General features: G+C 46.9%; 2 protein-coding genes and 4 long non-coding RNA genes across 40 annotated transcripts; 4 read left to right on the forward strand and 2 right to left on the reverse strand.

The window, feature by feature from the left end:
- Positions 1 to 21,433: 21,433 nt before the first annotated feature.
- On the forward strand, positions 21,434 to 26,389 carry LOC308177690. Its single transcript, XR_013939339.1, has 2 exons — positions 21,434 to 25,833; positions 26,178 to 26,389. It is a non-coding gene; the product is annotated as an uncharacterized lncRNA (long non-coding RNA).
- A 1,113-nt stretch (positions 26,390 to 27,502) lies between these two features.
- Positions 27,503 to 91,255, reverse strand: LOC308177688. Of its 33 annotated transcripts, XR_013939336.1 has the most exons (16): positions 89,665 to 90,340; positions 85,589 to 85,739; positions 82,496 to 82,603; positions 79,036 to 79,231; positions 75,278 to 78,375; positions 71,024 to 71,147; positions 62,909 to 63,069; positions 61,950 to 62,009; positions 60,556 to 60,728; positions 59,900 to 60,081; positions 58,623 to 58,847; positions 55,617 to 55,849; positions 54,162 to 54,259; positions 52,206 to 52,358; positions 47,508 to 47,697; positions 43,689 to 44,751 (listed from the first exon to the last, which is right to left on the reverse strand). It is a non-coding gene; the product is annotated as an uncharacterized lncRNA (long non-coding RNA). The 33 variants fall into 33 exon arrangements; XR_013939334.1 differs by lacking the exon at positions 62,909 to 63,069; XR_013939335.1 differs by lacking the exon at positions 62,909 to 63,069 and having other exon boundaries at positions 59,900 to 60,084.
- LOC308177692 lies at positions 28,262 to 36,343 on the forward strand. 3 transcript variants are annotated; one of them, XR_013939340.1, is made up of 3 exons: positions 28,262 to 31,743; positions 31,993 to 32,302; positions 33,144 to 36,343. It is a non-coding gene; the product is annotated as an uncharacterized lncRNA (long non-coding RNA). The 3 variants fall into 3 exon arrangements; XR_013939341.1 differs by lacking the exon at positions 33,144 to 36,343 and having other exon boundaries at positions 28,262 to 31,354; positions 31,575 to 31,743; positions 31,993 to 32,788; XR_013939342.1 differs by lacking the exon at positions 33,144 to 36,343 and having other exon boundaries at positions 28,262 to 31,354; positions 31,635 to 31,743; positions 31,993 to 32,788.
- On the forward strand, positions 55,731 to 57,752 carry LOC308177689. Its single transcript, XR_013939338.1, has 3 exons — positions 55,731 to 55,868; positions 55,973 to 56,264; positions 57,059 to 57,752. It is a non-coding gene; the product is annotated as an uncharacterized lncRNA (long non-coding RNA).
- Positions 90,457 to 113,352, forward strand: DELE1 (DAP3 binding cell death enhancer 1). Its single transcript, XM_080555319.1, has 12 exons — positions 90,457 to 90,692; positions 91,307 to 91,427; positions 91,611 to 91,731; positions 92,107 to 92,250; positions 98,706 to 98,761; positions 100,269 to 100,362; positions 101,087 to 101,229; positions 101,987 to 102,145; positions 103,886 to 103,978; positions 106,776 to 106,932; positions 107,181 to 107,445; positions 110,933 to 113,352. The coding sequence occupies exons 1-11, from the start codon at positions 90,550 to 90,552 to the stop codon at positions 107,405 to 107,407; spliced, it is 1,458 nt and encodes a 485-aa protein (XP_080411445.1). The 5' UTR covers positions 90,457 to 90,549; the 3' UTR covers positions 107,408 to 107,445; positions 110,933 to 113,352.
- PCDH12 (protocadherin 12) lies at positions 110,945 to 120,669 on the reverse strand (the record flags this gene model as incomplete). Its single annotated transcript, XM_080555286.1, has 4 exons — positions 117,372 to 120,669; positions 116,906 to 117,000; positions 115,789 to 115,940; positions 110,945 to 111,309 (listed from the first exon to the last, which is right to left on the reverse strand). Exons 1-4 carry the CDS (start codon positions 120,237 to 120,239, stop codon positions 110,945 to 110,947), a joined length of 3,480 nt encoding a protein of 1,159 aa, XP_080411412.1. The 5' UTR covers positions 120,240 to 120,669.
- Positions 120,670 to 121,896: the final 1,227 nt, after the last annotated feature.

The raw sequence follows: 121,896 nt of genomic DNA on the forward strand, positions 1-121,896 counted from the left end.
TTCTGTGGTCAAATTTCGTTAAAGGAGGCTGGGTGCTTTTAAGACATTGAACATTTGTCTCTGGTTATTGTCCCGGCGATTTGCATAATGGATTAGGACCGATTAGCCCAGCATTCAGAGTCACTGGGTTGCTTTGCATGCACCATAGGCAAAGGATTCAGGCTGTAAATGGGATGATCTAATAACAAGCATAATTGCTGTTTTATAGACTATAAGTACTGCCATGGTAGTGGTTCGTCTAACTCTACAGTGAGGTCATTGTACGAATATAAATCCCCCAGCACCATGTAGCTCTGCAGAGGCTCTTTGGTGCAACAGCTGCCCCGAGTGTCCTCACAAAGGCTTAGCTGCACGCCTCTACTGTGAGCTGCCAGCAGCAAATTCACCGATGCCATACTTTAAAGATACTAGGCTGAGCATCAGATGATACACGGTCCCTTGGTGCAACAGTTCCTGCTTTCCTGGGCCCCAGGGTGATGATGCTGGGGGAAACTGAGGCAGGACCATAACAGGGCAGTTTGGGGTATAACCCCTTACCAGCTCTACTTAAACCCTATTCCCAGTGCTTTCCTCTCCAGTTCACTGGGTGTTAATATTCAGGGTCCAACAACTAATTTATCTCAGGTGTTTTGCACTTCTTTGGAGCACACCAGCCCCACGCAGTTCATCTTACAAAGCTTCTTAGCAAAGGAGAGGCTGGCGATTGCTGCAGCAATTTAGCATCATCCATCATCTTGCATAGGGGCAGCTTCCATAGGTGCTTGTTTCCTATACATTCATAATGCTTTAAGACTAAAAATACTAGGAAATTGCTGTTCAAAATTTAAACAAGGAATTGGAGTTGCAAGGACCGTGTTTCTAAGTATGTTCTGTATACCCACATTTCTCCAGCGCTTCCCGAGTGCATCACCATGCCCATATCCTCTGAGCCCTCTTGCATTGTAGGGGTCTGCTTAAACTCAGTGCCTAATGATTTCCGTGCCGAGCCCTCCTCAGAGCCAAGGGGATACGAGGAATTCACATCCTGGAAGTTTCAGCATCTTATTTCGGAATTAATTTTGCAAGCTCCTCCTCGGACCGAGCTCTCTGCGGGCTCCGGCATAACAGGGCCAGTGAGAGGGGAAAGTCATGTTGCTGGTTAAATCTCCAAAGCAAAAATAATCCATTTTAATGAAGGTTCACAATCTGCAATGAATGTGAAACAATGTTGTCAGCTAAGCTGTTGCATTATTCACTTTTATTTGTACAAGGTCCTTCCATTAATATTTGACTACAAGAGAATGCAATTAAAAATTTTCTACTTGAATAAACCCCTCACCACTGTGTTAGTTAAGGGATAAAAACCTTTTAGGTTGCTGTAGAAGAGAATTTAGCACAGCGGCTCTGTGCACGTGGGTCACACACCAACTCTTTCAGCTTCCCGCACCCCAGATTTTGTTCTCCCTTCCCGTCACTTCACAGCATCTTCCGTTCAGCTCTCAGCCCCTGCCTTCTCTTCCACCCTGGCATTCTGAGCATCCCAAAGCAATTTTTTCCTTCTGAGCGGAGCCAACAAAAGCAGGGATGCCAGGGTGTCATGCAGGCAGGCAGGAAGCACTCAGAACCTCGCAGCTCCCAGTGATTTCACCAAAGTGACGATAAGGATGTCCCAGGCTGGGCCAGATCCCCACCTTGTTCGGCCTTTGCATTCACGTGCATGGGTGTTGGCTGGCAGGGAGAGCTGATTTATTATTTAAATTTGTGCACGCATGGATGGGCACTGAATTAGTTGTCACCAACTAGGGAAGGAGAAAAAATCCAGCTAGCGTCCTGTAAGACAGCTCAGAGAAGACACGAGGTCAGCTCACAAGCTGGTCACAAAAGGGAAGACGTTAGGAGCAAGGGGACAAGGGATGATACACAGAGCCTGGGATGACAGACAGAAACACCATGTGCTCTTTTTCCAGAGCACCTGAGAACAAAGGGCATTTAGTGAAAATAAGGAGTGTTTTAGTGAAAATAAAGAGTGTTTTAACACAGTTTATAGAGTTACAGCTGGGAGAACAGAAAGCCAAGTGCAGCGGAGATTTGGAGTCGGGGTTTTGTAGAAGCTGGAGCAAAGAGGGCCAAGCCTGGGGACGGGGGGATGGCCAGCTGCAGGCCACCAGAGCACCGGGTCAGATGGAGAAGAGGAGCCAGGACCAGATGAATAACAGTACCTCGCCCAGTGGCATTTGGGGGGAGAGGAGCCCTGGGAAAGCTTTCACCACCCCAGGGGTCTGCAGACAAGCAGAGGAGCAAACAGAGCTGCTTGCAGGGGGAGATGCTCTGGTCCAGCTGCTCCAGGTCCAGCACCCTGTACACCACCACTGCTCTCTGGAAGAGGATCTGCTGTCAAAAGAGGGCCTGCAGTGGACAGCCAGCGGCCCCCCGAGGTGATGTGTGATCCCAGCACATGCTACAACCTCAGTGAGCTCCCCCTCTGGGGAGCTCATGCACAGACCATCAGCTACCACCCAGGAACACAGTTCTGTCTGTAGCTCTACATCCATCTTCCTTCGAAAGGAAGGCAAAATCTGTGTCGTGGTGTAAGAGGCTACCAGCAAAATCCTCTTCCCATGATGAACATTTTCACATTTCTGTGACATTGTTTGAACATGGCTTTATGGCAAGATGTGAGCAACTGAAGTCCAGTGCTGAGTTGGGATGAGCCCTCATAAGAGCATCCTGGGGCAAGAGGAGACAACAATTAACCGCTAGCAATGGCGATCAAGAACTGGGGGTATTTTGCTCTTCCACCCTCTCCGGACCTCACAGGCGGGCTCCTTCCTGGCTGCTGGTGGGGAAGGTGGCAGTGATGTTCGGAGCTCACAGAGGAACCTCTGGCACCATCTGCGGGCTCTGCTGAGATGCTGACATCTCACAGCTGCTGCTGCAGGTGGGAGAATTAGCTTGTTGAAGGCCAAGTAGTCCCTCCATCGAATATTAAGCACCACCTCCAGCAGGCCCTCAGTCTCAGACTGCACAAGCACACACAGAGGAATCTTTGGACCTTAAATGCTCTGTGCTTCAGCCCTTCACTGATAAAATGAGGATTAAGAAGCACATTCATCTCAGGGAGTGTTGTGAAAAATCAGTCCATTAGTTTGCGTCCCATTAATGTTATCTAGGCCAAGGAGATGAATAATTCTGTCCCCAGAAGAAGATTTGTATAGCGAGCAGCATACAAGACAAGGGACCAAACCAAACAATAAAGCCAGGGAGAGATATTGAGGAATGGTTCGTTAAGTGGATGCCATTCATCCCAGCACAGCATCAGGATGCATCTTCCAGAGGCAGCGTGTGTTTGTAAGCAGACGCTGCGGTACGCTGCACGACCTAGAGCTTTGCAAAACACCCTAATTGGGATGTGTCCCACCTTGCCGGTGATCGATTTGCAGCCTACACTTCATCTTTTTTTGTTGTTTTAATGCCGTGTTTTCCTGTGTAACAACTTCAGGAGCCCTAATCCCTGTTAAGCAGCAGGCACTCACGAGGGAGCGCAGCTACAAGCTCACCCGGCCCGGCCGCCCCAGCTGGAGAGCAGCCGCTGCTGCAGGGCTGAGACCACACGGAGCCACGATCTCAAAGCTATTTGCTTCATGTGCTCAGCACCCTCGCTGTTACCACCCGCCTTGACCCTCCAGTGCATGGTTGGTGTGATTTTGTCCTACCAAGGCTGTGTCCGAGGCCACGTAGCTCATGAGGAGCGCATCAGCTCGGAGCTGCCTCCTCCAGCAAAGATCTCTGCTCGAGATGTGTAAGGGCTGCCCACGGGCTCTAAGGGGCTCTGCCTTTGAACACCACAGCCCCAAACACTTTGAATATGTTGATCTGAGGCATCTGTGCAGCTCATCACTGTAGCAGTCCTCCACCTCTAACACGGCATTGCTATCGCAGTCCTCGAGAAGAAGACCCTTAGAGCATCCAAGAAGGTAATAGGAGCATCTGCTGCATGGCCTGAGCTTGCTCTCATGTGCAGACATGGAGCTGGAGGGAGATTTGAAATAGGACGACTTAATTCAGTGAAGGGGATGAGTTTTCTGATGCTTTCTGTGGCTCCTGAGGGAGCTTTGTTGCTTTGCACGGCTCCCTGTACGCCTCCATCGGTAAAACCAATCGCCCACAAAACCCATGCCATCGAGACTTTTGCTCTTAGAGGCTAAATGCTTAGCTTTCTTCCTCTGTGTCCTGCAGCAATCTGTAGGCAGGAAGGATTTGGCTTAAATTTTTTTTTGTTATTATTATTTTTCCCCTCAGCTCTGGAAAGAGCTGGGGTAAATGTGGGCTTCAGTAGCTGGGCTTATCGCTGAGCCATGGCCAGATTTGAAATCCTCTGCAAAGCCTGAAGCCTCTTTGGGCTTCCAGCCACAACCACCAGAGCTTGTCTTCAGCCAGGTGGACCTGCAAGGGCGCCGAGGCACAGTCTCCAGGTGTCAGGAACATCTGAACCTGTCTGTTTCAAACTTGCACCATCTTCAAATCACTGCCTCAATCAGACTTTAAATTTGGCATGTCATATAAAGTAAAGGTACCCTGAAATAGCTGTTTCTGATCATCTCCACGGTGTTCCTGGATATGACTTCTGATGATATGCAAAAGATACTTTCATTTAATTCCAAACGCCTCTGCTAGGTCTAAGCTTGCCCTTTGCAGAGGCCAATATGGAAAAATCTCGGTGTCAGAGAGGCAGCCTGAAAAAAATAAAAGGGAACGGAAAAGGCAGAGGCTTAACAGGAGCTGGCAAGTAATCTTATCTTCGGGGAGCCCCATTCGTAACAGGTACAGAGCTGCCTGAGAGGGACTAAAGGTGCTAAAATATGATGTTTATTGAATGATCAAGGAACACCGCACTGGCTGTTCAGAAAGATTTATTCTCCATCTGTGCATGTTTTTATTCTGCTGGCATTCCTAATAAATATCAACTCTTTTAAACAAAAGCATCTCCATTTGCAAACGTGGTGGCAAATGCGTGCTTCCAGACCCACGCGCAGGTGACTACTGATAATCCAGGGAATTTTAGCAAGCAATTAGTGAGTGAAAGGTCCAAATTACACAAGCACACCAAGGCTCAGAAACCTTTGCTGAGCAACTAGAGAAGGAAAAAAAATAAAAAATCACCAAACCTCAGGGCCTTGGGAGGCAGTAAGTAAAGTTTGGCAACTTCCAAATGCATAACCCGTTGTTACAAGCTGTTCCCTGTGGCTCCCCAGAGGGCTGGTCCATAAAGGATAACAACCTTTGCCTGCTGGGAGCTATTAGCTTAAATGGTAGCGGGCTGCTGCAGCATTTAAGCCTGATTATAATAGTGTCATTGGATTTGTATGCGCTGGGATCCATGCAGATGGATTGCACAAAAAAATCTAAGAAATTACATCCAGGAACGGGAGTTAAAGGCATGTCTCTATGCACGGCGAGCACTGGGTGAGTGAAATTGCAAATAGATGTTCTCCAGGGGGAAAAAAAAAAAAAAAGAAAAAAAAAAAAAAAAGGGCCTGATTAAGTTAAATGAGATTCAAAGTTGTGCTGGGGAAGCTGGGAGCAGAAATGGTTTCCCAGCTCCAGGACCTCTGCCAGCACCCAGCACCAACTATAGGCTGCCTTTAAGACTCTTTGCAAAGCATCACCCTGAGCAATGTTCACTTCAGGCTCCACTTCCCCCTGCTCCGCCATCCCTGGTGCCATTCCTATCCACGAGCCTACACCTCCCTTCTTCCCCTGTGCATTAAATTCACATTATTTTGTTAAGGCAGCCTGCGGGTGCGTGCAGGTTCACGAGCAATGCACACGCTGGCTGTGCGAGGAGTTCGGCAGGCGCCGTGGCACGTCCCCTCCCCGGCCTGTCGGGGGGTGCGGAGGGCAGCCTTCAAGCCAGGAGAGCTCATCAGATCTGATAGCAAAGCTTGATTTTCTGCATCCTGGAACCATGCTGGTAATTTATACCTGGCTAAAGCACATCACCCAGAAAAACATCAATCGTGTGCGATTCATTTGTCTTTGACTTGCAGACATCAGGGCATCTGCGCGCCGCAACCAGCTCACCTCTCCGTCTCCCCTTCACAAAGGTCTAAGCTCCCTCAGCCTCTCCTGATGGAGGTTTTTTTGAACTCTTTTGGGGCCAAACTATTCAGTGGAGCTTTAGGGGAGTCTTGTCCCCGCTCAGGGCTGCTGTAACATCCATGCTACAGCTGCTGAGACGTGGCTGGTGACGCTGGGCCCCCTCCAGCAGCAGGTGAGGCCTGGGGCATTCCCTTCAGCCTGCCCCAAAGTGCAGCAAGCCTTCCAGCAGCTTCCTTGTTTATGGAGGCATTTATAAACTTCCACTTAATTAAAATAATCACTAACAAGCCTGGCAGCTCAGCAGAGCAGCCTGCATTCCTCCCAGGCTCCGAAGCCCCTGCCTTGGCTCAGTGGTGGCTTTACCACGGATGCTGAAAGGAAGGAAAAAATGAGCAAAGGGCAGGATAACGAGGATAACGTTCATGTTCTGAGAAGGCGTCCGCATCTCCACCGCATGTCCATGCTCACGGAGGGACAGATGGAGCAAGCAGGAAGGGTCACAGGACCCACAAACAAGCAGCAAGCCCACTGCCTTCAGCCCCACTGCCAGAGCATCAGTCCTTGACTTCCCAGCCTCAGCCCAGCTCCAACTCCAATAGCTTAACCCTTCACTACCTCCCCAAACCTCCACCGCTTGGACAAATTGCCAAGGAAGTCTTTTTTAGCATTTTGCAAATTCTTTCCCTCCCTCTTAATGCTTAAGGAGAACAAAAAAAAAAAAAAAAAAAAAAAAGGCACATTCCCTATTTAGAAACATTCTTATGATGTTTATTGGAACAGGCTGAAAGAGCTGAGGTTTGAAAATTAGTATCTGGCAAGGAAACAGTGTCCTCAGGGGCCGGAGAACAAGCCGCACTGGGAGGAAAGTGATGGGCCCAGCCTTTAAAGGCTGGAAAATTGCAAACCAAGTGTGCTCAGCAGTATTTTCCTTTATGCAGTTCTTTTATTCTTAAGATGAAAATTGCTCGGGACAAAAGCATAAGCCTGATACCTGGGACAGTCTGCTCCTTACTCTCCTTCTCCCTGAGAAAATACACCTTTCTTTGAAGGGAAGAAATGTTCAGCAAGAAGCAAATGCCAACGTGACCATTTTTAATGCAAATTCCCCAAGATCTCTCCCTGCTCGTCTGGTACCGCAGCGGAGACGTGTGACAGTGCCGTGGCAGAGCTGTCAATCCGCGCCGCCTCTGCGCCGCCGGCACGGGAACCGAGGCCGGGGCTGGTTTTACATGACGGGGACCTGCCTGGTTCATTTTCCGGCTTTTGATCCCACATAGACGTGATAGCAAGGGCTTTTTGCACCATTCTCTGGGACTTGCCAGGAAGTTACTTGGAGGTGAAGTTCCTCCACGTGCAGGGGGTCTCCCTAAACCTTTCGCCCCTGTGGATTTCATTGCCCAAGGGGGGCAAAGCAGACACTGGTGGCATCGCTGTGTGCGATGCAGGGACGATGCTCCTATGGCCAGGGATGCCCACAGTGCTGTGCAGCCACATCCTGCACTGCAAACCCCAGCCTCGGGCAGCGGCGTGCACAGAGTTAAGCCCTGCATCAGTGTTCCCGGGGGCCCTGTGCATTCAATCCCAGCTCCGGGGGGACGCGCCGGTTGCTTTCCCAGCACTTCTTCCCACACTCACCCTCCGTGGGGATTCGGCAGAGCCCGGAGCTGAGCTCCACCACCCCCGCAGCCGGGGATGCTGACGGTTCCCACCGCCCACCCCGCGCAGCCCCCGGAGCTGCGAACCGCGACAGCCCCCTGCCGCTGCGGCCGTACCCCCGGCACGGATCCTGTGCAGGCAGCCGTAGCCCTGCACCAACCCCACCACCCTGCTGGGCTGTCTGCGGGGCTAGGGGCATGCACTGGAAGTGCACTTTCCACATTCGGTGTGCCGTCTAGCATCCATCCTCCCCAAAGCAATCCCCTGCTGCTGAAGCTCTCTGGGGGCTTTATTGTCATCTCGGCACCATTGTGCACCAGTATGCAGCACCCACAGCATCCTCAGCACCAAGCATCCTCCTGCTGAACACCCCTCTAGCAAACAAATCATGCCCAGATTAACATCCCTCTGTCCATAAATGCACCGCCTCAGCCACCATCCTGTCCTGTGTATCACCCTCTCCGCAGGGCAGCCCATCCACGCAGATGCTGGAGTAGCAGGGGAGCTCGGGCACTGTTATCTGAGGGTCCAGACCCAGTTCTCCAACCCCTTGAACCCTCTTGCTGCCTGTGGATCGGTCCTCTGCCCCAGAAATGTCCATCCTGAGGATGGCTACAGAGGGAATATTGGGTGTAATGGTTCAACAAGTGATGGTGTCGAGTTACCAAGCTCTGCTCTTAAGCAACTCATACTAATCAGTCAGCCCCATCTGCGTGCCATTGGGTGGTACAGTATGCATGCAGGAAGAGCAATTTCCATCAGATGCCCATGCACCTTGTCTTTCCAATGCAGGCAACACTCCCAGAGCAGCAAAGTGTAGCAGGGGTGGAGAGCAGAAAGCCTGTGAACACCCTCTGTTGCCAGCCCAACTGGTCACACCAATTTTCCCACCCAAGATGCCCAAGAGGTGTGGGAGAAGATGGGAGGAGAGCCCCAGTGCCTGCTCCGTGTCACCAGCTTGTCCCAAGCAATGGGAAGCAAGCAGAAACCTGCCGGAGGAGGGCAGCAGGAGAGGAGCAGCCGAGCTGTAATCCAGCACTCCTGGCTATTTAATGCTGCTTATTGCAGCCCCCAGTCCTTCCTCTCACTGCAAGACAAATGTGCTCACCGCTCCGTGTGCTTCGCTAGACGTCCCCAGCAACATTCAATTCACTGCTGAGTTTTTGCTGGGGGGCAGGATAAGACTGTGCAGATGTAATAACTCCATTCATCACCGCCGAGCAGGGGTGGGCAAACTGCTTTGTGAAGGGCTTGGGCACTTTGGCAGCTCAGGTCCCGCCAATTTCCATGGCAGGACACTCCAGTATGTTCCCTTCTGTTTTTGTTTTTTTTTTGAGTTGTGTTTTTGTTGTTGTTGTTTCTTTTTTTTGGTGCTTTTTTTTTTTTAAATTTTTAATTACCAAATTTGTACACAAGGCACTGGCAAACCACTAGTTCAGTGCCTGCTTGTTACTATCTGGGCTTTTCATTAGAAGGCTAGCATCTGCTACGGAAAATCCAAGGGGCTGACTTTTTCTATCTCACCACAAAATGGCCCTTCCAGAGCTTAACAGAAATTTTAGTATGGCATTTGCTGCCAAGGATGCAAACAAAATTGATTTAGTGTGTTCAAGTTCATTCATTATATTTCTCAAAATATTTTCAAGGGTGGAAATTCTTGTGTTTGTTTTCAGCAGAGTCTGCAGGAATGTGATGCTTCTCAGTAGAACAGTGATTACAAATGTTCATTTTCAGGATTAAAAAAAAGACCAGCTTTATACGACTATTTTCATTTCATGAACAATTAGAAAACGGTCACCGCTTCCAACACAAACAGCATATTGTAAGTATCTCTCCACAAAACACGCAGCACACCTAGTTCTGTTTAAGGTGAGAACGAAATAAATAAATAAATAAATGGCACTAATAATTATCAACATGCCTTTGAGCAGTATATATGTCGCCAGAGTAATGAAGTCAGGTACACACTGTACTATGTCAAACCAAACAGCTCACTTAGTATTCCTCTAGTGCTTTCTTCCAAGTAAGTGCTATATTTACTTCCTCCGCCTTTCATATTTCAAGGAAACAGAGCTACACGCGCATTACATCAGGGGATGGAGAAATGTCAGCCAGTGGTGGGCGCGGGTCCTGCCACCCTGGGAGGGCACGGCGAGGTTCTCCTGCCCCAGCACGGAGCCCTGGTCAGAGCAACCCAGCCGCGCTGGGGACAGGCAAGGGTCTGGGTCAGCCGCCCTTCCCCGGCACATCAGAAGGGTCACAGGAGTGGTGAGTAGAAAGGAGAGGTTTTCAGGCACAGGAGGAGGAATTGGTACGTTCTTCTTATAAATCACTGAGAAGGCAATTGATTATGGTTGCTATTCTTCTTCTTTTACGGGAACAGGAGGGGATTTCTTACAGAGAGAGTAGGTTGGGGGGAGAGGTGCCATGTTGCTTCCCGATGGAAAATAGCAATACACAACCAGACACCATGCTCATTAGATTAAAATTCAAGGACTTGTAGGAAGGGCAGCTTCATGTTTTGGAAAACTTTTCTTTTTTATTGTTCCGTGGAGTGTACCATGTGCATTTGCGGTTTGAAATGGATGAACGCTTCCCCAGGGGCTGCGGTGCCTCCAGAGCAGACGGACAGATGCTGGGAACGCCGTCCTCCTCAGCAAAGCTTTGAGTCCTGTGGCACTCTGCATGCAGAGCCCAGGACCAGCTAATGGGAAGTGAGCTGGGCCCAGAGCAAAGGTGGCATTAAGTGCCCAAAGGTGCCAGAGTGCCCAGCACCAACCTGGGGTTGACTCCACTTTTTTTTTCCCCAAATATCTCTCCTTTCTTCTCTTCCAGATGCAGCCTCACCAGAGGTGTGGATGGTCCATGGACTACTGAGAAGGAGACAGAGCAACTTGGCAAATCCTTGGATATCAAGATCTGGGCTACCAGTGCACCTCTGACCAGCAAGGAATGGGACAGGGCTTCTGGAAGCAATGGAAATGAAAACAGACATAAGCTAGAAAACAATCCTGTCTCTCTGATGGAAAAGATGCAAATCTCTGAGGCTGCAATGATGTTTTATGCCAATGTCCTAATGAAGCACAAGAAAAGACACATTTCTGACTGTGGCCGTAAAAAGAGACATTTGCATAATGTTTGTCTGCAGATTGGGGTGTTACGCTGTGATGGCTTTAGAGAAGGACAGGCTGTCCTCTTGAAAGTGCCACTGAAAAATGTGCTTCCTTCAGAGACGAAGGGACAGCATTCATATTCTCGGTTCAGTGGGAAATAAACCCCAGAGGACACTTGGTGAGACGTTTGCCAGGTCACCACGTGCCTTGGGCCAGCAGCAAGGGTGCAGAAGAGGCTGCTGGCCACCGTCCTGGGCATCTCCAAGCCTGGAAGACGCTGGGGCTGCTCTGCCAGACAGGTCCCAGGAGAAGAGGGTGCAATCGGGGCACGTTGTGGCAAGCAGAGCTGAAACCATGAGCTGTCAGCCCCAGGAAGGTAACACCAGGGCTATTTCTGAGCGTGCTGGGGTGCAGGTGCTCACCGGCCAGAGGGGAGTAGGCAGGCAGGCAGGCATCAGCTGCCAAGAAAAGACTCGGTGAGTTGGAAACATGTCACAGGTCACCAAGGTGCACAGCCATCCTTGTGACGATGATGTTTTTGTGGGAAATGATCTTTTGATGGGATTTTACCTAATAAAATTGGATAGCATCGGCCAGCATTTATGTTCTTGATGGAGGAGCGTAACAGAAAGTGAACTACTTATTGTGACCTGAGGCTTAAAAAAGAGCCATAAAGTCGATGTTTGAAAAACCACTTCTTTGGCCTGGCCACTCTGACAGCACATGGAGAAAGCTGCGGTGGCACCACAAAACCCATCCTAGGGAAAGGGGACATGTCCGTCCCAGCCCAGCCACGCTGGGGCCGGACCCAGCTCCCACACCAGAGGCTTTATCTGCTAAACCTGCAGCAGGGCCCCGATCGACAAAACCTGAGCTTCCTCAGAGATCCTAGCAACAGAAATATAGGAGCTAGTAGTGGACACCAAAACAGACCTTTTTTTTTTTTTTTCCTTCAATTTTTAAAGACTTCTGTACTTGAAAGTCTCCTGTTGGACCTCAAAGTGTACCTGTTACTCTCTGCTCTTCAGATGATTTATTAATTACAGGCAGAATTATGGCAGAACTGCAGCTCCCTCAGTCCTGGTGATTTGTGTGAGACTGGAAAGAACTTCACCCTTTGCAGGAATAAACCCCATGTGCATAGCCAAAAAAGGGAATACAGTCCTTAAAAGACTACCCACAAAAATATCTATTCATATATATATATATAGCTTTCAGTGATGTGTCTCATGCTTCAGGACTGAATCTATTTTTATGCTTTCATAAATGACCATGGAAGAGCATTTCAAATGAATCTCAAAGAATAACATCCTTTTGTTCACAGGCACTGATACACACAGAATGGACTTGGCTGAAAAATAAAATAAGGCTTTGAAAGAAGAAAGGAGAAAGTTACCTGAATGACTACAGGCTTAGAGCTTCTCGTCATGTTGTTACGGCAAGAGATATTTCTCCAGTTTGGAGAAAGAGCTGCGAATTCTCATCTTAGGAAGGATGTATAGGACAATATATAAAATCTCCATCAAATCCTGGATGAAAAGAGGCATTTGATACTGTTTAGGAAGCAGTTAAATGCTGTGAAGGCTTACAGAGGTGTGTTAACCACAGAGTACCCATTTCTGGCCGCATGGAAGCTTGGCCACGACAGTATTTTTGGTGCATTCAGGGAAACAGCGAGAACAGACACACCAGAAACCGAATCAACGAGGGGTCTCCTATGCTCTTTCTTAAACCAAAAGCAAGTACCAGACTTGGAGGAAAATGCTGATATTGTTCCTTAATGGGCAAAGCAGACAGTAGCTCTCAGCATCACTCCTCCAGAAGGAGAGCTGGCACGCTGTGCGATGCCAATAGCGGCTGGCATTGCGTTCAGGACAAACACCGAGGATGCTCATGGTGGGACAGGAGGCTCCGGCAGGCTGATGGAAGCAAAGCGTGGGATGGATGAAATCATTTTTTTGGTGGTTGCATTGAACACCTCATTGCCAGTGCTGTCTGCACCCCACGCTGGGCCTCCCCCCTGCTGCGTGTTGGGTGCAGGATGGGTGCGGGGCGGGCAGGGAGATGCTGGAGCTGGCAGCCTCAAGGCACCGCTGCTTCCCGCCGCAATCTGTGCCTGCTGCTCTGGCTTCGCCCAAAGAAATCACTCCACATAATGCATCTTTATTTGTTTGGAAGGAATTAAATTTAAATTCCCAAAGAAAATCAATGAGATTACAACACAGCTCGTGCAGAGCCCACGAGCCTGAGCTGCACGTGCCTTTGGACCAGACCAAATCCATCTTTTCAAAACTCAGGTAGCAGAAACTGGGAGGAAGGTTTTGTGAGAAAGACGCCTGAGCCAGAGCCAGGTCTTGAAACAACAAGGAGGCAGCCTGACCTGCTGTTCCTAAATAAGGATTTAGAAACTACAGTTTCTCACCAAGAAATCTGTCAGACCCAGAACATTCATATGTGAGATCCAAAGTTAGGATCTTAAATTCTTTTTCAAGAATGTCAGCAGGAGGAGGAGGACCAAATAAAAACTGCCGCTGTTATTTTTCTTGTTGTCATTATATGGTTACAAGTGAAAGCAGAATGGGCCTTTTTGCATCAGAGGATATAATACGATCTGTAGGTGTTGTAGGAAGAAAGAGAAAAGAATAAGCAGAAGGGGAGGCGGGGAAGATGAGCAGAAATTTATATAAAACTGCAAAGTTGAATCCATTTTGGGCAATAGTTATTAGAAAAGTGAAAAACCATGAAGGCTGGGAAGGTTGGGCTTGAGCTGCTGTGCACAGTGGCATCTGCAGTGCTCTTGGTGAGAAGAGGAGAGGCTGTCCTGCAGTGAGCATCCTATGCCTGGCTAAGCATCGTGAACCAGGGGGTCAAACTAGATGATCTTTAAAGTCCTTTCCAACCTGAGCCATTCTATAAATTTCTGACCTCCCGCAGGGAATGATGAGGAGCACAGGAACCCATCTGGTGCCTTCAGCCTGGCCAGGAGGTGCAGAAGCTTCAGAGCAGCTGGATCTAGCACGCTGTTGCCAGCACAGTAGTAAAGCCAAGAGGAAAGGTGAGGGCTCCCATCCCTCCAGGGGAAGAATTTTGTGAACCCAGAGGTGCTGCAGCAAAAGGTGGGGGACAGGGTTATCCCTGCTCACCCCCACAGCCTGCATTCATCATTAGGGCAGCAGCAGAGAGAAAAAAACAAAACAAAACTACAAAAGCGCAGAGCGCGGCTGAGCCGCGGGGCAGAAGGGAAAAGCACCGCGCAAGAAATTGATTCCATTAAAAAGTAATCTCAAATTTAATAAAAGTTATGATTTGATTATAGCCACGGATCCAGAGGGCAGGGAAGGGAGGGTGGGGGGAGGCACCGGCGAGGAGGGAGCTGGCTCTGTGCCAGAATCCAGCACCGCTCTCACAGCTCCTCCCCCAGCCAGGCATCACTATCACCATCACCACCACCATCACCACCACCACCATCGCCATCACCATCACCATTGCTATTGCCATTGCCATCGCCATCACCATTGCCACCACCACCACCATTGCCACTGCCATCACCATCACCAACCACCACCACCACCATTGCCATCACCCAGCAGCAGCACAGCTGCAGTGGGGACAGGCTCGGTGGCTCCAGAGGGGCAGCGCTCTGGGTCTGCCCAGTCCTGGTGCCAGGCTGAGCCAGGCAGCTGCGGGTAGAGCCCAAAGGGCAAGGAGGAGCTAACGGGGCTGGTTCCTGCAGTGCCCCCAGCTGCTGCACAGCGGCAGCCTAGGAAAGGCTAGTACGACAGTAATACGGGGTGATCTGAAAGCCCAGCCCTGTTCTGATAAAAAGGAATGGTAGCTTGGTCTGTGAGTCAGAGTTCAGCCTGCACCAAAATCATCCAAATCTGCCCCCTCTCCAGTTTGTGCTTCTATGGATGAGATGGGTGCTGGTGCCTTGTCTGTAAACATGCGTGTGATGCATCTACGTCCATAAAGTTGTCACATCGTACAGGTAAAGATGTTCTTTTAAACACAGAGGACAGGCAGCAGCTGTTAGTGCACACATATACATGTGCATGTATATAAAGAAGGGAAGAGAATAATGAATATAGCACCTATTATCTGTTTTTTACCTTTTAGGCTGAGCTATTATATTATTTGAAAGTATGTGGTTAGGAATGTAAGGAACAAAAGAAAAAACTAAAACTGTATCAGAAGTAAAAGAAATCTGATTTTAAGAATTAAAAGGGATCTAATGCTGGTATAAGGCCCAATACTGAGTGGGCATGACAAAATTGATGGCAGTGATACTGAAAAGTAAATGTTCCAAAAATATTTCTACTCGGTAATTTAAAAAAATAAAAAATAAAATAAAAGCAGGACCGCATATTGTGAGTTTAGAGATAATGAAATATTTTTCATTCTAAACTAACTATGGTGGTTATTAAATTATATTATTGAATCAAATGCACTTAAATTTGAGATGCTGCGCAATGGGCTTCCAAGCGTTTTGGAGAAACTCCTGGGGAACGTGTGGCCTGGTAATATGCACTGCAATAATGTGAAATATTAAGAAGGCTTCAGCGGATGGGGAGAAGAGAATGCTGGGCCAAAACAAAGAACAGAACCAGATTGCTGAAGTTATTTTTCTGAACACTGATCCTACATAGAATAGCAGGAGAGCTGTTAAAAATTTAAATAATAATTGAGAAATAATGTAACATAATAAATACTATATTGTGGCTCGCTCGGCAGGCTTTTCCATGTGTCCCTGGCAAGTGGCTGTTAACCCATAAGGGTAAATACCGGAGGGATTTTCTTGGGTCCCTCTCAAAATCATGTGTGATGTATCACAGCCGGTGAGCTCAAGCAACTCTGAAATAGAAATTAAATCCAGGGGTTCAGAAGAACATCCTGGAGCTTCAAAAGCCACAGCTAATCCTCCAACATACTTTAATGTACTTAGCTCCAAGTCTAAAATACCAAATACTACAAAAAGCCATGTGTCAAAGGAAGGTGAAAAATGTGAAGGCATCCCTGTGATCCCTGACTTAGGAAAACCTCCCTCTTGATCCCAGACCTGGTGATCAGGTTAATCCTGGGCACGGCCGCAAGATGCAGCTTCCCACCCCAAAGCCCATCTGAACATCTGGCTGCTCAACGATTCTTTAGAGGAAGGAAAAGCAAACCCAAGCCAAGACAGCACACTCCAAACCAAATTACAGAACAAGTGGAAGAAATGGCAGTTCTCCCTGTTACCCAAAACCACGGGTTTACACACAGCTGAAGTGCAGCACCAGGAATAAACCTCCTTGCATCCCCAAATTAAAGATACCAAGAAAACGTACACCCAGCCCCCCGAAGCCCACGTGGCAACTTCTCCCCCTCCCCTGTCCGTAGGATGTGGAGATGTGGGGTGGGCGCTGCCTGTCCTGCAGAAGTCCCAGGCAGAGGAGTCCTGGGGCAGCTCCTGCTGGTGGGAGCGGTGCTGGCATCCAGCAGCCAGCAGCTGCAGCGTCCTTCGAGGCAGAAGAGCTCGGAGGTGTCATGACTTCACCCAGCAGACAGAAAAAGGGACTCGAAATGCTCATTCTGGGAGCAGAGCAGCTGCTTGCCGCATGCTGACCCACTCACCATCACGTTCACTTTTTCCTCTCCATCTTTGGTGCAGAGCTGCCCTGCAACACGCTGTGAATGGGAAAGCAAACCTCGGCACCAGCTCGGGCAGCTTGTTTCAGACGTCAGTCGGCTCTCAGCTTAGCTGGAAGGCTATGAGCTGGCCTGTGGGTGCAACCTGGGGGAAAGCTGAGGGCATGTGCCCTTCTCCCCAGTCCTCCGCACGCTGAGCCTGCTCTGCTGCAGGCTGCAGGAGTCACCAAGAACTGTGCTAAAGCATCACAGCTTCTTCTCCCACCGTGGGATTGCAGGGTTTTGGCATTATGTCAACTATTCTTGGTACTCTTCCCAATTATTATACTCCTTTTCTTTATTTTCTTAAATTTGTTGGCTTTCCTCAGATGCTTGGTGCGCAAGTGTTCTTGGTTACATGAGATGGGTTCTTAAAGGCTTTTAAGTAAATACTTGACTGGGTGGATTTGCACTTCATTGTTCTGCTTCTGGCTGAGTCACGGAATACGTAAACTCTGGTCACAAGAAGCCTTTGCTTCAGTGATTTTTATCCATGAAGACGATGCCTGGCCTTGAGCTGGGCACGGGATGCGTGGCACTGACCCACAGCCCACAGGGCGTCACGCAGCCCCGGGCTGCTCGCACGAGTGGCTGGCCCAGCAGCCGAGCTCCGCATGCCTGCTGGTCGAGGAGGTTTGGGTAGTCCTAAGCAAGACCTGAGGCAATCCCAAGGAAAGCAAAAGCCCCTGGGCTTGCAATATTTTGCCCATGCAGTGCAGCAACAAAGAGCCTAGGAGTGGCTTCACATCCCTGACCCGGTCTGGTTTGGGGCAGTGCTGCAGGGCCCTTGCTGGGGGTGCTGGATTTCTCTTTCAATCTCTTTCTATTCTCTATCTCTACCCCTCAAGTCCAAGGGAAAAGTGATGTTTTACCAGGCACTGATTTTGCTACCAAAGCAAAAGCCTTGCTGTCACTCATGTACACGTCACGGTAGCACAACACGTCTTTGGACCTGACTTTTTTTTATTCATTATTGATCATAGGAAATCATTTCTGGAAGTGGGCTGTAATTTATTTATTATCAAATTTTCCGGTGGCACGTGGTTTGTGCTGAAGTCCTTTCCCCCAAATCGTGCTTTGGCGATATGCTAAGGCTCTGGAAGTAGGACAGCTTTGATGCTGGAGTCACTCTCACTCCCCCAGCACGATGCTGCTCATGTGGCTGAACCGTCCCCTCCGCCCGCCCCTGCTGCTGCCGGGCCCCCCCCACCTCCTTTTCAAGTCTGAGAGCTCTCCCACTGCTCTCGGTGGCAATAGGTATGGCCCGAAGCATATTAGACTCACTCATATCAGATCGCATCAATATGAATACCCTTGATAAGCTCCTAAGAAGGGTTTTAGGCTGATTTTTTTTAATGGAAGGATAACAACGAATGTTGTTATGTATAGTGAAGGCTGTTTGCTAGCCAATACATAGATTTTTAAGTACAGAGTCTGGTATTTCATTCTGTTTGTCAGAATTATCCCTGATCTTAGGATTCAATATATTTCTGCAAGTCAGTGCGCTCTCCTTCCCCAGTAAACTGGGGAACAGCAGGCTGAGGGGAAAATCGGATTTGAGCAGTGCCGGTCAATATTCCCTGCCATCCACTGCTGAGAGCATCCACAAGAGGCTGTTCCTGCCGCAGACATATCACGAGCTCCAAAGATAATCTTTGTGGAATGGGGGAAGCTCCTAAAACTCGTGCTATAATCTCTAACAGCAGAACAGCTTTCTTAGTCTAGCCCTGATCATGTCTTTTTTTACATAGGAGAATGCCATCTCTTTCGCTTCCTCTGCCCTCCCTCTCTTATGATTTATTTTATTTTTTTTTACTCATAAAAGTCTGAAATGTCCTCTTGCACTACTGCTACTATTGTACCCAAGATTTTAGTAGGAACATTTGAAAAATAAATACTAGCCAAGGAGCACATTCATTTTTATTATAGCTATTCTCCCTGCATATGTGATGGTGAATTAACTCTCTTTCTGCAAGTCTCTCTTGATTTTTATGTATCAGTGGAGAGAAGCTAAGACCATAAAGCTTGTTGGGTCCTGTAGACATTTGTGTTCTTAAATATGTAGAGATACCCCAGTGGAGCCCACATTGTTTCTCTTTTCTTGTGTGATTCTATTTTAGTGCATGTATTGCTAGTGATTTTCATTTTGTTTAATTCTCTTTAAAAGCTGAAAATCTCTCCAAAGCTGTTTCTCTTCCTATTTCTGTGGCTGCCTGTTATTGTTGCAGAGTTATAGCATGGCACTGCCTGAATATAGGCAATTTTCTACTGCAAACACATTATCATTATTCTGTCAATACATTTATTGCTTCAGAACCTCTGGGGCAGTGGTTGCTTTGCTCTAGCAAGCACCAGAGGTAGCAGAAACTTGCTGGTCCTAAACCAATTTCAGGTACCCAGATCTGGGGCACCTGGGAAGAACGTTCATCTACCTAAAACTCTTTCCCATCCTTGGGTTTTTTGACCCAATCCTAATGTAACTGTAGGTTCACGGTGGTGGGATGCTTGTGGGTGTACAGGCTTGAGCTCTGTGCCTTCTTTATTGAGTTACTTTTATGGCAGCTCATATCCTTCTGGCTTAATCTCATTTTATGTCTTTCTCCTCTCCCAGTCTTCACAGTGGTAACTGCCTCTGATATTTAAATGCCCACATACATGATCAGTTGGTCTTAAGAATAATACCTTATCTCATTATTTAGTGCAAGCTGGGTATGGCCTGCTTTGCAAATTATCTGGGTGGTGTGATGCACACATTGCATGGTCTTTTCTTCAGTGGTCACAATAGTAATAAATAGGTTTATTGCTGTTGTCAGAGACATATGTTTTAAGGCCGACAGGGCCTTTATGATTATTTGGTTGGAGATTATGGATTGCTCAGAGCAGAATTTAAAGCACTGAGTCAAACCTAATAACGTGGAGGGGAGTATGCGTGAACAGAATACATCACTCGAGGACAGCCCCCACGCAGGTGTCACTCGAGCACAGTGTGAGCACGCACTTGGCTTTAATTGTGGGAGCAATCGTCTCCTTGCAAGCCCATGGTGCTCCTCTGAATCAGATCTCCCAGACTCAAGGAGATGAGGCTCTTACTTGTGCTCTAAGCCTTTTTCTTTGCTCTTGTGGAAGAAAAAAATGCACATTATTTACAGTTCGGATTCTCGTTGCATCCACTTCCAGCAGCTAGACCTTGGAGTGACAGTGTCTGTCAGCAAGCCGGCTGAAGTCTCGAGTATTACATGAATCACTGCATCCTTGTGGTCCTGGGGACTGTTTTTCAGAGGGAATCGCTGCTCATAGAGATGACTCCTCAAAATGACACATCTGCCCCCCAGAAACGCACGTTCCTTACGGGGTCTTTAGAGCCACTTTGCTGCACTCGGGCCCCGCTGAGTTGTGTGGCTGATTATGATGCTCTGCAAAGACTTGTTTCACAACCATGATTTTCCAATTACTGAAATCACCTGGAACTGAGGACTAAACCAGTGTTCCCTGTTATTTCTCTTTCTATTTGTTTTTGAGTGGAGCTGCTGGTCCCATTTTGCTCCCTCCAGAGAGCACTTGTCTAATGTCTAGTCTCATGCCTGGCTGGAGATGCACAGTCCCAGCCACCCTGCACTCAGGTGGGCTTTGCTTTAAGCTCCAGACACCCACGTGGCAGCATCCAGCTGCAGGTGCCAGTGAGACCTAGGTGTCTAAACTGCCGCTGAAGCGACCACGGTAGGGTTCACAGGGCGCACACACGGACACGTCGGAATGCCAAATGCAGGTGCTCAAGCACCTCCTACGCGGGCTGCATTTCTCGTGTTGGAGCCACCAGGAGGGATGCTCTCCGTGGCTCCTGTCAAACCAGCTCTTTGGGGAGCTAAGGCTTAGGAAAGCAGCCTGAGGGCACTGCTGTGCAGGCAGCACAGCAAACAGGAGCACTTCTGCCTCCTCCGGCCACCTGGTGCAAGCTTGATGTTACCCTGGATCTCCCAGGGCTTTGAGGTGGATCTGGGGAGCCCAAAGGAGACCCAGCTTAAACATTAGACACAAAGCACACTGAAAATGATTGAAGCTGAGCAGATCAGATGGAAGAGAATGTTTAAAAGGTTGATGAAGAGCTCTTCCCCTGCTCAGGGTGCCTTTGAAAAGAGACTCGTGCTTCCAGACATGGTTTAGGCAGGCGAATCATTGATTTCAAGGCTGCAGCAAACTCTGCAAATCTCCTCCTTGGCCCAGGAGGTTTTCCCCCCTTCCCCTTTTCCTCCCAGGCCTGGCTCTCCGGCCCCTGCCCCTCACCTCAGGCTCTCTGGCACCGCTTGGTTTGCCAGCTCCCAGCTCCCCCAGGCCACCCCTGGGGGGTGATGTCCCACCGTTTCTCCTCCAGCACCTCCTGCAGCACCTCCCCACCCCACCTGGTCCTACCCCTGTCAGGAAGGTGACGCCTGTGGCCACCTCTGCTTCCCCCAGGCTGCTTCGTGCAGGTCCCCGTGATTGCAAAAGGTCAGTGGGTGTGCAGCAGGTAAACCCCCCTGACCTACGGCTATCAATTCTTTAGCAGAATTCCCCTTCTGACAGGGGGACAAGCCTGAATAAGGGTTTAATACAAGGCACTTAGGATCTTTTAGAGAAAGTAAGCTTAACTGTTTGAGGAATTTCACAATTACCAGCCCTTTTATAGCGTTTACCCATAAAAGAAAGCTGGAACTTGGAATTACCTATCCGGAGCTGTTCACCATATTGTGGCTTCTGTGAGAACAATATGTTATAAACCACATACCAGTTAAGTTGTTTAATTAACCAATTATCTATTCAAAGTTTCTTGTAGCTCCTTTTATCTCTGTTCCTTAGCTACAGTACAATATGGAAATTAGAGGAAATTAAAACACTTTATTAGACAAAATAAAATTAACAAAGAAAGTAAGAAATCATGGCAAAAGACAGGCCACATGATCATGTTTACGACATGTGAAATGGCAATTTAAACTCTAGCTGTTTAAATAGATGAAGGCTAATGAGTTAAGTCTGTTCACCCAAGTCATCCTGCAGCTGTTAGGCAGGTGAGCTGTACCTGATCTGCTGCTGGGGCAGGCGGCTCCTGGGAGAGCAGAGACATCGCCAGCTCCTTGTGGGTTTGCTGTGGTCAGCAGGAGAGCTCCTGTGCCTGCACAACCTGTCCTGTGCCCAAAGTAGTACTGGGACCAGTGAGACACTGGGCTGCACAGCCAGCTTGTGCCCAAGGGCCCTGAAAGCCAGGGTTTCTCCCCAGAGGGACCTAATCTGCAAGTCTTGCACAACACGTGTAAGATGGGACTCCATACCAGACCCAGCAGCTGCTGTGCTCTGAAACCACAGCCGGAGGATCTCCCCCATCATTTCCCTTCATCCTTCTCCCTCCACACTCAGTTATTCTGAAATAACTCTATTATCAGAGCACTCATTTGGGGCATAGGAGACCTGTGCTTGAATCCCACCCCCACCTGAGGGCACAAACGCATCCTCCACCTCCCTGCAGCCTGATGTCCCCTGGGTTAGCCATTTGTCAGCAGGACTACAACCAGTGCTTAAAGCACCCAAAATAGGACTTGGGAAGGTCCTCTTTCTCCAGCGCTCTCCTCCTGGCTCAGGGTCCTGCAGGGGCCCCAGCAGGGACCAGGACATGTGCCCTGCACCACGGTGCGCTGCTGTTCCCGCAGCACCACCGCTACGTCGGGACAGGCGGCAGCTTTCCATGAAAACAGATTTTTACCACCGAGAACAACATGTGCGCTGAGCAGGCAACAACTATTAACAGATAAAACCGGGCAAACCGAGGCTGTGATTGCTTCCAGGCTTAATGTTCACAGGTTGCTCTTCGCATCGGTACTGCTCCCGCACAGCAGCCATTCCCCTCCTCATGAATTAAGGAGAGCATTAAAAACCAAAGTCCCTTGCAAGGCTTTACCCAAGGTATGCACTTCCAGAGGAGCATTTGGACACAAAGAATCATCTTGTCACTTGGGTAAACAAGACACAACTATCAAGCTCGGTTTGGGGCTTATCAATTGGAGCCAGCATGAAAGTGAGTTCTCCAGCTCCGGCTTGCAGTTGCAGTCACTGGTTTCTCAAGATAAACTAAGAGCGCATTCAAGTAGTTTTCTCACAAAGTGATATGAAAGTCACATTGTTGTTTCTCCGCGTCTTACAAGCTGGTTCCCTAAATAGGATTTCAGAGGAACAAAGTTAATGGGATCCTCATCTCGGAGGCAACTTGAGGCACCACCAGATGGATTGATGGCAGCTCCCCTTGGCTGCTCCCTCCCTCAGCTGTCACCAGGACTCTGTGCCCTAGGGAGAGGAGAGCTGAGCGAAGCACAGGTGCTCTGTTCCCTCTCTTGTGGGTGATGCCCGCTGTGGTCCTCTCCTTGGCAAAACTGCCAGCTGCTAATCAGGGCATGACCCCATCTGTGGGCAAAATTTAGGAAATGCCCACCTGGGGCAGGTCTTTCTGCACCACCCCAGAAGGGAAGAAAGTGCATTCTGTGTTTTAACAGCTCTTTGTTTCTGGGAATATAAAAGCAGCAATGTCCTACCGGTTTGGGTGAGACAGCTCCAGCCATCTCTGACCTCTGATTAATTGTACAGCTACAAGTTATCCTGCCTTGTCTTTTAATTGAAGCACCGACCAATAATGATTTGTGCGAGGTGCAGACTCGCTGACCTGCTAACTACGAGGCCATCCTCAAACATCCCTCTCTCATGTGTTCAGATGTCAGCACCGGCCAGCGAGCTCCTTTTCAAAGCCGTAACAAGGTCCCCCGGCGATTCTCGGCTGCTCGGGGGTGTCACGGATGGTGGCAGCCGGGAGCCACGTCTGCCCCACTGCCCCTTGCCCTGCCTCGTCAGGCTGGAAATGTCATTATGGGAAAATCGGGAACACCTCTTCCGTGGAGCTACGGATTTATTGTTAGCCTAATTACAGCCTTAACAGCCTAATCAAAATATAACAAACAGTTATTATTCCAGTTACAATCATACTGATGTTCATGGTCCAAATTAATATGGAAGAGCATCATTAATAATAGTTATAAAAGCCCTGCTGGTCTCTTTCTGAGGTTATGCTCACCCTTCTGTTGTTCCTAAGCCTGATGACATCAGTCCTCCTCGGGTAGAAAATGGGTCGAGATGTCGAGGTGGGTTGAAGGCATCTCAAACCCTTTGTTGGGAGGACTTCAGGGCTGCTGCAAGGGTCCCCTCCCTGGGCTGCACTGCTCAGTGTTACCTTTAATCTGCTCTGAATGCAGTCTGCTTTTTCTTTCTTTTCTTGTTTTTTTTTTTTTTTTTCCCCACTGCTATTTTTTCCTAAATAAGGCTTGAAAGTCACAGAAAAGCCCCCAAGCCTGGATGAATGTAAAGAGCATTTGCACAAGTTTTTTTGAAGCATTTGCTTCAAACTACACAGGCTAAACTGGAACAAGTTGGGCAATAGCCACTGAATTATGGTGATCACAGCCAAAACGAGCTATAATCAGCTCCTGGGCCACGGCAAGCCCAGCAAGTCCATCACCTCCATCGTGGGTCACCGCGAAGCCAGCAGCCGTTCCCGGGCCCCACGTAGTGGAAGCCTGCGTGGCTTATTTGGCCATTCAAATACCAGCAGTGCTAGAGATCAGCAACGGGGAACTCAGTGCAGCAAACAAGCCTTGCTGCTTCATGAATATCCAGTGTTGTTTTGGATATTATGTACCCTATATTAATATTATAATCATTTTAGTTCAGTTTAGCACTATATTGCTTATATATAATAGGTTATACATTTCAGATATATTAATACAAATATATCTTCCTTCACTTTTATGAGTTATCAAATATTGGAACTAGGTATTTTTAAAAAGATTTTTTTTCCATCAAAATGCTGTTTTGTCACAAATGAAGCTTTAAATCAGAATAAATAGAAAACCTCTTTGGATTCTATAAGGTTATATGTTAAGGAATAAAATGCAATGGCTTTGGGGTTTAAATTTTTTTTTTACAAGAACTCTTTATTTATGGATAACTGTAACACAAAGATTTTTAATACTGCAATTACTTGGGAATGATTTGTTGCTGGTGGCTTAATCTAGTCCTTGTTCCAGCTTTTAAATGTGGTGGGTGCAGAGATGTTAAAGACATAAGGACAGCACAGGAGTAGGGTTCTTCTGCCCTGGGCCCCGAGTTTCCAGCATCACTAAATGTTCCCAGGGGACCCAGCGCAAGCGACAGGATGTAATTTTGAAATTGGAAAGGGCTCCCTTATGTCTCTGCTCTTCCACTCCTGCTTTAAATGGCTGCAGGAGTGTTTAGCTGAGGCTATGCACTGCATAGAAATCTTCATTGACTCCCTGATTTTAGTGCCAGAAAGGGCCGTTAAATTACACGGTCTGACATTCCTCAGACTGAAGATTGTTATCTGCCTGGGATTACAAAAACTTTCCAAAAAGCCTAAGTGTTACAGAAAGCAGTGTCAACTGTCTCAAAGCAGAGGGGTGAGAGCTTGTTTTAATAATGTATTGCAGGCGTTCACACTACCCAAGCATCTGCTAACTGCCCTCAATTTTAGGTTTTAAAAAAAAAATATGGACTTCTTCCAGGGAGAAGTGTATGTTTTTCTGCAGGCAATAATTAGAGGCTGATGATTCAGGGACTGCAAAAGGGATCGGAAAAAAACAAAAACCTTGGGGAGGAATTGCAAGGGAAGACAGCTGAAAACTGTTCCAGGATAAATTTAACCCTCCTGAAACTTATCCAGGCTGTGCTTTTGCCACCTTCAGAGAGATGTTGGAGGGATGTCTTCATCTGTTCTCCGTGACTCACTTTGCCTTGGTTCCACCGTGGGCTCCAGGAAGCTCCTGTGGGTACGAGCAAGCCCCACGGGCAGCAGTCAGGGGCTGGGTGCACGCAGGGTCCCCACCCAGCCCCTCTCTGCTTTAGGAAGAGCTGGGTCGTGGACAGAGCCCCACGGCCCCAGAGCCTTTGGCTTATCTCCTCCGAGGGTAAGGGGAGCCCAGGAGACTCCCCTGATGGGAGCCCTGCTGTCTAGCTGGGTGAATCCTGATCTCCTGATGTTCTCCTGTGCAGCACTGGTGTAAGGTGGATGCAGACCCCTCTCGGGCTGTCCCTGCCATACAGATGCTTCAGTCCTTCCTCGTGGACTGCAAGATGTTCACAAGTTTCATACAAACTTGTAATAGCTGATCCAAACACGCTGCCGGCAAGTTTCCTGAACAAGCAGCAGGGCTTGACCAGCGCTATTAAATAGTGATTTTATCCATGTTCACACAGGCATCGGATGAGGGGATGGAGAGGACATAGCACAAAACAGGTTTGTTTTTTTTTTTCCTTTTTACAGGAGCTTTAGATTAAATAAGTTTTGGTAGCTGGCAGGATAAATTAGATAGGAGCTGGTGAGAGATAGCAGGACGGCTCTGAGGGCAGTTTCAGGAGTAAGGCAGAGCAGGTCTGAGGAGGGAACTGCTGCGGGGCACTGAGCTGGGGACCCGGGCTCAGTGGGAGCAGAGCTGAGCTCAGGATGGGGAAGGACGCTCTCCCTGCTCTCCCTTTCCTACATCACCAGTGGTGGTCCCCGTCCATTTTACCCATCACGGCATGATGCTAACATCCTCTGCTTCATTCTGTGGCTGGAAATTCCCTTTTCCTTGTTTCCAGGGATGTGAAGAAGTCTGTGGAAATCTTGCTTGGTAAATTTGTGAAGAAATCCAGGAGAGAACATTAACTCTGCATTTCTCATCTTCATCAGATCACTGCCCTTTAAGTACGCTCAAACTCATTTTGCTTTTGCATTTCTTTGCAATATCTACCGAGAGAGAGATACTTATGCATGCGCTGTTATCATTTGCACATTAAAAAAATAACTTGTCCCCTATTTCTCTTTGTATTTCACCTTCACACTTTGAAAAAATTCCTCCATTCCTCTTGTTGATCGAGAATATTCTCATACAGGGAACACAGTTTTCATTAATCCTGCGGATGTGCAGACCCTTTACAGAATCCATCACTTTTCTTTTGGTGCCCTTCCCTGACCTGGCTAGTTAGACCACAGACAAGTCACTAATTAGGTTGTCTATTAACTCCTCAGTTAAACTCATTTTGGGCTGATTAAATGCATCTGTAACAGTGCTCAGCTGTCTCCCTGCTGCACGAGGAAGGCATTGCCTTTCCCAAACAGGATTTTTGCTTTGACTGTAACATCTGGGACAACGCTGAGCCATTTCCTAAGCAATGTGAAGATGTGCTACAGACCCTCTGATGCCTCTAGGCATGCTCGTGGCCTTGCGCGAAGGGACCTACTCATCTGGTCTCGTACATGTATCTCTTTTTTAAAGCACTGAAGCACCAGGCAAATCCAGAACGAGCTTGCTCAGACAGCTAATGTGAGGTTTATATTGCCCAACTTTGCTCACGGAGCGCTGGCAGGGTGACACAGCGTGCTGATGGTGGCTAACCCAGAAAGCTGCTGCGCCTGCCGGGGGCTGACCCTGCTCACCCCTGTGATCGGGACAGCTGCACACAAGGGTTAGAGCGTGTCTCTTGTCTTGCCTAGGAACACCTAAAGGCCTTTGTGAAAGTCTCCTTCCAATAGCAAACCTTGGCTGCCCTGTCCCATGCCCCCAGGGGATGTCCAGTCAAAAACTCCTATTTCTCTGGGGTGCAAACAACTTGCAGAGCTTTGGGCTGGGACCAGATCACCTTCCTGTGGGTGCCAGCAGAAATCCTCAGGCAGGAAGAGCTTAAGGATGCAGAATGGCTCAGCAGGTCAGTGAGCAGAGCAGAAGAAGGCAGAATTTGGGGTATTGGTCTCACTTTCTAAATGTAACTATTCCCCATTTTCCTTCAGCAGAGACTCTGCCCGTTCTGGAGGGAATGCAAAGTGTCCAGGTGATGCCATAGAGTGATAAATTGAGAGCGATGATGTTCATAGATGGTATCACAGTTTGACCTCAAGCCGCCAGTTTTCCTTCTCTTTTCAGGTGTTACTCCACCTGGGGCAGCAGGATGACCCCTCAAACTTTTCTGCATCAGTGTATTGATGTGGGGCTCCCCAGAGCTCAAGAGAAAGTGTCCTCTCCTGGGCCACGCCACCATGCTCATCTCAGCAGGCTGCCCCGACGAGCTGAAGGACAGGAGCTCTTTCGGGTGGTGGAAGGCTGGTGTGACACATCCCTGCAGAGAGAAGCCCACTAATTAGCAAAGATCCTCGTCCTGCAGCCAGGAGCAGGACGGGCGTCTCCGTGCAGTTCTGCACATGGGCGTGCAGCAGCGGCAGCTTCAGCTCTGCAATTGCCCTGGCCCTGTTTTTATTGAAACTTTGCGTAAATGTGGAAAAGGCACAATTAGAGGCTGTTGCGTGATTGATTTCTGGGCGCAGGGGCCTTTCCTCCTTGCCTGGAAGGTCTGGCAGGTATTATTTAAAGAGCTAATGAATGTTAATGGGCACATTATTTGCAAATCTTGAAGTGGAATATTAGATCAGGGCTCCTGTGTGTCATGGTAATCAGCTTTCCCTCGCTCGCTCTGGCTCGAGGAGGGGGGAAACACCCTGCAGTCGCTTTGTTGTACGCTTTTCAGATTAATATCCTTTTTCCAATCCAGCAGCTTTTCGTTGGGTGTTTCAGTCAGAGAAGCAGATGGCTCACATGCTGATGTTTGATGCCTGACCAAAGGGATTGTCCTGCTCAAAACCACCCCGCCGGGAGCGCGGAGTGAGCTTCCTGCTTTGTCTTCTCCTGAGGGGAAAAAGAAAAAAAAAAAAAAAAAAGAGGTTGGAAGGAGCCAGGAATGGGCTGGCAGGGCCTCCCCATGGGGATGGGCGCTGGCAGTGGAGGTCCAGCTGTGGAGCAGGAGCTGGTGGCGCGGTGAGCGCCTCGCTGGGCGCCCAGCTGCTGCTCCAGGCTTTCCCAACGCTGTCTCACATCTTTTATGAGACAACCCCGTGCTTCCCTCCCCCTCCCCCTTCAGTGTGCCCACATCCATCCCGAGCCACCCACCAGCCAGCAGGGGCCCAGTCCAGAGCTCCCTGCAGGCTGGTGGCCCGCCAGCCACGTCCTCGGTGTGCGCCTGCAGGTAGCAAGCTAAGGGAGGGCTTGGGTCGTCCTCACCGTGCTTCCAGTGAGAGCACCGGGAAAGGGCTGGCTCCTCTCCCACCTTCTGGATTTCACACAGCTCCCGGAAACGTGTCAGTCTGGGACCTGGCTTTCCAAACCGAGCCTTTCCCCAGCACCTGATGGAGGAACAAAGCTGCTGCGGTGCAAGAAGCACAGCCCGGTTGTGTGCCTGGCCGTGCCTGAGGACATCTCACTCCACAGCTTCCAGCGTGAGCACAGAAGCATCGAGCTGTGAGGACACACAGCCCCTGGGTGCCACAAGAACCGTGTTTGGGTGCTGTGAGAGCTGGCACACACAGGGAGCCCTCAGAAGGTGGGATATGCGCTGCTACCGTGGGTGCTCACAGGCGCGATGCAAGCGGATGATGGGGAAGGCAGGCGGCACATTGCCACAATAACTCAGCAGATCGACGATGCAACAAGATTCATAACCCTAGCTATATATTCCCAGTCTCCTTGCTGGTGAACTGGGTGGATTTCTACCCAGCCTGCGATGGGGAAGAGTTTTCTGCTCTGATGTATTTGCTCTGTTGCCTCCAGACGTCTTAGTGTCTACCACTCGTTCTCCTTAGCATATTGGTGCCAACCTACTTTGTATTAACAGCAATTCAAATGTTAACAGCTGCTGTCCATGTTAATCAAAAAGAAGATTAATACAAATATATGATTACTGTATGAGCATTGTATAAGTGATATTCGGCTGTCTTAAGCTAAAATAACAATATACACTTTTATCCAATCCTGATACATTTATAAATATATTTAAATGGGTATAAATATTTATAAATAGTTTCTGTAATCTCCTGTAATTAGGCTTTAAGCTCTGTGACAGGCAGCATCTGTTTGATCTGCGTGCGCTCTCGGCGTGTGAGTGTGTCAGGTTTCTCTATTAAAGGCGGCGGAGCCGGGCGGGTGCCTCCGAAGGAGGAGGCGAGGAGGAGGCGAGCTGGGGTCCGCGGCGCAGGGACGGGGCGAGGGAAGGACAAGAGGCCCAGCACCGGGCTGCAGCCCAGCGGGGTTTTGTCTGGAAGGAAGGACTGGAAGCGAGGAGGCAGTGGTGGGGAAGCTGTTCCTAAACCCTTTTTATTTCTGCTCAGAAACTCTTTTTATTTCAGAATGAATATTTGCAGCTCAGGGAATGGAGATGTTGCTCTGATGCCTCCTGGTTATTCAGGCAACACCACGCAGGGACACAAAGCGAGCAGCAGAGGAGGACGCTCTGTCTGTCCCACAGCAGGGTCCCGTAGGGGCTCTGGTAGGACAGGGGTCGTGGAGCCAGGGTGGCTTGTTGGACAAGTTCTGCGAAAGGTGAGAGAAAGAGGCGACTGGAAGCATTTTCCTGGGCACGTGCTGTGTTTTGCTGGAGAACCTGCAACAGCACTTTTGGGGACAATGGCGCAGCTTCTGGGGAGACGCTACCGAATGGTCCCATGCCCTGTGGGCACAAGGAGGGGAGGGAGAGGCAGAGTTTGATGTCCCCAACCTCCACCGGCATCACCCCGACCTCCACCCACATGCCTGGCTTTGGAGAAGGTGGATGTGTGTTGTCCTGCTTGTTCAACCAGCCTGGCCACGTAGCTAAATGAGAAGAGCATGTTTTGCCCAAGGTCCTGAGGAAAAATCCCTTTCCAAGGAGGTGGAGAACCCTTTGCTTTTGTCCAGGCTGAGGACGTGGAGGAGGATGGGGAGGTTCGTACCTGTGGGACAGGGACAAGTGCTGGGAAGTGGGAGAGCAGAGAAAGTGGGGACAAACTGGAACAAAGCCAGACCCAGGCAGGACCAGGGGCTGCAGGTTATTGCCTTTTCCAGTTTGCATGTTTAAAAACACAGGAGAAGTGACAATAAATAAATAAATAAATAAACCACTGCAAACTGAAAAGTTGCTGAATGATCTTTGCTTTGCAGCTTTGACTTGGGCCTCGGCTGTGTGTCTTTAATCTTACCAAAGTCTTTAATCAGAAGAAAATCTGCCTTATCCTTAAAGCCCAGGGTCTGAGCCTGTGCCGTGCAAACAGAAGCCTCTGGAGCCTGCGGCAGGAGATTGCAGAGAGAGAAGCAAACAGGCGGCCGTAGCCACACAGCCTCCATCTGCACGCAGCCTCCATCCTCAGCCTCCAACCAGGGCTGCAGTCAGCGGCATTTAAGGCTCCAGGTGCAGAGGAAGAGAAGTGATGCCCAAGGCACAAAGGGGGGAGAAATGCAACCATGACAGCTGCGGAGGAATAAGCAGGCTTTGCAGTTAAAAGGGAAATTTGGAAAGGCCCAGAAGTGTCATCCCCGTTCACCCAGAGGGAAGTTGGAGGGTTCATGTGAGCCTGGGTCTCTTTAGGGATTGTGTTGAAGCTTTGTGCTTTTCCTTTCGTATTTTTTGCAGCTTGCTACAGTTTGCTCTTCCATGGGCTCATGGCCTGAGAGATCACAAAAAGAATGGGGGGAAAAAAGTGCAGCCATTCCGCTCCCCTTAGCACACCTGCAATACAACCATCACCATTTCCATTTCCTCCTCTCCCCCACACCTGAATGCTCTTGACAGTTTTACCGGTGATAAAAAAGCTCAGAGGAAATGGTGAGACCTGGAAATAATCCTGCATTCAACCTAAAACATAGGAGAGGGGATGGCATTGAGGGATTTCCGCAGCCCACCCTCCTGTGGCACAGGCTCCAGAAGCCAGGGCCCGTGGTGGGCGTTGCAGACGATGTTCCTGGTCACGGAGCACGATGGCAAGTCACAGTTGTAAAGAGAAACCTGAAAAAAAATGCCCTTAAAAAAAAAAAAAGCATAGTTTAAAATATTTCCTTAAAATGGTAGCCCTTATTAAATTTTATGAACTGTGAGAAGTGGGAAGGGTCTGATTATTAATTTAGAAAATGTCAAAAACATGTTTAAACAGTTTTAAATTACTTTTTTTTTTTTTTTTTTTTTTTTAATGCACAACCTGAGGATTTTAATTGCTTTTTAACACTGCCTCGCTTATCTGGAGTAACACTCAATGAATAATAGAGACTCCGGGTTGCCACGAAAGAGGTCGCAGCCCAGCTGAAGAGGTGGCTGGTGGAGCGGACAGACCTGGGCCACCACCAGGATGTCTTTCTGAGCATCATAAAGAGAGGTGAGACCTACTCAGAGCATTGACATGGCCCACGGCTGCTGCTTTGGGGGGCTGAGGTGGTGCCTGGAACCTCTGAAGCCCCTCAGCTCCCGTCTGTGATGGGGACAGCGGGGACAGCAGCACGGCTTGCTGCGGATGGGACCAGCGTGGCTGAGTGCTTAAATATGTACTTAATTTCTGAAATCAATAATATAAGCTTTCCGTCACTAGAGTGAAACTCATATTATTTTGTATCCTCTTCTCATACAGATTTATTTGGCGTCACACCTGAAGCTGGGGCGTGCCCATCATCAGGAGTTCAAGCCGAAGTGGGCGACAGCCAGAGCTTCATTTGGGGCGAGTGAGATCCTGGGTGTCCCTTGGGTCTAGCTAAAAAGCCAGTGCAGGACACTACCCAGGTTTCATCCCAAACCAGGGGTTTTCTGTGAAATGCAGGTGGATGGGGCGAGCATCACAGCACCCAGAGTCAGGTGCAACGGACCAGAGCAGAAAGCATGTGCACCGGTGGGGCAAGGGGAAGAGCAGGTCCAATATTACAGAAACATTAGTGCAGAACAAGGTAACAATCAGTAAATGTTAAAAAATATATTTAAAAATAAATTAATTTAAAAAATAAAAAATAAAAACAGGCTCTCTATGGGTTTAAGCTCAGTGCCTGTGTGAAAGGTTGAGGCTACATCATCACCCACTCGACAAGGTAACTCTTCACCATGGAAGCCCTCAGAAAGACTATGGGGCAAAGCAGACCGATACTGAGGGACTTCAAATACTCCCAGAGAAAAATAGGTAAACGTCTGGAGACCACATAGAAAATATATTTTCTATGGCCTCCCTCCCAGACCAGCTAGGAGAAGCAATGCTAGATTCAGTCCTGTGTAGGCTACAGGGCTAATGTAAAATATTATTGGAGAGTTGCTCTAAAAGTGCCCATAACGTACTTAAACTCAATAGCATTGTAGGAATTAAAAAAAAAAAAATAGTTCATTGCTATTTCATTTCAAAAAGGCTATCCACAAAAAAAGTGGTGAGGCTTGTTAAAAAGAAATTAAAAGCAGATGCCAAAAGGGTAAAATTCTTCCAGGGGACATAGACATTGTTTAAAGATCTTCTATTAGATGATGAGACCAAATCTATACAATTATCAAAAGAGACTTTAAAAGGGCAAAAAATTAGCTGTTCTCATTAAAGACCAGACTAAGGAGGCTGTCAGAGGTAAAACACTATTCTTCAGACAGTGGAAGGCTCGTCCAAATGAGGAAAATAAAAAAGAGCACATGATGGCAAATTAAGCGTAAAACTACGATAAAAGAGAATAACTTTTTTTTCCTTTTTTCTTTTTGATAAGCAGCTTTCTAAGGTACAAAAATACAATAATTGACCCTTTTCTTCCATCACCCCAGCAGCAAGAGCTGGGGGGGGTCAAGGTGCGGGAGCAGAGCCTGGATGTGGAAAATGGGATAACACTGAAAAAGGACCCAAAAGCGATGGCAGAGCAGCCCACCTCCAGGAGAACAGACAGAATAATATGATAAAGGTGTCACTGAGAATAAATAGGAGATATGGGGGAGGAGACAGTGCAGGTTTTGCAGAAGAAGGCAGTAGAAAAAAGCTGCCGGGAGAGGCAACAGGCACCCGTGGTGCTGCCCGCACCAGGAGGTGACCTGGAGAGGGAGAGGACAGCAGCCAGGGGATGAAGTTTTCTGGACACACCTCAAGAGTCAGAGCTAATTGTGAAAAGTTGCAGCAGAATTTCTCAATATTGAGTAAGCAGGCAGTAAAATATGAGGGAACTTCATCAGACGTGCAAAATGATGTGCGCAGGTGAAGAAATCCATTTGTACTTTAACCAGTCATAAGCCTTCAATGAGCTATTACTGCCCAGGAAAGATAACTTGGACCTTGCATACCCACAGTATTATGGAGACATCGCCTCAGTGATCTGTGATGGCCGAAAAAGTAAATTGAGCGTGGAAATTTTTAGAGGAAAATAAAAGTGTTAAACAACAGAAGCGATCAATTTGTCATTGAGCAGATCAATAATTCACCTGCTACTTAAATACTGCTCACAAATCTGTTCCCTCCACTGGAAAATAAAGAAAGGAAACTAGAAGCCAGGAAAGATGAAGAAGAAGGCAGCAAAGATAAGAGCAGGGGAGCGGCGGTTGAGAATGAGCGCATCGGAACCAGGCAAAAGAAATGTTTTTTTTTGTATTTTGCATAACTAAATAGTAGGGTTTGGATGAGCTACAGAAGAACAGCTGGGGGATGCAGCGAGGTGCCTTGGGTCCCTTTGGACCCCAAGGGGGACTGCTTGCTTTTCTTAATTTTAGCTCTGGTTTTGAGGCTTTGTGTAGGAATCCCTCAGGAAGCTCCTGAGATGGGAGAGCTGGGACAACTCCAATTTGAGCTCAGAGCAGGATGAGGAGGGCTACGTGCACGTGTTTCTGAGAGTTGCCTTTAGTACTCAGGATTTATGGCAGAAATACAGGGTCTTCTGCACTGCCAGAGGCACCCAGCTGATTTTTGGTGCTGAGATCAGGCCAAGGTTCACAGCATCACCTGCTGTTGGGCTCTGCATCCACAAGAGATGCCCTGGGTATCGACTGCCCGGTCCAGATGCAGTAAATAGTTGGAAGCCTTGAAAGCCAAATCCACCGGTCAGTTCTCACACACGCTGCACGTTTTAACAGCTGTGCCAACTGATTTATTGGAAAACAGAAATTTCTCAAATTCTCAGAGCTAAAAATGTCTTTTGTTTCGGTTCCTTCTTGACAAGCGTATTTATGATGATCACAAAGAAAAGATCACAACAAATCCTGGCAAAAAAGGGAAGCAAGAAGAGTGAGCCAAGCTGCAGATAATAAGTAACAAATCAGGAAAAGAAGATAATGGTTGTGATTAAAAATCAGATGCTATGAAATAAAGAACAATTGATGAGAGAAGTAAAAGTATCCATTAAAAAAATCCATATCCAAATGTGTTATGGACAACAAGAAAGCATTTTAAATTATCTGGAACAAAAGAAATTCTAGCAAAATGATGATGTTATAGATCCATTTTTGGATAGATGCGGTAATGTTGTCAATAACAAAGCAGACGATGCAGAAGGGCCCAAAACCTGCTCTGGGTCTGAAACAATGAAGACAACATGTTTCAGCTCATGGGCCCTATCATCTCCTGTGCCAACAGCAAGTACGCAGCAGTTCCCAAATTGTTAACAGTTTAAAAGATATTGTGCTGTCACTTTAATTAGCTGAAATAATTATTAATTTTTAAAGGCTTTCAATTAATTTTTAAACCGGTTTTCATCTGGATGATCAGCCAAGTTGTTTCTAAATTTGTGAATAAAAAGCACTAAATATTTTACAGGAATGGCAGAAAAAAAGGTGGTGGAGTGGTGGCACTGAAAACTTCTTATAAGCTAGGAAAAATGCATTTCCAAAAGCAGCTTCTGAGCCGAGGGTTTGATACTTACTTGATACCAAGCCTTTGATACTTCAGTTTTTTCCCCAAAAAAGTCTTGAGGCATTTGAATGTGTTGGGTCACAGCAGGTGGGAGGTGATGATGAAGGTTTGGTCATAAATTTGTGAAGCTAAGTGTTCTTTTGGACATTCAGGATTTTCGTCTTGGTCAAAGCATCATGACTCGAGCAGAATATTGGCAAAACGGTTACGGGGTCACCGTGACCCTCATTTTCTTACAAATGCGGATGCAATACAAATGAATCGACGTTTCACCAGGGAAACGATGCATTCCACCTTTATTGCAAAATACGAGTAAACAAATGTGAAAAACAGTCAATTTGGGTTCCAAAAGGGCATCTTTAAGAAATAACCCCTCCGACCCTTCCCTGAGCTTGTCCCTATAGCACAGCACTTCTCACGTGGCTGGGATGGGGATGCTTTGCTAGAGGCTGAACAAACTGCTGCGAGGCTTCGTGGTGCAAGAGCAGCGATTTGGGTGGGAAGGGGCATTTTGCTGCTGCCCAAGGACCTTTCTTGTCAACTTCCAATATAACTGCTGGGGGTCAAACCACCCAAAGTAACGCATGTTATTTAAGCTTTGCCTAATCTCAGCCTAATTGCTCCTACAGAAGGAATTCGTATCCGCTTTTTATCTGTGCCCTCCAATCGGTGGCTCTTGGCACAGCAGCTGTCCGGGGTTTCAGCAGGGCCTTGCACAGTGGTGCCCTGGCTGGTGACACCGAGCAATGCTGGCGAGAGCTGGACAGACCTCAAACAGCCCCCAGGGCAAAGCCTGGGAAGTGCCAGTTGCCCTCCCTTTGCCTGCAAGGACTGCACAAGATCCAGTAATTAATGCTTTAGGTTACACGGAGACATCAGGTTCTCAGGCTACATCTGCAGGGAGCGCGGTGAGCGCAGGCTGCAGGGTGGTGCTGGGCAAGTGATGGCGAGGTGGGAGCAGGGCTGCAGGAGCTGGTAACACCCAGGCATCCATCACAAGTGGCTGCCAGCTCCTGCTGCAAGGTCCCCGGTGCAATAAGGGTGTGTTTAATGCAAAACAGACGATGCTATTCGACAAAAAAAAAAAAAAAAATTAAAATGCATCAACAGAAGCATTAGCTGGAAAGTTTCTCTAGGCTTTAGCATCTCCCTTCTGGTCCCTCTCACTAAATATTGAAGACATTCACCATCTTTTGGCAATTCAGTGCTTTCTGAGGCAGCCTGGACACGTGACATCATTCATTTTGATGCAGTACAAACATTAGAGTTTTTTTGTGTTTTTGTTTTTTTTTTTTTTTCTTTGCCATAATGGGTTTCATTTTGAATAGAGTTTGCTGATGGGAAATATCCATCGTGGCAGGAGGACGCATTTCCCGGCACTGCAGCCGGGAGGGGGGTGCTCCATCACCTGCATCACTGGGCTGAAGTCCCCGGACTGGAGCCACAGCTGCGTCCCCATGCACTCATGGGGCCACCGGGTCCCCGATGGGCGCTGGGGATGGGTGGGCAACCAGGCACTGCTGCTCTTTAAGCAAGCCTGTCTGGGGAGCTGATGAGCCCACCGCAGCTGGGGTTTGAAATTTGGTGTCCTGCTGCTGGTGGCCTGAAGCGAGCTCTCATCTCCTCACTTCCAAAATCCTAGGAGAGCAGCTCAGAAAGCACCAGTGGCTCCACATCCAGCCTGGACAAGCTTGTAGAAAAAGACCCAAAAAAAAGCAACATACAAAATAAGACATTATCTAGCCCCAGCGATGGCTGTTATTCGCCATCACCAGTGCATATCTGAGCCCATTTCCACGTCCCGAGCAGCGCTGATGCTGTGTTCCCACCTTGCACCGTGCCAGACTGGGGTCACCATCGTGCTGCAGCGGTCACACTGGGGACAATCCTTCACCCTCCAGAGCCTTCTCCTTGCCCTGCATGGACACAGTAGCTGTCCTCCAGCTGGGATGGGTGAGAGGGGGGCACAAGTGCTTCTGACCACCAACAGAGCCCTGGCGTTCCTACTGGTGGGGCAACACTTCAAAGCTGAGCTGCAAAGGATGAGGAGGACAGGCTCCACTTGGACACACTGAAATATTTATCTTCTGCTCATACAGACCCAGCCTGGCTTGCACGCCTGTTTGCCTAACTGATGGAGGCTTGATAGCTGCAGCGGGGAGCTCATTAATTGAATTCCAAAGGGATTAATTACTGCAGGAATAAGAGGGCTCTCTGTCATCTCACAGGTTTTTCCATGCAGCTGGATCCGAGGGGGCTGAGAGGGCCAGGACTTGGTGGTGGAGGCAGCTGGAGGAGCCTGCAACGTCACTGCGGTGTCACCACTGTCCTGCAGGGTGGCACCAGGTCTCGGTGGGGTGCCATCTTCTGTTTCCCTTCTCCAGCCACCGGCAAAGTGTTGAGGTAAGTGGGAGGAGGTGGGGATGACTCCGGGTTCCCCCTGTGGTGCCAGCCGGATTGCCAAGCAGCCACAGCAGTGCAGGGCTTGGTGCGCTGAACTTCGCTGGACGTGTGTGAGACCCTGGGGCATGTGTCAAGCACCACGACACCGCGTGTATACAAAGAGTTCTATCACTACTATGCCACAGGGGTGGTTTATGGGCTAGGGTGGACATAAGGAGATGGGGGCTTGCAAAAATCTGCCCCGGCAATGCGTTCGGCGCGCAGGGCGCTACTGCAGAGTGCTTCCTTTGGCCTTGAGACCCATCCAGCTAGGCCCTGGGGAGGGACCAGGATTTCCTGTGTTTAAAAATACACATTTTTATATGCATATATATATATAAACACAATCCTCCTTCACTCTCTCAAAAGTCAAAATTAACTCCAGCTGTGCCAGCAATGCAGTTTGCAGCAGATGTGGCCGTGTGCTGCCGGAAAAGCAGTGCAGGGGCTCAAGGACTTCCCCGACCACCGCAGCGGCTGGGAAAAACGCGCTCTGTGCTGCTACATCCCAAACCACCCCCTGGCCCTGCCTTTTTGACAGCTTTACTGCCTGACCCTCCATGCAGAAAAGGATTCTTGGCCATTAAATGGTTTTAGTACAGTCAGGGGGAGGCATTTTTGCCTGGCCCTGGCTGTGCTCTGCCTTGGGGATGCGTGGAAGTTTGAGGGCAGGTCCCTGGGGACTGTTGAGATGTCTGGACTGCTTGGTCATGGAAAAAAATTTGGGGTACCCTACGCCCAAAGGACAGGCTGTGCACAAACGTCACCTCCTTCCAGCACCCGCAGTAAGGGCACTGCTGGTCCCTGGGGATGAGCTGAGCCACGAAGGGAGCGGCACCCGCGTCTCCTGCAGCCTCGGCCGTGCCCCAGGCACCGGCCCCTCTCCTAATCGCCGTATGCTCTTCTCCTGGTGGAGCATATGGCTCCCCGTATGCTACTGCCGTGTCCGATCTCATACGCTGGCCCTGTTGCTCTTAAGCAGCAGGCAAAAATGTCTCAATATCTTGGCACGTGAGCTCCTGAAAGGTTTGCACAGGGGATGGAAGCGATGTGTTGGTACCCCTCGCTTCAAATGTTTAGGAAACAAGTGCACTGCACAGCCCAAAGTGCCTCCAAACATGTTCCCCACCTGCGTGGCCGTGCTGGCTTTTGGAGTATCCAAATGAGGGAGATCTCAGGTTGTGGGAGCAGGATGGGGAACTGCAGATTTCAGCCGGAGGAGGTTTATTGCTTCCAGGGTGCCCCAACAGCACCCACGGCAAGGGAAATGCCAGGGGTCCGTAACCACCAGCAGCACCCCATTTCCTCCTGGGGTAGTGGCAGAAAGCGGGTGACAGACTCACACCCAGGGCCCCAGCTGGGTCCCCTGTCGTGGTGGCCCCAGGACGCTCGAGGGAAGGAAGAGGAACACGCATCAAAAATGTAGGAAACACTTTGTTGGGAAAAAGTTAAGGTAACGGGTGAATCTATTCTAGCCAATGTTTAATAGAAAAAGGACTAAAGCTAGAGACAGCTATAGAGAAATCAGAAATCCATTTTTTAATGGATTTGCCTGTGCTTTAGACTGGTTCCAAAAAGCTTGGAGTGATCCAATTAACAAGGTAATGGGTTGCTGAGATATTTACACTGCTTCTGGACAAGGCTCTGGTCCGGGGTATTAATTTGATTGGGAGGGGGGGGTGTATTGCAGATAACAGTTCCCATTTTTTCCTTGTGGTTATATTCAGACTCAGGTGGTGTTTTTTTCAAATGACTCCCATTATTTCTAACTTAGGGTTTGTTCCCTGTGGGTGTCTGCTCCCCTTTAAAGGAAAGAAAGGCGGATTTCTGGGGACAGCAAGGCTATGCAGTTACCCAGGGGATTGCTGGGGGTCTGTGGAATTGAAAGCAAACCCAAAAGGAAGGATCCACCTCCCGGGGAAGAACATTCCTATTCTGTCTCATTCTGTATTTGAAGAGGTTCAGGTGTTCTGATAAAACACAGCTCTTAGGTTTTGGGGTGTTTTGGCATGAAGCCTTGGGGAAAAGGTGTAGGCAAGCTCTCCTAAAGCTCAAGGGCCTCGTGGGGTTTTGCTGGCTTGTTATCAATAATAGAAACAGCGGGAATGAAACAGCTCCGGCAGCTCTGGGTTTCGTTTCTCCTTCAGCCCTCATGTCTCCAAGGTAAACTATTACATTGCTAATATTGAGTGCAGGGTTGTTTGAAAGTATTAAGGCTCCAGTTCATCAGAGGTCAGGTCTTATTTGATTTTGGCCAATTGGCAATTCCCTGTGTTTGCATCTGTTCCTGGAAGTAAATGTCTTCTCGCTTTCCGCGCCAATGCCGGCAGCGGCTGAAGGCTTCCCGGGTGCCTGGCTGTGGGGAGATCTTTCCCACCACCGCCCGAGGCTGGGGAACAGAAGAATCTGAGCCCCCGTTCCTGAGGTCTGATGTTGAGCCTTTTCCAGCATCTCTGGCTTTCAGGCTGGAGTACCTGGATCCAAGCCTCAGATGGAGTGAAAATGTTTGAACCTCGTGGAGAAAAAATGGTTTGTGTGCAGACCTCAGCCCGCAGCAGCAATCTATCATCCTGCTGCTTCCCGTGGAAGCTGGCTGATCCGAACAGGTGCAGTGGCCAAAGCTCCCGGACACCTGGAGGAGGGAACGGGGCTAGTTTTCAGGGTTCATGCATGGATGCATCCCACATCTACGGTGGTCTTGCACAGTGTGTGTGTTTCCTGCAATGGGAAATGCTGGACTTGTTCCACATGGACAAACCAACTGCCTGTGGGTAACAAGTCCAACCTGAGCATACTGAACACATCATTTTTTTGGTCCTACCAGTGGTGTTAGTCCTTTGGATGATATCTCTTTTGGAAATTTTGGAACATTTCTGCTGTGCAGCAGTAGGGAATGGCCCAAGAGGGCTGTGGATGACCCTTGCAGGTCTGTTCCAGAATATGCGCTGGGAGGAAAGGGCAGTCTGAAATCCTGTGAAATGGAGGAATTAAAAAAAAAAAAAGACCAATGTGATTTTTGGCAGAGGACTCCAAGCCCTGACAGTGTAAACTACTTCATGGTCAAGGGCGACTTCCACTTTGTTGAACGATTTCTGCTTTGGATAAAGAATTTGATAGGGCAAAGTCCTGAATATTTGTGTGACTTCTCCCAGGGCAGATCCCTGGGTTGTGCTGCAGACAGGCGTCCCACCTAGGAAAGGGGATTTACATTACCAGCAAAGGATCACTCCTGAGAACTCATCACAGCTTCCAGGAGCCACCTTGTCTGGCTGTCTGGTCCAGCCCAGGAACCAAGGGATAACCTGCTAGACATGTTGGCATGGCTGATGGTCAGGGACTTCTCAGCCTTCATCTAAGGCAATGATAAGGAGGATGAAAATTGCTTCGGAGCAATTGCCGTGTCAAAAGCTAACATAGCAGGAGGCTTTCTGCTTGCCAAGAGGTGCTGGCAAACCTCAGGCTCATGCATCAGTACACGAAAGTATGAGTCTCTGGACCATGTTGCTCGCAAAGATCTGTAGCCACAAGATTATCTGTTAGAAAATGTATTTCACTAAGATGTCACTTGTTTCCCTGATGCCCTTTCCCAGAATAATTCAGCCAGAAGCATCAGGACCAAGTAGTGGAACTGTGAAGACCAGTGTCCCAAGGAGAGAGGTTTGACTAGGTGGAGGACGTGATGAGGAGCAGTTTGAACATCTCCCAGCCTCACAGGACCCAGTATTTGTGATACCATGGTCGAGTATGACTGCCCCAATAGCAGTGCCGAATGTGGATCTCTCCACAAAGCCCTACATGATGTTTTTACTGTGAGTGATGATAGAGCTGGAAAGACCCTAAAAAAAGATTGATCACAGGCTAAGAACAGAAGCTTTTTTGCCTTTTTTTTTTTTTCATTTTAGTCTGAACAGTTAGGTTTCCAAGCCTTGGTTTTCAGATTTAAAAAAAAAAAAAAAAAAAAACATATCTGAGGCGAGGCAGGCATATTTCATTAACAGTTCAGCATAGTCCAAAACATGACAGCAAGCCTCCATTTAAAATTACCAACACAGACCGAAGCAGCCCTGCTGTGCTCCCTCTTTGCAGAGTGCCAACATCGCTGCGAACCCAAACACCTGGACGTGGCAGCTGCCCCTCCATCTCCATTAGGGCTCCTCTCACGACACAGCTCATTGTCAGGCACTCTTTGCATCTCTTGCTTTCTGACCAATAATTGTTGCTGTCAGCTTGCTCTTATCCCATTTATTATATAGGTAGTTTTATTCGGTTTTATTGCTTCTATCACCTTTCATGTAATCAAGGTGTATTTTCACTGCTTTTCTTTTAACCGATGCAGCTTTTTGTGAACACATTCAGGGCATCTTTTAAAATGATCTTCAGCATCTCTAAATTAATCATCAAAATACTTCCTATGATTTTCCTCCCATTTCCTAAATGTTTTCAGCTTGGCCACAGCATGTGCCTGTCTCAGTGCCCAGGCACGTACTGCATTTGGGTATGGCAACAAGATCAGGGCACAGTGTACCTAGCTAACTACTAATAAGGAGCTTAATTTGGTGATTGGTTCACCCTAAACCATTAGAACAGGGGCAAAGACAGTAATATCCTGAAGGTAATGAATGCTTTGAGCTGGAAAATAATCAGGGTATGTTTCTGAAGCTTCAAGGATGTGTGATTAAGAGCCACCCAAGGTCCCCCAGGAGCTCTGCCTGCAGCCACGGCAGCGCAGGGTGTGTTTATCTCCCTTCACTCAATCTTCTTTGCTCCCTTTAGGGTACAGTCTGGGGACAACGAGGAGAATTCTCCTCCTTTTGAAGAGGCAACTCAAAAATCCCCTGTCCAAGGGCTCTGGCTGAGGAGCAGCGAGTTACCATGTGTCGGGTGTTTTACGGTAGATGCCGGGGGCTGGCTCCTGCCTCCTGGCACCTTCTTAGAGAGAAAATAAATCTTGAATTACCTTGTTTTCATTTCCAATAAAACTGCATGCTGGCAGTTGCCTTGGAGCTAATAATCTGATACGGTGCTGTGCATCTGTGAGTGTTTGTAGCATGGGTGTGCTGGTTCTGTGTTTGAGACTGACAGGGCAGCACTGTATTGTTGTTTTCCTATCGCTATACTGTGCTCCCAGCACATCATAATAAAAAGAAACATGAAGGAAGGCAATTTATCACAATACAAAAATAAGAGGCGTAATAATGTAAATTATGCACATCATTAACCACAACTGTTGCTCTAAAATGGACACAGATGCCACAAGAAAATCACCTTTGAGTTGAAGTCACGACCATTTTCTCAGAACGGCTTCCTTGTAGGCGCTGGAAGACCAATGTGCCATCTTCTCATGAGGTCTGGAGAACTGGCTTGGAGCCCCATTAATGCAGCCATGGCAGCACGAGGTGCCTGCTCCTCCTCGGGGGCCAGGTTGCATGCTCCTCCTCCACTAGTGAACGCGTTGGGCACTGTGGCTGGGATCCATCTGGTCACGGTGTAGGTGGACCAGTCACCACCAGCTCTGTGTCCATTCACAGCAGGTGAAGTCAATGGCACACCTCATCCTACACTAGATGTCAGAAGGGTAGGTGAACTACGTGCCACCCCAAGTACTACATCTCCCCTCTGGCTATGTAGGAAGCCAAAAATAACCACCTCAGGTATCTTACTTGGATGTGTAACACTGCCAGAGGTGAATCCCATGCCACACTGCTGTTTTTTCAAGAAATGTAAAGGGGAGAGGGAAAACCCCGTACTGAATGCCTCCTCCTTTCTAATTTCTCTCCCTTCTTTCCGCTCATTCTTTTCCCTCTTCAAAGAGGACTTCGAACTCTTTCATCAGCTCACCACCATCGCAGGCAAGTGCATGACACTTTGTAGCAGCATGAGTGGGACTTTCCAGCCCTTTCCTACCACCCGGATTCCTAAAGCTGGTTTACTGCAACTTAAAACCTTCCCATGTAGAATTTTCCCCTGCAAAAATTAGACCTCATGAAAATAAATAATTCCCACAGGAAATTTCAATTTGATTACAAATATTGACTTGCTTGGGGGAAGTTAGTTTTTTTTTATTTTTTTAAAGAAAAATCCATTTGGAATCAACATTTCCAAATTAAACATGTATGTTTCACTCTGTTATAGTATTTAACTTGAAAAAAATACCAATTTTGTTTCCAGTGGTTAGGGATTTTAGGAGTTGCTTCCATCCATATTTTTCTGCAAGAGCTGAATAAAAGAGATGTCTTAAAACTGGGCAAAGCGGAGAAAAGATTTGTTTTAATTTTAAAGGATTAAAAAATGTAATATAAAATGTTGTAAATCACTTTCATGCTTCAAAAAGAAAAAAAAAAAGCATAAATAAATGTATTAAAGTGCAGTGATTTTCTGAGGATGTGGCAGCCAGGAGACACAGGGGCTGAGCAGACACAGGAAGAACTTGGTGTTACACTGGCTTAGTGGTGGTAGAGCTGTGGCACGGGCTCCCCAACATTTCTGGGTTGAACCCACAAGCATGGGGACCCTCAGCACCTAGAGAAGACCTACCCCTGAGACATCCAGGCCAACAGGTGTTCGTAGGGATCGCCCTCCTCAGTTTAGGGTTTTGCACTCCACCAAAGCTGTACTTCAGACACCTCTGTCTTGCTTGTGTTTGGGCCTGTGGGGCACAGCCAAAATCAACAGCCCAGGATGTGTATTTTTGCCCTTTTCCCACAGGTTTACTCTTTCCTCACCAAGAGCAACCCTTCCACTCTCAGAAACAGAAAATCAAGCTGAACTGCTCAGGAAACCTCATGCATTTCAGGACGGGTGCTTGGGTGTGAATACATGCCACTTACAGATTTAAAAAAAAGGGTTAGAAACCAACTTAGCTGTATCCAATGCAAGGGCTTTGTCAAGGGAGAAGGGAAAATTTTCTTAAAATTTTTCTTAAAATTTAAAAAAAAAAAAAGACCCTGGCGAGCTCTGTGTCCTGCTTGGTTTTGGAGGTGAAGGACTGGGTAGGAGGAAGAAGGAGCTGAAGGAAAAGCAACCTGATGTAGACGAGGTTTCCATTTACCAACACTAGTCCTGAGAGGGGTACTGATAGGGGCCAGCCTTCAGCCAAGCACACTGCCAAAAGAAAAAAAAATAATAATAATAAAAAAAAACCCACACACATTTCAAAACTGAAAAATGATTGCCACAGGTGACACTGTCTGGAGATGGGGACTCTCTGGGAGCCTGAACTGGGGGCAGAGGGGTTAAGCTCTCCCCAGGATGGGGGCCATCCCAGGTCCCTGCTGAAGATGAGCTCATAGCAAGCTCTAGCAGCTCACTGGAGACATCCAGGTACCAGCCAGAAATTACTCCAGACAGGGGAAGTGCCTTTTAGGAGCACTCTATTAATAGACGTGGATAACAAATAGCTGATAACAAATGCAAAAAGCCCTTGGACTAAAGTCCTGTTTGCCCAGGCAATATCCCCACTGAGCGCAGCAGCCATTAGTCGCAGCAGGAGGCACCAGGAGCAGCTCTCTCACTGTCAAGAAAACTCAGCTCTTACATCAAAGTACGAAAATAAATGCATGATCTATTTACTTTAGCAAAGGTGCAATTTCTGCACCTTCCCAGCTATGCTCCACCATGCAGCTGCCGGGCTCCAGTTAGTGATGCTCGAGCCTGTCTTACAGTGTGCTGGGCGCAGCCTGGTGACCTGCTCGCAGCCCTCCCTGTGTCTGTTGTTTGCTTGTTGCTCCAGCGAGCAGTGCACACCTCCAGCCCTTGCTCTGTGCTTCCTCAATACTCTTTCTCAAACAATTGTTTGTGTTTCGAATATGCTATTCTGTGCAGACATGATTAAGCTGTTTAGGGTGAATGATGTTGCCAATGAGGATAACCTCTCTTAAGGTTAATTAATCATTTGTAAACCAACCTTTGGATGTATACATTATTCATAAGTACTCCTGAACTAACGGGCCAGATCGTTTTCAGCCACTGGGTTTTCTGTAGAAGTCTTCAGTTATTCCATAACCGAGGGCGATTGCTGAGGTACCGGGAGGGCAGTGCCTCTGGGCACCTTCTCTGCAAGATGCCCACACTTGCCCATCATTCAGACCAGAACCCCAGTTTAGGCTGGACCACAGCCCAGCAGCAGCTTTTCTTCTCTACCTGTGTATTTCTTCCTTGAAGCCTGACTGACCTTAAACTATCTTGAAGACTCCTCTCCGGGAGCTTGACATTTAAAAGTGCAGTGACAGAAAATAACTTCTTCTAAAAAAATATGTGTAACTTATTTATCAGCACTAGTAGAGGGAGAGAAGAATTTAAATGAAGGCATACATATACATAGTGCTGCTCAATCGTGACTTTTTGCTGATGCCACGTGGTAGCACCATTTTCTCCTCGAGTCAAGCTGCTCTTTGCATTATGGTGGCAGGTGAGGCTCTTCCCCCATCTTCAAACCTGGGACTGGCTGAGGAGGAGCAGGGATAAGGAAAGAAGGGAGCCCTGCATCTCCTCCTGGGCAGCAGAAGGTGGCTTGGTTAGCCCAGGGTCAGTGAAACCACAGGGCAAGGTTTCAGTCTCAGGGCACTCAAGGAACTAATTTAACGTCTCACAGGCACCAAAAGTGAAAGGCAGGAAACAACAAGCCAGCATTTATGGAGAAAACACCCTATGGATCATTCGTTGTCAGACCGCATAAATGGAAAAAAAGAGAGAAAGAAAAAAAAAAAGAATAAAGAAATCAGAGACTAAACACTGCACAAATTGGTGAGCTCAGGACTCAGGAAACTGCTTATATATCTGTAGGGAAAAGCCTCATGTATCCCATGTTCTACAGGCTGGCAGCAGCAAGAGCAGACCCTGACAAATGAGCTCTTCACCCTGCTCGCCACCAAAAGCTACAGCGAAGCCATGGGGGAGTCTCCTGAACGTGAGGTGTTCATGTATCTTTAATTATTGTTTCAGCCACATAAATCCATGCTGAATTAAAATTCATGATGGTTCTAGGGTACAAGTGCAAACAATTTGTTCGGTAAACTTTGCTCTAATTGGCATTCTGAAAATTTCCTGTTAATCAAGCCCCTTGGGCTCAGTTTACCAGTGTAGTTCTGTCTGCGAATGTCAGTGCTCGGAGGGTGCATGCATGTACGCCGATTTCAAGGGTCTTTATATGATATTAACTCATACACCTTGTCCTCACATTAATTTGCAAGTAATTTTTTAACAACCTTCTGTGGCCCTGCCTTTTATCTTGCTGCTTCATTACTCGCGGCAAGCAAGCGAGCAGAAGAGCCTTTGTAAAACCCGAAACAAAATTGCACTCAAAAATGTCTCAGATCTGGATGCATCTGAAACTCCTCCCAGCAGGAGCTGTGTTTCCAGTGGCACTTGACTCCAAGTGGCCATGGGAGAAATGTGAAGAAATTCAGGCCAGCACAGTAAATGTCAGGCATGCGGGTGGTGCCGCTGCACGGGGACTCCAGCTAAACACACACAAAAACAGGTCCCTGAAGGTGGGTAATGCTGTCCTCCTGAGCTGAATGTCGCCCAAAGAGACAAGGCATGAGCAGACCTGAGTTTGTCATCTCTCTGGAAAACACCAGAAACCCTTCTAGGAGGTGCTAGAGAATAGGGTGCGTGTCAGGGGGTTGCCATCGATCATCCCCTTCCCAAGCACTGTCCTGCAGAGAAGGGTTGGCCAATTCTGGATCTGTCCAACCAATATCCCCTCTGCAGCAATGCCTTGTTGGTTCCACCTGAGGGTCCCACTGTCAGGGGATTTCGGGAGCTTTCCTGTCACACCCCCCCCTTCTGTTCTGCAGCCCTATTATGCTAGTCCTTCAATCGCATCCCAAGAGATTGTGGGGAAAAGGAAAAGCTACCTGAGTGTCTCTTCCCACCAGCACAGACATGGGTACGACAGGCGAACAGAAATAACAAAATAACGAGCGTCTGACAGAGATCAGGGAAGCTGTGGAGAAGCTCTCTTGGATGGAAATACGCTGTAAGGAAATGCAGAACTGGCAGTTCCCTGAAGAGACTAGAGATGGTGCACAACAGCAAACTGCTCCCCTGTGAAAGCAGATAAGAAGCATAATTAGATGGCATTACAGCAGCGGCAGGGTCTGGAAGCTGGAAAGAAATCATATGGAAAGTGGAAACAGGCACGTGCTGGGGGGGAGAATACAGGAATAATACAGGTTCACAGCGTGCGAGCAGCTAGATCTATGGTCCCAAGCTTTCAGAGGAAACCAGCACGGGTCTGCAAATAAATTAGCTGTAAAACAAGAACAGCAAGACGTGTAGGTGCAGAACTGTCGGGGGCAGGAGACAGAGCACTGACTGGGTGTTCCAAGCAGGAATTTGGCCCATGTCCCTTGTTTCAGACTTTATAAGAAGGTTAATTGTGAATGAAAGTTAACAAAACCAGCTTTGAAGGGAACTGTGGAGAAGGCCAGCACAAGGAAAGAAGTTTAAAGCCGTCTGGATATGTCAAATGTATTCAAAATGAGAGGATTTGATGAAATGCCCCCAGGAACATTGAACCCTTGGTGATTATCTTCAAAATTTATGAAGGCATAGAGGTCCCTGGAGATGAGAGAAGCACCTCTCTTAAAAGAGAAGACTTAAAAAAAAATGAATAATCAACTCAATCTCAATTCTCTGCAAGAGGTTGGAAGAAAGTATTAAACGAGCAACTTGTAAGATGTAAAATGATGAATAAAATCAAAGAACATGGGTTTGTCAAGAACCAGGCATGTCAACCCAATTTAATTTCCTTCTTTGATAAGGCAACTAGCATACTTGATGACGGGGAAGCAGAAAACACAGAAGTGAGGCCCTTTGCGTTTTCCCACGGGACAGCCTCAAACAAGCTAAGAAAACACCCTCTAGAAACAGAGTTCAACTCACAGAGTAATTGTTCCTGAAGAGGAAGAATCAAGGGGGAGGAGGTTTCTCCAGCCTCAACCGTCACTCTAGAGGAAGGGCCTTCACCCTTCCTGTCTGTACACCTGATGGGCTGCATTTCTCTGACTTGGCAGTCCTGTAGTGTGGCCACGTCCACAGCTTTGCACAAGGACAGCTGCTTGCCCAAAAGAAATTAAGATTAAACCTTTGTTATGATGACTTCTAGCACCTCACGTTCCTTTACCCTTAATTTCCCCATAACATCAGCATACCCGTGCGTATTTAGCTAGACATGTTTTGATGTAGCATTATCCCATATTAACCCTAGATGCTGGCATTGAGCTGACAAGATGCTTTCAGTGGAGCTTCACTCCACCCACTTTGAAAACAGAGCAAATCTGTAAAAGCAACCTGCAAAGTCTGAATGTGCGTGTGGAGGCTTTACCACTGCTCCGTTCCTGGAACTCCAGACAGATGGATAGATGTGGACCCTTGAAAACTGTGATCAAGCGACTTTGTGAGCTGTAGAACAGCTGCTGGAGAAATGCAGAAACAGAAGCTTTTGATACAGTTTCAAACAATGTGTAATTATCAGGTAGCTGAAAATTAGCCCATCTGTGCCTCGGGAAAAGACAATGAGAAGTTATGTGTTACTAATGGCTGAAAAGAGCTGGCAACACAAAACAGGAAATTTTCAGTAAACTTTTTTTTAAGGTAATGTAATTACACGACGTAATCCCCAAATCTTCCAACTTTTTGGCGTTTTTTTGATAACGCTTATGAGGTCTTCATCCTTCTTTCTTTCTCCTCTCCTCATTGTAGCAGCATGGTCTTTGGCATTTTGAGCAGTGCCAGCTGTCTGGCTGGGCTACCTACAGCAGCAGATGTGGGTGACATAAACTGTCATTGCAACAGAACAGCTAACGACATGTATCAGGTTTTCCTAAAGCAGATTGTAAATATCCGCTGTGCCTTTGCCACAGCCTCGCTATCTGAATGCAAAGCATCCAAGCTTATAATACCATTTTGAACAAAATTTCTGTGCTGGTAGAGTTGGCAGGCCAGAGTCAAGGTCTCTAATCCGGGTCAGTGCACATGCAAGCATCAGCGTGCTTCAGATTTAGGACCCCTTTTGTTTTGTCTGCTTTTGGTCATTGCTGATCCAGCATTCAAATAAAAAAAAAAAAAAAGAAAAAGAAAGAAAGAAAGCATGCTTTTTTTTGTTGTTGTTAAGTGCCTTGAGGATCCAGTGATAAGGTCTTTGGGGGTCGGGGAAGCAAAACTGGAATAGCATAAAACTCATGCAAATAGTCTGGGCAGGGTAAATAGCTCATGATTTTTTTATTCATACTTTTGTCTGTGGAATAACTGGGAGCAAATTGCTTTTTCCTTTCCTAGTTCAAATTATTCAGAGACTTTTTCTGCTGATTTTTGCTATTCTCCCTTTTGCGAGCGTTTGCTCTCGAAGATGGCCCGCTTAGCTCTGAATGGAAAGCAAATGTTGCCTTCACCTTCAGTGAACTTTGAAGCAATTGATTTTACTGGCATAAAAGAAAAGCTGAAAAGCGACTGCTCGTGGCTGAATTTTGCCATTTCACAATTGTCTGTGCAGGAAGAAGCAGGCGTCCCAGAAGAGAGATGACAGCTGCTCTTTCGTCTCGTCCCAGTTCAGCCAACAGCCCTGTCCTCTTTCACATGTGGGGCAAGTCCCACCTAGCCCCGCACTGCCGACATCTCGGCAGCCACCACGTAGATGCTTTAAACAACTCATAATAGGGAGGATTCCAACAAAATTATTCTCACTAGCTTTTGTCTGATAATCTGAGGTCAAGAAAACAAACTGCTTCCTCTCCGCTCTCTCCAGCACTGCGGTGAGAAATGCAGCCAAGCTCCGGCACCGAGAATAAAGGCAGAGTTGGCACAAACACAGGAGCTTCTTAAATGAGTTTGCCATTAGCCGGAAGGGCTGCAAATTGAAGCGAAGATAAGCCCCTTAGCATTTCCCTTCTTTAATCCAAGCCTCATAAAAGCGGAGATGTGTTCCTATTCAGTGGGCTTTATACAGAGGCAGGTATTTCATTTACCCAAAAACCCCTGGATCGGATAAATTATTAATGTTATTTATAAAGGCAATTCTGCCATTCAGCAACTTCTTTTGGATCCCTACGCTTAATCTCACTGCTTAGCATAAGATACACTCCAGTTAAAAGGCAAAATCACATTCCTTTACAAGGCCTGCAAAATAACGGAGTGCTGAGGTGCCTGAAAAAAGGTTGTAGTTTAAATACCGCTTTAAAGACTAATACATTTATCAGTGGCAAACACAAGCACTAACTTCCACTTGCTTGTATCCTCGCTGCGTGCTGGATTGGGCCTCTCTCGCATGCATCAAGAGCCGTCAAAACTACTCAGAACAGCAGAGATGCAAAACACGCCTGTGCTTATACAAGCCTCTGTAAGGCAGTTTAGTGGCTGGGTGGAGCTGTATGGTGAGCTAGCAAGTATCCCTGTCATCTCCTGAAACATGGCCTGTAATGTGTCCTGCTCCCAGGCACCCACATCTGTGACTTTGGTTTCTGCAGGATCAGCCTTATGCCCACCCCAGGGACCAGGGTGTTACCAAGGGCAGAGATGCTAGAAGAAATGTCCTCCGGTCAGGTGATGGAGTCAGGATGCTCAGAGACCAAAAAATGGGTCCTCAGGGACCCTGGGAGAGCCACCACCACAGCAGCATAAAGGATCTCAGCCCCAGGAAAGCTAGCATGGCATGTAACCATGAAGAGCAAGGGAATAAACAGGAGAAGCTACGAGTCCTGGTATTCATCCAGCATCACAATTTCGGTTGCAAATCTGGGGCACGATGGACCACTTTCCATGGCAGAGTGCTGGCACTAAAAAGGTGAAGCAGCACCGCTCCCAGCAGAAGGGTGGCAATTGGTATTTTGGGGTTAAGTGCCAATGCTGAGGAAGAAGAGACTCAGCATCTCTCGAAAAGACATGCTTGATCCTCCAGGAAAGGAACAACGGCTCCTTGCTCCCACACCAGGACTACACACAGGATTAACTAAAACATAATATTCTGAGTGCTTTCGGATGAGAAACATTTACAACTGATGTGTGAAAAAGCATACTTGCAAACACGCATTAGGAGGGACACTACAAAACCCATGAGCAGCATGAGTGCTGCTCTCTGGGGTGTACTGCAGAGTACCTCTGGGGCACCATGAGCAGAGTTTGGCCCTGGGAAGGACCTAGGAAAGAAGCAGCAATGTCAGCTGAACAAAGCCAACACAGAGAAAGAATTTTGGCTTCTGTTTCTAAGCAGGTAATTTTGAATTAATTGAGGGAAAATGATAGGCATCTATCTAAAAAGGCATCTTTTGGGGAAAGTAGGGAGCAAAAAATGGAGGCTGCAGCAATGTGGCATCATTGGGAATTTCCACTCTTCCTAGAAGTGTTGAAAAGCAGAAGAAACACACAAAATCTGGTACTGTATTTGGATAGTTCACGTGTCTGACGCAAATAGCATTTAGAAATGCTACCTGAAATGTCAGAGAGGCCTCTCGGTCTAACAGGGACCGACCCATCTGTCCCCAGAACACAGGGATGGCTGCAGCAGGGCCATGGATGGGGCATCCCCCCAGCAGGGACACCCAAACAAGGACACTCACCTCCCGATGCCCCCACAGGCAGCTCTGAGCCCCACACACGTCCTGGTTGTCACAGCACAGTCACACGCAGCCGTGAGCTGTCCTGAGTGAGCCTTCCACTGAATTTGAGGGCAACGCACGTGTCACATGCAGGGGAATGGTGGCGCCTGGGAGCTGCAGAGAGGTTTGGAAAATTTCTCATTAAATGTTTTCTCCAAGCAATACATATGATCCCCCCAAATCCTTTTTTCAGCATTTTCCTCTCCAAAGCCTGCACTACAAACAGTTTAATTGAACAGCCAGCGCTGGATGATGTTTTGTTTCAGCACGATTTGAACCAAGGCAAAATACTTTTGTTTACTGAACTCCACCTTTTCACAGTAGGGTTACAACAACATGTATTTCTCATAGATGGTGTTGCCTCTAGGGAAGAATGGCTCAGGAGGTTCAGGATTTGTTTTTTCTCCTGGGCTGGGTGCTGAGGACAAGTGGTGGCTCGTGGGTGGTGGTGTGGTTTGCCTTTGATCAGCTGTGAGCAGGGAGGGCTCCTGTGGCTGCGCTTGGAGCTGGAGATGTCTACACTTTGGGTACCACAGAGAAGCGTGCTTTTATGTCAAAAAAAAAAAAAAAAAACAACCTCATAATAAGATTTTAAGTTTGTTCAGGGAGCTGGAATGAAATATTTAAACACAGCACCACAGCAGCTATTCTTACAGAGATGCTGAAATGCCACTTGCAAATCAGAAATATTTTAAAATTTGCTTTGAAATAGCAGTGTCTTTATGCAACTGTTTGTTGTTTTATTTTTTCCAGGAAGAAACAAATGGGAAGAAAAAAGCTGAGATATTGACCATTTCCTCACAAATGAGATGTCTGCTTTTCAGTCTGTTCTGGTAAGCCTGTTTGGAGCCATCATTCCCATTTGGAGCAGAGAGAATCAGCCTTGAGAGCAGCCTGCGCTGTTGCATCCAGCATTCAAATTATATTATCTTTGTTTCTTACACTGACGACAAGACATTTAGGTTGGAGAACTCCAGTGGGCATTAGAGCTGCTCTGAAGGGCTTGCATGATTTGAAGTAAATGTCATAAAAGAAATCACAAGTTCTCATATAAAAGCACAGATGTCCTACATTTTTTATTTTTATTTTTTGATTCGGGCAGTTTTCACTTTCTTTAGGTATTTGTTTGCAGTTTCTAATTTCCCTGTATATATGCTGTATCTCACTAAATACAAGAAAGCAGCTTGCTTCAGACCCTCTTCAAGTCTCAGATTGTTTTTTATGCAACTCCTGGCTCCTACCAGGCTCCAGCCAGGCAGCCCAGAGCCACCCAAGCTCTTCAGCTCCTGGGTCTGGGTAATGTTCAGGCTGTACCAACTTTCAGTCACCATCAGTGACTGAATTCTTATTCAGCTTTTGAGGTTCAAACTGCTAATAGGAAAGGGTTATTCTATAATAGTGACAAAATATGCTTGAATTCAGTATCTTAGCATGATGAAAAAGCCCAGAGTCCCCTAAGATGATGTCTGACTTAAAAAAGATTTGTGTACAGTTTGTTCATACGGTTTCTTAATACAAAATTCAAAGAACTGCAAGGATAAGACGTTGGCAAGAAGCATAAACACTGCTTAAAAATAACATATGAAAGTGTCACAAGAAATGTACATCACTTATCCAAAACATTAAGGATCATAAATAGCTGATATGGTTGAAAAGAGGGGTAGAGTATGCATTAAAAAAACCTTCAAAAGTGAATCAGGTCTAAACAGACATTGTAGGCAGAGGCACGTCTTGGCCAGTTAAACATACAATGGTAATGTCAGGTTAGTAAAAGATTTTAACGCACAAAAGGCGGCTTTCTCAGCAACCAGCGTGGATGGGACAGATCCAGGGGCTTTCTAGTCCTCAAGCTGTAGGGGAAGATATCGTGGTGATAGGAGATCCTCCTTGGCTCAAGCTGTCCTGTACGTAACCAACCTTTAGGAAGCCAGCAGATCTCCAGCCTGCGAACACCGCTCTTCCAAATCCTCCTTGAGATATGATCAGTGTAAAATCCCATACAAGTTGCAGATGCACTGTGAAATAAGAAAAATTCAGTCTGTTGTAGAAATGCAATAATCAGGATCTCACAGTCTCCTGATGACCCCGATTTCCCCATTGCTTCATCAGCTCACTTATGCTTTGGGCCCTGCTCTCTCCTGATAAAGTGCTCTCAGCCATTTCCAGCACCTGAGCCCACACCAGCCTCTCCTGCTGCTTCTTGGAGCCCACCCACGCACATGCATCTCCCAGGCAAGTAAATCTGGCAGCAATATCGAGCACCCTAAAAGTGTATCCTGACACAGTTCCCACTGTAAGGGTGGAACAGCACCTAAAATGTAGCCATGCTTGAAAACCTACACACAGTGTGCTAGCTGATGCTTTTGGCTCTGTGCTTTCCTCCTTCACCTGCTTCTGGCTGCTACAAACGGGGAGGCGAAACTCCCATGATCACCATGCAGGTGATTAGAGGAAATTGCTGAAGCGCTTGGTGGCTGCAGCCCTGCTTCAGCTCTTGACTTGCCTGCTGGTAAGCTGCCAGTGAGAGAGAAGTGTAGGCATAAAATGAATAGCAGAAGAGATTGCAGGTAATTATGTTTCTTAAGCTGTTAACAGGATTGGCCATTTGATAAATGAGAGGATTTGGGAATGTTTTGTCACTGACAAGCCATTGTAAGATCAGAGTGGAAACGGAAACATTTCTCTTCCATAGCATGAACAAGAGGGGAATTCTCTCGGGACACTTACACACCTTGAAATTTATCTGTAACCTGGATGCTAGAGCATGGAAGAAAGGACAGATACAGGACTCCTTCTCTTATGCATGCCACTCGTTTGGTTTTGGTGCTCCTCCGAAGCCCCCTCTGGTGTCCTCAGACACTTTTGTGCTTTTGTGGTGCCACCCACATTCCCACATGCAGCTTTTGGTGCCCCCATGATCCGAGATCTTTTCCTCAGTGCCCAAATCCCTCCATATTCCCTCTGGTTCACCTGACCTTTTGGTTTGCTTTTGCAGTTCCCCAGCTCACTGGAGATGTGAGAAGGAAACCAGCACTGCTCTGTTTGTCCTTCTGCTCCAGCAGCGCTCCTCTAGGAGGTTTTGGCTACTCCCAGAGCCCCTGATTCCTTCCCAGTGTTCCTCAGGGCTTCACTGTGCCTCTTGAGACATCCTAGAGCTTTTCATCTGCCTTTTGGTGCCCCCCTTGTAAATCCCAGCCTGCTTTTATTGGCCCTCAGAGCCCTCTATCTCCTTCTACATGTCCCCATGATGGTCCTCTGTTTTCTTCTTGGTGCCCCTCAGGGACATTCAGCTGCTTTTTGGTGTCATCATCCCCCTCCTACCCAAGTCCCTCCGTTTGCTTGGGACCCCCAGGAGCCCTCTGTGGGACTCACCCCAGAGATGGTGAATGGGGCTGCTCTGGTTTGAAGGGGTTAGCTCTGCAGTGAGAAAGGTGGTGTCAGCAGCGAATCTCATGGTGTAACATCATGTTAGAAATCTTCTCAGATGTCAGCACTGCACAGTCAGCTGCTCCAGGTGTCTCCTGTGGATGAACCCCTCTGCTGTGACCCCCTGGAATCCTCCACCCTGCATGGCACGGATCCTGCCTTCATTGCAGAGCCTGACACTGGAGGGCAGAGAAAGAGGTAAGCAAAGAATGTATAAAACTCCCTAAAAGAGATCCCTTCTGCTGCTTCTCCTAGGGGTAGCACCAGGGCTGCCTCCCCCAGCTAGGTTACTCTCCTTGCAGGATCAGAGCCTGAGGCCGCACAGGAAGAGAGGAAGGCTCTCCCAGACCTTCATTTCATCTTTTCACCTCCTCACTTTACCTGTTTTTTAGCAGCTAAAGCCAGATTGTTGATATTGCTTTGGTTTCCCTGCAGTTATCAGCAGAGAAGAGTTGCTGGGAGAAACTGTGCCCCCCATATCTCATTTTCCCAGCAGAGCCCAGGCAATGGCCAGAAGAGACACGGTCCTCCCTTCAGCCCTGAGAGCAGTCTGGAGTAAGAGCTGGGTGCCTGAGGAATGGATGCAAGATGAGGGTAATGGAGCTGTCTTCTCTTCTTTGTAGCATGTCCTACACTGGACAAGCAATAGCAGAAATTCAGCAAGACAGTCAGGATGTGCACGCAGCCTCACCTTCTCCCCAGAGAATGGACAAGCAGCCCCCTTTCCAATGCCACCTGCCTGGGGAAGAAGTTTTCCTGACCTTGCCTGGCTGCAGCTCCCAGCGGGTGCTGGCTGCCTGTGCCCAAGGAGCTGGGTAAAGCAGCAGCTGCCCTTTTAGGTGATGTAGGTAGTGGGAGACACACATAAGTTTGAGGATTCCCTTTGGGGAAATAATTTTGGTCTGTTAATACACTTAGTCATCCAGTATGCTTTTAAGAACAGTGATTGCTGCATAGACTGGGTTGTGTGGCAGCAGAAAACCCTCAGCTGTCCTCACACAACTCACCTGGGCTGGGGAGTGAGGTCTGGCAGCCTCAGCCACTCCAGGGGGGCTTCGCCCCATGATCTGCTCCCTCCTGCCCACCTCTGCGCTTAAACCTCATCTCATTGCCCTTTAAACAAAATCTTTTTGGAGACTTCTCCTAAAGGCTTCTGAATAAAGGAAGTCTTTTTTAAAGACTTTTCTTAAATAGCAATGAGATGAGACTCAAGTGCAGAGATGAGCAGGGCCCAGTGGGAGCAGCTGAGGCTCAGAGCTGACGCCCCAGCCTCAGTGAGTTATGTGGGAACAAAAAGCCACCAGGGTTTTCTGCCATCACACAGCTCAGTCTCTGCAGTAATTGCTGTGTAACTTCCAGTCAAGTAGCCATGGCCCCTGTCTTTCCAGGTGCCCTGCTGCCCTTCCCGTGAATAAATGCCTTTTACTGTCCATTTAATGGCAATGTTTATGAAGCACACTGGAATAAGGACTATTCTGTATGTAGCCAGAGCCATGCTTGCTGAGGCCTTGTGAAACGGAGTAAAGAGCAAGCCGGGCTGAAGGGAGCATCTGTGAAGAAGGAGAAACAGCCCCTTCTGGCACCCTACCACTGCAAAGAAACAAGAGCTGCTGCACAGCACAGTGCAGATTTCCTGATGCAGGAACTGTGGAACAAGTAGGTGATCAGGAGTGAAGCCCTGCTCCAGTGATCTGTTAGCGGGGATTAAGTAAACCATGCATTGAATAAACCAGAATTCACACTGTCTCAGTTGTGGCTTGCCCCATTTTTTATTTCCAAGAGCAAAACCTTGCTCTTGTGATGCTATCATGCTCGATTCCTGCTCAGCATCTCCTGTGGTGCATCTCCCCAGCAAGGGCTGCAGGGGGCAGAGCAAGTTGGCAACCACCAGCCCCTTCCACCCGTGGCAGCTGCTCAAGGGGTAAACGAAGGCAAAATCTAGTTCTTTACTTTAAACAAGGTCTCTGGAAAATGAGACCGCTTAGTTCTTGCGGCTCCAGTTGAAGTCTAAAATGGTGACCCCAAGTGGCTGGCAGAGGGGTGGACAAGAGGTGAAGTAACAGTTATTCTTAGTAGCAAGCATCTAGGAAAAGAAAACGTGGGTTTTAATAGAGAAGTAGCAGGATAGGCACTCCAGACACTTCCACTACAACCACTAGTGCTCAGACTCCTGTTTTCACCAAAGCAGAGGCAGGCATGCAGATTTGCACGCTGGGTTTGTGACCCCATGCTCCAGCAGTCCCAGTCAAGCCCAAGGCTTCACATCTCCACACCCCCAGCAGGAGCTGCAGTTCGATCCACAGCCGGGCAGGCAAAAGCTCACCCAAAAGTGCAAGGCACCCACAGAAGCACAACTGCCACCTTGAGTGGGCTGTAGTTCAAGCACTGTTCTTACCATTTAGGAACGGAGGACGGTTTGCCAACCTGCTCCTGGGGCAGATGGACAAGATAGACATCCCACAGGGCTGACCCACAGTGGCAGCCTTTGCCATTTTTAGAACCCTGACAGCCATGGGAACCAGAATGATCAGAAAAAGCTTTTATCTGCAACGAAGAGCATCTGACAGGGGAAGGCCAAGCCAGCTGTTACCTTTAGTCCCAGCCAGCCCAATGAGACATGCCCATAGGCAACCCCAGCACATGAAGCAGATCTCAGCCCAGAAGCCAACTCCCCGCTTCAAACAGCCTCAGCCCAGGAGCTAACCCCCCCGAGGCAGCCCTCCTGCAGCCCCCACGCCCCTGCAAGAGAGGTGCCAGGCCCTCGGAGTGTTTCTCTCAAACAGTGACTGGGAAACAAATGCTTCAGCTCAGATTTATCTGTGCTCCTGCTTGTTTGACCCCATCAGTCTTTCCCAGGGGGTGAGCATGCTCCAGCTGCTGCTTCTGCAGCACAGCACCTTGTGCCATAACTGCACAGCCCTGAAAACAGCACCCCCACCCACTACCACATACCTGGGATCACCAGGCCTCTGCCTAGCAGCAAGGGATTCCTGCCAGGTCCTCCATGGACCTTTTGGGCACAGCTGACCAATAATGGGGTGCCCAGGCCCCTAAAGCCTCCTCCGGGTCAGCCAAGACTTTGGGGCACTTATCCGATGTCTCCTTCTGTGCCCACATCCTCCATCACTCCCTCTATCCTTTGGGCTGTGCTCCTCGACAGGAGCTTCTGCTGCTTCACTGTGGGAAAACAGCATCATTTGCACTGAAAGAAAAGCTCTTCATTAATAAATGAGGGTAGAAACAGACCAACATGGGTCTCCCCAGCACCCCAGGTCAAGCTCCTGTCCTGCAAACTCCACCTCAACAAAAATACTGGCTGGGAACTGGCTTAATGCTGGGAGGAGTCGGGGTTTCCAGCAGTTCCCCCAAATGCCCTGCCTAGCAGCAGTGAGAAGGCAGGAGCAGAAAATGCCACCCTGTGTTTTTTTTTAAGCAACACACAACATTGCTAACAAACACAACCGCTGGGTGCCAAACACAGCATTGTCCCCCACCAAACACAGCCCTGGGTGGCAATGGACAGCAGTGGAGCCCCAGCAATGGGCACATCCCCTTGTCAGGGACACCTCAGAGCTCACAAGGGCATTTGAGGAACCCAGGCACTAGCCATGGCATCTCTGTCCTGCTCCCTGAGCTGTCCCCACAGCTGGTCACACCACGGATAGCATCGGCAGCTGGACGCTGGCAGCAGTGGAGCCATCCTTCCTTCTGGCTCCCCCAGGCTCCAACAGCCACATCCCCCGTCACTGGAGATAGCTTGGGGAGCCCTGAGGAGCTCCCCAGAGCACCTGGCTCTCAGTGCAGGGAGGGCTGGAGCCAAACCTCTCCAGCAAGCTGCAACAACCCCAGAGAAGAGCCTGCGCCAAGGCAGAGGGCTGTCTGCCCCTGGAAAGAGCAATACTTAAAATTATTGCAGTTTCCGGAGACAAAAAGAAAGTAGACCAGCATGGTACATGCTCTAGAGGGGCAGCAGGAATTCAGGTAGAGCATTGAACAATGTGAGAAAAGGAGCCAGCCAGCATGGCCTTGGAAATGGTGCGATGTTATCAGTTCATTTTTTACAGAGGAGGAGAAGATGGTACAATAAAACTTGCTTCTAACGTTATATAAAAAGAAATACAGGGACTTCAGAGGGTGTAGGACTGACTCAAAGACATCCGTTCTAGCCATTAGACTTTATTCCTTCTCTTCAGAAGGATTTTTCCCAAAAAAGAAAAAAAACCACTCACCTGTAGCTCTTTCACCAGCTTGAGAGGCACTGCAGCACTCAACTAACCCAGCTCTTTCCCCAGCAGCCCCAGCACAACCACAGCAACAAACTCCACTGCTGCAATTTGAGGATGTGGCTGCAGCTCCAGCCCTCAACTGCCAACCTCTGCCTCCCCTCAGCTACAGCATCGCTGGTTCAGTCCTGCTGGATAAATCATGTATTCATTTTCTACTCTTTTTGGTAAAATGGACATAGTATAAAAACAGAACTGCCTTTAAAAAAAAAACAAAAACAACTTTTTCTCTCCATCTACCAGCAACCAAGACACTTGAGCTAATCTAGTTTGGTGTTGGCAACCTTCAGCCTCTTTCCATTATCCTTGTGGTGCTGTCTAAATATATGAGTTCCCTTGCTTGGGAAGTGGTTACTTCAAGATTGTGGTGAGTGTCTTCCCCTAGAAAGACCTGTAAGTAACCTTACTAATCAATCTGTAAGTTTTTTCAGCTGCTGTCCAGGTTAGGTTCCATGTAGCTATCAGAACAAGGCACTAAGATAAAGGAAGGACTGTGTTTCTGAAAGCTGACAAAGAGAAAAGGGTGTCCTTCAAAGGATTTCTTTAATTTCAAGTGGCTGTTTCTACTCCCTGAAACCTTCCACGTGGTTTTCAGTACTAACCTGAACCCTCTGTTTCGCTTTTGGCACACCCTCAGAGGCTTCTGTGTGTAGTACGGTTCTCATACCTCATCTCTGAGTTCTTCAGAATTTGTCTGCCCCACGGAATATGCTGTGCTCATGCAAAGGGAGGTTCTGTATGTACCTAGACCAATGTCTGGAGTGATTCAGCTCCCCTGACCACATCACAACAGCAACACAGAGGGATGTTTAGAGGCATAGCACAAATCAGCCTAGTCAAAACATACACCTTTTCCCTACGTGCTCCCCATTTTGAGTTTTGCATATTCTCACTCCTCCATCATAATAACGAGTCTGTCTGCAAGAAGTATCTTAAGGCTCCACTGCTTGCTAGCAACCACAAACCCTGTATGACAGATGAACCAGAAAATAATAGGGAAGGGTTTTCCCACAGAGAAAGAAGTAGCCCCAGCACAGAGTTGTGAAAGTAGCAGCAAAGCCTCCCTGCTGAAGGAGTGCTCCGCAAAGGCAGCATGCTTAGCACACTGTCTCTCTTCCAAACATTAGCCCCACTCTCCAGCCAAGACTGGAAAGGACAGGACGGCCCTTGTCCTTGGTACCCAGCACTTGACAGAGTAACTGCAACTTTCTAGTTAATCTAGTGGAAGGAGTTTTGAAACAACTTGAAGGAAGCAACATGAATATGCACCAAATATAGTTGAAACCTGCTGTCTATTGAAATGGCTCATTAATACTGCACAGACAAAGCAAATGAGTGATGCTTACTGCAGAGTTACCAGTGAACATATCTGTGCTCGGATTATTGAAGCAGCACAGAATATTTCACCCCATATGGTTTGCCTGAAGAGGCTGTTTCAGATAATGGTGCTCATGTTGTTTCCATGGAATTTCAATATTCCCCAGAAGATGCTCACTGGAGCACTCCAGAGCAACCTTGTGTCATTTGGTGCCGCGTGAACTAGCAGAATGCTGGGTACTTACAATTAAAAGTGGATTACAAAAAAAATAATAATGAGGATCGAAATAGAAAAAAGTAAGCATAAAATGTTTTCACCAGAATCAGGTTAGTAAACCTAACTTTCAACAGAATTTTTTCATGAAAAGTGTCACTCACAAAGTAATTTTATGTACACGGATAAAATTAATCAAAATCACTGGATGAAAACTAGCATAAGATTAAGTATCCGCAAAATATGCCTAGGCACCAGAGATCTCTTGGCAGGAAGGATGGAAAGAAAGAACTGGGACTCATGCTCCATCTGCTACTAATGAAAATGAAGAGATACAGTGGTGCGAGTACAAGACAAAGGTTCAGTACAGAAAAGCCCTTCAGATTGAAAGTGCTTTAACTGTAGTTATGAGAAAAGAAAGCCACTGGGCTTTAAGGTACAAAGAACACAAAAAAATCTACCTACTCAGACAAATCAAAGAGGCTTGTACTCTCCCTGCTCTCATCTTGTCATCTGTAGTGGGTGCTATGGAAAAAAAATACAGCATAATATAAATATATATTCTTTCCTAGATAATTTTCTGGACTGTCAATTAATAGCTTGTGGTTGCAGAAATCTGCAACCCAAAGCAAACACAAGTGAACAGAGGGAGAGGATACAGCACTAGGGCAGGGAGTTTGCTAGTCCACGCAGAAGCAGCTGTGTGCATGTATTTCTCTGTGTATGTATTCTGTACGTTTACCTGCCCGTATACTCTGCACAGGGTCAGCAGAGTGGTGTCAGGAGGCTGGCGTGACCAAGAGATAACAGCTTTGATGAAGGAATGAGGATCTCTAACATAAGCTGATGCAGCACAAGGGATATGAAAGTCTGGGGAGCATAAACAGTTTTTGAAAGGGGGGCGTGGGGGCAGATTTTCCACCTGAACTCTAATGATCATGCCATAATCTGTAAGCCTGCCACTTCTACTGCCTGCCGTACCTCCAGCCCTGCTGCAGCTGTACCAGGATGCCTCTCCAGGCAGAAGGAGCACGGGTAGCCCTGCCCAGACAGAGCTCTGCCCGAGGCACTGCAGCTGAAAAGATGCAATTCTAGTATCCTAATAGCCTTCTGGGTCCTGATACCTGCAAATAACAAGGTTCCTGAGAACAGCAAGATGCTGTCATCCTTTATGAAGACCTTAAGTAGACTGTGTCTGAACAGACATGCTGTGCTGGTGGTTTCACGTATTTGCTGCCAGATCTGCATGGGAGGCACTGCGTGGTGCTGGGCTCTGTTCCACATTCTTCACAGGGAACACAATAGAACGAGCACTGATCTTTCCACCTCTACCCTGTAGACTTTCCCTGGCCCCACCTCTGTGTATCCAGCTATTTTTTCTCCTCTTCCTACTTCACAATTATTTACCTTCTACATCCTCCTACCTGCATTGCTTCTGAGGTCTGCCAGCACGTGCTGGGTCCTCTGCTGTGCATTGCAGGTAAAATCCTGCTCGTGCCTGAAGACAGGAGTGGTGCTTGTTGTTGGACAAGGTCTCCGCGGAATACATCGCTGAACACTGGCAAGTCTCAGCTGAACACGTAAACTAACACAATGAGAGACTTGTGACATGTCAGATACAAAAGGAAAAAAGAGAAAGGCACCAGAATCGTTCACCAGGGTTACTCCTTTGCTAAATTTAAAGTCCATACTTCAAATATTAAAAGACTCCAGCTTGTCAAAAGTGGACTATATTGGACTGCTACTGGGGGGTATATGTACATATTATTAAATATATAATACAAAGATATATGTACGTATTTAAACACCAGAGAAATTGTACATTTTTCCCAATCCACTTAGCATTTAACCTGGCACTTTGGGGGGGGGGGGGGGGGGGGGGCAAAAATTAGCAGACTGAGTCAGACACTCAGCACGTAATTTTAAAACAATTGACTCACATGCTAAAAGTTTGGTAGTGATATCAGAAAAGAAAAACAAAGACAGAAATGTCAAACACTAGTACTGCATATAACTCGTTGTAAATCAATAGCCAGGAAAACTCCTGACCTACATGAACAGAAGCACGAAACAAAGAAACCTCAGAATAAAATCCATGGCTGACAGAGCTTAGTACAAGAAAGTTGTGTTTGCAAAAGAAATCCTAGCAACAGTACAGGGTCACTGCTCAGTGCAGACAGTAGAATTGTGAAGGATTATGCAGAAAATGCAGAAGTGTTCAAACAGACTTTTATTCAGTATTTGGAAAGAAGGATGATTTGCTTTCATTGCTTGAAGATGATGAAATACTTTCCAGTCTATTAGTAACTGAGAAAGATGTTAGAATCTATCAGCAATGAACATTTTTAAATCAGCAGGCTCAGAAGCTCCAGAATAGTTGGCAAAGAAGCTCTCGGGTCCACTAACACTGAATGTTAATAGCAGCAGATCTGTAAATGCCCAACTTATAAAATCTGTTAAATGAGAAGGGAAGCAAAGGGAATCAATGAACCATCAGAGGAAAGAGCAACTCCGGGTCAAAGCAAGGGAGGGTTTTTTTCCATCCTATCTGTCGTTAGGACTGTCAAGGGTAACATGGAGTCCAGTTTTCCTAACGAACTGAAGCTACCACCTTTCCTGGGCTCATTTAACCTGATGGCTCTGAAGTACCAAGTTGTCACTTGGCAGTCACTCAAACCAAAGTTTTCTTCTTGGTAAGGAAGCTCTGACTTCTGGGTTAACTTCAGCAGAAAGTTTCAGGATAGGAGTATTGAAAGAAAAAGGCTAAAAAGATACCAGCTCAAGCCTTGTTCCCTGTTACTGCCTACATACAATGTCAGATAGTTTTCTAGCTGGGATATAGTTTTTTTGTGAAGCTTTTCCTTAGGTTCATACTTCTCCCAGTGCATGAGAAGTGGTTGGCTTGTGGCCATGAAATGTTCCAAAACGCGGGCACACAGAAACTCAGGGAATCAGCCTGCAGGACTGCAGTGCTGTGATGCAGTGCTCGGAGTCAGGAGCCCTACCTCTCGCAACATGCACAGGTGTCCACATCTTTGCTGGCTCTAAGTGCCTGCAAGAGAACTGCTCTTAACAGGCATAACTTCCTCTTCTTTGTAAGAAGTTACAGTTACAAGTGAAGTGAATTAAATCAGTGTACACTTTACATTGCTATGTGAGCCCATTAATATAACTGACTGAGTGGGGCCAGAAAACATTATTAGGTAGAAACCATCCCTGCTTCAGGATAGTACCAAAATATATTATATATGCCAATCTGTGCACAAAACTTTCTCTTTGGAGCTTACTGATGTTTTCAACCTCCCCAAAAAGTGTTGCACTGAACAAACTAGTGCAAATTGAATAGTGGGAGTTGTAATACACTCTGTTTGATCTCACATTTAATGTAATGAGGCTTCACTGGAAAAATAAGAGCAAAAAAAAAAAGATTAATCAAAATCCTATGTGAATTTATTTATGGATCACAAAAAATGTTTCTAGAATATCCAAGACATAGTTGAGGGATAAAGTTAGATGAAGTTAGGATTTATCTCGATTACCTAACCTGGCATTAAAATCCTTTCCACTGATCAGCAAACAGAGGGATAAAAAGATTTCAGAGACATTATGTAGGTCTGGAATAATTCCCAGTACGAATTCCTATAAGAAGAGGAATTGTGGGAGGAATACAAATATTAATCAGAAGAAAAGGTTCTAAATTGGGAAACTGTTCTGGCAACAAGACAAAAATCTAAGTCATTAGTGTAACAACCTCTAATCCCTATCAGAGCATCCAGTTTCATGACAAAGATGGACGTGAAATGGCTTTCTCTACAAATGTTTCAGTTTTGATTAATTCTAACATTCTATGTCTGGATGTAACAAATATGTTGTGAAACATACCGTGAAAAAGAGACATTTGGCTGAACAATCCAAAGCCATGTAGATAACTTATTTCCTAGGAAGTGGAGAAACAAATCTTAAAGCTGTTTTCTTCTTAACTAAATGCAGAAAATTCTCCAATGTCCCGTCTTTACAGTAACTTGCCCCAAAAAAAGATGCCTATCTAATTAAGTCCAGAACCATGATACCATTTTGACCCCGATTTCCATTGGCAACTCCCTGACAGGCACCAAAATACCTTATTAATTTTTTCCAAGGTCAGCAGTTCTGATTTGCAAAAAATAAGTAAATATTTTCTAGGTCAAAAAAAGGCAAGAAATGAACAGTCCTGCGGTCACAGCATTCAAACAGAGTATCAGGCAGTAAGCTCCAAGTCCTGCCCTGGTGACAAGCGCTCATGTAAAGCAGATCATCCCTATCCAGAGACCGAACAATATACATATGCATACCAAAGCTCACAGATTACTCAGAGCACTCTTTTTTGCATGTAATTACAAATCTTTTCCTTTCAGAGGCTGTGCCAGCATAAGAAGCTCCTGTGACAGCCCCACAGTTGTGACAGTACATCAGTATTGGGACAGAAAGGGGAAGGAACTCCTTACGTCACATACTGGCACTGGAAGAAGCGCACTTGTAATCACGGTCTTTGAGGTGTGTAATAAAGCAGGAATTTCATGTCGGAGTGGGAGGCTGCAGTGTTCTACCAGGCTCATGGACATGAGGCTCAGGCCCTTGGGTTGTTCAGGCACAGGATGCCACAACTTGAATCAGCAACAGCAACTCCTACCAAAGCCTGCACGTTCTTACAGCAAGTTTCACTTTAAGCAAATGACCTTTATTAAAAAGACCTCAAAAGTACTAATTGTTTTTGCCATGCTGCAGTTCAGTATGCTTTACACCAAAGGATACAAAAGCCACCATCATATTTACCCCCATTTAACTGTTTCCACTTCTAATATTAGAGGCTTCATATGTAATACTGAAGTGTATTTTAAAGATAGCAGTGCTAGATTCAAATTTTGCTTTTAAGTATTGCTACCACTCTAATTAAGTCATCATTCTTTGAGTTTGCACTCTGTAGATGAGCAATACTGCTTTCCAGAGTACGTCTGGAAAGTCCTTCTGAGGTCTGTGGATCCAAGTTCATGGCTGCCTAAGCACACCAGAAAAATACCTCCACTCATTTAAGGGCCACTTGGAAATACCCTGGGGACAGCCAGCTGAGTAACTCAAAATAGAAACAATTTTTTTTCTTCCTACAGCACAGAATGAATGATGAAAATACATCCAAACAATAAAGGAAAATGAAAGCAGGATTGAAAGATGAAAGTTTGGGACCACTACACACAGCTTTATACTAAACTAAATTTATCTACAGTAGAAGTCACGTTCATAATTCAGTACAACCTAGATTTTTCTTCCCCATATCAGAGAGCTGAGGATGTTCTCCAGGCTTACTCTCCACAGTTGTGCATATCTTGTTGGCTACTCCTCTGAGACAATCCATTCAAAGTGACCACGTGCAGGTCATTATTGATTGCATTCAGGATCCTATCTGCAATTTCAGTGCCAACTGTGAAACCCAGGGAGCCTGGACCAAGCAAGATAAGCTGAGCTGAATGTGGTTGTTAGCAATTCGAGTCTTCAAAAACCACAGGAGCATTGCTCCAGTAAAAACCAGATGCAGTACCTGAAATCTAGTACCTCAGTTTCAAACCCCAGGCAGGACAGTAACCAGCTGCAAGCACTGGGAAGTGCAGTACTGCTGGTAAGCTTGTAGTATTTTCTTGACTCAGTCAACTCCGAGGTGCTGATGACCATGAACTATGAACACTGCTTCTTGTTTCCAAGTTCTGGACATTACCTATGCCAATGGCTAGTTCTACGGCTATCATTAGCCTACCTTGTTTTTTAAAATTTCTGCACAAGATTTCAAGCAGCACGTTCCTTTCTCCCTCCTCCCCCCAAAGCCTAGGCTGGGTACCCCACACTTTCTATTTCTGAGACACAAGTTGTGGATGCCCCTTCATGGTGTCCCAGTGACCACAAGAAGAGATGTTGCTGTGGTGCGGACTAGTTTCTCACTCCTGGTCTCTGTTCTGACCTAGCAACTGCCTTCATTGTCCTACCTAGCTGCATCAGAGACCTTCCCATGTACCTCTACCTGGAACAGGAAGGTCAGGGCCTCTATTGCTTCTGACAGTTGAATGAGCCTTTATAATTCTGTTTGGCAGGACACCGGCTTCCCATCAGCCTTCCAGAAATTTTTAATTCATTTATACTTTTGACCTACACAACAGCCTCCGGCAATAAGTTCTACAATTTAATAATATGTTATATGAGAAAGTATAACTTTCTGGTTTAGACCTGATGCCTAATAATTTCATCGGATATCCTTTACTTCTCCTATTCTGAAAAATAATAGCTATCTCCTCTTCATTGTTTCCTATCTAGGTAGAAGATTTCAAGATCTCTGTCCCATGTCTAACTATTTTCTCTGTCCTGATATGAAAACCATTCTGTCTTTCTTATATACTCTCTGTGGGTGGAATTCAGATTAAAACACTTTGATTTAGTGGTGGAGTTTGGATATCTACCTCATAGATTGACACCTACAGATAGAAACCTAAATTTAGGTGTCTAGATCTCTGAGCTAAATAACTCCCACCCATCATTTTTAGCTCTATTTTATCCTTTATGAGACAGGATGAACAGAACTGCACATATTAATCAATATGTGGGTTTGCCAAACATTTATATAGTGACATAATCATATAATCATGTTTTTCTTCTCCTTTTTTCCTTTTCTAAAAATTTGTCATTCAGTTTGAATTTTTGATTGCTGCTGGTCATTGCATCAGTGCTTTCATAGAGCTATCCTGCAGCAATTCTATTTCTGAGTGATAATAACTTAATGTTCAATCCCTAACTGAATAATACATGATTGAATATGTATATTCCCAGACAAACTACTTTGCATTTATTAACATTGACATTCACATGCCATTTCTGACACAGTCACTCACTACCACGAGAACCAACTGCCTCTCTTCTCAGGGTTAAATTTGCCTCAGTTCTTTTTGTATCATTCACAAACCTTGTCACAGCAATATTCACCTTCCTTTCCAAACCATTTAAGGATATTAAAAAGCACAGGGCCTAACTCTAACAGTTGCATGACTAAACCATAGTGCTCCTTCCAGTGAGAACATTAATCTTTTCTCCCACTTTTTGTCCCATTTTGTCTCTGTCTTATTTACCTACAAGAGAACACCTTATTATCTCAGCATAACTACTTTAAGAGTCTTTGCAGAAAGACTTATTGACATTTGTTTGGAAGTCCTTACATACTACATCAACTAGATCAGCCTTACCTACAAGCTTGTTGACATCTTCAAAGATTTCAAATAGATTTATGAAACATGGTCTCCTTCTGCAAGAACTGTAATGACTTTTTCCAAATAAATCACATTTATGAAATTGTCTACTGATTCTCTTCTTTATTATTGTAGTTTGTACCCACTTACTCAGTTTGGAAGTGAGATCTCCTGATCTATGGTTTTCCACATTAGTCCTGGAGTCCTTTTTCTCAAGGCTGAAGACACATTTGCCACTTTCCATTCTTCTTGCAATGTGGTCTATTTAAATGACACTCTTCATGCTACATTTAGCTTTCTCTCAATCTAGTGTTAGAGGTCTTTCAGAACTCTAGACTGAGTATCATCTTATCTTGGTGCCTTCTTACTGTTCATTTTATTGATTTGTTCCAAAATGTCCCCTACTGAAACTTCATTTAGGGACAATTCCTCATACTCTCCACTGCTTCACCACTAATGTGCCCCTTTCCATCCTTCCTCTACATTTGTTCCCTATTACAGCTTCCCACCCTTCTGCCAAGTTTCTGAGGCATTAATTATGTCAATAACCTCCCTTCAAACCAGACATTCTAGTTCACCTCATTTAGGGCTTCGGACTCACAGTATTTGTATAGGTATATTTCTATATTTTTTATTGATTAGTTGCCCATTCTTCATGGCGCCTGCTTAGCTTGGACTTTAATTGCTGAGACCATTCTTTGCTATTTCCTTCCTCAATGTTATTGATTTTAGTTCTTTCATTTTTTCTAAATTACAAGAATTTGCTTATTTCTCTAGGAGAGGAGCTGCCATCTTGAACCATGTGTTGTTGCTTATTTAGTGAGTTTTCACAACTGTCAACTATAAAAATACCTCATTGCTTTTGAATGTTGAAACCTTACAATCTAGTTTCACATTGATTTATATAGCCTCTCTCTCTTGTAAAAACTATCTCACCAACAACTGAGAATCTGCTTGTCTGGTACTGGGACAATTTATAACACCGTGATTCCACTTTCAGAATTTCTTTCCCACTCATTCTTCTGCCGTTGGTATCCATATGATTCACAACACCAGTTCTCTCCAGCGCTAAATGTGGATACAGAGGTCCAGGAAAGGCCTCAACAGCACTGCAGAAAATGAGACTTACTCCTAGATTTTAATAATATATTTTGTTAATACCTCCCAGTATAAAACTTGTGTGATCAATCACTCATGTTTTATTTTTGATTTTCTCTAATTCCCATATCTTGCCATAGCATGCTTTAACCTCAGTCAGTTATCCCCTTTTTATATTTTGGTATTTATTTGCTCCTTCATCAATGTGACACATAGCATTTGTCTCTTTATTTCATAGTTTATCTGCGGATCATGCTCTCCAGTTTCTCAAGATCATTAGAAGTTTGACCCTGACTTTCAGAGTGCATCTTGTTTTATCCACAAATTCTATGAGTGAGTTCTTTGTTAAATTATATAAGCTATTAATTAAGACACTGGATAGATCAAGACCCAGGACATACCTCAGCAGGACTAAAGTCAAAACCACTTCTCAGTCTGACAGTGCACCATTGCCACCCACACGACAGTAGTACCACATACCTTCTAAACGATGAACCTCAAGCTATGAACAGCATCCTCCCTGCCAAGACAATTAACTTGGCCACGGATGCCCTCACTCTTTTGTGGATCTGGACTAGAGTCTACAGAGAGGAGGGCTCCCCACTGGGTGGACTATTTTGAATACGCCACAGGCCATCTTTGCTGGGAGCCCACTTAGGGCCTCTGCTCGCGGCAGCATGTGGATCTGTCTGCACATACGCAATAAATCTCATTGCCCCAGGAAGCACTGGCTTTTCTATGCTTTCACAATACAGTTATGTGTTAGAGGAAGGGCTGCAACATATGGTCTCTCCCTTATACAGAAAGAAGGTAAGTGTCTCACCCAGCCAGAAATACTGGGCACGCTGTTATAGACCATATTTCTTTAGTCTGCTTCCGAGGGAATCATGTGGAACAGTTTCAAAAGCTTTCCTAAAGCAAAATATGTCCCATCTGCTGCCTCCTCTTCATCTACTAGACATTATTTTCTCAAAGAAGGAAATTACAGTGAGATCGCATGATTTATTCCTGGTAAATCTATATCTTTTTTTTCCTTTTTATCTTCTATTTGCTTTAAATTGATCGTGTAATATTTTTTTCAGACTCACTTCTGGGAAGAGTGGTCTCTAATTCCCTGGTTTCTGGTTTCTCTTTCTCAAAAATGTAAACTGTTTGTCCTTGTATAGTGCTCAGTGATCTTACCTGCACTTCCGAGAACTTCCAGGATAGTCACTAATGCTTCAGCAATTGCTTCAGCTACTGTCTTCCTTGCACACCTGGCTATCGCATCACATACCCAGAGCGGTTTGAGGCCAGAGCTTCTGATCTGGAGGAGCAAAGAGAGAACAAATATAATACACAAACACAGTCTAAAAGGACATCAGGGAGTAGGCCAAGCTCAGATTAGCTGCTCTTATCTCCCCTTCAAGGAGGCTCAGGCTCCTCTCACAATGCACATTCAGCACAGCACATCCTAGCAGGAAGCTGCCTTCCAGCTGAGGAAAAGCAAGCTGACAACGCTAGGAAGGCTGTATTTCAAAATGCATTTTTAGTTGAGAACGTTTTGTCTACTGCACTGATATAAATTTAAATACCAGGAGCAACAGCAGCCATGGATGCAATGACAGAGATTTGCTGACTTGTAGGCAGAACATGAAGGGGTCTTTTATGAGACACCTATGTGGATGCTAGAAAGTGCTGGGGAGGAGCATGAGGTCCTCCTACATGTCACAAATTTTAAAGGGAAATGCAAGCTAAGGATCCTGGAAGGCAAAGGCAGTCTGCTGGCTAGAAGATTTAGCCCTAGGGTACTGTTGACAGTTTCTCTGAAATCCTTCCAGTTATACACACAACTCCAATTAGGCTGAGGAGAAGACAACACTATCCGGAGGTGAGGGTCTCCATCAAAAGTCAAAAGCAAAATCAGACTTTCCACAAGCAAAATATATATGATGTGTTTAATTAAGCGGGAGCTGGGGGAAATCTGTCATGAGCTAAGGCAAACAGATTGCTAAGGGTTGGTAAAACAAAAATACTTTGTGTATCCAGCTACTTCAGAGAAAAAGCTTAGCACAGAACAGTTCATAAGTGGAATTGTATTATATCAGGATGACATCAGACTAAGACGTTAAACAAAGGTGCCCCCCTAATTAAGAATTATAAGTGTGTGTATATAAATCAATACTAATACCACTACTAATAATAAAAAGCTAGGTTAACACAGGTAATAAAATCAGATCTTGACACAGCAGAACACAGTAAAATACAATGACAAAACTGATGTTATACCGTAGTGCATGGTCATAAGCTATGCAAAAGAAAGTATAAGTCATAAAAGTGAAATAATTTATTTTATTAAAAAAAATGTTGTAAGAAATCTAGCAAAACTAAAATTTTTAATGGAAAAGGCTATAGACTGAAACTGGCTGTACCAACTGAGCTGTAAGAATGTAAATATATGTAGGGTTATCTCATCAGTCACCAGAGAAAGAAGACTAAATGCTTAATGCTGAGAGGTGAAATACTAAACATGAGGACCTCTATTATTCATAAATAAATCAACATAATGTTACAAAGGAATAAAAGGTTAGAGAACAAATTTACAGAAACACAGCATGACTGCTTTTCAGAACTACTAGATCCAGAACATTCAAGAAGAGAGGCTGCTCTCTGCTTAAATATTATGCAAGATATGAAGGGAGTATTTTCATGAAAAGGCAGTCAGTTGATGGACCAACAGAGAATATGGGCTGCTCTTACAGAACAGAAAATTGTGTCTTGAGTACAATGGTTATGACTTAGGTGGTCTTAGTGGACAAGGAACTCACCACAAATGCTCAAGGTAAAAGCGTGATAAAACGGGAGAAGTGATTAGAAGTAAGGAATCAGCTCAACCTCCGGGTACAGCACCACTGAAACCACTATTATATCTAATTCTGATGTTCACATTTAAAGCTATTGAAAGATTAGATTGGGGGCAGAAAAGAGCCATAAGAAGCATATGAGAAGAGAAGAACGTGTAACTGAGAAACTTAAACAGCTCAATTGTGGGGTGATTCAATAAATACCTTCACAAGGGGAAAATATCAACCAACACTTTTTAATCTAGCAGAGACAGAAGAAAGACTAAGGGCTGAAAAATGAAAGTGATTCAAACCAGAAATGAAACACGCTTTTTTTTTTTCTTTTTTTTTTTTTTTTAACAGCATTGATGATTAAATTTGGGAACAAACTAGCCCCTGAAGTGATGGATTTTGAAACTTTTGACATCTGGAACATATGTTCCCACGAAAAGTTCAGGTTTTGATAAATAAGAATATTTTTTCCCGAAAATTAATTTTGTCAGAAAATTCTCAGCCACTATTTGGGTTACTTGCCTATTTTAAAAGGATATAACATGAGCCAGCGAAACAGCTCTGCACATTGAAAGTTGGTCAAAATGATAATTAAAAATAGAATAATGGAATTCCTAGATAAGGAACATGATATTGTAGGAGCCAATTATCACAGTGTCTGTAATGAAAGTTTTGCATCACTAAAATTTTAGAATTATTTGAAAACATCTTTATAATAATGATCAAAAGGGAAATGCTTAACATAATCTACTTGAACATTTGAAAGCCTTTTGACAGTCTTTTTCACGCAGGGCTTATTCCAGAAGAATCCTATATGGCCATGTATTATGGATGCTACATAAAGCCAAATCACAGACTAAGATGCAGAGACTAGAATAAGAGCCAGAACACTGCCTACTATCACAAACAGGTATCTCACTACAAGTTTTAGCTTTTATGTAAAGGTGCTCAGTGACATCATTCCGAGTATAATTTTTGTAATTGCAATCAAGTCACCAAGAACTCTCATGTAAGTGCTTTTAATACACTACAGGAATGAAATATGACACACAAGGCACAGACGACTTGTAGAGCATCATTAAACATACCACAATCATTAACAAATGTGCCAAGGAAGACTAGTACATCTGTATGTAATTCAAGCGGAGGAGTTGGGCTCCATTATTTTTTTTGACTAAAATACTTCAGAAAACTCCAGCTTATCCTGAGTCAATAGAATGTGAAGCATCACTGAAAAAAAAAAAAAAAACACAAACCATCCTCTTGGGATTTTTCATTGGACTGAAAATTGTGGCACTTCTCAGTAAATGTCAGGCTTATCAGTGTTGTGAGTAAGCATCAGTTAGCTCTCAAACAAGCTGACTCTGTTCATTTTTCTCAGAACTGTATGTAATATTCTCCTGGCAGGGAACAGCTCTTTTAGTAGACTGCAGCACAAATTTGTAAAAGAAGCTTGCCTCAGCTCTGATCCAAAAACCAAAAGAGATCTAGGATATATTAGATCACTGTAGGAAGATCTGTTTTTTGACTATAAAGCCTGGATTGTTTGGAGTTAAGGGGATATATGAAATAACAGCTTTTCCCTTTAGAGCATAACAGATGGATTCATTGTATGAAAATGTTCTTCTTAATACTTAGTTACCTATTTCAAATTACGTCAGTAGATTTAAGTATACTTTTGACCTGTGAGTGGCTAACGACATCAATATTCACAACACATTTTCATGCTTTCATAAAGATCCTTTGCTCACTTCCACCATGTAGCTTTTCTCTCTATATTGCTAGATGAGACCTAGCAGCATCTTGGTGAGATCTTCATTAGCATTCAAATAAAAATTCATCGCTTGCTTGTATAGTGGGGAGATGAGTTCAGTGTTCACCATTACCATCAGAAGTGTTTACATGCACAGCTACATTTCATTTTCTTTTGACAGAACATAACAAAGCACAAGAAAGCCTGCTCTGGGTCAGACTGAAGGTTCCCCTACTACAGTGCCTGGCTTTCAATACAAATGCCTGAAGAATGAGTTTAAGAACACACTGAGAATACAGTGATGCTTTCTTGGAACATTATTCCGTTTCCCAACGTGCCTTTGGATTTTTTGAGCTGCTGTCTTTGGTTTTACTATTTAACAGGTTATGCTTTAACTTAATTTCTCCCCATTAACTTTTCCTGCTACCCCCAGAGCACAAGTAAACTTTGAGCACCCATAATAACCCACAGCAAAGGATTTTACAGCTTAATTACAAGTTTTGTGAAGAAACATAAGCCAGATTAAATTGATTCCTAGTTCTTGCTTTAGAAGAGACATTAAAAGGGCTTCTCAGTTTGGAGAGAAGACAACGAGGGGAATATGAGTAAGGCTTATACAATTGTGGCCATAGGTATGAGAGGTGGGCAGTCCAGGCAAATGGACCACTAGTCTGATCCACCAGAGCATTTCTCATGCTGGTGTAACTACATCATCCTACCTGCATCTTTAGTAGCCTTACAATGGATTTCACAATGGTTTTGTAAATTGTGGTTTCTCACTAGAAAAGCTTTCCCTAATACATCAGGTTTTATCCATTTGTGCATTTTATTCTTATAATTTTCACTCACTTGCTCAGTAGAGACTCCAATGTGACGGTCTGCAGTTCTCCACTTCACTCCTGGGGACCTTCTCGGAGACTGTTGACACATTTACCATCTTCCATCCTTCCTGCAGGGAGACTGATTTAAGTGACAGGTTACAAACTATAGTAGCTCCATAATTGCATATTTGTTTTCCTTCGGAGCTCTTGAGTGAATACCATATGGTCTGGGCACTTTCTGACTCTTCATCTTATCAATTAGTCCTAAAATGCATTTTAACACCATTTAATTTGAGACAGTTCCTTACACTTGTCCCCATAAGTTTGACTCTCACAGGAGAGTAACTTACCTCAACCACAGTGAGCACCAACAAAGGTTTGCTTTTCAGTACTTTTCCTCTCTTACAGTAAATCACAAACCTCTGGAAAAGTACCTGATTCTGGTAATTTTGAAAATATTTTTACTAGCAGTTTTTATTATTCCTTTACTGAGTTTTTCTTTAAAGTTTTCCCTTGACTGCCCTTCAGGTTTAGCTCGACAGTTTATGTTTTGTGTTGGTGGCTTCTGGTGTTTTGTGTGTGTGTTGGTATTTTTTGTTTTGTTTTGTTTTTAATAGTTTCTTTATTTGCTCAGAACTCCAAGATTTTGAATACTCTCTTCTACTTGACTGTTCGAATATTGTCTTTTTGGTCCCTTGCAGAATTATTCCACTTAGTGATATATTGCTCTGAGCTTCAGATAGGATATTTTCATCTAGTTTCTCATCTTCTGCATGCTTATAACAGCTGCTTTTAATTTCCTTTTAGGAAGCTCACACACTTTTGAGCAGATCCCAGTTTTAAGTTAAGTATTACTGTGAAGTAGTTGTGGGAGTAATCAAATACCCCCCCTCCTTAAGACAATCTGTCATTAATGCTCAAAAAAAAAAAAAAGAAAAAAAAAAGATAGGTATCCATCCACCGAGGTGTTTCAAAAGCGGAGACACTTTGGAGGAAACAGAACACCTCCAGCTGGAGAGGGAAGGATAGAGAGGACTGCACCTTTGTGGCCTACAGGAATTAATGATTTATGGATGACAGCAAAGCTGTGTTGCTTTCTGAGTGGCTGGTGTCCAGCTGACCTGGAAAAAAAAATGCTGTCAGAAAACAAACAAACAAACAAAAAACCCCCAAAACAAACAAACAAAACACAGCTAAGAGTGGGCAAACCTCCATGGGATGCAGAGTGGCCATGCACCTCTCCCTGCAAAGCAGGGCAAGCACACAGGGGGCATAGCTCTTTGGGTGCTATGGCATCAGCTGGCGTTGTCCCAGAGTTGGACACGTCAGCAGCTGGTCAGACTCAGTATCCTGCGGATACTGGTCGCCCTCAGAATACCAGCCTGTCCAGGAAGCTTTCTGCTCGCAGCTGTGGATGTCCAGCACAGTAGCACCCCATCTGCAGGGACAGGCTCCTTCCTCATGCAGACAAGGGGTACAAAGCATGGTGTAAATGGGAATACAGATCAGGCAGCTGGCAGCACCCAGGCAGGCCTGCAGCTCCACAACAACTCACAGAACGAGATGTACCAGATGTTTCAGCCTCACAAGGAAGCCACATGCATGTCCACCTGCAGGAACTGTGTTTTGCCTCCTGCAGTGTTGGTCTCCTGCAAGAGTGTTGGAAAATGCTGGTGTTTTGAGAGTTACTTTCCTTTCCCAAAATTGGCGGTACCACAAGTTTGTGTAGCTCAGTGAATATCAACAACAAATAAATAAGAACTTGGAGAAATGCTGTTCTCCACTCCTCCTCCAGCACCACTTGTTTACACTGCTGCGATGCAATCTGAAAAATGCCATCTATAATGAATACTAAATAGTGGGAGTCTCTCTCAGCAATGTGTTACTAAACCTGATTGCTGTGCAGTATAACACGCTAGGAGAGAGCGGGGGTTTGGCTGTGTTTCTCAGTTTCATGCAGTCATAGAAACTGTCAAGCCTAGGTGCCTCTGTGATCTCCAAGCAGCATGTCTCCCTACACCCTCTCCTAGCTACCCATTTATTTAAGAAATGATACCTTGTTGCTGTAGCTCTGTTCTTTCAACCATTTTTATTGTCATGATTATTTCTGTCTATCTAAAATTTGTGTGCTTTTGCAATTTTAATTTTTTTCCAAGCCAATTCACAGCAATATGTTAACAGCTGCCTTGTAATAGAACTCACCTAGAGGTAATATGCAGAAGTCCTCACTATTAAAAAAATGACTCACCTCTCTGTTACAAAATCCATACTGATTCACTTTTCACCCCTGCCCTCAGTAAATTCCCGTGTGTCTCAGCTTCATCACCAAGAACATTTCCAGCCTCACACTGAGTACCTGCCTGTGGAGGGCACACACAAAACCAAAGGATGCCAGAACGCAAGAACAATTTTCACACACCAGTGATTTCTAAAGTACTTCTGCAGCTTCTCAAGCTTAAAAAACTGGGAAGTAGATGGGAATCTATACTGCTGAAGATCGTGAAAAAAGGGACGAAAGAGGATAGAGTCATAGCAGGTCCCCCACACACTTCAAAATTCCTGTCCCCAAAATGGAATGCATCTGCCTATATTCTGGGACTTGAATGACACTTCAGATTTCCCTCCTCTGCCAGCAGTTACATATTCCAAACGTTTCAAGGCACAACCATGATAATTCTACATAACAAAATGCACAGAGAAATGGTACTGACCATAACACTCGTTAATGAAGAATGAAGAGTTTGCTGGGGGATGTTTTTTGACCTTTAGAATACTAAATTCAGGCAAAATAAGTTTCTGAAATCCAGCAAAGGGTTCATACCAACGCAATGCACATTTCTTGTTTGACTGATATACTGGAGCGTTCATGTAAATGTGTATACACTTCCTGTGTGCACAGTATCAAACACTCCAGCAGAAGTGCTTTGAGACAAAGCCTAATACTTTGTTTTGGTCAGATCAAACCTACAGTCAGGTAGGTGCACTGAACAGAAGATACTAAAACTCATCACACACACACTTACCATTGAGCTGTGCAAAGGTCATCCTCTTCTGTGAATAAGCCCGTGTCAACACTGAGCATATATTAGAGTTCAGAAAACACTTTACTGAAGAGATCCAGGCTTTCTGGGTTAAAAGGTTATGAAATTTAGTCTAATCTCTATTTCTATTTTCTTAGATGTTCACTACCAATCTGATATACGCAAAGAAGTTAGCACAGCCTAAATTTAAGGTTTCCCAACTTCTTTTGCATGACCCTGATCATATTTCTACAAGACTGTTCAGACTTGTATTTCAAACTGTTCAGAATACTCCCAAGCTAACCTGAAATTTCTTTTTCAAGTTAAACCGAATTTGCACAATAATTTCTCCAAATGATTTTTTTTTGTTACTAAAACACTCCTTTCACCATTCTCTCAAGAACCTTTTGTGTCTCTGTGCTTCAGCACAGGAATTTCACATTTGGCACAGGGTTTCTACTGGTGAGAAGTCTGTATCATTGTCGTCACAACTGTCCTCAAAATTCTTACATTTCAAGCAACTTGAACCACTAGCAGTTATATTCTGCAAGTCAAGCAGAGTAACTAAGATACCGAGAGATTTAATTTCTAGGAAAAGAAAAACACAAGAACCATCTGAATGATTTCTAAGCACATGGAAACTAATAAGGAGATGAGTACTTGTCAACATGAGCTCCTTGTGAAGAAATCAAGCAGATTCTGTCTAATTTTCCTCTCTGAAGGGTAAGATCTTGCAGATAGGGAAGAAGCAGCAGATACCACATACCTCAATGCTACTGAGACTTCTAACTTTATCCAACATGAGATGCTAGTACAAGAATGCCCAGGTGGAGGACATGACACAAATCTGGTTGGAATCCACACTCTGAGAGCAGTTTCCAATGGTTCACCGTGAAATTTAAAGTACAAATGGAATGGCTACTCAGCTGTTCATCAGTTCCATTCAATATTTTATTGATAGCCTGGATGAGGAAATGGACTGTGTGTTTATTAAATCTGCCAAGATTAAATCTGTGAAGACTGGCTACACACACATGGGGGACAGAAGTATTAAAAACTTTTGACAACTTGGACAAGTTGTCTATAAAAATAGGAGTCATCTCAATTGTAATAAGCGTAGCATTTTAACTTAGGCAGGAGTACGGTGCACAAATACAAGACAGACATCAGATGGGCAGAAAGCAGTCTGAAAAAAAAAATCTGAAGGTTCTGATAGATCACAAGCTGAACAGGGGTCATCCTCTTGAGCGATGAGAAAACACTGCACAAATACATTAACAGAAGAATTACCTGCAAGACATCTTGCAGGTTCTTTTGCTGTACTCAATATTAGTAACGCCTCAGTGCAGAGGCATGTCCAGTCTTGGGTACTGCTCCTCAAAAAAGGTTGACAGGCCAAGCAGCAAGAATAACAACAAAGGTTAGAGGTCTGGAAAACATGACCTGAATCAAAAGACCGAGAACAGGAGGTGCTCAGAAGAGAGAAGACTGAGGAGAGAGGCAATAACAGTCCTGATTAAGTCAGGACAGAGTCAGGATAGGTGCAGTAACAGTCCTGTAGCAGACAAATGTCTGCCACAAAATGGAAGATAAACAACAGTTCTTCATATGCCGAGAATGTTGTAAGCAGATCCGATTCTGTTGTGGAAGGAGACGGACTAAGTGATCTGCTGAGATTTCTTCCAGCTTCATTCTTCAATGATTCTGCGCTCAGCTGATGCTGATTAGAGTTTGTCTGTACTCAATTTGTCCTGATGTACCCTAGTGATACAGTAATTGCTCATGCACATTTACATCATTTCTGCATTAACATCATCATTAGGGTTACGGCGTGATACCTTCAACTCACCATCTTAAGACTATCCATCTTACAAATTCCTTATCAAAATGCTATTTGTCAAACCAGCTGGACTTGCAACTCATTAATCAAAAGCCATTTTAATAATTAGTCCTCAAATAGTAGTTCAATAAAATCTTTGTATCTTAATTTTCCTTTCTAACCAGTGCAGTGGGTAAAAGGGTTTATAAGCATTTGGCACTACTACTTTCATTCTCATAGAGGCCAGATTAGAGCAGCTGGTGACAGTCTCCCATTCCTCCGTCATCTATAGCATCTGCATTTTTTTTCTAACATTGTCATAATCTGATGCCTCTCAGTTCCAGGTTCTGATAGAAGACACCAGACCACGGCTGCTGCCATGAGTATCTGGCCTACTCCCCAGTACAAGAACAGAACCAGCAACATCTACATTCTGACAGCAGAAGATATGTATTTGAAATTTTATCCAGATTATCCATTTCAGTGATTACACATCCTATTTCAAGAATGTATTACTAATGTCTCTGCCACTGCACAGAAAACAGGCAGAGCAGCTGACTGACATGACTGCTTCTTAGGAGCAATTACTTACTTCAGATGCCAAGGGAAAGCATTGCTGCCTTATCTAAATTATAATCAATTACCAATACTGATCAGAACCAGCTATAGCTCAGCATCCCACAGGTCTGACCAAATTAAGTGGTTGTGCTATAATATTGCCGAAAGGAGAACAAAGACCCTCACAAAATTGTGCAGGTTCTGAAATTTATGAAAATATAGCTCAACTTCACTGGCATACAATCAGTTAAATCAACAGTACATAAAGACAGATATAATGCAAGCCACACGCCTTGCTAGCTCTGTATATCCTTACACCATTGTTAAACTGAGTAGATAACGTCAGAGGGTGGAAATCCAAAAGATTCCAGGTTTATCATCTTAATTCTTTACATCTTCTTCTCAAGAATTCACACATTTTCTCTTCCATTCTGATTACCTTCTTTGTAATGTATTGGTTTTCCTACTTTTACTGAATAATTCCTGGTCTATTATATCTATAATTATACTAATAATTAAGCATGCCTTTTCATCAGCTAGCAGCTAATTACTTCTGCTCCTACCCAGCTTGCTCAGAAAACAGTCAATTCATCTGTATCCATATCACTCTCCCTGTTGCTAAGCAGTCAATGCTAGTCAGCAGTGGCACTGTAACTGGTGTTGTTTGGTTCACCCTGGCTTTAAATGTATTTCGCAGCAGCTGAGTGGTGGTGCCTTTCAACCTCCAAGCAAATGCTTTTCACTGGTAAGCAAGCTTTAGTCACACGCTGATGTGCGGCACCTGCTTGGCAAAGACTGCTTGTCCCCCGCCAGTTCCAGAGCAGCTTCGGAGCTGTTAGTAAGCAGCTACTGCTCACTGCAAGGTGCAATTGGAGAGACCCAAAAAGAATCAGCTAGCATACCAGCCTCTGCCACCTGCGGTCTTCCTCCTTTCGCTGTCAGGCCTTATCCAGGATTTTGTTATCTGCAAACCAAAGTCATGACGTAATCCAAGCCCTAGCTTCTCTGACATTATCCCAGTGACGGACTACTTGTGTTCACACACTGTCCTTCCAGACTTCTTGGCACACCAGCTCACTCGTATGTCAGTTCATGGGAGAATTGGACATTGTCTGCGTGACTCTCTGCTACCTCATTCTGGTTCTCACCAGCATAGTGGAAACAGCCTCCACTCCAGAACACTCCGGATAGTTAGTGTGCGACTTCAGTGGTGTGGTAACAAATCAGCCCAGATGGCTTTTTTTCCAGTTCGCTGGAATTTTAATTGTTGTAGGTGGGAGAAGGAAGCTGATGTTCCAGAGCAGGAGCACAAGAAAGATGTGGACCTGTTCGAGTGAGTCCAGAGAAGGGCTACAAAGATGATCAGAGGCTGGAGCACCTCTCCTACGAAGAAAGGCTGAGAGAGCTGGGGATGTTCAGCCCGGAGAAGAGAAGGCTCCGGGGTGACCTCTTTGCAGCCTTTCAGTACTCAAAAGGGTCTTATAAAAAAGATGGAGAAGGACTCTTAACTCAGGTAGATAATGATAGGATAAGGGGGAATGGTCTTAAACTAAAAGAGGATAGATTTAGACTAGACGTTAGGAGGAAATTCTTCACTGTAAGGTTGGTGAGGCACTAGCACAGGTTGCCAAGTGATGTTGTGGATGCCCCATCCCTGGAGGTGCTCAAGGCCAGGCTGGATGGGGCCTTGGCCAACAGGACATAATAGGTGGCATCCCTGCCCATGGCAGGGGGGTTGGAGTTAGACGATCTTTAAGGTCCCTTCCAACCCAAGCCCACAATTCATACAATTCTTTCTATGATTCTATGAATTCTTGCAGCCTCCAGCCCCAGCAATCCACTTCCTCACCTGTTCACACTTAAGGTTGAAATTGTAGTGGCTGATCTTTCCATCCTTCCCAGACACCGGGCTAGGCCAACACACTTAATCCTTTCATCTCATTCATGACTGCACACTCTGGAGAAAAATAAATAAATAAATAAATGTTAGCAAATGCAGTGGTTGTGGTTGATTCCAGAGAAGGGGAATTCAAAAAATGAGGAAATTTGTAAAAAATAAAAATAATAATAAAAAAATGCTCAGAGTGGCAGCCAGAAAGGTAAAACGTTTTCAGATGGCAGGTAGACTATTTTAGGATTCTATATTGGAGGCTCAAAGCAAATGCATATAGCCTGTCAAGAAAGACTTGAGAGGAAAAACAAAAAGCTAGCATCATAAAACAGCAGGATCAGGGAGGCTGTTGGAAGTTAAAAGGTACCCTGCAAAAAGCTGAAGTTGTGTCTGAAAAAGGAAAACTAAAAAGAACATAAATTCTGGCAGACTAAAGGTAAAAGCACAATAACGCAGACTGAAAAAAAGAGTTTAGAAACAGTTTGCTGAAGAAATAAAAAAATTGTAATAAATCCTCCTTGAACACATCAAGAGCAAGACGCTTACAGGAGCCAGTGGGCTATATAGATATGAAGGAAGCACTTAGAAAAGATAATGTCATAACAAAAAATACAAAACTTTCTTTTTTTTAAATCTCTATTCACCTGGAGGATCCTGAGAAACTCAGAGACCAGCATCTTGTTTATAAGAGATTCATAGAAGGCTTGTCTTGATTTTAAAACATTGTTAAGAGTAGCCCACAAACCAGACAAAACGAATAACAAAGTATCACTGGAAGCAGATGATATTCATATAAGATTTTTACAGAATGTTAAATATGAATCGTCTGAGCTAATACCTATAGTATGTAACCTTTCCCTGAAAATTGCTGCGATTATCAAAGGACTGGAAGGTAACTAGTAAGAAATGAGTTTTTAAAAATAAATCCATCGGCAATTCAAGAAACCACAGAACACTAAGTCTAATGTCCATACTGGTCATATTGGTGGGAGCTCTAGTAAAGAACAGAATTAGCGTATACATGAATAAATTTAACACATTAAGGAAAAGTAAACACGGCTTTTGCAAAAAGGAATCTGAGCCTCCTAAATCTGCTGGAATTCTTTGAAGGCATCAAAAAAACAGACGAATAACAGAGATCAAGCTAAGAAATTTTCCCTGTGTTTCCAATTCACCCCAAGCTTCCATAAACTTCAGACATTTAAGGTGATCTCTCATCAAAGGCTCTTAAATAAACTAAACAGCTGTGGACTACAGGCAAGGAAGGACCTCACAGAGATAAATAACTCATTAGATACAAGAATCAAAGATTAGACTAAAGGATGAGTTTTCTCAGTGGAAGAAGACCATCAGTGGAGTCTCACAGGGATATGCATTAAGGCTATAGTTTATTCAGAAATGATCTGGAAAGACGGTGGAGTGGTGAAATGAAGATTTCTGATAAAAATGGAATTTGTTAGGATAATAATTACTAGGAAAAAAAACAAACTTAAAGACATCATGACACTAAGCAGCCTCATGATAAAATGTAAGATAAATTTCAGTGCTGACAACTACAATCTGGCTATCCGAGAAAAGCAACACTAACTTTCCACATAGAGTACGGAGTTCTGAACCAGTTTGCACAATTTAGGAAACGCATCTTGAAGTTATAATAGCTAGTTCTATGAATACATCACCTCACTGCTCAATAGCAGTCAAAAAAATCAGAAGTTCAGACTTCTTTAGAAAGGAAAGTATGACTATGTCACTGTATGAATTCCTGGTGCATCTGCTTCTTGAATATCAAGTGCAGTTCTGGTACCCTCACCTCAAAAAAAAAAAAAGAAAAAGAAAAAAGCCTCTAACAGAAAAAGACACATGGCAGAATGACAAACATGATAAGAAGTACAAAACTGCTTCCACGTGAAAAACAAAGTTAGCATGCACAGGCTGAACAGAAAGCAATGACTTGCCACTTGTCTTTCCCAATTGTACTGAGCAGGCCAGGTGCCTGAACGGGGAAATGGACATCGTACAAGAACTCTGTCACCCGCTTTTTGTTCAGCCACTGAAGCCTTCATATTCTGTCACATGAGAATTTCAAGGCATGCGTGAGAATTGCCACAGCTAGGCTTCAGGAACAGATTTCAGACAATCCCAGCATGATTTCAGGAAAAAACATATGGGGAGAAAAGGAGGAACAAAAGACTGCTGTACTTGCAGTACTTTTTGTGCCCGTTACTTTTAAGTCATCACTCATTAGAGGCCTCCGCTTCCTTTCCCATCTGCCCTCCCCATACTACAATTTTAGAAATTAAAAAAAAAAAAAGCACCCACAACAAAAAAAAAAAACACAGAATACTTAGGCAGCATTTACTAACATTTAACTGACTCTGGCAACCCAGCCAGGTTGCCTCCACAGCAATGCATTTTAACACAGCTCCTTTCACCTTTTTACACTTCTCTCATTTTTCAAACTCGTTTGAGCATTGTGGGTTCAGGTTGTTAGCTTAGCTCCTTCAAGGACAGCGCTGCTTTTCAGTCAGTTGTGCAGCGAATAGTACCAATTGGTCTCCTACCTGCTAACAGCCTTAAACTACTGGTGAGCTATTAATAATACGAAAGCAATCATTTTAATTGCAACCTGGTGTCTAGAATTTAGGAGCTGTACAAAGAGTTCCTACTATCTCAAATATTATTGTCCCAATGTGCATTTTGGAGTTTAGCTCTCATTAAAAGTAATAGAGGGAAATAGTCTGTAGCAAACTGAATGTGTTTGTTTTCACAGTTCACCTCCTGCTCCTCTACACGAAAACATACTCTCACTCAGTGACAAGACCACAGCTGTTGCCATCTTTTAGTTACCTGCTGAGTGCAATATTTAGCTTGAGGGACACTGAAGTTTTCTGTTTGTTAGTTATCAGGTCAATAACTCTCACCTTATCACTTCAGTTTCCATTCTGTTGATAAAACCTGTCAGCCTTCCTTGAGTGGTTCCTGGCCCTCAGAAGAAATCACATTAAATTGGCACAACCAAGTAAATCTGTAAGGGATGTGCTCCTGGCTTACCAAAGGGAAGGGGGGGAGGGCTTGAATTTCTCTCCCTCTTCCTTCTTGCACGGCTCCAATGTCCCAGCACTTAGAGCTGTGTTGAAATCCTCCCTACGGATTCAGCAGTTCAAGTCAGCTCAGGTCTTTCAATATGGCCCAGAGGAGATGTCTGTGGAGCCAAAATTGATATGTTTAAGTGCAAGAGACAATAATCATTTCTTCAAGTATAAGCTAAAAATACCCAGAAGAAAGTGGAAATCGTAATGGAGATTTTAAAGATCTGTGACATACCAGAGTCTGCACAAGGGTTTTAATGAGAGAGAAGCCAATTTAATTGGTCAGTGAGAGCAGACGCTTTGCTGGGTGAGGGGGCTACAACGTCTCACATTCCCGTTTAATGCCACAAGCATCACTGCTGTGCTTAACCCGGCTGCGGCAAGTCCGTGTCACAGGAGCACATCATCAGAATCAGGGAGAACCTTGATAATCAACGTCTCCGTGCTGTCAGATCACAGAGCTGAGCCACAAGGAGAAAGCGCTGAGAGGAGGAGGCGAAAGCTGACAATGAAACATTTCTAAAGGTAATTGCATGGCTGACCATGGCTGGTTGTCGACGCTTGTTTAATTATTATGATATGGCCCAGCGTTGGACCTGAAGTGAAAACAGCCCATTAAGTTTTAAAGTCTGTTAATGCGGCGTTAACAGGGAATTGCTGAGTACAAGGGTTAAAATCTGTAGGTCTCCCATGTGAAAACACTTCTGGAGTGCGTGCCACCGTTCAAAGGGAACCCAGAAATAACTTCCACGGACCATTCAATTATAGGCAATCACCACACAGCGCTCCCTCTACTCGTGGCATCGCTCATCAATCAGGCTTTCTGTCATGATGTCTCTTCTCATAGCAGTCACCAGAAGGCTCTGAGCTCCCTCCGAATTCATGTGACATTTACTGTCAGGGGCTGTCAACACCAAGAGATTCTCCCAGGGCCTCCGAGTTCATCACAAAGCAACGAGATATATCCCCAAAACGCGCCCCCGTTTCAGCTCTGGATTACGGTGACTGACTGAGGGGCTTTGCAGCTCTCAGGGAGGAGTGGAGCAGCGGTGCAAGCTCCTGCTTATGCCCAGACACTTTCTCTCCCTTATTTTCATATTAGAAAAATACAACTGCATTAAGAGAAATACAGTCCAGGTTCAAGGTCTGTGATTAATTATGATTTCCTCAAAAATGTCTCTTATAAACCTATTAACAGAAAGATGAGATTGTTTACTTTGAAATTTAGCCTCCCCATCTTTAGCATTGATTCTGCATTCAATGTCTGTTTAACAATAAAGTGACCTAGTGGAATAAATTTATAAACCTTAATAAATTGCAGTTGGCAGTATTGACGGAGTGTGTATATGCACATTTGTTTTTGTATGAACATATTATAAGAAATCTAATAAAGTAAAACAAACACATTTTCTTTGTCTGTGAGCTGTGAAACTAGATCATCTGTAATTACAGCATTTCAAGTATACTTGGTCAAAGTCGCATGATTTTTTTTAAAAACCATAAATTTCCAGCTAGAGAAAAACCGTGCATCAAAGCTTACATGTTCCACCGAGTTACTTTGCTCAAGATGCAGAAAAAGAAAACACAGATGAAATAAATACCTAACTTAGCAGAGACATGAGGAAACAGTTCCAGCACCCAGGAAATAAAGTTCCAGTGGCAAGTGCCTCAAAGACATTATGAAGAACTTGGAGATAAGTGGGTTTTGCCTGGACTTTAATAGGGGACTGCCATTAATGAGTGTTTAAACCAATGAATAAAAGAGTGGTTTCAATTCCAAGGCTTTTGTAAGGCCTGAGAATTGGTAATAAAAACAAACATTGAAATTCGAGGAGGTTAAATTGCCTTCTACAACCAGTATGTTTTCCTCCTTGCACCAAAATAAATATATTCCTTAAAGAGCAAAGTATTTTCTCAAAATTATTATGTGATAACAAATCCAGTTCTCTCAGCCTCTTCAGGTACACTCTGTGTGCTAGCCCACTGATCTCCATCATTGGAGCTCAGCAATTCAGGCAATTTCCCATCCGATTTATAGTCCATTTATCCAGTCCATACCTCACCAATTTGATACGATGATACTATGGGAGACAATGTCAAAGGCCTTGCTAAAGTCAAGGTAAACAACACCCACGGCTCTCCCCTTGTTCGCTGAGCCTGTCTCATAACAGATGGCAATTGGGCCGGAGAGGCACGGTTTGCCCTTGTCAAACCCACGCTGGCTGCCCGCAATCACCTTCCTCTCCTCCACATGCTGACAGTTTCCAGAAGGCGTGCCATCACCATCCAGAGAGCGAGGTTACATTGCCTGTTTTATAACTGCCCAATCCTTCTTCCCACCTTTCCTGAATGCATGTATGAAGTTTGCCCTTTTTTAATCATCAGAAACCTCTCCCTGATCACCACGACCTTCCAAAGCGGCCCAGCAATGACATCAGCCGGTTCCCTCAGCACCCTTGGGAGCACGGAACAAAATCCCACCACCAGCTATCAGAAAAGCTGCAGCAGGGCGCTCTGGACCTGCAGCAATTCCTCATGGCTTATCACCTCGTCATTCTCCGTGTCCTTTCCACTCTCTCACTGCCAGCTGCAAGGACGCAAAGGAGCTGACCTGAAAAGATGCAGGGAGCAGCCCTCACGCGGGACACGCCGTCCTGCCTGCACAGCTCCAGTCACTTCTCTTCCACACACACTCCTTTAGCCACCTTACCCCACATCTCTGCCCCTTGCTCCGCTTGCTCCGCACCTTGCTATCTCCGCTTTATTCTCGCTCTGCACAGGCCCCTTCCTCATCTCTCAGAGCTTCCCTCTCATCTACTCTTCATACAGCTATTTTCCTTCTCCAGAGGAAAAGCAATAAATGCGCAGCAACCGCACAACTGAAGTTGTTCCAGCTCCTGTGGCATCCTCATGATATGAATCAAAACAGATTAGCGCTGCTATTGACTCGCCAGTTGCAGAAAAGACAGAGTATCGCGCACCGAACAGCTGGGGACTTGAAAGAAAACGAGGACTAACAGCAACGATAACGCCGTGATTAGCTGGGAGATCTTGGATGAAATGATACCAGCAAACACAGCTGAATTTTCTGGGGGCATTAATTACTGATACCACCTTGATAAGAGAGAAAATTAAGGCGAGATTATAGAGTGAAAATGCCGATATTTCTATCGTGCATGCAGTCTTCATCCCCAGACAAACTTAGTAGCCTAGGAGATACCAGTCTGTTAACATGAAACAATCATAACATCCTTTGCTTCACACAGATACATTTACCAAAACAGACAACTAAATGACCTGGTAATTAAGGTATAAGGACAAATCTGGGGTGAAAAGGATAAAGGGTGTGTCCCATATATGACACTGCAAAAAAAAAATAAAAGCCATGGAAAGCCAAAAGAAATTTGGTAGTTAGAGCAGGCTCCTATGCTGACGGAAGAGAAAACAATTCCACATCTGCTGAAAAACCCCACTCGGAGCTGAAACTTGCAGCCGGCCACGCATAAAACAGGGATTATACTGAACAAGAACTATGAGTTCATAACAAGAATTACCAGCAACGGGAAAACCATACTCTGGAAAGAGACCAATTGCCAGAATCACCAAGAATTTCTGTGCCTATGGAACTAAGAAATAAACATTAAAGTACACAGTTCAGCTGGAATGAGCACAGGGGCAGCAATATTCATACTTCTGAAGGAAACCACTAGGGTAAAGAGAATATGAAGCATATCTATTTCTCACACAGGCGTGCCACGCTGCCGGTTGGGAACTCTGCCATCTCCTGTTGCAAGGCAGTTGAAGCAAACCCGGAGGCAGACAGCAAGCAGCGGGCAGGAGCCCCCCGCCAGCAATAGACATGGAATCGGGCTGCCTGCCGACAGAGGTGGGTGCAGGCTCACGCATGACCCAAATGTAATGCGTTTTTTAACACATTTCTATTCACCAGTACTTCAAATACGTACCCATTTCTTACTTATGAAAATTTATACTTAATCACATCACCAATTTCATGATTACGTGAGTTTCTGATCACACCTGACATTACTGTTTTGCTGTAGAAGGACTTTGCAGTACGCAGCTTCTCCTTGGCTAAACCACGGCCCGCTCAGAGGCCCGTCTCAGCTGCTGCTGCAGGCTGCTCTGGATCAGGAATCACAGTCATGGAACGGTTGGGGTTGGAAGCGGCCTCAAAGATCACCCGGTGCCAAACCCCCGGCACGGGCACGGATGGCACCCACTGGATAAGGCTGTCCAGGGCCTCATCCAGCCTGGCCTGGAACACCTCCAGGGATGGGGCACACCTCCAGCCTCTCTGGGCAGCCTGTGCCGGTGCCTCACCGCCCTCTGAGTGCAGAATTTCCTCCTGACCTCTCATCTAAACCTCCCCTCTTTTAGTTTAAAGCCATTCCCCCTCATCCTGTCAACATCTGACTGAGGAAAGAGTCGCTCCCCATCTTTCCATAAGCCCCCTTCAAGCCCCGAGAAGCCGCAACGGGGTCACCCACACGGCGCTGCCCCGGGCACGCAGCGACCCCAGGGCCCTGCTCACAGCCCCGCGCTCCCACCCCAGAACCCCGGGGACCCCCGGCCGCCCCCCAGTCCCACAAGGGCCCCCCCGGGGCCCCCCAAGCCCCCCCCCCCCCGGTCAGGGCGGGCCGCGGTAGCTCCTCTCTACGGTCCGTGCCGCTCTATCCCCGCCCGCCTCACGGCCTCGGGCCGCCCGTTCCCGTTCCCGTTCCCGTTCCCGCCGCCTCCCCCCCAGCCCCTCGGCCCCGCTCCGCAGCCGCCGCCCGAGCGCTGCGCTCGCCGCCCGAAGCCCTCCGCTCCCCTAGGCCGCGCCGCCCCCTCTATGGCCGCGGGGAGCCGCTCTGCGCCGCGGTCGCCCGGCAACGCGGCCCGCTCGGTGGTGCCGCGGCCGGGATGTGGCGGCTGCTGCTAGGCCGCGGCGGCCTCGGGCGCTGCTCGCTGCCGCCCGCCCGCCCGCCGCCCGGCCCCGCCGCCACCGCCACCGGCCCCGGCCCCGGCCCCGGCCCCGAGCCGCCCGACAGCCGCGGCTCCCAGCGGTGAGTGCGGCCCCGGCCCGGCCCCGAGCCCGCACGGCCTCGGCTCCGGCCTCACCGAGAGCTGGGGGCGGCCGGGCTGCGAGGGACGGCGCTCGGGGGGCTGCTGGGGCACGTCTGGCTCGGGGGCTCCTGTCACAGCCGTGCTGTGGTGGCTGCTGTCACCTGCTTGCTGTGGTGGCTCCTATCACGCTCTTGCTTTGGTGGCTGCAGTCGCACCCTGGGTTTGGTGGCTGCTGTCACACCTATCCTCGGTGGCTCCTGTCACACACGCTTGGTTTGGTGGCGGCTGCGACACCCTTTGTTTGGTGGCTCTTGTTTTGGTGGCTGCTGTCACATCCTTGCTTTGGTGGCTCTTGCTTTGGTGGCCGCTGTCACGCCCTTACTTTGGTGGCTCTTACTTTGTGGCTCCTCTCACACCCTTCCTTGGTTTGGTGGCTCCTGCTACGTGCTTGGTTTGGTGGCTGCAGTCACAACCTTGCTTTGGTGGCTCTTGCTTTGGTGGCTGCTGTCACACTCTTGCTTTGGTGGCTGCTGTTGTGCCCTTGCTTTGGTGGCTTGTGGTTCGGTGGCTGCTGTCACACTCTTGGTTTGGTCACACCCTTGGTGTTTTGCAGCTGTTGCAGTGCGCCCAGGTGTCAGAGCGAGCGGCCCCAGGATGGCCAGGAGCGAGAAGGAAGGAGGCAGCCGTTGCCCAGCCTGGTGCCCCGCTACTCCGTGCTGGATGCCGTCACCTGGGTGAGGAGCGAGTGGCGGGGCCTGTGGTGCCTGCAGGCCTCGGGGTGTCTGCTGTGCCCTGCTGGAAGGGCAGCGGGGTGGGATACCTCCCTGAGACCGAGCTGCGGCCACGCTGCCTTTTCTAAACAGGGCAGCCAGAGGCAGCATGGCTCTTCTCCTTGATTTGTGTCTTCTTTTCTTCAGGGGGCAGTGGCCGCGCTTCTTCTGCAGCTGGTCAAACAGATCTCGTGGCTGCGATCACTGCCGGACGCCAGGAGGGAGCACAGATCTTCCTGGCTTTCCTCACTGCCCGCTCAGCAGACAGGTCAGCAGATCTGGCACAGGAGAAGGGGTTGTGGGAGGATCTGGCTCTCAGACATGGTTTCTGCTTCCCAATAGTTAACATCTTTCCTGCTGTTGTCAGAAGCTGACAGGCAGGTGTCAAGCTCTCCGGAGAGAGTGAGGGCTGGTATCTGTTAGGGGAATCTCACTCTTCCTTACCTATTTGGTGCAATCCCAGTTTGCATTTTGCCTCCTTTTATTTTTGTATTCTGTTCTGGACTTTGCTCCACACACCTTCCTCCTGCTTGGCTTCATGGCCAGAGCAGAGAAGGGGACTGGGCAGGTAAGCAGTTCTGTGTTCCCTCTTAGAGCGGTTGCAGCGTGGCTCACAGGAACTGTTTTGTGCTCTGTATTTCAGCGGTGACTGAAGCCTCAACCAGTTGTCGCAGTGCCCACCTGGGGCCCTGCTTCTTGCAGAAAGCAGGTCCAGAGGTTGCACCAGAGAATTCATGCCCGGGCATCCCCTCAGGTCCAGGAGAGAGCCAGCTCTGGGCAGAAGAAGGTATGTGTGATATGATACTTGTAGCAGGACTTCTGAGTGTCTGATTTTCCCCAAGGCAAAGCTAGCATCCAAGAAGCATTTCACCATTGCTGAAACTTGGAGGAGGGAGATCAGAGTGGAAAGACAGAACTTTGGAGAGATGAGTCGGGAGACCAGAGACAGGAGGAAAAAAGCTCCTGGAGGCAGGGAGGCGCCCGTGGTATAACTGTACAGTAACGTTGTCTCTCCCAATACTGGTGTGCCTCAATGACCAGGATATGGCATCCAGTTTCTGTTCTTTTATTGTGGACAGACATTTGCAGTCATGAGTGTTCAGGAGAACAGTGCAACAGTGATCTGAGAGATTTGCTGTGCAGTGTGAAGCTAAAGGAATTCTTTTCTTCCTGGAAGATGAAGATGAGCACTTATGCTGCAGACAAAACAGTGGGAGGAGGTATTAAAGGAATTCTTAATAAAGTAAGTCTTACAGAAGTAGGAAGATATACTTCAAAAAAAATGGAAGTCTCATCCAGGAAAGCGTGCCATAACATGTAAAACGTAAAGTCATATCAAGGAAGATCGGATGAAGTCTTCAGTAGGGTTATTCACTAGATATATAAATACTAATAATAGCTTTAGGAAAACTGTTAAAAGCAGGAGCAGGTAGAAGGAAGGACAACATATAGCCATGGTGTAGAAGCAGCACAAAAAAAAAAGCCCACAGATGTTAGGTAGGAGATGTAAGGTGTTGCAAAAGAGGCTGGGGGGCTTCCCCATTCATTGTTTTCTTCTTTGCTGATTTAAGCTACTGCCCATCACTGCTTATCAAATCCATCTCCTGCCAGAGGTTACCATTCCCATCAGTAGGCAAATGGAGCATTTTGTTTCCATGTTTCCTAATTAGCTCCAGGAAAACAGCCAGGTTAATTTACCTAAACTGCCAATTAGACTGTTTAACCCATCTGCTTTTGCCTGAAGCGTATTAAGAAGCACTCAGATACACGGCCTCACTGGCAGATTACTGGACATGGACCTCTGGGAGAAGCGGTGGGGAGTAAGTGGAGACAGCGCTGTCTTCAGTTGGCACAGCTGAACCTTCAGCAGTGAATGTGTCTGTATCTGACAAACAGTTTCCTACTGAGAGTCAATAGGGAGAGCTTTTAGGCAAACTGATAAATTGAACAGTGACAAGTCTCTAAGGCCACGTGCTCTTTGTTCAGATGCTCTCCGGAAGCTATGAAATTGCTGAGCCTCTAATGATGATATGTAATCCAGTGCTTAAATCTGCTGAATGACCAGGAGAGGGAACAATGACAAATTAGACGCTAGCCTTTGAAGAGAGAGGTTGCTTGAGCCACAGAACTGCAAAAAAAAATGTAATTATGAGGTGATGGAAACTGTATCATGGAACAGAAATGGTAGATACCTGGATGAGTGTGCTATATTAAAGGTCTGGAAGGGCTTAGGAAGCCATTTCTCTTAGCAGCTTGCTCCATTATGTGAGTCTTAACAGAGAACAGAGTTATAGTTTGTAAGTCTATTAGAGTTCTCTGGAGAAGTCAACAGGCATGTGGAGCAAGATTATCCAGCTTTTACCTTTTTGAAAATCTTTCAACCAGGGCCTAAAACAAAGCTATCTGGAGAAATAAAGCTGATGTGAGGGAAGACAGAGGGACCGCTCTTAGGCTAGTAACTCCTTAAAGTATAAGAAATAGTTTTCTGATGGAAAGCCATTACCCGTGGATTCCCGTAAGTGCTTTATAGAAACCTGGTCCGCTCAGCAGAGTCAGCAGTGATTTGGAAAAAGCTGATGAGCGAGGTGACAGGAGAAGCAAATGTAGTACAAAATTATTCAGGACAGTCAAACCTGGGAGTCACAGCAGAAGATTGCACAAAAACTAACAACAGGGTAATCTCAAGGTAGGTTAAAGTAGTATGCACAGGGGACTGTAACTGAAAATACAGAATGAGGAATGTCAAATTAATAATTACACTGCAGAGAGGTCATTTAAAGTTACTGTGGATGTGTTTTTGAAAATATTGCCAGTGCTCTACAGCAGTGAGGTAAATGAAATGTTGGTTGATGTAAAGGAAGGAACCGAGGCCAAAACAGCATCATAGGTCTGGTAAGTCTGCGGTGCAGCCACATCTCAAACACTGTCTTAAAAACAGTGACCAAAATGGCATAGAAAAGGATGTTAAGGAGTCAGTTACATATAAAGGGAGACTGTCTCCTCAGTTTAAAAAAGAAGTGGCAAAGGGTGTGCTAGTGCTCAGTGAAACTAAAAATATGGATGGAAGATGAATAGGGGACAATATTTTTCATAGTACAATATTGATAGGCAGCACAGAAATGGTCAGGTAGCGAGTGTGGATAAAGCAAAAGATCATACGCGTTTGGCCAGAGCACAGGTAAATTGTGGAAGTCATTGCTACGTGGCCAGAAGTAGAAATGGGTTCCAAAAAGTGATTAGGTAATTACACATTCAGATTAAACTGAATCATTGTGTGATTACCCATTCAGATTAAACTTAATTGATCCAGCCAAAACCTGCTGAGATGATCACAGAACAGCTGATTGCTGGAAAGTCTGGCCAGGAAAAGCATGACTTCTTAATTCCTGTTCCTTATACGTTCTACCCAACCATCTTCTACCATCAGTTGCCAGAGACAATGTAAGTCAGAAATAATTTGATTTTGCTCTATATTTAAGGCCTCAGGTTGCATTCGCACATTACGCTGTGTATCTATTTTGTGGGAATTTATTGAAGAAAGTCAGAGTGAAGAGATTCAGTAATTTTCACTAGAGTCTCAAAAAAATACAAAGCTTTGTAATGTTGAGAAGTCGTGTGAATCTTTCTCTGCAAAGTTTGAGATGGGAAGTTTGGTGAAGCTTAATGCGAGACCCTCCTCTCAGAGTATGTTTGGCTTTCTGCAGAAAAAGCTGCCTAAAGCTTAGGAGTCTTTTCCCAGTGTTTAGCTACTGAACGGGACTGAGGCTGACTGTCAGAATGCAGCAAGAAGTTGGGGAAAGCAGAAGGAAGGGAAGGACAGATGCCTGGCAGAAAAGTTTTGCCATTAGAGAACAAACCTGCAGAACTTGGAGTGGGGCCAAATGTACCTTCATTTCTCCATTTTGCTGTTGCCAGCAGTGGCAAAGGACCTTCTACAGGGAATTCCATGTCCTCACCCTTTCTTTCAGTGGTTGGGTTAGATTCCAGGGTTGCTTCTGCTGATCTACACGTAGAGTGACAATCTGCTGTTGCTGTCAGCTACTCTGTTATCTTGAATGGCAAAGGTCTTTGTGATGTACACAAACATCCCAGCTTTGCAGATGACCCATACCAGTTTTAACATAACACAACATGTTAGAAACTATTTCTTTTTAAACACTTTTTTTTTAAGTAAACATTAGGAAATTTGTTTAAAAGTTGCTTTAAATGTAATTCTAGATAGTACTATCAGCGAGTCTTCAGGTGCATGATCACATCCTATTTTTTCATGCAACTTTTGTCTCGCTTGAAGCTTTTTTGTGGAAAGCTAAAGTCACATAGTGAACAAGCAGGTGATTACAGCCAGTCTCGGTGTTACAGCAGCTGAATGTTGTCCTGGGCAGTTGTTTTTTACCCCTGGAAAGACTGTAAAATTTGTTATTTCAATTCTGAGATTAGAGACATTTTCAAAGTGTGTTTTCATTTCAAAGCACAATGAAACCAATTGGAAACACTAAAATTTTCCATGAGGCAGGAGTCCTGGATTTAGGCCAGCTCTTGTTGTGAATTCATTCCTGTGAAGCATTTGGATGTTTCATTATGAGCAATCTAGACTATCTATGAGAAGATTAATAATTCTGCACTTGGAGCTAGGTTTGAGTAACATTTGATAAAGTGCAGGATGAACAGTGGGGAAATACAAAATATTTATTAGCTGCTGAGTATGTGAGCATTGGGCATCCAGTGTGCCAAAACTGTAAGATCACATGGAAAAAAGGATGCATAGTCATGATACATCGTAACACATACTTCAAGTAGAAACACAGTTGCACAGAAAATTCGAACTGTGGTATTCCCAGCTCTTATGTGCTTTGCTCTTACAACCTTACAAATAAATTAACAACCTTTGTGAGTGCAATAGAGCAATGAATTTGTACAAAACCTGGTTCCTGTGAAGTTCCACTGAAGCTTGGCCATTCCTCAAATATTGCCCTGGAACCTTATGTTGGGAAATAAGAAACAAACAGTTGGGGTGAACTTGTATTGCCTAGTGTTAGTCCAAAGGTTAATCTAAGCTGGTCTTCTCGTTCTGCTGAAGTAGAACAGGGTTATTGCTGCCTGGGGGGTGCTTTTATTTCTCCATACACTGCTGAAGGAACCTAAACAATGTGTTAGCTCGTGTGCCAGGTTTGAGAGGGCTGCTGTGAGACAAGCCAAGTCTTAAGAGTAATGATCTCTGTGAAGAGTTTTGATTTGTGGCTTGCCCAGCTTCAAGTGAGAGTTCCGAGAGAATTCATTAACTTCGTCTGTCAGGAGATGGGTCTGGGTGTCAGGATTGGCTGGTCCCTGTGTTTTCTTCCAAATGATCTGCTCTCTGGGAGTGGTAGCTCTAATCCGGGGAGATTACTGGGATTTGAGTGAGGAGAGACTTCCAGTGGGAGGGGGGCATGGGATGGTTGTGCATGCTAATAGCTTCTTCAAAGCAAGAAAGAATGAATGTTTTAGACAAATAGCTTGGACAATTTCTTTAATATGGACATTTTTTTTCATGAGATTTGCTGTTGTGTACGTGGTTAAAAAAAACAAATTACATCATGAGGGAGATACCTGAACAAAAGAGAGTCCTACGGTAAGAAAGATCAGATAATTTTATGTCTGTTCTGAAAATAAATGTAAAGCACAACTAATAAATTTGCAGACTATATTACTTTTGGTGGAATGATAAATAGAAATTGTGTTTGCCATCGTGATCTTGCTTGTTGGGTGAGTGGGACTTGTTCAGATAAAATACATTTTAATACAGCCAGAGGGGAATCGTTTATCTAGGAATAATGAGGCTGCAGCTGGAACATGGGTCACAGCTCCGTGTGCATTGTATGATGGTGCAGGCACCAGAAGAAGCAATCCTGCCTATTGCACGCTTGCTTCTGCCCCGTTGCCAGCACAAGCATTTGCAGAGCCATATGGTGACAGGAATCAAGGAACCGGGACCCCAAAAAGACTGAGTTCTCACTCATTTTAGTTCCCTGCTCTGCACCCACACAGCTCGAAAGGGCAATGGGGAGACATGGGGAGGGCACAGCTACTACTGCAAGCAGCACTGGCTTGAGGGATACAGGCTTCACCACCTGGCGTTAGGTGCCCGGTGAGACCAAGCTGCTTCTGGTGATTCGGGTTAAAAAATAATTGGCCTCAGTCAAACCTCGATGTTCGTCCTCTTTGCTGGAGGTCACCGCAGTCTTGGAGCAGCTGGTGTAAATGCTTGCGTAATCACTTCCAACACAGTTCTGTCGAGAGCGAGGTGGCTTAGCTTTTGCTGTAGATGCTTTTGTTAGATAATTCAGACTGAACCCAGACAGATAGTGGCTGAATGCGTCAGCGTATCTGAGAGGGCTGCAGTGTGCAAGTGGGATGCTCTGGGGTGATAACCTAAGCCTGCATCCAGCACAGCCAGAATACCATGTCTGATCACCCCTTTGCAGAAGCAGAACTGTACCCTGCAAAGAACTTACCTGGAAAAGGAGTTGGGATAGGCAAGCACCTAGGCACGAGATGTCTGTGTGATGCTCTAGCCATCAGGAACAGGGGCACAGTTCTCACAAACTAAGCAGTTATGAACTCAAATAAGGAGGCAATTTCGTCCTTTCCGTGACACTGGTGAGACTGTCTGCTCTTCAATAACAATGTTGAAAATTCAGGAATAGTGGCAAAAAGTCATAAAATTAATCAACTCAGGCAGAAAAGTGCTTCAGTTGAAAGACATGAACAGCTCAGTCTGTTTAGAATCACAGAAGAGAATCAAGAGGGGTTGATTAGTAGTAACAGGAGTTTGAAAAAAGAGAATGGGCTTTTTAGTAAAGAGAAAAAAAAGCCTGGAAGAGCCAATGCCAGGGAGCAGAATCCAGATGTATTTTTATTTGAAACGAAGCACAGATTTTTAAAGCAGTGATTACAAGTTGCTGGAACAAACTTCCAGAAGAAGCGGGAGGTTCTCTGTCTTTTGGCACCTTCAGGTCAAGACCAAGCCCTTTCTGGAAGAGGTGCATTAGCCAGCTGCAGATTATAGGACTGTATTCACATGGCACTTAGCTGCTTGTGATACAAAGGTCAGATCGGGCAGAGTTCCTTCTGTTATTAGTATCGCTATCAGGGCAGATGATCAGTCCTCTAGGAAAGAATTGAGGAGCAGAGAAAGGTATCAGGAGGAAGAAGTGAAGGTACAGCATTGCTTAACCCTGCTTTTTTGTTCCTCTTTTAATGTAGGGGAGTTCCCAGTCCCTCAGCACTCCAGCCCAGGGCCAGTTCCCCACAGTACAAAGGTAAGATTTCATTTTTCATGTGCTCCGTCTGTGCCTGAGGCCCCTTTGCAACAGGAAGACATCTCAGTGCAACCCCAAGCGCAGCCTGAGCAATCCACTCACATGCAAGACTGCTTTCTGTCCTGCATAGCTGGAGGCCAGGAGAATAAGAGATGTGATGTGCTGCCCTTTAGCCAGAGCAAAGTTCCAGGAACTACAACATGCTGTCCTCGTCCTTTAAAGTGTCTATAAAATGGTGGTGCTGCAGAGAAGCACTGGAAGAAAATGTCCTAAAACCCCCCAACTATCCAATAGCACCAATGTGGTGTATGGGTTTTGATGCCATCTTTCACTAGGTAACTACGTGCTGTTGCTATTTTGGTTTTTACCAGACAGCCTGTGACTGGAGAAGGTGGCGTCACCCCTCCCAAAGCTGCACATCAAGACTGGGTCTTGTCTGTTAGAGAGAGGAAAAGAGAGGTCTTGAAGAGGGTATACCAGGTTGAGAGTCATAAGGTTATAGATTATATTATTTTTCTGTTTGATATTAAGCCTGTTAATTCCTTGCAATCTATAGCTCCCCATTTTAAAAGTCAGTCGGTGGAACAGTTGCTCAAGGACACTGTGAACAGAATGGGGATGTATTTAGGGTTTAACAAAATGGGATCCTCTCTGACATGGAAGGGACCTACCCCACCAGAAAGGTGTTCACTTGGTCTGCTAAGGGGGTGAGAGCTGAGCTGCCCATCTGAGGAGGGGCCACTTCTGCAGGCCTCACGAGGCTCTCAGGAGAGGACATGAGTCAGTCCGTGTCTCTTCCTCCTGTGAGCTGCCCTGGGAGCTGGCTGAGCACTAAAGCTGTTGGGTAGCAAGGGGCATTTCTGCAGCGTGACTCCAAGTGCGGAGGCATCGCAGCTTATGTGCAGTGTGTGCTGCTGCCACTCGATGGCACTAAATTTGTACTCAAGCTCGGAAATGAGAGCTGCAGGCCAGACTAGCCCTCCTCCCACCTCCCAGAGCTGTGGTAAAGTAAAAAATACTGTTCATTACTGAGAAAGAAAAGACATCGTCTCTGCTGTGCAGGATTTTATTAGGAGTGTGCAGTGTTCAGTAAGCTGACAGTATGGGCTCAGCTTGAATTGTGTAAAGGGTATACAGATATGTCAGTGCATGTTTGTCAGAGAGAAATGCCATTTGTGCTGCTGAACACAATGCAGGAGGGTGAACAAGGGCTAATGTTACATCCGAGGAGGGGAACTGCATTAAATTCTGAAATGTTCTAATGATGTCAGATGTACACCAAGCTCCCTGATCAGAGGGGAGGTGAGCAATGTCCATAACGCTTCACTAAACAGATGTCTGTGTAGGACAGGGAGATTTTTATGTGGACACATGACACCAGATTACATCACCCTCTTGATAACTACAGGACAGTACGAATAAGTCACTCTGCTCAGTTTCCAAGAAAAACCTCTTGCAGGGTTTGTATGTTTTTGCTGTCTAATAACTTTCTTCTCTGAATCCTCAGGGTGACCCAGCTCAGCGAGGGCGTTTGGAGGAAGCTGCTTTCCAGTTGCAGCAGATTTTCCGGGTTGATATTTCCATTGCATTCAATATCCTTGGTAATGTGGACTTGGATTTGTTTTGTCCTTAAACCACACATTTCACTTTTTGGAGGACCTCCAAATTGTTGCAGGTCTTGTGTGAAGGCAGAGATGGCATATACCCAAGCTGAAGCCTCCTTTTAGCAATTTCAGCTGTGCTTTGGGAGATTTATTGCCCTTTGTCTCATCCTGCCACCTGATTTATATCAGCATATTGAAATCCAGGCTTGGTTGAAGTCTGCACTGTAGTCCTGACATCTGTAGTTAGAAATTAAGTCATCCCTGTCTTTTTGCAACACGAATTGTCTTATCTTCATAGCTCTTTTTTCATTGTCTGAGATCTCAGTCTTCCTGGCAGGCTGAAAAAGCAATTGCAGAACTGCAACTAACTCTTAAGAAGAGCTGAAGGAAGATGCAGTGATCTAAGAAAAAACTCCCTGCCCTACATACACCATTAGTAGCAGCACTAAAAAAGCAAGCTGCTTCTGCATGAACCATACATCGTGCTAGCTGATGATCCCTTTTTGCAATGAGACCTGAATAGTTCCTAAAAGGCAGTGTTGCTGTTTTTCCCATGGAAACTTTGGTTATGGGGGATGAGGGCTGGTGAGCCAGCTAGGAGTGGACTGGGCCACTTAGCATGGGCCAAGGGTGGCCCAGTAGCTCTGGGGGAGGTTGGTGCATTTGAGGCTGCATTCTGTCCTTTTTCTTTTCCTCTGTTTTTACATTGTTTTCTTCTCAGGGATTGAAAGTATGAGAGCAGGCCACTACCAGATAGCTTATACCTGCTTCAAACTGGCAGCAGATCGAGGCTACAGCAAAGCCCAGTTCAACGTGGGTCTGTGTTATGAGCATGGCAGAGGCACAGAAAAAGACTTGGAAAAGGTATCCACAACTTGTAAAGTCATATGTGTGTGGCACAGACCCGGAGAACGGTCTTCATGGGGTGCACAGGCACATTTCTCCTTTTGTATGGGTGTGACAATCTATAAGTCTTGTTGGAAAATGCTGGAAATAATATAAACTGCAGGTTTGCAGTACTGGCTTCAGTGTTGTAGGTCCCCACAGAGATTTGCTCCTGAAATCCCCTTTGTCATTGCTTCTGAGGTCTTGTCGCAGGTACACAGGCTGTACCACTAGCAGCTGAGAGAGTACCCATGAGAAACCTGTCATGTTACTGTATTTAAAACACCACTGCACAGCCGAGGACTTCTTCACATCACAAGCCATCCAGTTTGGGTACCTCGACTACAGCCTGCCACCTAGTGCATGCTGGCTGTAGTCAGCATCCTGTAGCTGAAGAGATCTGCAAAGACTGCGTGTTTTGAGTAATTGTGCAGATCCCCACTGGCACAAAATAAGCTTTGGTATTGTTGGCCCAGTGCCATCCTCTTCAAAACTCGGAGTTTTGACTAGAGAAGGCAGAGGTGGTTAGAGGGCTCTCGTACAGTGGTAGTCCACTGTCTCACTTGAACGACCTCATGTTCTTCAGCAGGGAAGTGTGGGAGGGCTGCCAGGGTAAGCATGTGCAGCTTATGATAGGTCTGGACAGAGAGGTTAAGCTTGTCCTGGCCAGAAGGGAGTCATGTCATGTTTGAGGGCATGTATTACCTGATTCACACAAGTGTTTCTCTGTTTCCAGGCAGCTTTCTATTACTACCGTGCTGCCAGCAGCTGTCACCCCATGGCACAGTACCGCTACGCTAGATGCCTCTTATGCCACAGTCCTGAAAATGAATGGCACAGACTTCAGAAGGCAGTGTCTTTCCTGGAGCAAGCAGCAGTGGCTGGGCTTACAGAGGTTAGTGTCCACACTGTGGGAGTGATTATAAAAGCCGAACAAACATTTTCATAGGAGACAACCATCAGAGAACCCTGTCTAAAGGATTTGAACCACAAGACATCGTAGAAAGCAGCATCTTCGGGACTAAAAGCAGAATTCTTCCTACGTGTTGATACCACTGCCAGTGTATGGGAGACAGTCCTGCCTGCACATGGAAGGCAACTAGGTGCCCATTGTGTCAGTAGTGTTGCTGGTCTGATTTGTTACTGAGCTTTTTAATGTGGCTCTCTTAGCACCCCTTCCGTGTGCTTATGGGACTTTCTGCTTGTTGGTAATGTGCAAGCTCCAGGCCCTGTCACACGTCTGTGATAGAAATTCCCCTCTTAGCTTTCTTGCTTGAGGATAGGATGCAGCCGTTACTCATAGCCACTGCATAAGGCTTTACAAAGCCTCACTTTACAAAGAAAGAGAGAGCTGAGAAGCACCAGTTCTTAGGAAACCTGTCAAGTTGTCCCTTCTTCTGTGCCAGATGTCCTTGGGTCTGCTTTGTTTCATCCAGCAGTGGCAGCCTTTCATGTTCTGTGCCTGGAGAATCTGCAGCATGGATGGGATGTGCCAGCACTCAGAGAACAGAAGTAGCTGCATGCAAAAGATAGGGGTCCACACCAAAGTACGTTTCAGATTCCCAGAAGGCAAAGTGTATCCTCTATTATCACAGGTTGCTACAACATACATATTTGGATCAAACATCATGTTTTAACATACTTTTTTTGCATCACTAAAAGCAATTCACACCTCTTTGTCTTCTCAGGGTAAAGAGTGATTCAAACATCAGTAGGATGATTTCTCCAGATCTCTCTCTCACTTGCATTCACGGTGGAAGTGGCTTTCCAAAGTATCTTTTATTCCTAAAGTTTAAGGCTTCCTATTTTGCCCCAGTCATCCCACTCAGCAAACATGAGCCTGACTAGAAAGTTTCAGGATGTGTCATTCAGGTGCCTGCTTTTGAATTCCCTCAGCTCTGAAGCTGGAGCCAAACATGCCTGTAACTGTTCTCTCCAACACCTAGATTAGACCATCAGCTTAGAAAAACTGACCTACAGTTGAAAAACTACATTTTACTGCCTCCCAATGCAAAAGTACAGGTTGCTTTGATGGAGGAACTTCCATGAGACACTTTGAGTAGGAACAAATCCTCATACTGTATCTGATTTTTCAAGATGATTCATCCGCATAGATCTGTGTACCCTGCCCTGCTTTCCCACTCTTTAGGGGATACGTTTAGGCATGTGCCATCTTGCGTTAAGAATGCAAGCCATTCTGGCACTGACTGTATCTCATGTAGCACACTGTTCCAGGAAGTACATCTGCTGCGTCTTACAGACAGCTCACAAGTAGGAGCCATTCTCTGGCTCTGACTTCCGCAGTGCAGTTTAAAACAAGATTCTGGGTCTTGTAATGCTAGTGTGGTTGTATTACTGTATGTATAGTGGAGTTTTGTAGATCAAATAGGATTTTTCACGTTTAACGTGTCAGACTGAGTTTCTTAGGACAGCCTCCGTTCTCCCGACAGGTTCTGCAACAAGCAGGGTACTGTGCACACCAGTCTTGCAGGTGTCCCTGATGAGTTGCCAGAAATTATGTTCTGCTCCAGCAGCAGAGCTTTTACTGGCATTTGGACAACTTGCAAAATCAGTAAAAGAAAGGAGTAATTAAGGTGGAAAATCCTGGCTGATTTCTATCGTGGTTTTGCTGCAGGCACAGGCTTATCTTGGAGTGTTCTACATGAGGGGGCTACAACCTAAGGAAAAGAGAGGTCTGAAGTACCTGTTGCTGGCAGCAAAGAATGGCGTAAGTAATCTCTTTGTAAGCTGTGATTGTTCTGAATTTGGGATTGTTGCAGGTGGCAGATTTCAGGGCTTCTTGAAGGTGGGTGCGAGTGTCAGGATGGCACTGTGCTGCCTGAAAGGACAGAGTGGAAAGCCCTGGCACACCCTGAGGAGGAAACAGGCCCAGGGACACAGACCCTACAAAATACAACCATAGAAAAGCTGTATTGGGTTAGAGCAGTTCTAAGGACCGGTGCTTATGCTTTTTCTGACAAATACTCACTTAGTGTAATTTTAAAGCTTTTCTGTTATGGAGCCCCTATACCTCCTCCAGTCAAGCTCTTTCACTGCTGTATCATTGAGAGAACTTTTTGTCTCTGTCTTGAATCTATTCTTCAAAATAAGCCCATTATTTCTTGCCTTCTATAGAGGGGATGAACAGACTATTTCTGTTTCTTTGCAGGGATCTTTTATGTACTTAAATATTTGAACTTGCATTCAGTCGTCTGTTGTTTCTGTTTTCTGTCTGTTGTCTAGATCCCCTTGCTCTCTCTTGAACTTTCTCCAAGTGACCCACGCTTTTTTTTGAAGGACAGTGCCACAGTCTTGGCTGTACTGTACACAGTACTGTACACAGTACTGCTCCTGAGGCCTTACCAGCACTTAGAGCAGTAGACCTATAACGTCACATGTCTTGCAGCCTGGTTTTTGCGTTCTTTACAGCACCATGACATTGTTCACTCGTTTTCGGCTTGCGCTTTATTGTAAGAGCTATTTTTTTTCTGAAGAACTCTTTCATTTTATCTTGAGTTCACACAACTTTTATGTAATGGAAAATAATGAATAACTTCCCTCTTCTTCTGGCAAGTATTTCTGATTCTGTCACCCTTCAGTATGTCCTCTCTGAGTCATTTCTTTTGCAAACTGCAGAGCAGTAGTTTATTTTGTCTCTCCTTGTAGTTAAACTGTTTCATTTGTCTTGTCAGTCCTCTCTGTATTTTTCTAATTTTCGTCCATTGTAAAATGCTTTGGACTAAAACTAGACTCGGGATGGAAGCATTCCAGGGATCTTATATAATGAGATCTTCTGCTTAGTTCTGTATTCCCGTCTAATATTGTTTTCCTATTTGCCTGCCACTGACCAATGCCTTGGTGGTTTCAGAAACTGTCACAGTGACTCTCAAATTTCTTTCTGTATGCACTCATTTGTAGTTGTTAACACTGTTTCACCCGTGGTTGTGCTGGCCACTCATAGTGTTGTAGGATCTTCTTTAATTAGTTCCTTACAGTAAGTTTGATCGCTCTGAATGACATTACAACTACAGCTACAACTCTTAAAAAAAAAAAAAAAAGGAAAAACACAAAAAATCATGGGTTCACTGTTTCTCAGGTTGTTGCTCTGTTCTAGAGCCACGGGGGTAGCTCTGACAAGCATTCTTCCAAACACGGCAGTGCTTCAGAGAACTATGTTTTATTTTGGTTACCACTCTATTTCATCCTCCCTTATTTTATGGGAGCAACCACAGAATATAAAAAACATAAAGAGTGTTCTTGGAGAACTGAGTCAGACCTTCAGATTTCAAAGTGTATTACCGTCATATCTGCCATGCTAATTTGGGATTCTCCTCTCCTGGCGGTGGTCTTTGAGGTGTTCATCATGTAAGAGACCACTAGTGGAATACTTCATACTTATTTAATCCTGTGTCTTGTCACATCTGAAGTGTCAATCCTTCAGCATGTTTATCTCATCCCTAAAGATGTTTATTGCTGTCATAAACTGAGACTTGCAACATTCTGCAAAGCACCCACTCGTTGAGTTCTTTGCTTTCCTCCACCAGCTAGATCTCAGACAGCAGCACTCGCAATATGTTCCTTTCTCATGGCTTTATTAAAACTTGCTACTTTTTCTTTTCAAAGCCCTATTTAGATCACTTTTCTGGCAGTCAGGCTATTCAAGTAATGTTTCTGTCTGTTTCACTGGAAAAGGTGTGTGTGACCACTAGCCCATGTGGTCTTTTCAATGTCTTCAGGACTGTCATCCCGCTTGTTTGCTATCTGTGAGACCCTTTTCCTCCCATTGGATCTAAAAATCAAAATGCACAGCTGACACGCAAACATATCCTGGGTTTGGATTTGACTGCTGACCCATCTGCAGCGACATCTCGAATTTCTGGTTCATTCTCAGCCATTGCATATGTCTGAGTAGTTCAGATGTTTTTTCTGTAATGCTTAGTTGCTTGACTTCATTTCTGCTGCTTAAGATTTCTTCTGGAACATGATTGTGTGGGGCTGAACGAGATAGTGGCGCACTGTTGTGTCGCAGGCCTGATGGACTGCGGGGCTGCCAAGGGGAATCTTCCAACCTTGGCAACAAGCACCTCTGGCATTTGCTATGTTTTTACAAGACATCTGTGTGAACTGTGGCAGGGCAGTCCGCAGGGTGTGCTCGCAGTTTGGGTGTGATCAGGATGTGGGTGCAGCGAGTCCTCTTAGCTCTGACCCCTGAGGCAATCTGGATGCTCTATGGAGACAGCTGTTCCTTTGTTCCGGTGACGCAGACCTGGACGTTGAAGGGAAATCGGTGACTTTAATGGGAAAGGGATAGGGAGGAGTGCAGTTGGAGGTATCTGGTAAGAAATTCTGCTTGACGATGCGCTCATCAAGGGAAGGGACTAAATTACTGAAGATACAGTCTGAGGGACCAAAGATAGAGGAGTAAATGTTGAAGATGGTGTTAAGGACTGTCTGTTCTCCTCTCGTGTGCTGTCGTCACTTCTCCATCTTGCAAGGCTGATCACTGTGCTGTTTCCTGTGGCTAGGATGCCCAAAGCAGGTATCACGTGGGCGTTTGCTATGAGAAGGGCCTTGGGGTGCAACAGAGCCTGGCAGAAGCGATGAGACACTATCGACAGTCAGCTGCTGCGGGGAACAGGAGTGCTCAGGAGAGGCTGCAAGTGATACAAGAGGAGATGAAAGGTACCGTGGGCATCAGGTGAAGAGGGTTTGTTGGACTGCATCATGTAGTGCCCCTTAAAAGTGGGGCCCGCATTGACAGAGAAAGGGTGGCACGGGACCATGGCAAAAACAAGTCCTTTTTACAAAAAGGAAGGGAGAACGTTCCTTTCTCGGTTGTTTTCACTTCTTACCAGCTATTTCCAGTCAAGTGGAGAAGCTGTTCCCATAATCTGATGCGTCATTAATATCTTGTTTTAATGTACTTGCAGATGTGCAAAGAAAGCACCCGTTCCCTTGCGGTATTCGAGCCTCTTCCTCCAGCCCCTGTTTCTGGGCTATTGAGCACATGCCTGCAGGTCTCCCCACCTCCCAGCCCAGACAATCTGCCCTCGCCCTGCCCCACTCCTGGAGCGCAGACAGACTCCACGTGATGACGCTCAGCAGTGCAGAATGGAGCCATGCCCTGGGAAACAAGGTGACTCCCCTGGAGCTGTAGCGCTTGGAGACCCACCGATGCTGCTACTAGAGCAGCTGGTAAGTGAAACGAGGAGGCAGAAGGGAAGGTGGACGTGCTCAGTCTGTGTGGGACTGGACGCAGGGTAGTAATGAGTCGAGAGAGCACTTTCTGTTAATGGAACAGGAGCCATTTCTAAATATAGGTGTTTTCAAAACAGACCTTGCGATATTTCCTGTGCCATCACATAGCTTGGCCCTCTACCTACCAACACAAGAACGTTTCTTATGCTCCTGCACTTCCATATGGAGCTACTGTGACTCCAAAGATGCCACAGTGGGTACGATTTGGGGCTATAATTTCAGTAGCCTTGCACATCTTTCACATGGTGTCTGAGTGAGGTTTACAAGCCACCATATGGTGATGCTGGCAACTAACTCTGTTGTGGGTCTGCAATCTCTGAGGCAATTTGATCTCAGTTCAAGGCTACGCTACCAGCACAATCTGGGCTTCTCTCTACACAGACATTGTAGCAGTTCAATCTGCTTTCAGACCTTGTCAAAGCGGTGGAAGGAAAAGAGTGAATTCTTGTTATTAGGGCACAGGTTTTTGTGGGATGCAATTGATGGATCCACCTGTGCTGGTGAAAGTAATGCTGTCTTCAGCCATTCCGCGCCTTTGTCAGTGCCCTTCAGTCCCCAGTTATTATTCCTTCAGCTCTGCAACTGAGCTGCTCCCATGGGGGCACCCCTTTGAGTCACAATGAGCAAAGTTTGCTTCAAAATTTATATCATACATGTTTGCTAAGCACGTCAGCTCATTTCTACCAAAGTGGATAAGGGATGCTCCCAACGGGCAGTAGCCACTGTCAGGCAGGCAGAGGCAAGCAGCTGGTATGATAATTTCTTCCGCTGGGCAGCTGAATCCGGAAAAAGACATTTGTCCACACAAGTTTAAACTGGTTCAAGGGCATCTGTACAAACTGTCCAGCTTCCTGTAGCTGTGTGGCTCTGGTGCTTTGTGTAGATCAGGCTCTGGAAAACAAAGGCAACGGCCCCATCCTGAACTTGCTGTGGTCTCCATTCAGCAAGGGAGGGGCATGGTGAGAGCTCAATGCATCTGATAGCTCAGATTGTTCTTCTAGTCTGGTCTTTCTGCCCAGACCAAACTTTCTTAGACCATTTCCTTTATCAGGCAGGATACAATTAGCAGGAAATTCCTCGGGTGGATTTCCTATTCTGTGATAATCCACAGCATGCTTACGCAGTGGTCAGGACAGGACGGGGGTAAGGGATGGGGGGAGTTGAAAGCAGTTTGCAGAGTCAGGAAATTGAACCCGGAGAGGAATTTGTCTCCTTTTAAATCTGCTTACCGTAATGTATTTTTGTGTAAAGATTGTCCTTTGAGAGGCACATCAAAGTAATGCACCAGAGGAATATGCAAGGCTGTGCCGTATTTGTCCTCTGTGTGTATTCCCAAGATGCAGAGGAGTCCTGTAGGGCTGCATCTCCTCACAGTCACAGATATGCCACCCTCATAGCTTGCACAGCTGCATCTCAGTTAGAATTTGGCTCACTGTCATTGTTTTGGTGCAAGAGCCTGTTTTGTTTGTGAAACAAAACAGCAAGACATTTCTATTAGCATTGTGGCTGTGCAAGCACGCTGGGGTAAACCCATCAGTGTAATTTATTGCCAGAGATGGGGTCATCTGTAAAGCACTTTAGGGAAAATCCAAATACAGCAGTGGGTGTTTGGGGTACTAAGAAGTCCACGTGGGGAAATCTTACTATGTTGCTCTTGCTATTCGGTCCCAAGAGCAAGAGGAAGAAAAACAAAGAAAAAAAAAAGCAGAAAACTTTTTAATTTACTTTTCTTTAAATTATGTGTGTGATTCTCTGCTGCTGTGGCTTGTGTATGTGCATGGTAGAAGCAGGGCATGGTAACCTCCAGGTGCATGGGTAGGATGCTCTTGTGATGCTCCAGATCATATCTGCTGGGTAGTGCTGCCCGTTCTTTTTCAACTTAGCAGTAAAGATGAGAGCTAAAAGTACTACCCAAAGACACCTGATGCAACAGCCCCACTGTCAGCAAATTAGCTTTGGAGAAACCTGTGTTGTGTGAACTGCAGTACCTGTGGAGAGCTCAGTGCCGTACTTTTAACATAAAGATGCTGAGGGAAAGAAAGCAGTGTGTGTAAAGCACTGCTGGCCCTGCGCTGTGGTGGAGGGGAGGCTGGCAGCCCCTTCTCAGCATCTTTTGTAGGAAGCAGCAGTGCTGTGCGCTGTTAGCAGTGGAGATGATGGCTTTAGCCTCACTCCCACAGCATGACTCTGCTCTCACCTGTGTAACCGCATTGCCAGCATGCCCCAAGTTTGATCTGTGCTTTGTGTCTTGGTTGGAAGGCAAAAGCTATGGTACAGAGAAAAAGAGTCCTGTGTGTGTGCATGATCCAGCTGTGCTTACCTGTGGTTTTCATTCTCCTAAAACTTCTACTCCTCCCATACCCGTGTGCCACCCATGCACTGTTGCATAAGCCTGCAGATCCACTCCCAGTGCTCATGCCCCTGTTGTCTTTCCATTCTGAGAGCAAATCCCCACAGTTAACGACACCTGTGTGTACTTCTTCCTCTGTTACTAACATCTATGTCTTAGTGTTTCTACACATCCTATTAACCCAAAACAGTCTTACCGCTCACATACACGCAGATCAAAATGAAAACCTGTAATATGGGTGAAGCCTGTGACTGAATTTTTCAAAACTGTTTTCACGCTTCCCTTTTCCCAGTTTACCTTTGACAGACTCCAGCCATCTGTTGTCTGCTTCTGGGCAAGGACTGTGCTCCAAAATCCAGTGGCCTCAAGGGAGAGCAGGGAGAAAGAAAGTGTGGTCACCTAGTGCAGCCACAGGAGAGATGCCAAAGCAGAAGTAGCGATCTTGAGGCATTTTACAAAATGCCAAATTCACAGTGGTAGAACCCACAGAAGCTGAAAGCATTGGTGGGAGACAACAGGCAGAACTCCCCTTTCTGAGCTGCCATTTCAGGCTTTCTGCAGTCACAGCACTGTGTCAGCTATACTGGACCTTGTTGCAGATACGGTAGTGTTAGAAAAAAAAACAATTTTATTTAAATAAGAACTGAGATCCTGGAGCCCGATTCTGCAGCACGTTGCAAAGTCCATGACTGTGATACTTTATGCTCCGTGGTGCACTGTGTGTAATCACGTGGATGTATCTGTGTTGTTCTCTGGTGTAATCTGACAAAGTCCCCTCTCTCAATCTGCCTGCCCTGGAAGGAGAGGGCCCTCCTGCTGTTGTGTGAGTTGAGTGTGATTGTAAAGTGAAAGGGGAGGGTGGGAGAGGAGGAGAGCTAGGAAGGCAGGAACAGGCAGGGAGAAGGGAGCTAAACAAGGTGAAGTCAGTCATGGAGAAATTTGACGGGGTGAGGCAAAGGAAGAAATGTGCCTGTCATGATCAGTCTAGGCATGGATGGCACTATGAACTTCTTAAAACACGCGTGTGCACCCAAATACAGAACGCTGTGTTTGACTCTTGTCTCCTTGTCACAGCCACCAAGCTGCCTACAGAACAGGAGCACTGTCATCCAGTCCAAGGCTCTTCCCACGTGCTGACAGCTGCCGCAGAAGCCCTGAACCTGTTTCATTGTGGACTTGGACCTTCTGGGACAGAATCATTTCAAAGAGGGTGCTCATTTCTGAAAGGAAAGTGCTGGCCAGTCTTGTCCCAGCGGCGTTTGAGTCAGACCCAGCCCCTTTCCCAAAGGTCTCAAAGGTCCGTGGTTTCTCCTGCCTTGCAGTTTCCTCGTCCTGAGGTGAATGCAGAGAGTCAGGGGAGAAGACATTGTCCTTGTAACTACCGGTGAGCGGCAGGGAGAGCCGCGCCACCCATGCTGGGTCAGCAGCCGTCAGCCTCTTGAGGGCCAGCTCTGGAGGGAGTGAAAACAAGAACTGTTGGTGAGATGTGTGGCAGAGGAGATCAAAGGAGAAAAAAATGAGAAATTAGGAGACTTCCTGAGATCCAATGTTACAAGACTGATCGTAAACAAATCTAGGGATAGGCTACCAGCAGCATCACTCAAATCAACAGCTTAAAAACCGAGCAAACTAGAATTGTTTTAAAACAACTGTGTTTGTTTTGTTTTTAAATATAAGAACCATTAGGATCACTTTGAGTTCCCATTTGTTGCGGTTTCAAGTGGCACTTCACTAAATTGTTAGCAAAGCCAAAGAAAGTGAAGGTTCAGGACTAGCTGAAGGGGAGACAACAACAGCGGAAAGTTTTCAAGGGGGAAGTGTCAAACAGAAAAATGGTCACTAGTGGACTTCCCTTATTGGTCACTCAAGAGTGGGAATTTGCTGCTAAACAGTCAGATTGAGACCGAAAAGAAGTGGGTTATTGTGAAAACTAATAACAGAACTGGAATGAAATTGTGAATTATAAAACGCACAGCTGGGTAGTTGAGGACTAGTAACAAAAAATTGAGCTATAACGTATTTGTTCATCAATTGGAAACAGATGAGGAGCAGTGGGAGCCTGGTGTGGGCGTTGGCTGCAGGCTCATTAATGTACCAGTAATGTGATTCTGCCCTGAAATGGGCAAATGAAATGATACAATGTGTTGGTCAAGATATTCCCTGTTGGCATAAAGACATATCTGCGGTATTGTTATTAGGTCTGGCAAGACCTGATTAGGAGAATTACATACAAATCTGATTATCCATCCCTGGGAAAGAGGATCTGAAATGACAGAAGTGCAGAGAAAAACTGTTGAGATGAAAACAAGAGCAAGTCTGAGCATACAAGATGGACACCCCAAGAGGTAGGGTTGCTTAGCCTGAGGAAGCAAATGCTCGCTGGGGATTTGACTGCAACCTGCTATTATTTTGATGAGATAAGCACCAACAAAGGAAATCGCTATGCTTAAAATAGTGTTGGCAAAAGAAGAAATGATTAAAAGTGTCCGTGAATAAACATATACTGAAAATTAAAGGAAGGACCCCATAGCAGAGTGAGCCTTGAATAGCTTCCCCATCAGACGACAGGAAAGGAAGTGGGGATTCTTGTTTTTAAGGTAGAGCTTTGCGGTTGATAAACAGGCTCCGACGTGGTACACGGAAGCTGCTGTCCAGCCCCGCACTGATTCATTCCCAGAGCGTAACGAACCCCTGGAAGGGGCGAAGCGACAGGCAGGTTTGTGAAACGCTCAGAGAGCAGGGAAACAACTGGTGTCTGCTAACACAGCACAGGATACCCTGACAGTCCCAGTGAGAAGGCAAGGCTTGGTGTCGTTACAATCATTATGCAGCTCTCACTGACGTAAGGTGACCTCAGAAAGAGGGTCCCCATTCTCCTGCACTTCTGCTGTTTCTGGAAGGTAATCAATAACCAGCCAGAGCCGGGGACGTGTGGTCCCCTCTGCCTGTGGCTGGTCAGTCAGCAAGACAAGTCTCCTTCCTCCACGTAGTTATCCTTTTTCTCTGAAACAGAATTGTGCCTCAGGGTGCTTGGGGCAAGGGGGAGCTGGGAGTGGAAACCTGGTAAGGAGAGAAAGGCAGATACCACACTTAAATTTTGTTACAGTGGAAGCCCCAAAATTCTTATATCTTGGTTAACTTTCAAGCCTTCTTTCTGCAATCTCAGTATTTCCTCTCAGTCGCAGCGACTGTTCCTTAAGAGATCTCCCAAGTACACTGAAGCCCCGTGTGTTTGCTTTAAAACAGCGCAGTTCTGTCCTCCGCAGTCTGTGAGAAGCCACCAAATCCACTGAGTAGTGTGATGCTTCGGCTCGGGAGCGGGGCAGAACAGCAGTGTGCTCACAGCAGGGAGAGCTGAGACTGTTGGCTGATCATCCCGGCCCCTGTGGCCATGAAATCTTATAATTAGGTATGTTTAATTTGACTGATAACTCCTTCTTGCCTTATTTTAATGGTGTGTTGTTTTATAATCAATAAAGATGTATCTTTTTCCAGCCACGGAGTGCTCTGTTTCGCTGGTAGGGGAGAGGTGCTGATCGACAGCTCTGAGCCGAGCCGGCAGCTCGGTGCTCGTGGTGCAAACACCCAAAGAGGCGGTGGGGCCAGGCTGCTCGCACAGCTCTCCCCCCGCTGTGAGTAACACAAAGGCCCAGGCAGCCTCAGCCAGCTGTTATGATACTTTGAGCACAAGCAATGCTTCCTTCCTCCCTCCTTCAGGATGCAAGTCCATTTCTCTGTTTGTGTTTGGGAAGAAGGAAGGAGTCCAGCAGCTCCATCGTCTGCGCTCCATTGCCTTTTTGGGAAGGTCTGGGCTCACGGTTAAGATTATTTTTCAACACAGAAACAGCTCAGCCTCTTTTATCACGTCCAGCACTACTATGTGGGCAGGAAGCTATGCTGGCATAGCCTCAGCGTGCACCAGTGGTGTTTACTGCAGAATTTGAGTAATTTGGTAATACAGTATCAAATCCAGGAATGGGAGATGTCCCTTTATGGCTACGCGTGGCCATAGCTCGGATTGTCTGGGACGCAGGGTGCTACCTGCTGGGCAGGACTGGACAGGGACAGATCCGAGCCCCTCGCTGGGGCTGGCGCAGGCCGGCAGAGCCCTGGGCTGGAGCTGGGCAGCCTGTGCCTGCCCGCCCCGCGCTGCTGCCCTTCAGAGCTGAGGAGGCTGGCGGCTCGCGTCTCACCCAGCCCCGCTTCTTCTGCTCCTCGCTGGAACAAAAGGGCAGGAAGGCAGCAAGCAGCTCCCTCTGCACGGCAGCACAGAGGTGCAGAATTTACGGAATTTACTGCAGTCGCTCCCCGGCTTACTGCACTGGGTGCTAAAAGCCTGCTTGCAGGTGGCGTGGAGAATACATAAACCAGTGTTATAAGCTGAGCATAAAACCATAACATGGCAGGCCATAAACAGTCCTGAAGGGCACCAAAGGCTGCTCATAACCTTTTTGCTAATCAGTGGACTTAGAGAGCTTGAATGGAAGGACCAAGAGTTGTGAAAGGACCAGTGAAGGTGAGGCCACAGCAGCAAACCTCGATGAATTCTTCATGCCTACGCTTGTTGCAGAGGAGCACAGAGGCTCCACAAAGAAATCTCTGCTGCAGGACGTGAGTCAGACGAACTCTTTCAAATGGAAATGCCAGTGGAAGATATTTAGAACAGATCAATAAAAGGAACATGCAGACGATGTCAGGCCCAGATGGTATCCACCTCAGAGTGCTAGAGGAACTCAGATATGAAATTGCCTGGCTTATTAGCTGTTGTTCGTTAACTACCGCTTCAAATGAAGGCAGTATCAGAGGAACAGAAGGTAGAAACAGTGACATGAGGTACTGAGCTCATAAAGGTAGGCCTAGTCTGGGCAGATTCACAGAAATTATTCTATGTGAGCAGATAGCTGAATACCTGTTACACAGGCAAGAACTGGCACAGCATTTGCAAGATTGTGTTTTCCAAATTTCCTCCAAATTTCTTGCTGTATTTGAAGGAGGTAGATGAAGAGTCCTGGCTGACAGAGGACACCTGAGCTTGCAGAAGAGCACCAGGCAGGCTCGCAGAGGACCTGAGCTGTGCTCTGCATTAACCTGACTTAGCAGCCAGGCTGTGGTAGGGACTAATGCAAGTTAAAAGCTGGGAAGCAAGAGCAGGGATAAATCTTCCCAATAAAGAGAGGTCATGAGGCCATTAGTGGAGTCCCAACAGAAAGTCTGAGACCTGTGCTTCTCACCACAGTGATAACTGACGTGGAGCAGTGGCTGGTGGTGGTGCCGATCCCACTAAAACACCCCAAAGAGGGCAAAGTGAGGAGCTGCTGAAGGCCCCAACACCCAGCGACACGAGCAAAAACTGTCTGATGGGGTTTCTGTGCCCCCAGCTGTTGGATAACTGGCATGGGGTATGACTCCTCGTGTACTGCTGACCCCCTCCCATGCAGAGGAGGGATTTCAGGGCCACCGTAAGCAGTTCAGTAGGAGCTTGGGCAGGAAGGGAATGAAGACCAAACCAGAAGACAGCTTATACCACCAGTGCAGGTGAATCCTAACCACTGCGCACAATTCTGCTCACCGCACCTCAATGAATAGCAAAATAAATCAGTAAGAATGTAGAAAATAACCAGCATGGTAACAGGAGACGAGACTAGAGCCATTCAGGCTGGTAGGAAAGAGGTGCCTGATGGGGCTCAGGGGGTCTAGAAGGTCACAAAGGGCTCAGGAAGCACAGCTCTTCTCCTTTCTCACTCTGCATGGACCAGACGACCATAAAGCAGAGGCTCTCGGGTCAGCGTGGAAGCAGAGTTTGCACATAGTGAAAAATGCCAAATGCCAGCTGCTACCATCTTCTGAGCAGGGTTGGTGTGTTCCCTGGGGACATCCCGCCAGCCCCAGCGTGCCCCCAGCTCGCACCGAACACGGCGAGGCCACCTCACCTGCCTGCGGCTCCAGGAGGGTCTCCAGCTCCTCTCCCACCAGCTGCGGCACGGAGAGGTCAAAGCCGCTCTCCGAATCGCGGTCCTCGGCTTCGCTCTCGCCATGCCCGCTGTCCTTCGTGCTCAGGCAGTCAGCATCCAGCCCTGCAGCCCTGCAAGGGTCCCAAAACACTCAAGTCAGGCTTTTGCTCCTGCCTTGCCTATTGTTTTGGAGGTTGTGGTCTTAATAACCCATGAAGTGACCCTGGGGTGGGACGTGGGCATTGTTCTCCCACTGCCCGTCACCCAACAGCTCCACACACCCTATCCGTCTGCAGATGGCCCTCCAGCTGGGTCAGCCAAAGCTTGCAGCTTTCTGAAATGCCACTTTTGCAATCATTTTAGTCTGTGTTGTTTTTTTTTTTTTTTAAAGCATGTGAGCAAAAGCATAGAGATCGGGGTGCCACGGACCCTCTGAAAATTGGGCTCCAGCTGGGTGCTGGGCTACACATGGGGCTGCTCTACATTTCTTGCCCAGGAGGACTTTAATCCTTTTGCAGGGGGATCCCGAGCTAACAGGGAGCTGCTGGCCCTTCCCCATGAATTCGGAGCAGCTGCCCATGCGCAGGACGGGGCAGGGAGCATCGCAGCCCAGGGCAGGTCTCCCTCCCACACCGTCCAGATGGGGCTGACAACGAGAAAGGTGGAGAAAACTGCGTCTGCCCCTGGCATGGGCAGGAGGGATGTGGTGAGGCAGTGAAAACCTCTGGCATTCTCAGGAGCTTTCACCCACAGATAGCAACGCCATAGCACCTTTCCATTGTGCTTGAACACACCGGTGTTTCCCCAGCAAGGACGGGCAGATGGTTTGTGGTCAAGGGGGAGCTCAGGTGGGTGTGGAGGGAGCTGCCAGAGGTGCCCCAGAGCATCCCCAGGAGGGAGCTGGTACCCACATCAGCATGGAGGTGGGAGCAGAGGAGCACAGCCACCTCCAGAGGCAGGACCTGCCTCCCTGCCCCGCTGCTTGTCCCATCTCGGGTCAATGAAAGCGGGGTGAGCTGGTGCCCCTGCTCCCGAGGCCGCTGGGGCTGAAGCGGCGGCAGCAGAGAGGCAGGGGAGGGCTGAGAGCAGACCTTACCTGCTGCCGTTCTTGGCCGTGTACTTGTTTCCCCTGTGGTTTGTTTTGGGCTGGAACTGGCCCTGGTGCAGCAGAGACAGCAGCTGAGAGATTTGCTGTAAGGCAGGAAAAGCCTGTTGAGCCCTGCAAACACCGCTCAAGCTGCTTCCTGCCAGGATGTCCCCTCCGAACCGCACCACCTTTTTATAGCGTTTCCTCCTCCTGCAGATGGTTCGGCATCCCCACGCGGGGGAAAACAAGGCACCGAGCAGCTCACCTAGCCCCAAGCTTCCCTTGTGCCCCTGCCCCTGGTACATGTGGTTGTCCCCTCCTCCCCATGCCCGGTGCCCTCCACCCCAGCTCCCTGCATGTCCTGGTGGGCATCTGGAGACCCCTACCATCCCCTGCATGTTCCCAGCCCACCCCCAGGGTTAGGCAAGATTCTGGGGGTTTCCACACCTCCAGCAAGACGTGGAGCATCTCCTACCTGCACCGGGGCCGACTCCATGGCGAACTCCCCGTTGGGGCTCTGCTCCGCCAGGGCCACCAGCGAGAGCCGGACCAGGCTCCTGAGGATGTGCTGGTGGGGCGGGGGCTGCCCCGGTCCCTGCGGCGCGGTGCCCGCTGGCTGGGGTGGGGACAGCGGGGACTCTCCCAGCAGTGGCTTCTCCGAGCCTTCACCATGTGGCAGGACGTCTGGGGGGCTCATGGATGCATTTTTGGGTCTGTGGGGCTGGCAGGGCCGGCGCTGCATGATGGCGAGGTTGAACATTCCTTGCTCCTCGTCCGAGTCCTTTGAGGTCCTCTGGTTTCTCAGGGTCCTGTAGAGAGTGGGGGTGAGGTGGATGGGAGGCTGCGGGGAGCCCTCTGGGCAGGGCTGGAGGGGCTCAGCGCCCCGGGGCCGGCCCCGCAGCGCTGGGACCAGGTGGATGTCGGCCTTCTGGATCTGCCGGGGCGGCTTCTTCAGCTGCTGCTGCCTGTGGGCGTCCTCCGCCACCCTGCAGTTGTAGGCCATGCCGTCCTTCTTCTCCTTGCTGCGCAGGGACAGGGTTAAAGCCGAAAAGAGGAGGCACCCACCCAAGAGAGCGGCCAAGCAGATGACAGCCACCACGGGCGGGCTCAGCCGCCCCGGCTCCCAGGCAGAGATTTTGGAGAAAGCCCCGTGGCGTCGGAAGAGCAAGCGCACCCGTGCCTGGGTGTGCAGGGGCTCGTCCCCACCATCGCTCACCCTGATGGCCAGGTCCCACCGGGTGCCGGCGAGGCTGGTGGCATTGGTGGTGTTGAGGAAGAGCTGCCCTGAGAGTGGGTCCAGCACGAAGAGCCCAGCGCCATTTCCGCCCATGAGGTCAAACCTCAGAGCCCCATTGGGACCGGAGTCTCCATCCCTGGCCACCACGGTGAAGAGGAGGGGAGTGTCGGAGCATGACACCGGCGTGGCGTTGGCCACCGCTGTCCCCAGGGTGCTCCCGTTCCCAGGGGTCACCCAGATGCACCCTGTCTCGGTGCCGACCAGGACGGATAGCGTGGCCGCGCCACCCACCAGCGCCGGCTCGGTGACAACGGGCGCATTGTCATTCTGGTCAAGCACAGCCAGCTGGACAGAGACGTTGGAGGCCAGCCTGGGGTGGCCGCCATCCTCTGCGGTCACCAAGAACTCCAGGCTGCTCATCTGCTCGTAATCAAAAGCTTGGAGGGCAAAAACCTCCCCGGTGGTGGGGTCGATGGAGACCAGACCTGAAACTGAGGCGTCCTGGATGCTGTAGGTGATCTTCCCATTGAAACCCAGGTCAGGGTCGGTGGCGTGGACGGTGAGCAAGGAGGTCGGCGCTTCGCTGTTCTCCTTCACAGCGCTCTCGTAGGCGGCCCTCTCGAAGGAGGGGGCGTTGTCGTTGACATCGCTGATGCAGATGGTGAGGTGCTTCAGCACGGCCAAGGAGCGCTCGCCCTGGTCCCGCGCCACCAGCGTCAGGTTGTACTCGGCGCGCAGCTCCCTGTCCAGCGCGGCGCTGGTCATCAGCAGGTAGCTGTGGCTGTTGGTCCTCTTCAGCCTGAAGTGCTCGTCCCCAGGGCTCAGGGAGCAATGCACCCGCCCGTTGTTCCCTGAATCAGGGTCACTGGCCGTCACCAGGGCCACGAAGCTGTCTTTGGGGACAGCTTCTGAGAGCACGGGCGCCTGCGCCGCCCAGGTGACGTGGACGTCGGGCGCATTGTCGTTGACGTCCAGCACTTGGACCAGGATCTTGCAGTGCGCCGGGATGGGGTTGGCACCCAGGTCCCTGGCCTGCACGTCCAGCTCGTAGGCGTGGGTCTCCTCATAGTCCAGCGGGCGCTTCAGGACCACGCTGCCCGTGCGGGCATCAATGCCGAAGGCACTCAGCACCTCCGGGGGCGCGTGCTTGCTGAGGCTGTACTCGATCTCCCCGTTGGGACCCTGGTCAGGGTCGGTGGCTGTGACCGTCACCAGGAGGGTCCCTGGCGGAGCATCCTCCCGAACCTCAACCACCAAAGAGCTCTCTGCGAACACGGGGCTGTTATCGTTGGAGTCGAGGACGATGACTTTAATTAAAGCAGTACCCGACTGCGGTGGCTCCCCATGGTCAGCAGCCGTCAGCACGAGGTCGAAGGAGGAGTGCAGCTCCCGGTCCACCTCTTTAACCACGACGAGCTCGGCGTGCTTTGTGCCATCGGAGCTGGAGACGACATCCAGCGCAAAGTGCTCGCTGGGGGACAGCGTGTAGGAGCAGTGTGCATTGGGGCCAGCATCAGCATCCAAGGCTCGGTCCAGCGGGATGCGCGTCCGCAGCGATGCACTCTCCGACATCTCCAGCTCCAGCTCGGGTGTGGGGAAGCGGGGCGCGTTGTCGTTGATGTCCAGCACTTGGACCTCCACGTGGATCAGAGCCAGCTGCCGGGCGGCCAGCACATCGAAGGAGACCCAGCAGGGATCGCCGTGCCGGCACAGCTGCTCCCTGTCCACCCGCCCGGCCGTGCTCAGCTCACCATCCCCGCTCCCCACGTGCAGCGGGAACCCCCCGGGGCTCTGCAGCAGACGGAAACTTTCCTCCGTTTCGCCGCTCTCGCCCCACTCAAAGTGCTCAGCCAATGTCCCTATCACCGTGCCCTCCGGCACCTCTTCGTACAGCCGGTATTGCACTGTGAATGTGGCCACCTCCTGAGCGTCAGCGGAGAGGAAGAGGTACCACCAGAAGGCCGGGAGCTGCAGAGCAGAGCGACCCAGCAGCAGCAGCCCGCTGACGATGCCCACAGCCCCGCCGCTCCGGCTGGCAGGCATGGGCTTCCCCAGCTGCCTCTGCATCCCTGAACGGACCTCAGGGCATGCACGAAGCCGCAGCATCTTCTCCCGTTGCCGAATGCCACTCACCAGCTGGAAAGGAGCAAGAAGAGCACGGAGGTCCGGAGGCTGCCCCCAGCCCTGCCATCACCCCAGGACGGGCAGCGGAGCATCGCGGGCTGGGACGCCGCGGCGGGGAGCAGAGGGACTGCCACCACCGCGGCCCGGGAGCGGTGTCCGGCAGCGGGAGGTGGACCAGCCGTGCTTCCTATGGAAACCCCACCTACAGGAAAAGGGAGGCCCGGGTCGGCACAATGCTTGTGGGGTGGGGGCTCGCAGGGCAGCACGCCGCCCGGCCCGGCGAGGTGTGGAGATGTGCTTCGCTTCCAGCCTGCGGGGACCACCGCTGCGGTCACCTGCAAAACACGCGGTGCATTACATCCAGCCAAACCCACGCACGAGCTTCAGGAAGCTTCAGAAGCGATGATGGCCTTCTGCTCCTGCATCACCCTAAAGGCTTCTTCCCCATGCCATCAGGTTTCTGACTTACCCTGATCTGTTTTAATTTTCTCCAAATCCAGCCTGCAACCCCCAGTCCTCACACTGCCTTTTGCTGTCGGTTTCAAGGACGATGTGCCCACGCTGCATTTTTCAGCGTGTGGCTCTTGAATGCAACCCTGCTCAGTTTTCCCCTGGGCACTCAGGGTGACATTTGGTGCCACTCGCACACAAAAACCCACACCCGTCCTGCTCTGGCACAGCTCAGCTGTGGCACCAGGACCTCACGATGCTGGTCCTGGGCTCAGCCCCAGCCCCAGGTGACCTTTGCCGGGTCATTTCCCTTCTTTGTGCGGTGGCTTCCTCCTCGGCTAAAGGAGGCAAAGCCACAGGCTCTGCCACAGGGATGCTCTTGGGCACGGGAGGAGCGGACGTCCCACAGCCCCCACGTGGCTTTGGGTGGGCGGCAGGGAGGGGGCGGCTTCCTGCTGGGGGCTTCAGGACCTCCATGGCCTCAGGAACAAGCCCCTGCCATGACCCTGGCCCGTGGGGACGTCAGCAGAGGTGGGGCTGCAGGACGCTGCCAAAGCATTGCTGGGCTGCAAACCACGCCGGCCGTGTCTTGGAGGAAGGCAAGCAAAAGATTGCAAACAAAAATAGTGAAGAAAAATGGGGGATAAGCCAAGACGTGCCGGGAGCACCGCCAGTAAAATAAGAACTGGTGCTAACAATGGAAGAGTTTTCCTCCCGCTTTTCCTTCCTGTCCGCACGCAGGCAGGTTCCCAGCTTGCAGGTGCTCCGAGACCTCTGCAGCCTGCGTTGTGTCTCCAGGCTCCAGCCTTCTCCCCTGGGAGCCTGGCTGCCCTACGGCCTTCCATTCAGAGCCCACAAAGAGCACCGGCTGCGCTCAGTTACTGCGCAATGCTGGTGGTGCCCAAAGCAGGCACAAATGCCATTTGCTGGTGCAAAAACCCAGCTCCTCTGAAGCTCCCCCTCTGAGCCCTCCAGGCTCAGCAAACCACAGCCATGGGGCCCCCAAGGGGACCCCGACCCCCCAGAGCTGCACCCACGCCACATGGCAGAGCCCAGCCTGACCACATTCATTCAGGCTCCACGGCAGCTTCCAAATATTTGCTGTTTGGGGCTGGGGCGGTGGTGGCTGCGGGCCACAAGCTGTACGTGGTGCACAGAGGCTATCGCGAGGTGCTGGACGTTGTCTCGT

Source organism: Anser brachyrhynchus (assembly GCF_964034855.1).
Source record: "Anser brachyrhynchus genome assembly, chromosome: 14".
NCBI lineage: Eukaryota > Metazoa > Chordata > Aves > Anseriformes > Anatidae > Anser > Anser brachyrhynchus.

Bases quoted from the DNA above. Each gene is read 5' to 3' on its own strand.
- DELE1 (XM_080555319.1), top strand. From the start codon at position 90,550: ATGTGGCGGCTGCTGCTAGGCCGCGGCGGCCTCGGGCGCTGCTCGCTG. The intron at 90,693-91,306 runs GTGAGTGCGGCC...GGTGTTTTGCAG, and splicing joins GACAGCCGCGGCTCCCAGCG to CTGTTGCAGTGCGCCCAGGT. The intron at 106,933-107,180 runs GTACCGTGGGCA...ATGTACTTGCAG, and splicing joins GATACAAGAGGAGATGAAAG to ATGTGCAAAGAAAGCACCCG.